Genomic DNA, 131,054 nt, shown 5'->3' with positions numbered 1-131,054 from the left:
ACGGTAGTTAGAGTTGCACCTCTCAAAAATTTTACTTGGTCTCTAGAGTCGGCCGTAAATACTTCCATCTTCATATTTGCGGCGTGATTTGTCGAGCTTCTCATAGTTAAGTCTTACCTAAAATTGTGGTGATGGGACAAAGTCTACTCTATTATTGACAAGACGAGTAGAATTGGTTGTGAAGCCCTAATACAAGTACTAATGAATGAAGTATGCAAACTCTAGACCTAATAACAAATACACATAAACAAACTTACTTCAGTGGAATCACTCTCAATAACTTAATAAGTAGAGATCAAGGAAAGAGATGAATAATGGCATTAAAAAAACTCGATAAGTTATAGTTGACCCAAATATTTAAGATGGAAGCCTAATTGCCTTTGAATTCTACTTTCTAATTAGTTTAACTTTAGAGAATTAATTGTAATTCAATTAGGAGTTAGGGACCCAGTTCTACAAAATGAAAAGAAGAAGCTAAAAAGACTCATACAAATGTCTTTTCCAACTTTTACAATGCCTTAGGACCTTTTTCATACTAACCTATTTCAATTAATTATAACTTAATTAGGAATTAGGTATTAGGAAAATATTAAATTGTAACCTAGCTCTACAAAATGAAAAGAAGATGCTAAAAAGACTCATACAAAAGTCTTTTATAGTTTTTGCAATGCCTTAGGGCCTTTTTCATGCTTACCTATTTCAATTTCTATTATGTTGTCCTTGCCTTTATTCCTTTGTCTCTTTTTCTGGCATGGCACTTGTTTCTTTATCTCTTACCAACATTTAAGCGTACAAAAGTAGTAAATGTCCCCCTTCCCCATGCGATTTCATGAGTGCACACTCTTGGGCATACCTAGCAATTGGCAACGGTTCAGTTTGAACCGAATTGATTTGCAAAAACTATGGTTTAACGGTTTAAACGGTTCAATTCAACTCAGGTTCAAGTTTTTTTTAATGGTTCGGTTTGGTTTAAACAATTTAAATGGTTTAGGGTTGCCACTTTATTGTTTTCTTAAGTATTTTTTTGGACAACCTTTTCATTTTAAGCCTAATTCTCACATTTTTAGAAAAATCTTTAATACTTTGAAATATTAAAGAATATAAAAATTTGAATTTAAACCTAACTTGAAAACCGAAACCGCGGTTTTAACAATCTAAAGGTTATGGATGTCATGATCAGAGACCTATTGGCCAACATTTGAGAAATCCCTTTGTTTGGTATTAGGCGAATATGGCTCTCATATTGCCCACACTTGAGGTGTGAAAGACATGGTGTCAAGTGTAGGGGACCCTAGATTTTTGATAGACCAAACGGATGGATGAAACATAGTCTTTGTTAGACCTTCATTGTGCCTTGATGTTAGAGCACATCAATGTTGATTTGAAAAGGTCTTTGCTAGAACATTTGCATGCTATGCTAGGTATCATTGTCGTCTTGTTTTTTTAGTGTAGAAGTTATATGGCATTTTAGTAATATATTTGTGCTACTTTGAATAATTATTATTTAGGTATTAAGCAGGTGAAATAATTTGGCTTTTTATGTATCTTATTGTTTGTGTTTCATACTATGATTTTTATTTATTTCATGGTTGTAATGTTAGCTTTTGAAGAATGTATTCATCCTCATGCAAAAAAACACAATTCGACTATCTCACCTTCATGTTATGTACATAAATGTGAAGGGGTTTTCAAGAACAAATATTTCAAGGGCATATATGTTGAGAAATCGTTTCGGAATTTAAATCACAATGAACAGACAATGCTGAAATACGAATCACAGAAAAAAAGATAGACAACTATGCACAGATATTTACGTGAAAACCCTAAAACGGGAGAAAACCACGGGAATAGATCTTCATTATGGATAGTGGATATACAACATTGAGAGGGTTACAACACTCTGTCGAGTGTATCAGCCATGCAGGGCTCTTCGCGTCTGCTGTAACTCACACAGCTATGGCGTGGTGCACACTTCTATCTCACACTCACAATTATGTTCTCTTTTATTCTACATCTTAAAGTTTGCCCTAGTTGCATATATACTTGCACAACTTTCTGGCTATTTACATACCTAGCCCTCATGGGGCGCACATCGAGACTATTTACAAGTATAGTCTCCCGAGTTGGCTATATACACGATTTTGGTTTCGGCCTTGGCTTAGTCCCTCATCAACTCGGTTCCTCTCTCTCCTCATCTGGAGTGACATGTTTCCTAACATCATCGTTATTATTACCATAATGTTAGGAATTGACGCTTTCAAAAACCTTCACCTCTCGGCCACAAACCGAGGAAACACGAATCAATGCAGCAGAAAATAAAAAAAACACAGAGAGAGACTCGAATGCACAGGGTTTAGCGTGGAAAACCCTAGACGGGAAAAACCACGGGAGTGCAAGACTCCAACTATCACTATACGCAGGGAATGTACAATGGCGAGCTGCAAGGCGACGACCTTGAGCTCGCTGTCCTCGCCACAGGCGGCGGTATTACACAGAGGCGTCGACCTCTTCCTTTCTCTCTCTCTCACTCTCTCTCTCGGCTGCTCTCACTTCGCTCCCTCTAAGTGGAAAACAGAAGAATGAGCAACAATAAAAAAAACCACAAAACTGTTTGCCCTAAGTCATATTTATACACATATGACTTTCGGGCTATTTACAAATATAGCCTCGAGGGCCCTTGGCAAACATATTCACAAACATGTCCCCGCATCCGGATCTCTCTCCGGGTACATTCGTCATCCGGCTCCGTAGCCGGGGTCTTCATCATCCGGATCCGAAACCGGGTCTTCATCATCCGGTTCCGATACCGGGTACTCCTCATTCGGGTCTTCATTCCCGATTCCCGGACATCTGACCATCCCATCCGGAGGGACCGTAATCCCAACAAACTCCCCCTTCACTTCGGCATGGGATGTCTTTCCAGTCCGACCCTCTTCCGGCACGCTTCGAGCTTGTCGGGTGTGAGCACTTTGGTCAGCATATCTGACCCGTTCTCGTCCGTGTGGATCTTCGTCAGCACGAACTCCTGGTCTTCTATCCTTTCCCGGATCCAGTGATATCTTCGATGGATGTGCTTCGTCCGGGAGTGATAGGCCGCGTTCTTCGCAAGGTGGATGGCACTCTGACTGTCGCAGTAGAGTCGGTACTCCTCCTGCCGGATACCGAGCTCTCTAATGAAGTCCTTCATCCATATTATTTCCTTGCCGGCTTCAACAGCCGCCATGTACTTCGCCTCCGTGGTTGACAACGCAACCGTCTTCTGCAGCCTCGACTGCCACGAAACAGCTCCCCCTGCATACGTCATCACATACCCTGATGTGGACCGGCTGGTATCTGCATCAGCCGACATATCCGAATCGGTAAAGCCGTCGAGTTCGGGCTTACCGGAACCGAATCGGAGGCACACGTTTGCCGTGCCCTTCAAGTATCGGAGTATCCACTTGGCCGCGTTCCAGTGCTCTTTGCCGGGATTGCTCATGTACCGGCTCACCACTCCGACTGCATATCCTATGTCCGGTCTTGTACACACCATTGCGTACATCAAGCTTCCGACGGCAGAGGCATATGGTACTTTCATCATGTCCTCCTTCTCAGCCTTTGTCTTGGGGCTTTGCTTGCTGGACAACTTGCAGTTTGCCGGGAGGGTTGACCCGACCGGTCTTGCTTCCGACATGTTGAACCGGTGAAGCACCTTTGTCACGTACTTCTCCTGTGACAGCCACAACTGCTTCTTCTTCCGGTCCCGGATGATGTGCATCCCTAGTATTTGCCTCGCCGGACCCAGGTCCTTCATTGAGAAGGTTCGGTGAAGCGCTTTCTTCAGCATCCGTATCTTGACCTGGTCCCGTCCGACGATCAACATGTCGTCCACGTACAGGAGGAGTATTAGAAAGTCTCCTCCTTCGAACTTCTTCACAAACACGCAGTGATCGGACTGCGTTTTGTGGTACCCTTCGTCGGTCATGAAAGAGTCGAACTTCCGGTACCATTGCCGGGGAGCCTGCTTCAGTCCGTAAAGGCTCTTCTTCAACCGGCATACCCGGTGCTCCTTCCCTTTCTTCTCGAATCCTTCCGGTTGCTGCATGTAGATCTCTTCTTCGAGGTCACCGTGAAGGAATGCCGTCTTCACGTCCATCTGTTCTACCTCGAGGTCCATGCTTGCCGCAATGCTCAGCACCGTCCGGATGGAGGTCATCTTCACTACCGGGGCAAATATCTCGTCGAAGTCGACGCCCTTCTTCTGCTGGAACCCCTTCACCACGATCCTGGCTTTGTATCTCGGGGGGTTTCCGGCATCTCCCGGTTTCAGCTTGAACACCCACTTGTTTCGAAGTGCCCGCTTTCCTTTCGGCAGCTCCACAAGTTCATATGTGTGGTTCTCATGCAGGGAATCCATCTCCTCCTGCATGGCACTTAACCACCTGCGGCTATGGGTGTCAAGCTTTGCTTTTTCAAAACTCTCCGGCTCCCCCTCGTCGGTTAGCAGCACGTGCTCTGGTTCCGGAAATCTCCGGGGGGCCCTTCTCTCTCTTAGAGGATATCTCCGTTCCGGAGCTTCGGTAACCGGCTCCTCCGTTTCCTCTTCATCCGAATCCATTTCGGGATCGGGGCCGGTTCCGGTATCAGTTTCATCTTCCTCGGCCGGTTCTGTTTCTTCACCGTCTTCGGCCGGATCCTCGAGTGCTAACCGGTCCTTTGCCGGTCGGGACTGCTCCTCGTAGAGTTGATCCTCACCGGTCGACTTGGAGCTCTTCATCTTCTTCTCCGACTCCCAGTCGGCGAGTGTCTTGTCCTCCATGAAGATGATATCACGACTCCAGAATATCTTTTTGTCGACCGGGTCCCATACTCGGTAGCCGAACTCGTCATCGCCGTAACCGAGGAATATGCATGGCCGGGTCTTTGGATCTAGCTTTCCTCTCCGGTCCTTTGCCACATGCACATATGCGAGACACCCGAACACCTTCAGATGCCGGTAGGATACTTCCTTACCGGTCCACACTTTCTGCGGCGTGTCTCCGTCCAAAGGTACTGAGGGTGATCTGTTTATCACGTATGTCGCCGTCGACATTGCCTCAGCCCAAAACCCCTTGGGTAATTTCGCATGCGCCAGCATACTCCGGACCCTCTCCATTATGGTCCGGTTCATCCTCTCGGCCAGCCCGTTCAGATTCGGCGTCTTCGGCACAGTAAACTCGAGCCGGATTCCCTTCGAGCGACAGTACTCCTCGAACTGCCCCCGGTATTCCCCTCCGTTATCCGCTCGTATCGCTTTCAGCTTCTTGCCGGATTCCCTTTCCACTCTCGCGTGGAGTTCTTTGAAGACGCACAACACTTGGTCCTTTGTCTTCAACGGTGCCGTCCACAGCTTCCGGCTGTGGTCATCAATGAATGTCACGAAGTACTGGGCTCCGCCATGTGACTTCGTTTCTACTTGACACACGTCAGTGTGCACCAACTCCAATGGTGCGCTACGTCTCGTCGGTGGCCTTGAGTGGAAGGAGGTTCGGTTCTGCTTACCGGCCAGGAAATCGGTGCACTTCTCCAGGTGCACATGCTTCACTGGAATAAGGTTGTCTTCTGCAAGCCTCTTCATCCCCTTCTCACTCATGTGGCACAGTCTCTTGTGCCACAGCTCACCGGCAGTGTCGGCTGCCACGTTCAACTCCTCCGGACACAACCAGGCATTCATAAGGTACAGTGTGTTGACTTTCCGGGCCCGAGCCACTATCAGGCTCCCCTTGCTGAACTTCATTACGCAGTTCCGGATGCTACCCGTGTAGCCTTCATCGTCTAGCCTCCCGGCAGAAATCAGGTTCAATCGAACCTCCGGAACGTGTCAGACATCCTTCAGCAACATTATGCATCCGGTCGAGGTTGTCAACCACACGTCTCCTATGCCGGCAATCCGGCACGTACCTTCATTTCCCATCCGAACACAGCCATGCTCACCGGCTGTGTAGGATGAGAAGTATCTTCTTTCCGGGGTCAGGTGGAACGACGCTCCGGAATCGACCACCCAGGTAGTCTCATCGCCGGCAATGTTTAGTTCACCTTCTTCGGTGATGAGCATGATCTCCTCTTCACTTGCCGCGAGTGCCGTCGTTCCTTTCCGGTCCTGCCCTCGCCGATCCGAACCATTCTGGTCTGTGGCTCCCCAGTAAGCACCGTTCCGTTCCGAAGACTTCTTCGAATCGGTGTCGTCGGCTCCGTTGTCTTTTCGGTAATGCCGACAATTCTTTCGTAAGTGCCCCGGCTTCCCACAGTGGAAGCATGTGGGCCTTCCTCTTGACTGCGACCGGGTCCCCGACTTCTCCCGTCTTTGCGGACTCCGGTTCCGTTGTCTTCCCCGATCCGATTCGGTAAGCAGCATCTTCGGATCGGAGGCCGGTTCTTTATCTCTCTGACGCGCTTCTTCGTTCAAAATGCTTGTCTTTACCGTTTGTAGGGACAAGTTATCTTCGGTGCAGGAGGTGCTGAGAGTCACCACCAAGTTCTCCCAGCTTTTCGGCAATGTACACATCAGCATGATGGCTTGCATTGCATCCTCCAACGGGAACTTGATCGCCGCAAGCTGGTTCACGAATCCCATGAACGTGCTTACGTGTTCCACCATACTCTCGCCGTCTCGGTACTTGAGGTTCACTATCTTCCTCATCAGGGAGGTCCGGTTCAACGCATTCTTCCTCTCGTAGAGGCCCGACAGCTTCTGCCACATCTCATATGCGTTGGTGTCGTTCGCCACATGTTGTAGAACGCTCACGTCGACGTATTGCCGAATGGTTGCAACGGCTTTCCGGTTCAGAAGCCTCCATTCCGTCTCAAGTACCCCCTTGGGTATTTCCTACCTGTCGATCGGTTCATACAGGTCCCGAACAATGAGCAGATCCTCCATCTTTATCTTCCAGTCGGCGTAATTCTGCGCATTCAGCACCATCATCCCCGGCTGCCCGCTGCTGCCGCCTTCCATTTTCTGCACTGCAGTCGCTCTGATACCAGATTGTTAGGAATTGACGCTTTCAAAAACCTTCACCTCTCGGCCACAAACTGAGGAAACACGAATCAATGCAGCAGAAAATCAAAAAAACACAGAGAGAGACTCGAATGCACAGGGTTTAGCGTGGAAAACCCTAGACGGGAAAAACCACGGGAGTGCAAGACTCCAACTATCACTATACGCAGCGAATGTACAATGGCGAGCTGCAAGGCGACGACCTTGAGCTCGTTGTCCTCGCCACAGGCGGCGGTATTACACAGAGGCGTCGACCTCTTCCTTTCTCTCTCTCTCTCTCACTCTCTCTCTCGGCTGCTCTCACTTCGCTCCCTCTAAGTGGAAAACAGAAGAATGAGCAACAATAAAAAAAACCACAAAACTGTTTGCCCTAAGTCATATTTATACACATATGACTTTCGGGCTATTTACAAATATAGCCTCGAGGGCCCTTGGCAAACATATTCACAAACATGTCCCCCCATCCGGATCTCTCTCCGGGTACATTCGTCATCCGGCTCCGTAGCCGGGGTCTTCATCATCCGGATCCGAAACCGGATCTTCATCATCCGGTTCCGATACCGGGTACTCCTCATTCGGGTCTTCATTCCCGATTCCCGGACATCTGACCATCCCATCCGGAGGGACCGTAATCCCAACACATAATAATAATAACAGTGTTTTCGACCCTTCGACAGTCGGCTCTTCCTCCCACTGGAGGGACATATTCCCAACAAACTCCCCCTTCACTCCTGTGGGAGGAAATCTATCAGTCCTATATTTTGTCGATAGACTCTGAGTCTGTCCATAGGTAGGTTCTTTGTCAGCATGTCAGATCCATTGTCGTCAGTATGGATCTTCACAAGAGCAAACTCTCCATCTTCAGTGATACCTTCTCTGTATGTGCTTGGTCTGGGAGTGGTATGTCGTGTTCTTGGCTAGGTGTATGGCGCTTTGGCTATCACAATGAAGCAAGAACTCTTTTTGTCTTAGACATATGCCACGAAAGAAGGTAGGGATTGAACCCAATACCTCATGGTCTCTATTGGGCAACCGTACCACTTGAGCTACATATGCATCCTTGTATCTAATTCAACTTCATATAGTTGATGTTTGAACATTGGAAGTTCCTAGCTTGCATGCATCCTCATGCATTCTCTATTGCATGCATCCTCATGCGTACTCTATTGCATGCATCCTCATGCATACTCTATTTCTAGCTGGCTTACATAGCCCTACCTTCTTGTATAAATACTCATGTGCACCTTGATTCTAATCAAGGTGAACAACACAAGTTACAGGTTCTATAAGTTGAGTTCTTGTTCTTTTACTCTCTCTTGTTCTCTAGTCTTATCTTTGTTCTACTCTATTATACTTGTTCGTGACAGTTTGTTCGCCTTCTTTTTCTTGCTACCATGTCCGACTCCATCGACAACCTAAACCAAATCATGGCAGCCTTGCAACAACTTCAGCTAGAGAATGAAATCCTTCGGGAATCATTACGAGAGTTGCAATCCGGCACTTCAAGAAATCCACTAGCCGTTGAGTCACAACCACCGTCGATACCTAGCCCGACCACGTCCTCTTCTCATCCATATGTCCTCGAACCAACCATCAGCCTACCCGACAAATTCAACGGCACGAGGACGTATCTTCGCAACTTCATCAACCAAATTTGGCTTATCATCCGATTACTGCCCCAACGGTATGCTAGCAACTTTTCTCGGGTTGGGCTTGTCGGCACGTTTCTCTCTGGGCCGGCGCAAGTGTGGTTTACACCCTTCATCGAGACCTCATCCCCTTTCTTGGAGGACTTCACCGATTTCATTGAGGAGCTCGAAGCGACATTTGGCGAGACAAATCGGCGACGAACGACACTCACAAAGCTTTATTCTATCCAACAAGGCTCATGTCCTGCCTCGGTCTACGCCTCAGAGTTACGCTAGATTGCCTGCGATGTTAGTTGGGATGACCAAGCCCTATGCGACCATTTCCGTCGCGGTCTCCGAAATGATGTCAAGACTCTTCTCTTAAACTTCTCGGAGCCCACATCATTGTCTCAAGTAATCTCCCAAGTTGTCTAGTGTGACAATTGTCTTTTTGAACTTTGTCAAGAAGAACAGGGGACTCGCGAATCTCAAGCTTCTTCTCGGAACACAACAATTGCCAGGCCCTACTTGTCGCCCACACCAACCTTACCATCAGTCAGTGAAACCCATACCACAATGGAGGTCGATTCCCATACCCCGATGGAGATCAACCATGCTCAGTTCCAACCACTAACTGAAGCCCAATGCCAACATCGTCGGGACAATGGACTTTGTCTCTATTGTGGCAACCCTGGCCATGTCATCCGCCACTGTCCTGTGTGAGGCCCTCGACACCAATTCCATCGTGGACGTCTTGCGGAGGTTCCTCAACAACAAGAAAACAACCAAGTCTGGCTGCAGTAGGAGCCATGCCGTTGGACGCTTCCCGTTACTCACCTTCTCCATGCTCCTACAAATCCATACCACCATTAGGAGGGTTTTCTTTGCAAGTAAGTCTTTGTTTTGGTTCGACTTCAATACATTCTCATGCCTTGCTCGACTTCGGAGCATCTACTTGCTTTATCGATAAATCGTTTGTATGCGCACATCATATCCCCACCGTCCGCACATCACAACCCATATCCGTTGAAGCGATCGACGTCCGGGTTCTCTCGTCGGGGGCGGTTACCGAAGCCACTATCCCGTTGGCACTTCAAATCGGGGCACACCAGGAGGAACTGACTTTCTACCTCATCGTGACTCCCCGACATGCGATTGTGTTGGGGCTATCTTGGTTGGAGACACACAATCCGATGGTGGATTGGTGTAGCACTCCATCACTTTTCCAAGAATGCCAATTCCTGCTTGGTCACGACACTCTCTTAATTCTGTTACGGTCGAGTCCGGTTTGGTCGCTACACTAGCCGTTGTGTCGGGAAACGTCACCGTTCCTGTCACCAATTTACCCATCCAATATAACGACTTTTCCGACATCATCGAAAAGCGAAATGCCAATCGGTTACCAGCTCATCGTCCCTACGATTGCCCAATCGATCTCCAACCTGGCGAGCATCCCCCATTCGGTCCTATCTCTGGGTTATCCGAACCCGAACTTGAGGCTCTCCGCACATTTTTGGCTGAGAATCTCACGAAGGGATTCATTCAACCCTCCAAATCACCAACTGGGGCACCAATCTTATTTGTCAAAAAAAGGACGGCTCCTTACGCTTATGTGTGGATTATCGAGGTCTCAACAAAGTTACAGTACGTAATCGTTACCCCCTGCCCTTAATTCTAGCGCTCCTTGATCGACTCCGAACGGGGCATATCTTCTCCAAAATCGACCTTCGGGGCGCCTACAATTTGGTGCACATTAAGCCTGGGGACGAGTGGAAAACGACTTTTCGGACGCGCTATGGACATTTCGAGTACAAAATGATGTCTTTCGGCCTTACCAATGCTCTAGCCGTTTTCCAGCACATGATGAATGATATTTTTCGAGAGTATCTCGATCATTTCGTGGTCATCTACCTTAACGACATCCTAGTTTTTTCTTCCAACTTGGAGGAGCACACACACCACGTCCGACTAGTTCTCACCAAACTCCGAGAATATGGGCTCTTTGCCAAAAGTGAGAAATGTGAATTTGATCGGACCTCTATCGAATTCCTGGGTTACATGATCTCACCTACCGGGATCACAATGGATGAACGCAAGGTCGCGACAATCACTGATTGGTCTCTTCCGACTCAGTTAAAAGAGGTACAATAGTTTCTTGGTTTTGCAAATTTTTATAGACGATTTATAGACGGGTTCTCTTCCCTAGTCCAACATGTCATCCAACTTACCCAGAAAGATACTCCATTTCTTTGGACCCCCGCAGCACACAATGCTTTTAATGCCCTCAAAGCAACATTTCTCTCCGCCCCCCTATTAGTCCACCCCAACACCACCTGCCCTTTCCAGGTTGAAACCGACGCCTCCGACTTTGCCATAGGTGTGGTCTTGTCCCAGCCCAATGATGACGGCACCCTACATCCGATCTCCTTCTACTCTCGAAAGTTTACAGCCCCGGAAATCAATTATCTGATCTACGACAAGGAGCTTGCGGCTATCATCTCGGCCTTCACTGAATGACGACCCTATCTGGCTGGGGCGCAACATTGTATTCAGGTGGTGACCGACCACAAGAATCTCATCTACTTCACCACCACTCGTATGTTGAATCGGAGGCAGGCTCGTTGGTCATCTTTTCTTGCCGACTACGACTTCGAAATCTTGTTTCGACCCGGCGTTCAACATGGGAAAGCAGATGCTCTCTCTCGTCGACCCGATTTCGTATTGCGCCCAAGTGACGACGCTTATTCTCAACAATCACATTGTTTATTGCGGCCCGATCAAATCCACATGTTCGCAACCTATATGTTGCACGATGATTCCTTGCTCAACGAGATTGCCCAAGCAACCACGTTGGACCCTTTCACTACTGACATGATGGCACGCCTCAACAACCCATCCCAGGAAAGGCAAAGCTTGGATCTCAGTCACTTTACAACTCAGGATGGGCTACTCTATCGTAATCACCTCCTTTACGTACTAGCTGGCCCATGTCGCCTCCGAGTTCTACAAACTTGCCATGATGATCCTCTTGTTGGACACTTTGGGGTCGCCAAAACACTGGCATTGCTTTTTCGGGGGTTTTGGTGGCCTCAACCTTGGAAATTGGTCAAAGAATTTATCAAAACTTGTGACATCTGTGCTCGCTCCAAAGCGACTCACCATCGTCCATACGGCCTTCTACACCCACTTACAATCCCCAGTCGACCTTGGGCTTCTCTCTCCATGGAATTTATCACATACCTTCCTCGAGTCGGTGACCATGACACGGTGCTAGTGGTCGTCGATTGGTTTTCGAAGATGGCTCACTTTGTCCCATGTTCGAAAACCATTTCGGGGGAGGAGACAACTACCCTTTTTCTGAAAAATGCCGTCCGCTTACACGGTTTGCCTGAGGATGTCACTTCTGATCGAGGTCCTCAATTTATCTCCCATTTTGGCGCTGACTTCTACAGACATTTGGGACTTCTGTGAACTTGTCAACCGCGCACCACCCTCAAACGGATGGCCAAATTGAAAGAGTCAACCAAAACCTCGAACAATACCTCTGGTGTACAGTTAGCTACCAACAAGACGATTGGGTGGACCTCCTTGCCATGGCGGATTTTGCCTACAATAACAGTATCCATGCCTCAACTAAGGTTTCTCCATTCTTTGCAAATTACGGTTTCCACCCTCGGTTCAACATTTCCATTCCGGAGATATCCATCAATCCGTCGGCTGAGAAGCATGCCCACACCTTACAAGATGTTCATCGTGACCTCGCCCTCGAGCTCCGTGCCGCTAGCAAACAGTATAAAGCTCACGCTAACGAACATCGCTTAGTCATGCCGACCTTTGTAGTCAGTGACATGGTTTGGTTGCTACGTCAGCACATCGCAACCACCGGTCCCTGCGTGAAGCTCGACTACAAAAAGCTAGGCCCCTTCCGTATCCTCGAGCGCATTAACCCAGTTGCCTTCCGGTTATCGCTTCCCCCCACGTTTCGGCTTCACAATGTTTTCCACGTCTCTCTCCTCAAACTCTATCATCCTTCTCGCATTCCGGGACAACAACCTCCTTCGCCGCCGCCCGTGGAATTATCGACAGGTGAGGAGTATGAGGTTGACCGGATCCTCAACTCTCGCTTGCGTCGAGGGAGACTTCAATACTTGGTCTTATGGAAAGGTTACCCTCTTTCGGACGCCACATGGGAACCAATTACACATTTACAAAATGCACCGGAGCAATTCACGCTTTTCATCAATGATACCCCCATAAACCGACCGTGGGTGTTAGGAGGCGGCCTTAGAGGGAGGATAATGTCATAGACATATGCCACGAAAGAAGGTAGGGATTGAACCCAATACCTCATGGTCTCTATTGGGCAACCCTACCACTTTTTAATTCAACTTCATATAGTTGAAGATTGAACATTGGAAGTTCCTAGCTTGCATATATTCTCATTTTCTAGCTTGCATGCATCCTCATGCATTCTCTATTGCATGCATCCTCATGCGTACTCTATTGCATGCATCCTCATGCATACTCTATTTCTAGATGGCTTACATAGCCCTACCTTCTTGTATAAATACTCATGTGCACCTTGATTCTAATCAAGGTGAACAACACAAGTTACGGGTTCTATAAGTTGAGTTCTTGTTCTTTTACTCTCTCTTGTTCTCTAGTCTTATCTTTGTTCTACTCTATTATACTTGTCCGTGACACCTTTTACTTCATGCCTAGTTTGGTGAGAAAATTTCTCATCCAGATAAGCTCTTTTACGGCTTCTACCGTTGCCATATACTTTGCCTCTGTAGTTGATAAAGCTACAGACTTCTGCAGTCGTGACTGCCACGACACTGCTCCTTCTGCATAGGTCATCACGTACCCTGACATGGATCAGTTCGAGTCAACATCTCCTGACATGCCCGAATTAGTAAAACCTTCCAGCACAGGTTTTTCGACACCATACCTTAGGCACACCTCCGAGGTGCCTTTCAGGTACCTGAGTATCCACTTCACTACTGCCTAGTGCTCTCTGCCTGGATTACTCAAATATCGGCTTACTGCTCATACAAAAAATGTTATGTCCGGTCTCGTACAGACCATAGCATACATTAGACTGCCGACGGCCGAGGCATATGATACCTTCCTCATCTCGGCCTTCTCCTTCTCCCCTCTCGGGCACTGCTTCGCATTTATCCTGCAGTTTGTCGGTAACATTGAGCCGACCGGCTTTGCGTATGACATGTTGAATCTCTCTAAGATCTTCGTCACATACTTCTGTTGTGATAACCACATCACCTTTTGAGTTCTATCTCGAACTATGTGCATTCCTAGGATTTGCTTTGCCGGTCCAAGTGCTTTCATGGCAAATGATTTGCTGAGAGCTTTCTTCAAGCTTCCAATCTTCCTTGAGTCTTGACCGACTATCAACATGTCATCAACATATAATAAGAGAATCAAGAAGTCTCCTTCTTCATACCTTTTTACAAACACACAATGATCAGCCTGTGTTTTCTGGAACCGGTGTTCCATCATGAAGGACTCGAACTTCTTGTACCATTGGTGTGGTGCTTGTTTTAGTCCGTACAAGCTTTTCCTCAATCGACACACCATATTCTCTTTCCCTTTCTCCTCAAAGCCTTCGGGTTGTTGCATGTAGATTTCTTCCTCTAGCTCCCCGTGCAGAAATGCGGTTTTTACATCCAACTGTTCGATCTCCAAGTCCATACTGGCCACTATGCTCAGAACAGTTCGTATGGATGTCATCTTCACGACTAGTGCAAATATTTTGTCAAAGTCGACACCCTTCCTCTGTTGGAAACCCTTTACCACTATGCGGGCTTTGTACATGAGCTCGTTGTCGACTTCTCCAGTCTTCACCTTGTAGATCCATTTATTCCTGAGTGCTCTCTTACCTTTCGGCAACTCTACTAGGTTGTAGGTGTAATTTGCGTGCAAGGATTCTATCTCCTCTTCCATTGTGTTCAGCCATTTTTCTCTGCTCTTGTCGGCAATGGCTTCTTTATAGCACTCTGGTTCACCGTCATCAGTCAAAGGATGTATTGACTGGCATATGTAGTCAGTGCTTTCCTTTCTCTGAGTGGGTATCTTCTTCCACTCATTGTTGGCTCTCTTTCGGATGTCTCTGCCAACTCTTCTCTCGGTTCGGGATTCTGCTCATCAATTGGCATTTGTAGGTTGGAAAATTCCAACTCATATTCCTCAATTGATTTCAGCAGATCTGCCGACTCTGACTCACAGTTTGTCGGTCTTTCCAAGTCGACCGACTCGGATTCGACTTTGTCGGCCAGCTGTCTCCTTACAGCTGCCGGTGATGACACTTTTGGCCTTAAGTCGATGGTTGTCGAGGTTGACTGGGGAGTCGGTTCCGACTTCTGTTGCTTCTAGTCTTCAATTGTCTTATCTTCAAGAAAGACGACGTCCCGACTTCTTACTACCTTCTTGTCGACTAAGTCCCACAACTTGTATCCAAATTCATCTTCTGAGTATCCCATGAATATGCATGCTTTCGACTTGTTGTCGAGCTTTGACCTCTGATCCTTTGGTACATGCATATATGCCAAACATCCAAACACCCTCAGGTGTTGGTAGGAGACATCCTTCCCTATCCACACCCTCTGTGGGACATCACCCTTTAATGGCACCGAGGGAGACATGTTGATAAGGTAAACAGCTGTGTACATCACCTTAGTCCAATAGGATTTCGACAGTTTCGCATGGGAGAGCATGCTCCTTACTCTCTCCATGATTGTTCGATTCATCCTCTCTGCAAGCCCGTTTAATTCTGGGGTCTTTGGCACTGTGTATTCGATTCGAATACCTTAGCACTTGCAACATTCCTCGAACTGCCCTCTGTACTCGCCACCGTTGTCGGTTCGAACAACCTTCAGTTTCCGACCCAACTCTCTTTCAGCTCTTGCCTGGAACTCCTTGAAAAATGACAGTACTTGATCCTTCGTCTTCAGTACAAAGGCCCATGTCTTCCGACTATTGTCGTCAATGAATGTCACGAAGTACTGTCCACCTCGATGCGATGGAGCATCCACATAGCACACATCCGTGTGTACTAGTTCTAATGCAATTTCTCTTCTTCTCGGTGGTCTTGAGTGGAATGTCACCCTGTTCTGGTTTCCGGCTAAGCAGTCGACACACTTCTCCAGGTGCACTCCCTTGACTTTTGGTAGAAGTTTCTAGTCAGCTAACAAGTGCATTCCCTTCTCACTCATGTGGCCTAGCCTCTTATGCCATATCTCACCTGCCGAGTTTACTGCCACATTTACTTCCGATTTGCACACTCGGGCATGCATCATGTACAATGTGCCTTCTTTTTGTGCTCGGGCCACTATAAGATTTCCTCGGCAGAACTTCCACTTGCCATTCCAAAAGCTACCACTGTAGCCTTCGTCGTCAAGTCTTCCAGTCGATATCAGATTCAATCTGATATCGGGGACGTGTCGAACATCCTTCAACGTTAGTCGACACCCTGTCGACATCATCAAGCTGACACTTCCAAATCCAGTTATCTTGCACTCTCCACTATCACCCATCTTTACATAACCATGATCCCCGGCTATGTAAGTGTTACCCCGTACGAGATGTACGGAGAGTCAAGTGTGATGATCGAGGGTCGAATGTTATCATGATGTTGTTGTGTATGTGTAGGGAACATAAATGTAATTGTGAGTCGATATGTATGTGAACACATGCACACGTGTGTGCATGTGGAGGGATACGATGAGGTGTGAGTGAGTGTCCAATATGAATGCTCTAGGGGGCTTACACCCCTATGTATCTACCCCCTCTTGTACTATTTAACCCCCTTATGGGGAATGAATGAATAAATGAATAATCATTTTCTCTCTCTCTCTCTCTCTCTCTCTCTTTCTCTCTCTCTCCCCCTCAACTTTGAATCCCCTTGGGAGGGGGGTGGAGCCATTCTAGGCACCACCCCCCACCCCGTAATGCTTCTCAATCACTTGTCAACATCTTCATCTCAATCTCTCTCACCATCATACTCTCCACCATCTTCACTATTCTACCATTTCTATCTTCGTCATCGATAATCATCATTACCATTAACCCTAACCCCAAAACCTACAACACCTTTTGGCGACCACTAAGGTGACCCCCCTTTGGAGACGAAGTCGAAGAATAATACGCAGTGAACAATGATGCAATCCTCATCAAAGCGAGAAGTCGAATCGACGATGTGCGAGAACTGGTGGAAATATTAGAAAGAACAATGGCGTGATGACTATTCGCTGCAGAAGTATGCAAAAAAAAGCGACAAATGATGGCAATGATGTGCAGAAGAAGTCGGAAATGGAAGATTGACTGATGCACAATTCTACAACGAATTAATCTCTATATGTGTATGTTTTGTTTGGTCTGTTTTTGTCCTAAATGTTCGAGACATGTTGCCAAAGATGTACAAAAACGATGACAATGCATGAGAGGAAGTCGCGAAATGATGGCGTTACGTGAGTGTGCGAGAATAGAAATGACAATGTGCAAATGTGCGGTTAGCAATGACGTGTGTGTGCAAGAAAGCGTGCTGCAAGAGACAACCATGATGGCCAAAACAACCGACAACAGGATAGAGATGCCGGAAAGATGCTGCCGGACAGGCAATCAGAATAACCAGAATGGACGGACATGCCGGACAAGGCGATGGATGAAGGCCAGAATAGCAACGGTGTTCGGAAGGTTGCAAAGGCAAACAAAAAGACACAGCAGAACTGACTGCTGGAAAACAGACCGAAGATGAGCGGGACGACAACAACCGGAGAGCCAGAAAGACATGGTCGTTCGTGTCGAACAACAACGGAAATGACCAGGGACGACAGTCGGGATGAACGAAGACAGGCGAACAAGATCGATAGCGATAGATATGCGAGGAGACAAAGACCGCTGAAGAACGACTTGATGGTCGGAAAAGGCCGAACGGATGGACGAAAGAATGAACGAAGGACCGGAAAGATATGGTTAGAGACGGATAGTCGGACTGAGCCACAGACAGCAGCCAAGAACAGCCTACGGCCGGAGACCAGCCAAAAAGCAGACAGACGGCTGGAAAAACACGACAGACCGAAAAGACACGGCCAGACGGGCCAAACGGTCGGAACAGTGACGGAGGTGGGACGACGATCGGACAACGGTGGCCACATACCAATGGCCAAGAAGTGGTCGGAGTGGTCGGACAACATCCAGAACGGCCAGATGGGGGATGGAGCGACGACGGCACTTCGAGCGGTCAGATTGGCCGGAGAGTGACCGAATAGGAGCAATCGGAGCGGCCGAAGTGGCCGGAGAGCGGTCAGAATGGCTAGCTAACGGCTGAAGAGAGGCCGAAATGACCGAACAATTGCTGAAGTACAGCCGGACAAACAGTCGGAGCAGCCCGAGAAGCGGCTGGACAACAACCGGAATGCGACACCACACCGAAAAGCGACAAGAATGGCCGGACAGCTGATGGCCGAAACGACGATGACGTTGAAACGACGGTCGGAAAGCCGAATAGTGGATGGAGGGCCGGACAAACAATAACAGCCAAATCTGACTGACTGACTGGACGGAGGCGGAGACACAGATAGACAGCCAGGAACAACGGACGGGCCGAACATCATTGATCGGAGCGGCCGGATGATGCGGTAGCAAGTAGAAGGATAGGAAGCAACAACAATGACGGTGGTAGAAGAAGAAGAAGACAGAAAGGAACGGAACAGAAAGATGAATTAGAAACAAGAAGAAATCGCAAAGAAAAGAAAGAAGAGAAATGATGAAACAAAGAGGAAAGAGAAGCAGTGGTACCATAACAGAGAAGAAAAAGAAGAAGTGGCAGAAGGAAGAAGAAAGCATGCGAGAAGAAGAAGAAGAAACAGAAAACGGAGATGAAGGAAAGAAAGAGAGAAGGGAAGAAGAAATAGAAAACACAGAGAAAGAGACGTTGAAGAAGAAGAAGAAGGAAGGAATTGGAGGAGACAGACAGATAGAAAGGAGGGAAACGACAGAAGCAAGAGAAAAAGAAGGAAACAAGAAAAGAAAAAAGAGGGAAAAAGAGAATGATAAGGGGCATTGGAGGAGTTTTGAAAACCTAAGGGCATCCGAAGAATTTCGAAAAACATGATGGCATTGTCAAAATTTAAAAAAATCAAAGGGCACCTACGAAATGTCGAAAACTCATGAACCTAAAAGAAATGGACGCGATTGACACACAACTCACAAAATCAACAAAAGGAACACACATACATACAACGTTTTTTTGACGACCCGAATGATTTTACGAAGTTCGTAAGTCGACCGAAGATGTTCGTGTCGCGGAAGATTTGCTAACCGACAAAGATGTTCGAGTCAAGCACTCCAATCGAGGGAGTCGATCAATGGACCGATGGAGTTTCGGTCGAAGATATATCATCATCAAGGCATGTGGGATCGACGTGCAAGGCACTTTCCCACGGGCGTGTCATATTGTGTTACCCCGTACGAGATGTACGGAGAGTCAAGTGTGATGATCGAGGGTCGAATGTTATCATGATGTTGTTGTGTATGTGTAGGGAACATAAATGTAATTGTGAGTCGATATGTATGTGAACACATGCACACGTGTGTGCATGTGGAGGGATACGATGAGGTGTGAGTGAGTGTCCAATATGAATGCTCTAGGGGGCTTACACCCCTATGTATCTACCCCCTCTTGTACTATTTAACCCCCTTATGGGGAATGAATGAAACATGAATGAACATTTCTCTCTATCTCTCTTTTCATCTCTCTCTCTCTCTCTCTCTCTCAACGTTGAACCCCTTGGGAGGGGGGTGGAGCCATTCTAGGCACCACCCCCCACCCCGCAATGCTCATCAATGTCATCCTTACCCCACAATGCTTCTCAATAATTCTCAACATCTTCATGTCAATCTCTCTCACCATCATACTCTTCATCATCTTTGCTATTTCACCATGTCTATCTTCGTCATCGTTAACCATCATCATCCTTAACCCTAACCCTAACTCTAAAACCTACAACAGTAAGTCAAGAAATACTCTCTCGACGGAGTAATATGGAAGGATGTGCCGGAGTCGATCACCCAAGTGCATTCTTCACTCGCAAGATTTGCACTTGTCTGCTCACAAATGAACAGGAGTACTTCATTGCTCGTAGCAATGACCGAAGTGTTCTTCTCATCAGGAATCTTCCTGGGTTCGACATTGTTTTCGACACTCTTGTCTCTTCTCATGTGTCAGCAGTGCTTGTGGAAGTGTCCAGGTTTTCCATAATAAAAGCACACTAGCTTACCTTTGGACTTCGATCTGGCGTGGGATTTGTCCGTTCATTGCGGACTTCTTCTTCGCCGGTCCCTGCCTTTGTCCATATGTTGAGTCAAATTCGACTCTGTTTGGGACATGACTCCTTTGTCTTTCCTCCTTGCCTCCTCATTTAGGATGCTTGTCTTCACCGTCTGTAAAGACAAGTTCTCTTCTTGATAGGAGGTGCTAAGAGTAACCACCAAGTTCTCCCAGTTGTCCGACAATGTACACATCAGCAGGATGGCCTGCATTGCGTCATCAAGGGGAAACTTGGTCGCAACAAGTTGATTTACATACCCCATGAATGTGCTGATGTGTTCGACGATGCTCTCACCGTCTCTGTATTTCAGCCGCATGAATTTTCTCATTAGCGAGGTTCTGTTTAGTGCATTCTTCCTCTCATAAAGACCTGATAGCTTTTGCCACATCTCGTGGGCATTTGTGTCGTTCGCTACATGCTGAAGGACACTTACATCTACGCATTGTCGGATAATGGCTACCGCCTTTCTATTCAAAAGCTTCCAGTCCAACTCTTGTCGACTAGCTCGTACAGGTCTTTTACTATGAGAAGGTCTTCCATCTTGATCTTCTAGTCTGCATAGTTCTTTGAGTTGAGAACTATCATTCCTGGGAAGCCGCTCACACCTCCTTCGATGCATGCACCTCAAGCTCTGATACCAGTTTGTTGAGAAATTGTTTCAGAATTTAAATCACAATGAACAGACAATGCTGAAATACGAATCACAAAAAAAAAAGATAGACAACTATGCACAAATATTTACGTGGAAACCCTAAAACAGGAGAAAACCACAAGAATAGAACTTCACTATGGATAGTGGATATACAACACTGAGAGGGTTACAACACTCTGTCGAGTGTATCAGCCACGTAGGGCTCTTCGCGTCTGCTGTTACTCAAACAGCTATGGCATGACGCACACTTCTATCTCACACTCACAGTTATGTTCTCTTCTATTCTACATCTTAAAGTTTGCCCTAGTTGCATATATACTTACACAACTTTCTGGCTATTTACATACCTAGCCCTCATGGGATGCACATTGAGACTATTTACAAGTATAGTCTCCCGAGTTGGCTATATACACGATTTTGGTTTTGGCCTCGGCTGAGTCCCTCATCAACTCGGCTCCTCTCTCTCCTCATCCAGAGTGACATGTTTCCTAACATCATCATTATTATTACCATAATAATAATAACAGTCGAATCATTGTTTTCGACCCTTCGAGTTGGCTTTCCGAACAATCGGCTCTTCCTCCCACTGGAGGGACATATTCCCAACAAACTCCCCCTTCACTCGTGTGGGAGGAAATCTGTCAGTCTTGTATTCTGTCGATAGACTCTGAGTCTCCAGTGTTTCATACTATGATTTTTGTTTATTTCGTGGTTGTAATGTTAGCTTTTGAAGAATGTATTCATTCTCATGCAAAAAAACACAATCTGACTATCTCAACTTCATGTTATGTACATAAATGTGAAGGGGTTTTCAAGAACAAATCTTTCAAGGGCGTATAAAGAAGCCTGTGTCGCGAGTATCCATAAGATATTTGTTATGCTTTTGTGTTTGCGTTTTGCAAATTGGTGCTACACTTTAGTTAGGACTAGTTGCAAATGCTTTTTAATAAAGTTTATGGAACATAATTTCATTGGTTAATTTCTTCCTATCACCTTTGTTATACATATTATGAGGATTTTTGTATTTTTTTTTCCAAAATGAAGCTACTTTCCCATTAGTTAGGAAGGATTATTACAAGGAGACTACCTAAAGTAAGTAGATACCCATGACTAAAAGCAGTGGCCTTTAGTGTCAGTCAGTATGAGCCGACTCCTGGGGCCTACAACAAAGGGAGGGTGGCATGTGAGAAGGAAACAACCAGCGTGGGGGCTGGTAGTTCCACCTCGGGCCACTTCCTCCTAGCGTCACCATAGGCGTGTTCTGCCATTTCTGCCAAAAGCACAAACGGGCAGTGGCCACATCATTGGAGTGATTGCAAACCTCGTCCAATTGCCCTCGTAGGCAGCTGATAAGCGTGAACCATATATGCATGATAACTTCCTCAGGGAGTTGTACCATATCAGGATTTTTGTATTATTTTCTTATCATTGTAAGTGCAATTGTTTTTCAGCCTTTATCATATTTAAAGTATTAATAAGATTAAATCACGTTAGGATTAAAAACAAGTGTCTCTTTTCAACATAGGTAGGATTAAAAACAAGCGTCTCTTTTCAACATGGGATATTGGTCTCTCATCCTTATTTTCTACAATTTTCCAACACCCATATAGGGGCCTTTAATATCGAGAGATGTAGATCGAATATTGTGGAACCCCCTTGGTAGTTATTTAGTGCACATAATGTGCAAATGAGACTTGGGACTTGTGATATGATTTGCCCAATATTGGCTCTTGAAATCGTTTATATTTAGAGCTTGACATATGATCTGTCCAAGGTAGGCTCTTGAAATTCTTTGCACTTAAAGCTTGAAATGTGGTCTATCAAAGCTTGGTAGCGTGCATTGTTAAGAGTTCTCCGTGATGTAAATTTGCATTTCTCAAATCAATGCTTCACTTAGAACTAAATTTACATTTCTCAAATCAATGCTTCACTTAGAACTCAAGACTTATATTGTTTGATAAGTGATTGACTTTATTATTGCACTAATGATATCCGATTTTATTTGACCATTTGCCTTAAGAGTTTTACTTATATTGTTAACTTTTATGATTGAAAAGTATTGTGCCCCATTACATAAAGATGTTCTCGACTGCTAAAAATGCATTTCACCATTACATAAAGATATTCTCGATTACTAAAAATGTATTCAAAAATTACTATTGAAACTTTCAACAAAGTAAAATTGGTACAATGATGTTGCACTCACAACCTTTTACAAAAAACAAATCTTAATTCTGAACTTTAGATTTACATAAGATCTCATTTACAACGAAGACCAAAGACAAGGTTCATATACATATATAGAACATATTGGGGTCTCACAAATTCACCTCCTTTGCAAAGTTTCCTACTACCCACCAATTATTATTGCATATAATTTGCCTCCTTTTGTAGTAGTGTATCATTGTGGATGATATCATGAAATCCAAACTAAAACGTGTTCATATATAAGAATGATTGCATCCCAATGCTCGATGTTGAATGTCAAAAACATTTGTTTACAATTATTGTGGTTTTTGGCTGAATTGCAGCAAAAGAATGATCAGTAGGTCCCCAAAACTTCAACTTCGAAGGGACATCGCTCAAACATCTTAACTTCTTTTTGAAAGTATAGAAAATAAGAGAAAGCTCTCAAGGGGGGATCTGAATAGTACCAAGTAATGGTGCCAATTCTCATTTGGGTTGACAATTCATCTTGCTTCATTGATTTGGTGGTGCAAGCAAACTTTCTTGAAACTCCATTAACGATCTTACGATCTCCGAGAATTCGGGCCGAGTTTCAGGATCTAATGACCAACACCGACTCATAAGGTTGGCCAATACATTGGGACAATCGCTTGGAATAGGTGGCCGACTCTACACAAACATAAAGTGAGTCACATTATTTAGTATCATACCAACACCAAAGTTGGCATTAGAACATCAAGACCATAAAGTGGGGATGTGATTTTCCATGGGCATCCAAGAGTTCTGAATTTTCTAACCTCAAGGTCAAACCAATAAATCAATTAGCAATATAGGCAATTAAAGGTTTTTTATTATGGTTTGGATTAGGGTTAAAGCCTAGATGGAAAGGATCATGGGTACTAAGGTGGAAGCTTGATATTAGGGAGTAGGTAGGGGTATTGAGTAGCAATCGACAAAATTTTGGTTTGAGGCTACAAAACTCAAACCGTTTAAATTTTTTTGAAACTTTAACGGAACCAAACCACAAAACTATTTAAACCAAAACCGTTCAAACCCAATTGTTAAAGAAAATCCAAACTCAAACCAAACGGTTCTAGAGATTTTCAAGCCATTAAACTATTAAAATCGTGATTTCACGACTCTGTTTCGGTTTTCAAGTTAGGTCAAGTTTCAAATTTCTTAAACCGTTTGAACCACTTAAACGGCGATTTCAAACTATTTGAACCAAACCAAACCGAAATGTTGACCCCCAAACCATTATAAACAAACTTGAACTTGAACCGAACTGTTTAAACTGTTTAACATTGGTTTCACGGTTTGGTTTGGTTTGGTTCAAACCGAACAATTGCCAATTCCTAGTATTGAGGTCGACACCACCGGCTTACATCAAAGGTTAAAGGTTCATTGACTTAAGAATTAGGGTGGATGGTAATCACAAACCATTATAGATCTCAAGTAGCAATGCTATCTTATATACTATGTCATGTAAGTTCACATGGCATATGAGAGTGCACATAAGATTTTACCTGGTTCACCACACAAAACGCTGCTTGAACCGGATTCACGTCTTCGTAAGGCAAGCGAGTGGTGAGGAGCTCCCATAGGACAATACCAAAGCTATACACATCCACCTTGCGAGAGTGTGGGAGGTGGTGTAACATTTCGGGAGCCATCCATCGGTAGGTGCCACCATCATGATAAGAGTTGCTGCCACATTCCCTCTCGAAGCACGAGATCCCGAAGTCAACTATCTTCACCGTGCCATGCTCATCCATCACGAGATTCTCCGACTTTAGGTCACGGTGCGCGATCCCCTCCTTGTGGAGGTACTCCATCCCATGTGCCACATTTAGTGCCATTTCTAGAACTCGCTCGATTGGCACCGAGTTTCCTTGTCTCTTGCTCAAGAATGCCCGCACCGAACCCCCCGACAAATACTCAGTGATCACACACAGCACGGGTGGCTTCTTGGATGCCGCAAGGAGCTGAAATCATTTTTCCAAAATCCGGAACTAGTTAGGCTAAAACATGAAGTTCTTTGATCAAGATTCAATCGAAACCATTTTCAATTTCTTTGATCAAGATTCAATCGAAACCATTTTCAATGCTTTGATCAAGATTCAATCGAAACCATTTTCAATGCTTTGATAAAGATTCAATTGAAACCTTAATGAGTTTCTTAATTCTTAAAAAGAGTTTCTCCGTGATCCCACCTTAATGACATTAGGATGCTCCAGACGCGAGAGCATCGAGACCTCTTGCGTGAAGAGATGGTCTAAGCGATGGGCAATGATCACGTCGGCTTTGTCCTCCCCACCACGGTGATCCGGATGTTCCGTCATTTGGATGATCTTCACAGCCACAGGGACACCCTTGTAAATTCCATGATAAATCTTGCTATATGTGCCAGAAGCGAATCTTTCCCCGACGAGCAACTGTCGAAGATCTACCATCCATTTCTCTGATGTGAGCACGGCCCGGATCGTCTTGTGCTCGGGATGGTGATGGTGATGGCGATGATCTGTGTATTGGTGGTGGTTATAATCTGAGAGATTATTGTGAGAGCGTACAGCACGCAAGGTAGGGATGGCCACCACATGCGCATCCTCCTCCCGTAATGTTATGGTTTCTCCGAGTATGGAAAGCCTGTATTGCCTAGGGTTTGAGCCCGGACTCGTGAGAGAATTGAAGGAGTGCCTCACCGTATGCATGAAATGGAAGTGCGAGCCCCCCGGTGTCATCAGGGGTGGAACATGATGATCATCCAATGACATGCCCCGTCGTGGCTTGAGAATCGGATCCTTGGAATATCCCAACAGAGATTCCGCTTCAAGAGCATGATTCCTTCGCCGCCGAGAATCACCATGGTGAATATGATCCTCTCTCCCCCTCGGATTCGACCGCGTAGAAGAACCTAATTCGGGAACGCTTACTACCACCTTCAAATTAGTATGATCTCTGAGAAGATCGCCCCTCGTCTCAGAAGCCGCCTTTGCGTGATTATTCGAATTAGAAGAAGAATCTTGGTGAATGGGAATTATAGATTCTCCCTCCTCCACCTCCAGATTCATTGATGGAGAATTTTCGTTTATAGATTCCGATGTCTTACCGTGGTCTGTTGAATATTTGTGGTCGATACCATCCATTGCCCCCTTCGGATTTGCTGGAGAATATTCACGGAGATTCGCCTGACAAGCTTCATGAAGATCCATCGATGCATCGAGGGTAGAATCTTCGAGAATATCCATCGATCCAGCCGGATTTACCTCCTTACTCATAGGAGAATCTTCAAGAACATCTGTGGATGCAGCCATATTTGTATCCATGGAGGAACAATATCCCCGGCGAGCTTTCGAATTCGGATTCACCCAAGAATCTTCAAGGATTATAATTACATCCCTCTCCGCCAGAACCTTCCGAGCTATAATAGTAGAAGATGGATCATTAGCTGAATCACCGAGAAGTTTTCGATCGCCCTGGGGTCGAGCCGGAGATGAAGGACTTAATCGATGATCCTTATGAGGATTAATAATCGGAGCACTAGTGGTACTTATTGGATCGATCGAGGGCAGTGACGGAATCGAGAATTGATCACGATCATGATAGAGCTTCTTATAGGTGAAAGAATTTGTGGCATCATGATCATGATGGTGGATATGCCAATCGATGATATAGTATTTGGGATCGAGAAAGATGTCGGGGTTGGGATTAAGAAGGAGATTAGGGGTAGATAGGCATGCGGAGCCGTAGTAGACCGATCTCGAGAAGTGGGACCGAAGCAACCAAGAGGAAGAAGAAGAAAATGAAGAAGAAACAGAAGAAGAAGAAGAGGAGGAGGAGGAGGAGGAGGACCTCTCCTCCTCATGAGGCTCCATCATTTGTGTTCCACTAATCCAAGGTGATTAGTGATAAACAACCACAAATTAGTACTAATTAGCTTGGATTAAGGACTGGCTGGGGTTTTTTTTTTTGTTGTTGGGGAGGGGGTTAAGATTATTTTTATTTTTTTCTGCTTTTATTCTCTAGGAAGGAATAAAAACATAAATAGAAGCAAATTATAACACAAGGGCCAAAAATGGAAAGAGGAGAAAAGAGAGAGAAGGGGGGGGGAGAGGGAGGAGAAATAAAGAAATATTCTAAGGCATTTAAGTTGCTTATGTTGAAAAAATAAGAGGCAAGCGAGTGACGTGGCGCGTGCTCATAGGCCTAGCGAGGGCTGATTGGCCTGAGCCAAGTTTCACGGTTGTCACACAAGGAAGGCTAGGTCGAGGCCCATTTTAATGACCGGCCTCCACCTACTGGCCGTGATCAATACGTATGTTGTTATTATTGTGAGCCTCGCCCATTCGCTCAACAAACAACGAGTGACCACACCTCGTAAACCCATGAGCCTCAACATTGCTAGAATTAACTGATATTTGATATAGTATAAAGAGGACTCTCATACAATATTACTCCCTGTCTTGCATTATGCTCTATAATCCATTCCAAACCTTGCCTATAATCACTTATGGTTATCGTAGCTTTCTGCTCAACCAATCGAATGCATGCTTGCTTTCGTAAACAGTCTAATCTTCTCTTTTGTCGACTTTGTGCCCATCTTATTTATACCTTTGGTGCAAATCATTTCAACCTATAGCTTGATATGAACAATGTTTCAATTCTTTCTTTGGGATCTTTGTTGGGAACCAATCATGGATTCATTTGCTTCTTGTTCACATTCGATTTGTTCATTCTTCAATCTAATCATATTAAGATTCAAAACCCCCAGTATACCCCTCTGTGAACCATGAGAAAGAGTGTGAAATTGATATCCACGTGACACATTCATTGCCATAATTTATGTTTCATATGTAACCTCACGAGCGACTTTGTGGATGTTTGTTTTTAAGATTGTGGTGAATGTTGTTTCCATATAGCATGAATATTGTATTAAGTCATAGGTGTAGATGAAGCATTATTGTGCATGACATGTGCTATATAAAATGGTGTTTTATGGAGCCATGCTTTTGTATTAAAATAGTTCTACACTTAGCATTAGATTTTACAAAGTGTTTGACTTTGAGTGTGTGCAGTGCCCAAATTATTGTAGGTGTGGGTTGAAAGGCACCAGAAGAATATTATTCAAGGATCAAGTCAATGATGGAAATAAATCTGGTAAAGCAAGTTTAAATATAAAAAAAATTGAAAATTGGTCGCACATTCAAAGAAGACAAAAAACATCTACAAAATTAAAACCACAGATGGCTTCTCAATACTTGAGAATTCGAAACTTGAGAACAATGAAAATGTAAAGATCTTCTATGTAATGATGGTCGTTCTATTATAGAAACCAAGGTTTCAACTCATTTCGTGGAGCTTTCCATTGCGCTTATAGGAATCGATTTCGCATTCATTTTACTATATCATTATTGATGCGTGAGACAAAGGTGTACGAAATCAAACTTTTATATCATTGCATTAAAAAAGTCATCCACACATTACATATTCAAATATGTTTTGACTTTGAATGCAATGCAATACAATTTCTATCATGATTCATGACCAATTTTTTTAGGGTCCGAGTGAATATTCTCAAAATAACAAAAAGTGAGGCATTAACGTGCCAAGCACGATGTGATGCATCACCTGTTCTTTCACGAAGGTAATAATGAATTAACGTGTAAGATATAAGGAGGATTTAGTAGCATGTACAACTAAGATATGCCACGTGTAAACGTGACAAATCAGCACTTTAGATTATCATTATTGCAACAATCGAAGCAAAAACAACTAGTTGAGTTTAGTTTCTTATGTGATCCCTAGATTCCCTCTGTGGTTAATGCCCAAATGACTTACTTGTGCACCCACATCATTAATGATTTAGGTGCAAATTGCAATCATATGTATATCAATGAAGACAATCTCGCATGATGTAAGGACAAGTATATTCTAGGGAATCTCATGCATGTGTGCGATTTCCTTAGAAGTTAGCAACACGCATCATCATTAAAAACATATTAATGATGCAACGTGCACGAGTAACAATCGGCAACGGTTCGGTTTGAACCGAACCGAACCGTGAAACCCTAACTTAACGGTTTAAATAGTTCGGTTCAGGTTTGGGTTTTTTTAACAGTTTCGTGGTTTGGTTCAGTTTGGTTCATGTTTCAAAAAAAATTAACGGTTCGGTTTGGACCCTCTCGAACCGAACCGAACCATTGCCGATTGTTATGCACGAGGAAGACAATAACACTATAACCAAAGAGATGAGAGGGAAGATGATTGCTTTAATTATAGATAAATTCAATTCTATAACCAAATAGATAAGAGGGAAGACGATTGCTTGAATGATTATGACACCTCATCCTCCCCTTTTAAACATGATTTGCTTAGAGACCCATTGTATTACAAAAGACTCCCTCATATGCAAATTGGAAGTTAAAGATAGGTATCACTGTAGTAGAAGGAATTGCTAAGGACAATTATTTCAACAAGTTTTGTATAAGGTTTGAAACTAGTTTTAGGGAATTCCAAAAGTGTTGGAGCCAATTTCTATAGGGATTTTCAAATTACTCGAGAGTGTAAGAGTTTATGGCACTATTGAAGTCTATAATTAGTGTTTGAAGGTTTGCACTTTTTAGGGGTTTTTAAAAAAGGCAACACTTTTGGATATACAAGTAGTGTTGGAAGTTCCAACATTTGTGACATTTCGTTATTTGTAAAGTTGCCAATAGTGCAAAACGTTTTGGAACCCTTGACCAAAATACCATTAGTAATTACTAGACGATTTGGCACTCCTAACTAGAGAAAAGGTAATAGATGGTCTAACACCAAAAATATTCTTATGCTATTTATTTACGATTAAATGACATGTTAAAATGAATATTGAACAATCTTAAATAAAAGGAAATAACTACTCATAAAATTGTTTTACATGAACTCAAATGTAATAACAAAGGCTAATTACACGATGTCATGTTACCAATCACTTTCATTCTCAAAGATCAAAGATATTGTGTCCATCGCTTTATCAGAGTTGTCAACAATATAATCATTGTTTTCTGCAACTTCGATGCCCTCATAATTTGCTGAAATTTTGGTTTGGGACATGTTTGATGACTTGACCCTATAAAAGCCGTTACAATATTTTTATAGGTTTGGCTCTTCATGTAGTACAATCAGGGTTCCTTCAAGCAACAACACTATTTGTGTGTGGCCACGCTACTCAACATGATGCTTTCATTCAAAGAACGTGTTTGAGTTCTCTTGTCTTGACCTTTGTACATGAAAACAACTTCTCGCATGTGCTATTGAGATCTCATGTCCTTGCAAGAAAAGCAACATACATGAAAAGAGGGAGCGTCCCTTCCTTCCCATTTTAGGTTTGCCTCACTTGAGTTGCTCGACAAACCAAACTCAATGCATAGTCCAAAATCTATCCAATAAAATAAGTTAACTTTAAAGTGGGATATGGGCAATAACAAAAAATCCAACTAAATAGCCCAACATGAGGTATAACTTTGAATGGGTTGTTATAAAAGCTTCAATGTGGCCGACTTACAAGGCCAACTCCATGATAGCCAACAATGTCAAGCCCAACTAATGACAACTCTAGAAGAGGAAGGACCTAGGTGGCAACCAAAACAAAGGCATGAAACTTCAAATTGCAACACCAATGGGAAGCACATGTCACCATAATAAAATGCAACTTCTCAAAATCAATGTGTAATGGTTTAGGGTTTCCTCCCAACTACATTTCAAGGATGGAGACTTCCCCCTACAAAGGTATAGTTGCATATGTCCATCTCGATTTCTATCCTGGTATGAGTCTCAAGCCATTCATAAGCTTGTTGGCACTTGTGTTGACAACTTAAGTGAACTTCACTTCATAGTACTTCAACTCAATATTAATCGAAATTAATTTAAAGAAAATCAATGACTAGTCAAAATGTTCAAGACAAACCATGTAACTTAACTTCAATATACAACTAAGTCCAAGTTCTTAACATGACATACTTAAGATGTAAACACTTGTTAAACAAAGGTGAATTTTGGGGGAATGGAGGAGAGAATGGCGTAGCCCTTAAGACGAGGGGATTGAAAAGAAGTTTCCAAAAGGTAAAAAATGAGTTTTTGTATTCTTTGTATTATTGGTTGCGCACCAAATGTAAGAATCTTAATTAACATTAAGCAAATAAAAATGAGGAAATAAGGAAGAAAGGGTGCTAGAACACCCAACCACACCCTAGTGAAGGTGAGACAAATCAAAGTCCCTTGTTGGCATCCCATATCACCAAGTTTAGATATGGATCATACTTGGGTTTGAAGAAGGAAGAAAACGTGTATGAAGTTAGAGCTTTGCCACACTATCAAAGTCTGTACTTAATAACTCTCTCCCCTGCATGATGGTAGCTAGCCTTCTCGTTAGGCTTAAACCCTAAGCTTGTTGTCTTTTTCACACTTAACTACTTCACTACAAGTAAATTGATGAAACACCCAAAATCTATCTTCCATCTCCGGATTGAGAATATCTCAATTCTTACCCTTTATTCCTTATGAAGTAGCCCACACATACTAACCATAAGGTTATACAACTATGGTTCATTATACCATGTGGTTACGCTTGTAACATTGTCTTTGGGCCTTCTCACGCCTACGCATTTTCTCCCTTTGGTTTTCTTACTTATTGGACTTTTCCTTGCCTCTTTTTCTCTTAACGTTTGGGTGCCAATGACTTCCCTCGTGCCATCGATATGTTTGGATCTGAAGTGTATGACAAGGGGGTTAACAACCTTTGTCCATACTAAGTTGGCAACATTGACCCCTTTAAAAAACAATGTCCAAATCCATTGTACACTTGCACATTGTTGAGAATCAAGCTCAACCTAGTCTAGTGTGTGAACACACCTTTTGAGAATGTATGAACATTCAAAGGTCAAATGTCACCACTACTATTTGTTGAGCGAGCAAGCTCAACATGGGTTGGATTGGCTGAAAAACCCGAGAGCCGGATCGGATCGGAGAGCTGGATCGGATTGGTGAGCCAGATTGGAGAACCAGATCCACACGTGAGCCAGTAGGTCGTTAGAGGCCTACGATCCTAGACTACTAAGTAGTTATATTCCTAGGAGTTAGTGTCAGTAGCTCAATTATGAGCATTGAAGTACTTATCAGTACTTCTGACAGTCCTTTAAGGACTTGTATAAAAGTGCTCAATAAGCACATTGTATGAACAAACAAAGTATTATTTTTGAATTTGAGTTTCTATGTTTTGCTCTCTTTGTCTCTCCCAAGCTCTTTGTGTGTTATCCGATTTTCCATTAAACCTTTGTTTACTTTCTATTGCTATCCGGCTGTAAACGGTTGTGTCTTTTAGCTTCCACACGCTATTCTTTTCATGGTATCAGAGCGCGAGGGTTGAGAATCCTCTGTTGTCGACAAGTGCTCAGACAACCAAAACCTAACACCCGATAAAGAACAGAAAAAGAAGAAGAATGGACAGAAGCATGGCAAGCTCACTTCCAATGGAAAAACTTGACAGGGGCAACTATGCATCTTGGTCTTACAAGATGCACCAATATCTTCTCAGACACGCATACTAGAGTTATGTGGAAGGAGTGAACGAATAAGCACCCGAACTCGCACACAAGGACTTCTCGGTGTGGGAGCCATGATCCCGAAGATGCGTCGGATCGCCGATGGACATCAGGTTTCATGTTCTCTCTTAGGAGCGTGACTATCTCCTAGAGTGGCAAGAAGCAACCGACAATGGCCTTGTTAAGCATCGAAGTTGAGTATCGAGGCACCACCATCGCAACTTGTGAGGCTATATGGCTCCGATGATTGTTGCAAGACTTACAGGTTGACGTTCCTACTCTGATTTCGATCTACTGCGACAACATTAGTAGCATGCAGTTGGCAAAGAACCTTGTTTTCCATGCTCACACGAAGCACATAGAAGTGCATTATCACTTTGTGCATGAGGGGGTTCTGAGCGGTGAAGTTGAACTTCGGTATGTTCGAATTGATCAACAGGTGGTTGACATATTCACCAAGGTGCTTGGGACGGACAAGTTGCAAAACTTTTCAAAGATGCTTGGGTTACAATATCTCGATGTGTCGTACTTGAGGGGGAGAACACGTCATGGAACAGGAGGAGTGCAACAGGAGAAAGCCGAAACCGAACAAAATGCCAAATCGACTAAAGAAGTCGATACATCCGATAGAGTCGGAATAGGCGGCAAAGGCAGCAAAGGCAACAAAGTCAAGAAGGACAGAGCATACCGAAGGAAAAAGGCCTGAACCAAGACATGGTCGAACGTGGTTAAGAGCGACAAGAAGGTAGCCGATTCGGTCGAACAGTTTGATTTGGATGAGCCGAATCACATGAAGGCCAAGCGGATGAGAAGGTAGTTGAAGTCGGCACTGACACGGAGTAATCGACGGGTTGAAAAGCTCCAATGTCACAACAACAAGGGAGATGAGATGGGCCTGATGAGTAGACAAGCCAATCGAGAAGGTTGATGTCAAGATTCGAACTCTTGACACGACCATGTTATAATCTACTATTATGAGTTAACCAAGATATCTAGTACTAGTTATGTATGTAATTGTTCCTTATTATTTTACTAGCATCATGTGCATAGTTGCTCCCTTGTAGTATTTACACTTGGCACATGCATGCATACCTACATGCTCTATTGTAGATTCACATGCGTGCAACAAGTATGCATGCCATGTAGTATAAATAGAGGAGTTCACCTTGAAGGAATTCAAGGTGAACAACACCAGTTATGGAGTCTTTCCTTTAGTACTATCTTCTTTCTTGTCCATTTGGTTATCTTCTTCGTTGTCTCTTGAGTTTATGATCCGTGACAGTTTGTTCACCTTCCCATCCTCATAGCTCTCCCTCTCATAAGCCATAGCTATGTCCGACTCAACTAGTGAGTTAGGCCAAATAATGGTAGCCTTACGACAACTACAGCTTGAAAATGAAGCTCTTCGAAATTCTTTACAAGAACTTCAAGTCGGTACCTCCCTATCCTCACAACCCCCGAACCCTAGTCTCCCACAACAACCTAGCCTAGAGCCCGATCTTCTACCAACATCTAGCCTAGCTTCGTCACAGTTTCTTGAGCCTAAGGTTAGCCTCCCAGAAAAATTTGATGGAACGAGGTCGCGTTTCCGAGGGTTCATCAACCAAGTTCGACTTATCATTCGGCTACAACCTCAACGTTATGGAGATGGTCTTCGACAAGTCGGCCTTGTGGGCACCCTTCTCTCCGGTCCGGCCCAAGCTTGGTTTGCACCATTGGTAGAAACCTCATCACCTTTATTGGAGGACTTTCCCGCCTTCCTCGCCGAGTTAGAGGCCACATTTGGAGAGACGGACCGACGACGTACAGCTCTTAACAAGATTTATGCACTCGAACAAGGTTCACGTGCAGCTTCGGTCTATGCTTCCGAATTTCGACAACTAGCATGCGACATCAATTGGGATGATCAAGCTTTAGCTGATCACTTTCGGCGCGGTCTTCGAAGCAATGTCAAGAATCTTCTCTTAAACTTTCCGGAGCCCACCTCGTTATCCCAAGCGATTTCACAAGCAGTCCATTGTGACAATCGTCTTTTCGAATTTCGCCAAGAAGAGCGCCGGACTTGGTTCCCACCTCATTCACTTCCACGCCACGCCCCGGTCATACAAACCCAAGCATCCTCACACTCGCCTACTTCGGCAGATGCTCCTGTCCCCATGGAAATTGATCAAGCCCGATTTCGACCATTGACTGATGCTGAACGACAATTTCGACGGGCTAATGGCTTGTGCATGTATTGTGGCGCCTCCGGTCATGTCGTTCGCCATTGTCCTAGGAGTACTCGCCCACAATTCCATAGAGCTAACGGACCCCAACATCCGGAAAACGACATCGTTCGGTTGCAGTAGGAGCCATGCAACTGGACATCTCCCGTCGCCCACATTCTCTTGGTTCCATTGCCGGACCATCAGGCAATTTCACATTGGAGGTATGGCTTTCGTTTAACTCTAGTTCCATTCAGTCTGTTGCTTTACTTGATTCTGGGGCATCTTCTTGCTTCATCGACGTCGCGTTTGCCCAAGCACATGGCGTACCTGTCGTTGGCCTCTCAAAACCCATTCCAGTTGAAGCCATCGACGGGTGCGTCCTCTCGTCAGGTGCAATTACTCAAGCTACAATCCCATTAGGGCTTCGGGTGGGCTCACACCAAGAGGAGCTCACTTTTTACCTCATCGCATCTCCTCGACATCCGATCGTCTTAGGACTAACGTGGTTGGAGGCGCACAATCCAATAGTGGATTGGTGCAACCGCTCGATCACATTTAGCAAGCCAAGATGCTCGTGCAAAAGTATGAAGGTAAATTCAGTTTCCTATCCTTCGGAGACGGTCGACTCCGAATTGACTACCCCATCATCCGTCCAGGATGGGTTTGTTTGTGGCACCATTTCTAACACACTCCATGTTATTCTCGAAAAATACCAACACTTCTCCGACGTATTTGAAAAATGTAATGCTGATCGGTTGCCTGAACACCGGCTCTACGACTGTCCGATTGATCTTCAAGAAGGTGCGTGCCCACCCTTTGGTCCTCTATATGCGTTGTCTGCACCAGAGTTGAAGGCCCTTCGTGTGTATCTTGATGAGAACCTCGAGAAAGGCTTTATTCAACCTTCTAAGTCACCAGCCGGGGCCCCCATTTTATTTGTGAAGAAGAAGGACGGCTCTCTACGCTTATGCGTCGACTACCGAGGTCTCAACAAACTCACTGTGCGCAACCGCTATCCGCTACCTCTGATCCCCGAACTCCTTGATCGGCTCCGAGTTGCGCGTGTCTTCTCCAAAGTTGATCTGCGTGGCGCGTACAATCTAGTACGCATCAAGCCGGCTGATGAATGGAAAACCGCATTTCGAACACGGTATGGGCATTTCGAATAAAGGTAATGCCTTTTGGTCTTACTAACGCTCCCGCAGTTTTTCAACATATGATGAACGATATTTTCTGAGAATATCTTGATCTTTTTGTTGTCATTTACCTCGATGATATTCTCATTTTCTCGCCAAACATGGAGGAGCACACTCGCCAAGTCCGATTAGTTCTGGCCAAACTTCGCGAGCATGGCCTTTATGCCAAAAGCGAGAAATGCGAGTTCGACCGTACCTCGATCGAATTTCTGGGCTACATCATCTCGCCCACTGGCATCACCATGGATATGAAGAAGGTCTCTGTCATTCAGGCGTGGGCGACTCCAAGGCGACTTAAAGATGTGCAATCCTTCCTCGGCTTCGCGAATTTTTACCGTCGCTTCATCAAGGGGTTTTCCACCCTAGCACAACCTCTTATCGCTCTCACCCATAAAGGCACTCCATTTTTATGGACCTCGGAGGCACAAAATGCGTTCGACTCACTCAAACACGCATTCATCACTGCCCCGGTGCTGCTACATGCCGACCCCACAAAACCCTTCCAAGTCGAAACCGATGCCTCTGACTTTGCCATTGGCGCCATCTTATCCCAAGCAGACGACAACAACCTAATGCACCCAGTGGCTTACTATTCCCGAAAATTTACGGCATCTGAAATCAATTATCCCATTTACGACAAGGAGCTTGCTGCTATCATTGCTGCCTTTGAAGAATGGCGACCCTACTTGGCCGGTGCACAACATCGTGTCCAGGTAGTAACTGATCATAAAAATTTAGTTTATTTTTCCACCACTCGTACTTTGAATCGAAGGCAGGCCCGTTGGTCTACATTTCTCGCTGACTACGATTTTGAGATCGTATTTCGACCTGGTGGCCAACATGGGAAGGCTGATGCCCTTTCTCGCCGAGCTGACCTTGCACTCCGCCCTAGGGATGCTGCTTATGCTCAACAATCTAGACGTTTGTTGAAACCCGACCAATTGCATCTGTTTGCCACTTGTATGTTGCAGGATGATTCTTTACTCCAACAAATCACTGATGCATCCAAGACCGATGCGTTCGCCAACGAGATTCGAGATAGTTTGCAAAACCCCTCCAAGGCGACCAAAAGGAAGGATCTTGACACCTTCACCATACAAGAGGGTTTGTTGTTCCGAGATCATCTCTTATACGTCCCAGAGGGCCCATGTCGCACCCGGGTGTTGCAGGAATGCCACGATGACCCACTTGCAGGTCATTTCGGGGTTGCGAAAACCCTCGAGCTAATCTCTCGGGGGTATTGGTGGCCACAACCATGGAAGCTGGTCAAAGAATACATAAAGAGTTGTGAGGTTTGTGCTCGCTCCAAAGCCATTCATCATCGGCCATACGGCTTACTACAACCGCTTCCATGTCCTCGTCGTCCTTGGGCCTCTATCTCTATGGACCTGATAACTGATCTACCCTTGGTCAATAGCTATGACTCGGTGTTGGTCGTTGTCGATCGGTTTACGAAGATGGCTCACTTCACTCCATGCTCCAAAACCATTTCCGGAGAAGGAATGGTGCATCTCCTACTCAACAATGTAGTACGCTTGCATGGACTCCCCGATGATGTCATCTCGGATCGCGGACCCCAGTTTGTCTCTCACTTCTGGCAGCGCCTGCTACAAACTTTAGGCATCTCTGTCAAGTTGTCCTCCGCTTATCACCCCCAAACTGACGGGCAAACGGAGCGTGTCAACCAAATCCTTGAGCAGTATCTTCGGTGCTCGGTTAGTTACCAACAAGATGATTGGGTCAACTTACTTTCGCTCGCGGAATTCGCCTACAATAATTCACTCCATGCATCGACTGGTGTCACTCCCTTCTTTGCCAACTACGGTTTACATCCTCGCTTCAACATTTCCCTTCCTACCACTTCCGTGAACCCTTCGGCGGAGGATCGTGCCCGCATTTTGGAAGAAGTACATCATGATTTATCCTTGGAGCTTAGTCTTGCTAATGAACGATACAAGAAGCAGGCTGATCGCCATCGATCTTCCACTCCACACTTTGTCGTTGGAGACATGGTCTGGTTGTTACGTCGACACATCTCTACTACTCGTCCATGTGCGAAACTTGACTACAAGAAGTTGGGACCATTCCGTATCATCGAGTGCATCAATCCCGTCGCCTTCCGGCTCGCCCTTCCATCCCACTTCCGGATTCACGATGTTTTTCATGTCTCCCTCCTCGAACCCCATTATGCTTCACAACTCCCAGGACGTCAAGCCCCACCACCACCACCTGTGCAATTGACGACAGGGGAGGAATACGAGGTCGACCAAATCCTTGACTCGCGTTGGCACCGTCGACACTTGCAATACCTCGTCCTATGGAGGGGTTACCCCATGTCTGAGGCCACATGGGAACCATCGGAAAATTTACAAAATGCCCCAGAGGTCGTCCAAGATTTTCATCACCGATATCCCCACAAACCAGCGGCCGATTTGGGAAGGCGGCGGCGTAAGAGGGGGGATAATGTCAAGATTCGAACTCTTGACACGACCATGTTATAATCTACTATTATGAGTTAACCAAGATATCTAGTACTAGTTATGTATGTAATTGTTCCTTATTATTTTGCTAGCATCATGTGCATAGTTGCTCCCTTGTAGTATTTACACTTGGCACATGCATGCATACCTACATGCTCTATTGTAGATTCACATGCGTGCAACAAGTATGCATGCCATGTAGTATAAATAGAGGAGTTCACCTTGAAGGAATTCAAGGTGAACAACACCAGTTATGGAGTCTTTCCTTTAGTACTATCTTCTTTCTTGTCCATTTGGTTATCTTCTTCGTTGTCTCTTGAGTTTATGATCCGTGACAGTTGAGATGCACGGGACGGGACGGGTTGAGGAGCGTGAGCAAGGGCTGAAGATGCCAGGAGGAGCCGGAGACAAGGACCGGCGGATGTTGACACTAAAGACCGACCTCAAGTTGAGCTTGAGGGGGAGTGTTGAGTGAGCAAGCTCAATGTGGGCCGGATCGGCTCAACAAGCTGAGAGCCAGATCCACGTGTGAGCCGGTAGGCCGTTAGAGGCCTACAATCCTAGACTACTAGGTAGTTATATTCCTAGTAGTTAGTGTTAGTAGCTCAGTTATGAGCATTGAAGTACTTGTCAGTACTTCTGACTGTCCTTTAAGGACTTGTATAAAAGTGCTCACTAAGCACATTATATGAACAGACAATATTATTTTTGAAATTGAGTTTCTATGTTTTGCTCCCTTTGTCTCTCCCGAGCTTTTTACGTGTTATTTGAGTTTCCATTAAACCTTCGTTTACTTTTTGTTGCTATCCAGATGTAACTGGTAATGTCTTTTAACTTCCGCACGCTATTCTTTTCACTTTCTACACGTTTAAAACTATGTGTCATAGAATCATATTTTATGGCACATAAATAATGAGTTTCCACATTCCCCATGACCCATGAGTTTCTATAACTCTAGAGAGAGAGTGGGTGTTTTAGTAAGTTAATGAAGAGAGACGGTGACCTTATATAAAGCACCCTCCTCCTACTTCATAGAGGTCGGTTATCCTCCCTTGTAATGTTACATTTTTGTACTTGATATTCTCCTTGTTAATATACATCTTCTTCTTGAGTACTTCATTTCTTTTATCTATCTTGTGTTTCTCTCCTCTCCTCTCCTCCTCCCACACACACACATAACACACATCTCTTCTGTTGCACATAATCATATCCAATTCTTTACATGGTATCATAGCGATTTGGTAGCTCAATCTATCCCATCCGCATGTGTTGTGTCCTACACCAACTTTGAAGAAGAATCGGCTCATCGATATCGTAGTGCCACTACATAGCTCGTGATTGAGAAAGAAGAAAAAGAAGAAAGAAATATACATCGACATAATGAATACTCAAATGGGGAGCGCTCTCCCTAGCGACAAGTTGGACAGAAACAACTTTGCATCTTGTACTCACAAGATGCACTAATACCTTGTCAGCCAAGGCTATTGGGGTTACAATCAAGGAGCATAAGAAAACAAACCCAACCCAAAGGATGCCGACTACTCAATATGGGAGCAAACGGAAAGCTGAGTGATGTATTGCTTGACAACATGTGTCCATGACCACATGCTTGGCTACATTCGAGAAGCCAAGACGCCAAAGGTGTTGGCCGGTCAGAGAAGGCGAATGGGAAAGCAAGGTCGGATCGGATAAATATAGAAATAGGAATAGAATTATTAGGAGGGACGGATCCGGTAGTTGTAACCGATCCGGATCCGAACCGATTCGGTTTCGGTTAACGGTTGCTTACCGAGCACCGATTGTAATCTGGCCGGATGCCTATAAAAGGATCCGATGTTTTGTAATGAAAGCGCGAAGAATTAATATAGTTTTGCTTATGCTGATTAATCTTGTCTTCGTCTGTGCTTAAGTGTAATTATCATACGCGTGTATTAACATCCTATCCCTACCACCCCTTTGGAGAAGTGTCGGATAGACACCTGTGTTGCGGCTAGTCCAGCCATACATACAACACTATTTTGGCGACCACGATTCCTGCAGAGTGCAGAGGACAACCGGGGGATGGATGTCTAGACAAAATAACGACCACATCACCGAAAGAGGGAGACGCCACGCCGAACGGCAGCGACGACGGGAAGCCCTGCAGCAAGCCGTCGACGAGATCCGGCGCGATCGGTCATTCTCAAAAACGCTTCGGCAAATCGCAGAAGGCGCACTGCAGTTCCAGGTTCTACAAGCTTCCGACGAAGGCAGTAGCATAACCAGCCTCCAAGAAGCGGAGACACTACTACAGACTCTCGCTGGCGGCAACGAGGACGCAACGGCATTTGCAACATTGGAGGCGGATTCGGATAGCGGGGAAAGCGTGGGATCCCGCTACAAAAGCAGCCACGAGAACAATCCCTTTGAGTCGGATCGCTCAGCAACATCGGAGCCAGAGGAGGAAATAACTCTGGAGTTCGGTGATCGGCAATCGCCGAGGAGGGAGGAGCGGATACAGACACCACCCGCGGAGGAACCGCAGGAGCGGTTATCAACACCACCCGCGGAGGAACCGCAGGAGCGGATACCAACACCACCCGCGGAGGAACCGCAGGAGCGGAGACCGACATCGGAGGAACCAGCGCAGGAGAATCAGTGGGACGACACGATGCCGTATCCGTACCCAAAGTATCGGGATGAGCCCGACGGAGAGGCACATGTGTATGCATTCCTGCGAACATGGGAAGCCAACCACGTGTCCCAGAGACTGACGGAGCCCGAGGCCGACCGATCCAAAATCGCCGAATTCGGCATGACATTAGAAGGATCGGCGGCCCGGTGGCACGACAAGCACTTACCAGGCAGCTTCGCCACGTTCGAGGCATTGAAAACCCAGTTTTTACGCTTGTTCCATAGACGAGTGGAACAAAGGGAATTGGTCGGACAATTCTACACCACTCGGCAGGGAGAAAACGAGACGGTCCCACAATTTATCATTCGTTTCCAGACCTTGCACAGTCAATTGGCAAGAGCACCACCCGAAGAGGAGGCCAAGGCAGTCTTTTTGGCTGCGTTAAAAGACCCACTTCGAGCGATGTGTGGAATCCTCGATTTCAGCACCAGCACAATGGACCAAGTCATTGATCGGGTCCTGGAAATGGACAACACGAGCCCCTTCTTGCCGATGGGGGCGTTACACCAGGCGCTTCCGAAGGAGGAGGACCTCCGGTTCCGACAAGCCCTACAATGCACAACATGCCTAAATTCGGGGCACTCGACCGTCGACTGCACCCTGCGTACACAGTGCATGATATGCAATTCTCGCGCCCACACAACGAACCGATGCGAGTATAACCTGTTAACTCGACAAGCGGCACCGGTCCGACACATAGAACCGCGCAATCGGGACCCGGAGGACGATCGATTCCGGAGGGACGACCGCTACCGACGAGAACGCGGCGACAGATACCCCGATAGAAGACGCGACAGCTATGACCGAGAAGAGAACCGAAGGGATAGCTACCCCCGGGACCGGTACGACCGAGAGGAGAACCGAAGGGATAGCTACCCCCGGGACCGGTACGACCGAGACGAATCCCCGGAAAACGAGCGACGCAGAGAAGACAGGCGGCCAGGGAACCGGAATTTCCGACGGAACCAAAGGCGTGGATTCTTCCGTAGAGAGGAGCGTCGGGAGGCAACGAGGAATGACAAACCAGTAGCGGCACCGGAGAACCGAAAAACCGAGGACAACAGCCGGGGAATGCCCCTGCCCCAAACATGGGAAAAAGGAGAATCCAGCAACACGCACAGGGTGTACTGTTATTACTGCCGAAAAGAAGGGCATTACAGTAATCAATGCCCAAGCAAAACAGCCGACAAGCAGCCAGCAGTCAACATGGTGACAGCCGAAGTACAGCAGGTTACCACGCGGTCGAAGGGGAAGGCCGCCGAATGGGAAGCCCAGGAAGCAATCAGAAAACAAGCGGCACAATGGATCAAAGAAGCCAACGAACAAGGTGCGGCGGAAGTAAGAAACCAAAATATGCCAAGGGAGGAAGAAATCGTACAGCCAGGAGAAAACCCGACATGGCAAGCACTACAAGATTGTCAGATCATGCTGCCGTTGGCACGGTTACTGCAGTTGGTGCCGCGGTTTACAGCGGACTTACAAGCCGCCGTGAGCAAACCGACGCCGACGCCAGCACCGGCATTTTTCTCCAACCCGGAGGAAGGCCCAGCGGTGGTTGATACCAGTAGCCCAGCAATAACGACAATCGTCAAAGGAAAGGAGATCCCAGGAACAATTATTGACGGAGGCTCCGGGGTGAACGTCATTAGTCTATAGACATGCGACGACCTAGGCATCCAGGAGTGGGAACCATGCCCCTTCTGGTTACGCATGGCGGATACAAGCTCAGTCCGACCAACTGGTCTTATCCGGGACTTGGAAGTAACAATAGGAGGCCACGTATTCCGAATATCGGCCGTGGTACTAGAGCTGAATGTACAAGGCGCATATCCCTTACTGTTAGGACGACCATGGCTGCGAACGGCGCATATCAAGCAAAACTGGCAAAAGAATATGATCACGTTCCGACGAGGGAAAACAAAGATACGGGTAGCCACGCAACCACGGGTGCTCACTAGCAAGGAGGCAACCCCTTTATATGCCGAAAGTATCAACATGTTGGAGGGCTTACCGGATGAGGAAGTTGATCGGTACCTCGAGGAACACCCACAGATCGTCCCACTTTTTGAGGTGGATATCACTGCAGCAGTAGAGCCCTACATCACAATGCCGGACGAGCCGGACAAAGTGGCGATCCGGGAACTACGCCAAGCACAGGAAGCCCTAGAAAGAGAAATGACGATATCTCAAAGGGTGAAAGCATCCCAGCTGGAAGAGGTGGACCTCGGCACAACAGAACAACCCCGACCGGTAAAAGTCGCGAAGGAATTGCCGAAGGAGGAAAAACAGGCCATGGTAGCACTGTTAACGGACTTCAAGGACGTCTTCGCATGGTCATACGAAGACATGCGAGGGTTGGACCCCCAGCTCTACCAGCACCAAATTCATCTAAGTACTGACGCGAAACCCATCGCTCAACGTCGGTACCGGATGAATCCAAACTATGCGGCAAAGGTGAAGGAGGAAATTGACAAGCTTCTCCGGGTCGGATTTATCCGACCAGTCAAGCAGGCAACCTGGCTAAGCCCGATAGTGGTGGTCCCGAAAAAGAACGGCAAAATCCGGGTATGTGTGGACTACAGGAAACTAAATGCCGCGACAGTAACCGACGCTTTTCCACTACCATTCACGGACGGAGTGCTAGATGCGGTGGCCGGCCACGAAGTTTACAGCTTCCTGGACGGATTCAGCGGCTACAACCAAATCCGAATGAACCCGGCCGACCAAGAGAAAACAGCGTTCGTGACGGAATGGGGAGTGTTCGTCGCGGTCGTGATGATGTTCGGATTAAAGACAGCCCCGGCAACATTTCAAAGGATAATTATGGAAATCTTCGGTGATTTTATTCCCGGTTTTATGCAGGTCTTCCTAGACGATTTCGCCGTCTACAGCCGACACGGAGAACATCGCGATCACCTACGACTATGCTTAGAAAAGTGCCGCGAGTACCGATTAAGTCTGAACCCGGCTAAGTGCGTCTTTGGAGTCGCAAGCGGCAACTTGTTAGGCCACGTGGTGAGTCGGGAAGGGATCGCGGTAGATCCGGATAAGGTAAAAGCAATTCTCGACGCACCGGCACCGAATAACGCAAAGGCTTTAAGCCGATTCCTTGGTCAAATAAGGTGGCATAGTCGGATGATACGGCACCTTGCCGACTTTGCGACACCATTGCACGCTGCTGTACATAGAGTACCTTTCCAATGGACAGAAACGGAGGAGAAAGCCTACCAAGCGTTGAAGGTAATGCTGTCACAAGCTCCGGTGGTGCAGCCACCGGACTGGAGTAAAAGCTTTCACGTCTTCGTCGACGCGTCGGACGTAGCAATCGGCAGTGTTTTGATGCAACTCACGGAACCGAAATGGTATCGGCCGGTGTACTACGCAAGCAGGAAACTCTCGAAAGACGAACGGAACTACTCTACAACGGAACGAGAGGCATTAGGAATGGTGTACAGCGTCACAAAGTACAGGCACTATCTGCTCGGACGGAAGTTCTCCTTCCACGTTGACCACTCGGCACTACTCTACCTGGTCTCAAAGGCAGCCCTGACAGGAAAACTCGCACGGTGGACGCTGCTATTACAGGAATTCGAATTCGACATTTTCCACCGACCCGGGGTGCAGCATGCGGTAGCAGACTACCTGAGCAGACTAGAATCCGGAGAATCAGGGGACGGCGTACAGGACGAATTTCCCGACGCCGAGCTGTTTAAGGTCACGACGGCACCTGCAACGGAGACCACAGTAGCGGACGAAGACAAATGGTTAACCGAAATGCATCAGTTCCTGAGCACCGGAGTTCCCCCGGAAAACCTGGACCGAGACGAACGGAAAAGGATGGCAGTACGGAGCAGACATTTCTGCTTGGTAGGAGACACCCTCTATCACAAGGGGGCAGATGGCGTATGGAGGCGAGCAGTGCGGAGCGATGAAAAGGATCTGATCCTGAGGGAAGCCCACTGTGGAATTGCAGGCGGGCATTATGCCGGCGAAACAACAGCCCGGAAGATATGGCAGAGCGGACTATGGTGGCCGACTACCATGAGAGATGCCGTTAAGTATAGCAGGGAATGCGACCTGTGTCAACGACTGGGCCAACCCACGGAGCAGGCCCGGATGCCACATCACCCGGTCTTGCCATTAGAACCATTCCAAAAGTGGGGCTTGGACTTTGTCGGCCCCTTTAAGCCACCGGCAATGCGGACCGGAAATCGGTATATAATAGTGGCTACCGACTACTGCACCAAATGGGTAGAAGCAAAGGCACTACGGGACAACACGGCGGCATCCACGGCCAAATTTTTATATGAATGCATATGGTGTCGGTACGGATGCCCGATTGAGCTGATCAGTGACCAGGGAGGACATTTTCTCGGGCAGGTGGTGGAAAGTTTGACCTCATTCTATGCGGTAGTACACAAACGAAGCACTCCCTACTACCCTCAAGCCAACGGATTAGCGGAATCAACGAATAAAACGCTACAGAACATCCTTAGAAAAATCATCAATGAGAACCGGACCGACTGGGACACGAAGTTGCAGAGCGTGCTGTGGGCGTACCGAACGGCGTACAAGACTAGCATCCGGACGACCCCGTTCCGACTGGCATTCGGCTTGGAAGCAGTCATGCCAGTAGAATTCCAAATTCCTAGCTTAAGAATACAGGTTAAGGAGCGGTTAAGCGAGAAGGAATCGGAACGAATCCAGCTGAAGATGCTGTTAGAACTGGAAGAAAATCGAATAGCCAGCCTGCTACAGCTAGAACTAGAGCAAAGGAGGAGGAAAGCCTTTGTAGACCGACATCGGCGCGGTAACGAAAAGGAATTCGAGGTCGGGAAACCCGTATTACTGTTCCAGACAAGGATGGGGAGCATGCCAGGGAAATTGCGATTTCGGTGGACCGGACCATTCTGGATCACAAAGGAGTACAATGGGTCTTACCAGCTCGGGACGTTGTCAGGAGAAGTTGTGGGCAAATGGGCAAATGGGTTTCGCCTAAAACCGTATAAGGGGCACATGCCAGCTAACCCCTTCAAGCAAGACCCGGAAAACCCGAATGGCGAGAAACCGACAGCGACGCGTAACAACGACGAGGAACCGACAACAGTACGCACCGACCCGAACACATCGGGGGGAACCGAACAATGATGCGGCATATGATCATAAATTAAAAAAAATAAAAAAAAATAAAAATAAAAAAAAAAAAAAAAATTAAAAAAAAAAAAATTAAAAAATTAAAAAAAAAAAAAAAAAAAAAAAAATGACGTGGAGCTACGGGTAGAAAAGTCAAGACAAGAAGATCAAGAAAATCATGGTTATGATGAAGGAGGTAGTTACAACCGTCACACGGGTGCACGAGCTATTTAAAGCACAGAACGTGGGTGGCCGATGTACAAGATTTAACACGCGCGGCAATCAAGGAGTCATAATGACAGACACGTAGGAGATTCGACACACGCGGCAAAAAAGCGCAGGCATGACACGCGGCAGCAAAGGACAGACATGCTATTTATGACAGAGCATGCGCAGGCGCCAAAAATAGGACATGCTATTCGAGGCAGAGGACGTGCAGACGCCAAAAATTAAAGAGTGACATGCTAATTATGGCAGAAGATACGCACGCGCGAAAAAGAGGAAAAAGCGGGTCAAGGGAAACGCCACTATATAAAGGAAGAACCGGAGAAGGGTTCACTTTTTACGAATTTTCCCACAAGCAAACGCAGGCTCAAGATAGCGAGATCCGACGCGCAGAACACTCAAACCCCGAGCTCAGACCACAGGCAGCAGCAGAGGAAGAAGAAGCGATGGCACTGTCGGAAGAAGCGCGCCAATGGCTGACAGAGAACGGATTAGGAGGGCTGCTGCGGGTCGCTGACGCTCCACCACACAAGGAACCAGAGCAGGCGGCAACAGCGGTGGACTTAGCAGAGGTCACTGAAGGAGCGGTACAAGCACTCACAGGGATTTCGGAGGGAGGACTTCAAACAATAGAGCTACCCTCGAGCCAAATATTCTTCGAGTATTTCGGCGAATATTCCCTCAGCAGCAAGGCGTATCGCACACAGGGCGGAGAGAACCGGCTGTTCGGAGAGGTGGCCCGCGCCCTGATGGAGTATGGGTTCGTGAACCCTCGTCCGGCAGCCATAGCCAAATACCGAGCAGCGATCGTCGCCGCGACATTCGAAGGCCTGCAGGTGAACTGGCTCCACTTCATCACCGAAGGACTGCAAGAGGCGATCAAGCACTTGGTGGAAGGGAAGAAGCCATGGTCCGGAATATCCCAATGGTTAACCGTGTTGGTCCCACCGGTGTCCCCCATCAAGCACAAGCAAAGAAGTCGGCAGGAGACTACCCCGAAGCAAACCATGAAACGCCGACGAATACTAGAGAAACACACCCCAGGATGGACACAGGAAGAAGAAGCGCCGCGGGAAGAAGGATCGTCCCGACAGCCGCGGAAAGAAGGCTCATCTCGACAACCGCGGGAAGAAGACTCCTCCCGACAGCAACGGGAGGAAGGCCCATCACGACAGCCACAGAAACAGCAACAGCAACCGACCACGAAGAAGAAAAAGGCGGAGAAAGGCAAGGAGAAGCTGGCGAAGAAAACCAGCAAGAGGCAAACCGATACCGAACCAGTAACGCTCGAATCGGAACCGGTACCAGTAAAGGAACCGATAGTCGCAGCGACGGAGGACGCCGAAACAGAGGAAGAGTCATCTGAACCGATGTTAATACTACCACCCAGGCAAGGAAAGGAGAAACGGGCGACAAGACCGACCCCAACAGCGGTCGGAACTCAACAACGGGCGGAAGAACCAGTAACCGGAACAGAAGCGACACAGGATGAAGGTTCGTCTGCACCAAAGACGGCAGTACCGGAACCGACGGCGGCGGAGTTCGAAGAACCAAGGAAGGAACAAGCGCCGGAGCAAGAGAAGAGGCCGGAAAAACAGTCGGAGCTAGGTACGCCTGCTCACACCAACGAAGGCAGAACAAAGGCACAGTGGCTAAGGTGGGTGTCAGGGCAGTTGTCGGGAGTAGCAGACCAGATGGAGAAAGAGGAGGAGCAAAGAGAAGAAGTGACTAGGACGACGACTAAGGATATGGTCATGCTCCGGGCACAATTACATGAGCTGCAAGAAGAGCTAGCACAGGCAAAAGAAGGCAGCCGACAAGCACAAGATGGCACCGAGCCGGTCGGGACATCAGAAAAGCAAGCCGAACCAGAATCGGAGAAGGCCTTGCAAACCGGCCCTGAGACCGAGAAGTTAATAGCAACTTTGAAAGAAGAATTACAGGCTCAGGAGGCATTGAGAGATAACGAAAGAGAGCAGCGGAAGTTGGTAGAAGACGACAGACGGCGAATGGAGGAAGGCCTTCGCCGAAGCAAAGCCACCAATGACCGACTACAAGAAGAATACGGGACACTGCAAAAGGAAAAAGATAGGCTGCGCCGACGAATGGAGCAGGAAATTGAGCGGTTGCGAGAGGAACTCCGACAACAAAAGGACCGGGATGATCGGTTGCGAGATCAGGCGAACCGACGCCTAAAACAGAAGACGGAGGAATTCGACCGACTGTGTAAGGATTATAAACAGGCCACGTCGGACATCAAGAATCAGGCAGCATCGTACGACCGACAGTTAGAGAAGCTGAAAGAGCAGCTCAAGGAAAACCGCTTGGAATTGTCCAAAGCAAGGGAGGAAGTGTCGGAGGAGAAGACCTTGACGTCGGAACAAAGAAAAGAGATGGAAGTACTTCGGCAGAAAGTAGGGGAGCTGACGAAGAGCAGGAATGAGGAGAAAGTGAAGTTGACTTTCGAAATCAACAAATGGCGGAGTACCTGTGACAAGCAAAAAGTCGACTCTGAAGCTCAAACTCAGTTAATGGCAGACATCATCAAACGGATAAGGAGGGAAAAACAAGCAGCTGCGGAACAGGCTAAAGCAGGGGTTGACCGAATTAAGTTCATCATGTCAAGCTGGAGTACCCGAGCTCAGGCCAGCATAAATGAAAGCACGGAGAAACTCTGGAAGGAATGGGCACAACAGGCAGCTGAACTGCAGACACTCCGAGCTGATGCAGAGAATCGGAAGAAAACCGGAGATGGGTTCTATAAAATGGACGAAGAAAGTATCGTCAACATCCGGGAAGAATTGTCGGAGGATTTCTATGCTCTAGCAGAAGAGCATCTCAAGGAAATCCGAGGGTTAGTAGAGAGGTTGGATGACGGGCAGCTCGAAACCCAACTAGAATTGGAAGGGTACGAGAAGGAGCGACTGCGACAGGAAGCCGAGGGACACACAACGCCGATCTCCATTAGTGAGGGCGAGCGACCGGCTGAAGAGGACCCAACCAACAATGCACCCCGACAAGAATTACCCGAGGAAGAACTTCCGGAGCAAGAGCAGGTTGATGCCGGGGATGATGCAGAGTGGAGACAGAGAAGTACCGAATCCGGGGAGGAAAGGACACAACCAGTGGAAACCGGAGAAAGCGATACCGGGAACGGAACGGAGGTAGAGCAGGACAGACCCGGACAGGATACAGAAGAAACACCGGTACTACCGGTACAAGCAGAGTCGGAGCAGCAAGATGCGGAAAGGCAGCCAATCCAATCGGAAGTCGGAGACGGTACAGGCAAAACAACACTTGAAACCTCTGAGCGGAGTTTGCTGGATAATTTGGAGGAAGACTGAAGCCGGCTGTGGGTTCGAAGTGCAATGCACTTTCCCACGGGCGTGCCATGTGTTGGCCGGTCAGAGAAGGCGAATGGGAAAGCAAGGTCGGATCGGATAAATATAGAAATAGGAATAGAATTATTAGGAGGGACGGATCCGGTAGTTGTAACCGATCCGGATCCGAACCGATTCGGTTTCGGTTAACGGTTGCTTACCGAGCACCGATTGTAATCTGGCCGGATGCCTATAAAAGGATCCGATGTTTTGTAATGAAAGCGCGAAGAATTAATATAGTTTTGCTTATGCTGATTAATCTTGTCTTCGTCTGTGCTTAAGTGTAATTATCATACGCGTGTATTAACATCCTATCCCTACCACCCCTTTGGAGAAGTGTCGGATAGACACCTGTGTTGCGGCTAGTCCAGCCATACATACAACAAAAGGAAGTGTGGGAGAATTTAAGAAAGATTTTCGTGGCCAACACAACCGCAAGAAAGCTTCAACTCCGCCAAGAGTTGAACAACATCCAACAAAGGAATGTTTCCATCATAAGCTACACCTTGGAGATCATGGAGTTTTGTGACTCGCTCAACTCAATAAGCGTCAATGTGGAAGATGATGAGATGGTGCAAATATGCCTAGGCGGCCTCGCACCACGGTTCGACGCGATGTGAATCGTCGTCCTAGCAAGGGAGAATCCTCCCTCTTTCTTCAATCTTCAATCAATGTTGTTGGTTGAAGAAAACCATGTTCGAACAAGGAGCAATGCCTCAGAAGGCCACATGCTCTATACACACTCAGACGGAGGAAGAGGACACGGTCGAGCAAGAAGAGGCCGATTCGGCCAAGGATGAAGTGGACGAGGTTCGACCTATGAAAACAACTCCCAATTTTAGCAAGAAAACGGGAACACTTGAGGAATGTTCGGAAAAAGGGGGAGCTTCCATGCCGGTTCAAGCTGACAAAATTCAATCGAATGCGGCCACCACAAAGAAGAGTGTCGAAAAATGAAGCATGAGTCGGCTTCCACAAGCCGACAACTAACCAATTACGCCACCAACTCCGACTATGACGACCATGGCGGAATGTTCATAATGAGACATAGAGCAAATTCTATGTTGGCTTCTACTTCGAGTAGTGCCTTCGATCTGGAAGATGTATGGTTCGTCGACTCCAGTGCTTCAAACCATATGACATCTCATCAAGAATGGTTCTGAGAACTTTGAGAGCCAGATTGACCTGGCTATGTCGAAACAGGAGACGACACTACTCATATGATTTGACATATCATCAATGTCCCATTTGGGAAAGAGAGCAACCTAAACATACATTAAAAATGTCTTGCATGTACCTATCATCACGAAAAATGTGTTCTAAGTTGACCAAATTGTGGAGCAAGGCATGCAAGTCTGTTTCAACCAAGGTGGTTGCTTCATAGAGAAGGAAGGCCGACTCATCGCTCGTGGACAAAGAGAAGGCCGAATTGTTCATTCTCGATTCGCACGAGATGAAATCGACCATGTTTGCAAAGGGTCTCAAAGCCGACATAGACATAGAGTTGTGGCACAAGAGAATTGGCCACATCAATCTCAATAAACTCAAGGCAATGCAATCGAAAGGAGTGGTCATCGGGCTCCCGATCTTCAAGGAGAAAGAGATGGAAGGTGTATGTGCAGCCTGCCAATTCGGCAAACAACATCGGAAACTGTTTCCAAAAGAGCGAAACGTGAGCAAAGGCCTCCTAGATGTGATCCACTTACAAGTGTGGGGACTGGCTCAAATGGCTACATTCGGCAGATGCCTATATTACGTGACCTTTATCGACGACTTCTCCAAGCACACCTGGATCTTTCCCATGAGGCAGAAGAGTGAAGTGTTTGCACACTTCCAAAAATTCGAAAATGGAGTAAAAAAGGAAATAGGTCGGCAAGTACGATGTCTTCGGTCAGATGGAGGCAAGGAATACTTCTCCGATGCATTCATGACATACCTTCAACAAGAAGGAATCAAGCGATAATTTTCGTTTCAAAACACACCACAATAGAATGGAGTATCTGAACGGAAGAATCGACACATCCTCGAAGTAGCAAGGGTCATGCTAAACGAGAAACACATGCGGAAGTCATATTGGGCCGAAGCAGCAAATATTGATGTCTACATCATGAACTGGTGCACAACATCTGGAGTGCATGATGTAACACCTCATGAGAAATATTATGGAAGAAAGTCGAACCTATCCCACGTTAGGATATTCGGCTCACTTGCATACGTGCACATCCTCAACGAGAAGCGGCAAAATATAGATCCTAAGTCGGAGAAATGTCTCCTCATAGGATACTCACTAGAGCAAAAGGGGTACAAATGCTTCAACCCCTCTACTCGGAAGGTTCGTGTGAGTCAATATGTAGTCTTTGATGAACGTGGCTCGAACCAGAGATGACTCTGATTCCAACCCCAATCGACCCGAACTTGGCCAACCAAGAGATAGAAGACGAAGATTGATTGAGGCATATGTTCAAAGAAAGTCCGATCACGACCTGGCTTAGTGAGCCACAAGAGCCCCTGAGCGACCGGAGCACATCTCGGTCAAGTCCGAAGATGGACAAAGTCAAGGCCAAAATACCGGAATACGAAGACGATCAATTCGACGACAACGAATTGATTCACTCACTCGACAATGAGCTCGGTGGCTTCGATGTACCTATTATGAGGACACCTGGATTGAAGAAAGCTATTGTTGTGGCAAACGAAAAACTCCATTGCTCCACCCGAGAGAAGAATCCGATTAGTCAATTCAGCTACAACGACTATATGGCATATCATTATGCCTTTATGATGAAGGTGGCGACAGTTCGAGAACTGGAAAATTTTTCTGACGTAGCCAAGGGGGAGCCAAGGATTCACAATGGGTCGAAGCAATGAACAAGGAGATGCAAGCACTATGCAAGAATGAGACATGGGATCTCGTTCCCCATTCACCACACAAAAAGGTGATTGGTTGCAGATGGATTTACAAGGTGAAGTATAATGTCGACGGCTCTGTCAATCACTACAAAGCTCGACTCGTAGTGAAAGGATACACACAAACACATGGAGTTGACTATGAAGAAACCTTTGCCCCGGTGGCAAAGATGACGATAGTGCAGACCATGATAACACTTGCAGTGGCGAAAGGGGTGACCTCTACCATATGGACATAAAGAATGCCTTCCTCCAAGGCAAATTAGAAGAGGTGTACATGGTCCAACCACTCTCAGCTTCGAATCCAACAACCATCCGAAAGCAGTTTGTCGTCTCAAGAAGCCACTGTACGAACTCAAGCAAGCACCTTGTGCTTGGCATTCAAATATCACTCAGTATCTTCATCAAATCGGCTTCAAAATGTCAAAATCTGACTACTCCCTCTATGTAAGAAGCGATTCCGAAAGTCCAATTGTCATCATCCTGGATGTGGATGATCTGGTCTTTAGAGTTTAAAATCTAGTTGACATCAACAAGGTCAAGTCCCTCCTCTCTGGCAAATTCGAGATGACATACATGAAAGAGCTCCATTACTTCCTTGGCATCGAGGTAATTCAGACTCTACCCGACATTATGATCTCCCAATGACACTACATCCTCAACTTGTTATACAAGTTCGGGATGACTGAGTGCAAATATGTGGCAACCCCTCTCGATTGGAACTTAAAGCTAGTTGGCGACTCCGGCATGGAAGAATGCAAGCCGACTCAATATCAACAATTGATCGGGAGCCTCATCTATCTCACAATCACTCGACTTGACCTCAGCTACCTGGTTGGTCTCCTTAGCCAATTCATGCAAAAACCACGTGACATTCACTTGGATTGCACTAAGCAAGTATTACGATACGTGAGCGGCACAATGGATTGTGACATTCTCTACAAGACGACAATGCCAATTTGACTTGAAGGGTACATAGATGCCGATTGGACTGGCTATCGACCTCCAGATTTGTTTTCTCTCTCGGAGTAGCAATATGTTAATAATTAGGCAATTAACTAGGGTTAACTCGTGACTAATTATGTGAGTAGTTAAGCAGCGAAAGGTTATGTGATATGTGTGTGTATGTGTGTGAGAGGAAGAGAGAGGAAGTTACACTTATGAACAATAATATAAATGGGGGATGACTAAGGAGAGTGTATATCAAAAAGCATCATCAAATGCAAAAATACCCACAATGAGGTATATATATATAACTCATGTGCAAAGGTGCACATGTGTGAGTAGAATATAGGTACAAGGATGTAAGTCCTATATTAAATATACTTGGTAGGAGAGGATCTAGAATGTATCCCCACTTATGTACAAGTACAAAATCCTATTTAAGGGTTTCATGTCAACACTTCTAACTAGATTCTAGTTATATAACTACTAAGTTACATGGTTGACTAAATAGCTAAACTAAGTTGAGATTGATATCTCATCACAAGAAGCAACCAACTATCGTACTTTCGAGCACATAGGCTGAATACAGGGGCGCAACGGTGGCTGCATGTGAAGCCGTCTGGCTAAAGCGAATTTTGAAGGATTTGGGCGTTCCCATCAAGGATTCGACTCCCCTTTACTACGACAACATGAGCAATATTTATCTACCTCGAAACCTAGTGTTCCATGCACGCACGAAGCATATCGAAGTGCATTATCACTTCATCTGAGAGTGCGTTCAAGTTGGAGATCTCGATCTTCAACACATCAACACGAACATTCAAACAATCGACATCTTCACCAAAGCCCTAAGAGCCGACAAGCTTCGGCAATTCATGTCAGACCTTGGATTGACAATCACTAACTTGCCAAGCCCGAGGGGGAGTACAAGAGAGAACCGAATACCATCATAATCGGATACCAACCTGTTGAGAATCAAGCTCAACTTGGTCTAGTGTGTGAACTCACCTTGAGAGTGAATAGAGACTCCAACGGTCAAGAGTCACCATTATGTCACCACTTTGTATTCTAGCATTTAGTATGAGTCATAGAATCATATTCTATGACACATAACTTATGAGCTTTCACATTCCCCATGCTCCATGAGTCTTGTAGTTAATGAAGAGAGAGGGTGACTATATAAAGCACCCTCCTCCCACCTTGTATAATGTTGAGTCTTTCTCCTTTGTTAATATACTTTACCTTGCGTATTCTCTGTGTCTTACTCATTGTCTCTCTCACTTTCTCTCTCGCTCTCTCATATACACACATAGTTCACATCTCTTCCGCTACACAAGAATCCATCTCTTGATTCTTTACATGGTATCAAAGCGATTTGGTAGCTCGATATAGCCCATACGCGTGCGTTGTGTCCTACTCCGACAACCAAGAATCGGCTCATCGCTATCGTAGCTTCGCTACATAGCTCGCATTCGAAAAGAGAAGAAGAAGAAGAAGAATCGACATAATGAATACTCAAATGGGGAGCGCTCTCCCTACTGAGAAGTTGGATCGAAACAACTTTGCATCTTGGGAGTACAAGATGCACCAATACCTTGTCGGACAAGGCTATTGGAGCTACATCAAAGGAGCGCACGAAGACCGACCCGTCGAAACGACTCCCGGATATGCGACATGGGAGCAAGCCGCAAGCCGCAAGCCACATGATGTATTGCTTGGCGACATGTGTTCACAATCACATGCTCAGCTACATTCGCGAAGCCAAGACGCCGAAGGAGGCATGGGAAAATCTACGAAAGATTTTTGCGTCGAACACAACCGCAAGAAGGCTTCAACTCTGCCAAGAGTTGAACAACATTCAACAAAGGGACATGTCCATCACGACATACACCTTGAAGATCAAGGAGCTTTGCGACTCACTTGGCTCGATAAGCGTAAATATCGATGACGATGAGATGGTGCAAATATGCCTTGGCGGCCTCGCACCACGGTTCGGCGCGATGCGAACCATCGTTCTAGCAAGGGAGAAACCTCCCTCCTTCTTCGAGCTCCAATCAATGCTATTGGTTGAAGAAAACCACGTGCGTACAAGGAGCAATGAGTCGGAAGGCCACATGATCTACACGCACTCGAACGGAGGAAGAGGACGCGGACGAGCGAGAGGCCGATTCGGCCAAGGACAAGGCGGACAAGGTCCGACCTACGACAACAACTCCCTATTTCGGCCGCAAAACGGAAGCTAACGAGGAACCTTCACAAGAAGGGGGAGCTTCCACTCCGGCCCGAGCCGTCAAAACGCAACCGAATGCGGATATTACGGAAAGCTCGGCCACCACGAAGAAGAGTGCCGAAAGAAGATGCACGAATCGGCTTCCACAAGCCGACAACTCACGAATTACGCGCACAATTCCGACTACGAAGAGTATAGCTAAATGTACGAGCACAACTCCGACTCCGAAGATCGTGGCGGAATGTATGTACACAACTCCGACCGTGGCAGAATGTTCATGATGAAACATAGAGCAAACTCTATGTCGGCCTCTACCTCAACTAGTGCCCTCAATCCGGAGGATGTGTGGTTTGTTGACTCTGGAGCCTCAAACCATATGACATCTCATAAAGAATGGTTTCTCGAACTTCGAGAGCCGGAGCGACCTAGTTATGTCGAAACTGGAGATGACACTACGCACCCGATTCGGCACATCGGCAATGTTCCGTTCGTCGAAAGAGGTAAGCAAACATACATTAAAAATGTCTTCCATGTTCCCACCATCACGAAGAACTTGGTCTTGGTCGGCCAAATGGTTGAGCAAGGGATGCAAATACGATTCGACCAAGAAGGGTGCCTCATTGAAAAAGAGGGCCGAATCATCGTGCTCGGAAGAAGAGAGGGTCGGATGTTCATTCTCGATTGACACGAGATGAAATCCGCCATGTTCGCAAAAGGCACGAAAGCCGACTCCGACATAGAGCTATGGCACAAGCGAATCAGCCATATCAATCTCAACAAACTCAAAGCAATGAAATCGAAAGGAGTCGTCATCGGACTCCCGACATTCAAAGAGAAGGAGATTGAAGGTGTATGCGAAGCGTGCCAATTCGGCAAGCAACACCGACACCCATTCCCGAAAGCGCGGAATGTGAGCAAAGGTCTACTCGACGTAGTCCATTCTGACGTATTGGGATCGGCGCAAACGGCTACATTCGGCGGATGCCGATATTACGTGCTTTTCATCGACGACTTCTCTAGGCACACGTGGCTCTATCCGATGCAACAAAAGAGCGAAGTGTTCAGAAACTTCCAAAGGTTTAAAAACGAAGTCAAAAAAGCCACTGGTCATCATGTACGATGCCTTCGATCGGATGGCGGCAAGGAGTACTTCTCGGACGATTTCACGGCGTATCTCCGAAAGAAAGGAATTCGGCGAGAATTCACTTTCCGACACACTCCGCAACAAAACGGAGTTGCCCAACGCAAAAATCGGCACATCCTCGAAGTAGTGCGGACCATGATGAACGAGTAGCATATGGTCAAGTCATATTGGGCCGAAGCTACAAATACGGCCGTCTACCTAATGAACCAGTGCACAACATCCGGAGTGCACGAGGTCACTCCGCACGAAAAATACTTCGGAAAGAAGCTGGATTTATCGCACACCTGGATATTCGGCGTGATAGCGTATGTGCACATCCCCGACGAGAAGCGTCAAAAGCTTGACTCGAAGTCGGAGAAATGTATCCTCGTAGGATACTCACTGGAGCAAAAGGGATACAAGTGCTACAACCCCTCAACTCGAAAATCTCGAGTAAGTCGAGACGTCGTTTTTGACGAGTCCGCATCCTGGTACGCACCAGAGACAACTTCGACTCCGACTCCGCTCGACCCGGAATCTGCCGAACAAGAGATAGAGGATGAAGATCGCCTTACGCGCATGTTCGAAGAAAGTCCGATCACGACCCGATTGAGCGGACCACAAGAGCCTTTGAGCGATCAAAGCACATCACGGCCTAGCCCGAAGATAGACAAAGGAAAGGCGAAAATGACGGAATACGAAGACGATTGCTTCAACGACGATGAGTAGACTCACTCACTCGACAGTGAGTTCGGCGGCTTTGATGTACCAATCGGAGCTAAGAAAGCCCTCATCTCTGCAAATGAAAAGCTTCATCGCTCCACCCGTGAAAAGAATCCGGTCAGCAGATTCGGCTACAACGACTACATGGCATATCACTATGCCTTTATGATGAAGGTGGCAAGATGAAGGTGGCAATAGTACGCGAGCCGGAAACATTTTCCGAAGTAGCCAAGGATCTACGGTGGATCGAAGCAATGAACGAGGAGATGCAGGCACTATGCAAGAACGAGACATGGGATCTTGTTCCCACCTCACCACACAAAAAGGCGATTGGATGTAGATGGATTTACAAAGTGAAGTACAACGCCGACGGTTCCGTCAACTCGTAGCGAAAGGCTACGCCCAAACGCACGGAGTTGACTACGAGGAGACCTTTTCCCCAGTGGCAAAGATGACGACAGTACAGACCGTAATTGCACTTGCCGCCACGAAAGGGTGGCACCTCCATCAAATGGACATCAAGAACGCCTTTCTACAAGGCGAATTAGAAGAGGAGGTGTACATGATACAACCACCCGGCTTCAACTCGAGCACCACCCATCCGAAAGTTGTATGCCGACTCAAGAAGCCACTCTACGGCCTCAAGCAAGCACCGCGTGCTTGGCATTCAAAGATAACACAATACCTTCATCAAATCAACTTCCTTATGTCATAGTTACTGGAGCAAATGACACAACACCCGATTCGACACACAAAGACTTCTCGACATGGGAACAATCGGCGAGCAGAGTGTTGTACTATTTCGCGTCTTGTGTGGGCGAACAGCTGTTAAGCTACGTTCGAGATGCAAAAACGCCGAAAGGTGCGTGGGAAAATTTGAAGAAGATCTTTGCCGCGAGCACCACAGCCAGGAAGCTTCAGCTTCAACAGGAGTTGAGCAACCTACGACAACGCGATTTGTCAGTGGCTGACTATACCTCGAAGATCAAGGACATATGCGACTCCTTAGCTTCCATCGATGTGAACATCAAGGAAAGCGAGATGGTTCAGGTCTGTCTCGGGGGTTTGGCGTCAAAGTTCGATGCGTTCCGAACTTATGTGTGTACCCGGGAGAATACGCCGTCGTTTTTCGACTTACAGTCGATGCTCCTTATAGAGGAGAACCACGTGGGTGCGTCGACAAGCACGCATGCCGACAACAAGATGTTGTACACAGAGGGAGAGAGGCCCTGTGGTCGTGGCAGACGAGGTGAGTCGGTACGCAATGGAGGCGGTCGACGGGATCAAGGAAGAAGGCACCGAAGTGATGCCGACAGCAATTCCGGACCCTCCGAAAACAGGGGGAGTCGAGGCGACGAGAACCGGCAAGGAAAATCCGTCGCGGAATGCTAGTACCGTGGAAAGAAAGGCCACAGGGAGAGCGAGTGCTAGAAAAAATGCGCCGATTCCAAGAGAACCAGGTCCGGAAGAGGTTCCAGACAGACCGTTGTCGTGAAGAAAACCGTCCACGGCACGAGAGTGGCGATACCGGTAGCTGGGAAGCGGGTCAAAGCGTTCAAGAAGCGTCACGACGACGAGCCGGATCCGGATAACCTGGACCGGGATGACGAACGATCCGAAACCGAAGAAGAACCGACGGGCGGGGAATAAAGGCTGGACCGGTTTTCTCCGTCTCAACTCAATTTGGCGCATGCCGGTGGATGCGCGGTTAGGTGGGGGCAGATGTTGTGAAGAAAACCGTCCACAAGCGGAATCGGTGCACCGGAGCGTAGGAACCGGCTCTTCATGCACGTGCGCTTTACGTTGTACATAGGAGATCCTAGGTAGGTAGATTCGGTAGGTAAGAAGTAAAGGGGAAACGGCTCCTTCCTGGCCTATAAAAGGAGGGAGACGAGGAGGAGGAAGGGATCGCGGAGAGTCGAGGACGAAGTGCTGTCGGTTTGTGGGCGAAGGCTTCTCTCTCTCTCTCTCTCTGGCTCGCAAACTCCGTGGTTGCTTTCTGTGCAGGTTTCGGGAGGCTCGCGTTGCTCTGAGGAATGCCCGAGTGCTTCCGGCAGCATCTCCAACCTACTCTTCTCCTTCTGTGCGTTTACGAACAGGCATCGGCATCTGTTCGCCGGCCTGTTCGGTTGTAACCGACTTCGTGTTTTTGTTGTTTGTCTTTGTTAATACATACATACATTCGTGTCTTTCTGTGTCGCTGTCCCACTTGCGTCTTTGCGTCGAAGGGCCATGTCCCTGTGGATCTACGCTCGCACGTAGAGGGTCTCTTCTCCTTCCTCTCTTGCTCTTCGGTACAGGACCCCCGAGGTCCCGCCTCATTCCACGCATCCGCGAGGAATACCTCGACACCGTCAAAGGAAATCGGCAACGATCGCACTACGCCGAACGATCCGGAGAAGCCAGAAAAGGGCCAGTCTTCGTGACGAGACACGAAGCAAACTCAATGAAGAAGATCACCCCGAAGTCGGAGAAGATGTGGTACGTCAACTCCGGCGCGTCAAACCACATGACGTTGTCGTGAAGAAAACCGTCCCTAGGCGGAAACCGAGTTTAGTGTGTGTAAACCGGCCCTTACACGCGAGCACACTTTTCGTTGTATGGTAAGTAGGTAGGTACAAGTCGGCTGACATGAAATCCTAGGTAGCACGCATTCAATAGGGAGAGAATCGAGGTGTATCTCTGTCTGAAAGGACAGAGAATTAGTGTGATGTAACGGATGATAACAACCTCCCTCCTTGGGCTATAAAAGAGAGGGAGAGGAATGAAAAAAGTATCGCGCGTTAGAGAGGACGAAGTGTTGCCGAACTGGGACCGAGCCCTTCTCCTCTGCCACTCTCCATAGCCATTTTGTGCAGGTTTTAGGGAGGCTGACTCTGCTTTGTGGAATGCCCGTGTGCTTCCGGCAAAGTCTCCATCTCGCTCTTCTGTGTGTGGGTGAACAGGCGGCGGTGTTCGCCTTGCCGGCCTATTAGTTGTAACCATCTTGATATATACATATATTTATATACATACGTGTTCATATACTCGGACTTCTAGTCGTCCCGTTTTGTTGTGTTGTTGGACTGCGATTCCTGTGTGCTCCTGTGTATGTGCGTGTGCAAGTGTGTCCGTTGCCTTTCCGTTCTCCTCCTTCTCAGCTATTTCTCGGTCCAAGACCCCGGTGGTCCTGCCTCGTTCTCCACGCACGCGCGTAACAATGCGACAACGTGCCACGAGGAGTGGTTCTCATACCTTGAGAAACCGACGCAACCAGGAGTAGTCGCAACCGGAGACGACACTTCGCATCCGATCGCGAATGTCGGTGAAGTTCCCTTGAGCCATGTCGGGCAGAAAGGGAAACTTATGAACGTGTTACACGTCTCGACCATCACGAAGAATCTGGTGTTGGTCGGGCAGATCGTCGACCAGGGGATGCAGGTTTGGTTTACACACCTCAGGTGCTTCATTGAGGAAGAAGGCCGTATTATTGCGTAAGGGCGAAGGGATGGGAGGATGTTCATCCTCGACTCTACTGATGGTGGCACCGCAATGTTCGCGAAGGGACAAAAAGTCGAGTCGGACATCGACTTATGGCACAAACGGATAGGCCACGTCAACTACCAGCGGCTTCAAGACCTGCAATCGAAACAAGTGGTGATCGGATTGCCCAAATTTAGTGGCCAGAAGGCACAAATTTGTGAAGCCTGCCAGCTTGGGAAGCAACACCAACTTCCATTCCCCAACGAGCATAACCGGAGCCGGAACAAGCTCGACTTGATACACTCTGATGTGTGGGGGCCGGCACAAAACGTTAGTCTTGGTTGGAGCCGATACTTCGTCTCCTTCATCAACGAATACCCGCGGCACGCGTGGATCTACCTCATTGAGAGGAAAAGCGAAGTCTTCAACTGTTTCTGGGACCTCAAAGGGTTCGTGGAAACGGAAACAGGAAGAAAGATCAAGTGCCTGCGGTTGGATGGCGGAAAAGAATACTTTTTTGGTCAATTCAACGGTTATCTACAACAGATGGAAATTTAGCGTGAATTCAGTTGTAGATACACGCCGGAGCAAAACGGCGTGGCCGAGAGGAAAAATCGATCGGTTGTGGAAGTGGCACGGGCAATGCTGGAAGAGAAGAGCTTGCCCAAGTTCTACTGGGCTGAGGCGGTAAGGACCGTGGTATACATCCAAAACCAGATCGGAGACAAAGTGTCGGCGCACGAGCAATATTTCGAAACAAAGCCGAACTTGCGACACTTACGAGTTTTCGGTAGCATTGCGTATGTGCATGTGCCGAATGAGAAAAGGAGGAAGTTGGACGCGAAAGTCGAGAAGTGTATCTTGGTCGGCTATTCGGACGAGCAGAAGGGCTATAAGTGCTATAACCCACGCACCAAACAAGCGCGCGTGAGCCGCAACGTTGTGTTTGACGAGTCCGCGTCCTGGTACTTGCCCCCGACTCCGAACCTCACCTCCAATCTGAGTTCTGACGATGAGGTCAGCGAGGCCGAGATGTCTCTGGATGAGCTGGAAATTGGGACCGCGAAGAGAGTCCGATTTCGTTTCGGTTAAGTGGATCGAATGAACGATTGAGTCGGTACGACCAGTCTGATGAAGAGTCGGCAAGTAGTGGAGACTCGGTCGTGCATTCCCCGCGCAGGAAGCCGAGGAGACGGCTTACGCGCAAAGAGAAAGGGAAGAAGGTGTCGGATCCCGGCACGGATAGGAACGAGTCAGACCGACACGAGTCCGACTCCGAGGGAGGCGGTGATGGGTCTTCAAGAGCGAAGTCTGTGTCGGCCGGGAAGACCTCGACATCGGCTAATGACCGATTACGCCGATCTACCCGCTAGAAGAACCCAGTTGTGCGGTTCGGATACAACGAGTACATGGCACATCATTATGTGTACATAACCCATGTAGCGGAAGTGCGTGAGGCGGAGAGCTACGCAGAAGCGGCTAAGGACGCGAATTGGCGTGCCGCGATGGAGGAAGAGATGCACGCATTGGCGGAAAACGAGACCTGGGACTTGGTTGACACACTGAAGGGTGTGAAGTCGATCGGATGTAGGTGGGTTTACAAAGTCAAGTACAACACCGACGGCTCGGTCAACCGATACAAGGCTCGGTTAGTAGCGAAAGGCTACGCGCAGAAACACGGCATCAACTACGATGAGATGTTTGTGCTGGTCGCGAAGATGATGACCGTCCGTGTTTTGCTCGTGGTAGCTACGGCAAAGGGGTGGTACTTACATCAGATGGATGTAAAGAATGCGTTCCTGCAAAGGTGAGCTTGAGGAACATGTGTACATGGTACAACGCCCCAGATTTCACTCCGGAACGAACACTTCGGCGGTGTGTCGATTGAAGAAGTCCCTTTACGGACTGAAGCAAGCCCCGCGTGCCTGGAATGCGAAGATCACGCAACAACTGTGTCGGATGGGCTTTGCAATGTTCAAATCAGACTCTTCCCTGTTCATCCGGAAAGGTCGACTCGGTCCGGTCAGTATTTTACTCTATGTTGATGACTCGGTCATCACCAACGCCGACCTAGGTGAAATCAACCACGTGAAGCTCCAGCTTGCGGCATCATTCGACATGAAGGATTTGGGGGACCTTCATTACTTCCTCAGGATCGAAGTGCTCCGCACCCCCGAAGGCATACTGATCAGCCAACGTCATTACGTGTTGAATATGCTCTTCAAATTCGGGATGGCAGACTGTAAGTCTGTCTCAACTCCTCTGGATAGAACCGTCAAGCTTCGCCCCGAGTCCGGAGAGGTATGCGACCCGACGAGGTTCTGACAAAATGTGCAGAAGCCTTATCTACTTGACAATCACCCGACCCGATCTCAATTATTCGGTCGGGGTGATCAGTCAGTTTATGGCGCGACCTACCAAGGAGCATCTTCAGTGTGCGTAAACGACACTAAGGACCGGGGACAGCTATATCAGACTGTTACAGCCTCGCAGTTGATCGGTTACATTGATGCTGATTGGGCTGGCAACGTTGCCGATCGCCGATCCACGTCCAGAGACGCGTTCTCTCTTGGGAGTGCCGCGATAGCGTGGAGTAGCAAGAAGTAGCTGACAATTGCGTTGTCGAGCACTAAAGCCGAGTATAGAGGAGCGGCTGTCGCGACATGCGAAGCCATATGGTTGACGCGACTACTTAAGGATCTGCAGGTGGAGGTGTCCAATCCAACAACTATCTACTACGACAACCTCAACAACATCCAACTCTCGAAGAACCCCGTTTTCCACGCCTGGACTAAGCACATTGAGGTGCACTACCATTTCGTCCATGAGCGTGTTCTCTCCGGTGACGTCGAACTTCAGTATGTTCCGATGGATCGGCAAACCGCTGACATCTTTACCAAGCCTCTTGGACTGGTCAAGTTGTGGCAATTCTCAGGTGCGCTTGGGTTGCGTCACCTCGACGTGCCGAACTTGAGGGGGAGAGATGTCCCGAATGACCACGGAAGGGGGAGAGAAGACCGCGACGCCGAGTCGGATGACGAATTCGACTTCGGATCGGTTGAAGAAGCCAAGGGCGGATCCGTGGAAGAGTCTGAAAGCGGACATAAGGGGAGCAGCCGGAAGAAAGAGCCAAAGCCAACCAAGCATAGGGGAGAAGACGTCGTCAAGGGCGAGAAGACCGAAGACGAGTTGGAGACAACCAACTCGGACGAGAGCGAAAACCGATCGGAGGTAGCCGAGTCGGTTCAGATGTTTGATTCGGATACATTGAATCAACCGAGGGCCAAGCGGAAAAGAAGGCAGCAGGAGAAGCGCCAACACCGCGATAGCAAAGGAGCTGTGAAGGGTCGTGCCGACCGGAAGGGTCGAAGCGCGCGGAGTCGAACAGGCCGAGGAGCGCAAGCGAGGCGTGGAGCTAGGGGGAACCGGAGCGGTGATTCGAAAGATCCCGAAGAGCCTCAAGTTGAGCTTGAGGGGGAGTGTTGAGAGACAAGCTCAACATTGGCCGAATCGGTTGAGCAAGCCGAGGACCGGATCGGTTGGGATCGATCGATTAGGCCGGAACAATACGCAAACCGGTGCGTAACGAGAGGCCGTATCGGTGCGTAAACCGAAAGGCCGTTAGAGAGATATTCCTCGTAAAGGAATAATTTTGGGAGTGAGTGTCGATGCTCACTTATGAGCAGTCAAGTACTGTCAGTACTTGTGTCAGCCCGATTGTCAAGGCTTGTATAAAAGTGCTCACTGAGCACATCCTATGTACAGATTGAGTATTATTTTTGAATTAAGTTCTTGTGTTTACTCTCTCTCTGTCTCTCCCGTGCGTACTGTGCAAACCTAAGCTTTCCATTAAACCTGCGTTTTCTGTTGTTCGGTTTTCCTATATTGCTTTCGCACGCCATTCTTTTCAATTGCGCTAAGCGAGTTCTAAGATACATGAGCGGCACAATGGATTGTTGCATCCTCTACAAGACCGTGATGCCAATACGACTCGAGGGGTACACAGACGTCAATTGGGCCAGCTACAAAGCTGATAGAAGATCAACCTCCAGATTTGTTTTTTCCCTTGGCAGCGGAGCAATATCCTGGAGCAGCAAAAAGCAACCAATTGTCGCTCTTTCGAGCATAGAGGCGGAATATAGGGGCGCGATAGTGGTCGCATGTGAAGCCGTATGGCTCAAAAGGATACTCAAGGATTTGGGCGTACCCATCAAGGATTCAACTTCCCTTTACTGCGACAACATGAGCAGTATCTATCTGGCTCGGAACCCGGTGTTCCACGCGTAGACAAAGCACATCGAAGTGCACTATCACTTCATCCGAGAGCGTGTTCTAACTGGTGATGTCGACTTACAACACATTAGTACCAATCTCCAAACGGCCGACATCTTCACTAAAGCCTTAGGAGTTGACAAACTATGGCAATTCATGACCGATCTCGGATTGACGATCCCTGACCTGCCAAGCTTGAGGGGGAGTACTGAAGACACTATGCAATAACGCGTGGATTCCGCAACCACGCAACGAAGCCGCAAAGAGCTGATCTACCGCGCAAAGCCGCGAAGAAAGACGCAAGTCGAAGCACAGACTTCGCAACTATGCACAACGCAAGCTGGAGCACAGATTCCGCAACTCCGCATAAATGCAAGCCGACGCGGACTTCGGAACGCGAGTCGAAGCGGATTTCGGATACCATCTGAAACCGACCCGACTTGAGCTTGAGGGGGCGTGTTGAGATCAAGCTCAATTTGTTCTAGTGTGTGAACTCACCTTGAGAGTGAATAAACACTCCAATGGTCAAGAGTCACCATTATGCCACCACTTTGTATTCTAGCATTTAGTATGAGTCATAGAATCATATTCTATGACACATAACTTATGAGCTTTCACATTCCCCATGCTCCATGAGTCTTGTAGTTAATGAAGAGAGAGGGTGACTATATAAAGCACCCTCCTCCCACCTTGTATAATGTTGAGTCTTTCTCCTTTGTTAATATACTTTACCTTGCGTATTCTCTGTGTCTTACTCATTGTCTCTCTCACTTCTCTCTCTCTCTCTCTCTCTCTCTCTCTCTCTCTCTCTCATAACACACACAATTCACATCTCTTCCGCTACACAAGAATCCATCTCTTGTATTATAGATCTTAGTACTAACGTAAGCTTAAGATAAGGATAATGAAAAGATAGATAGAAAGGAGAAAGAGAAAGAAGGGTGCCGATCCACCCGACCACCCCCGAGCGAAGGGATCGAGACGGACTCGAGCCTCGATCGGCGTCCCATACCACCGTCGTGGCGTCGAGTCGTACCTGGTGCTGGCGCACTCGCTACAAGAGTTGACCCACCACACAAGCAGAGTCTCGATGTAGTCAAAAGATGATCAAATGAGGGTAGCTAGGCCTCTTATTTATAGCGAAACCCAAGGCCCCCAAGCAAGTTCACACTTGACCTAATGGGTTGTCTCAATCCCGAGGATTAAAAGTAATCCTCCCCTTCTTTACACTCTCATTTAACCCTCACACTTATCCACGTGTATAGAATACTACGGTAAATTCTTACCACGGGATATTATATGGTCATGCCCGTAACATACTCCCCCTCTTTAAAACATTGCACTCTTGCAATGGAAAGTTAGGGAAGTTAGTTCTAAGAGTATTTTCGCGTTCCCATGTGGCATCTTTTATTGATTTATCCATCCATTTTATTTTGAATTCTCGGATTTCTTTAGTACGTAATTTTTTTGTTTTAACATCAAGAATTCTTTCTGGTACATGTGGTTTAGAAGATAATTCTTCAGAAGTAACCAGAGTTTCAGTCATAATTGTATTGTCGCCAGAACCTAGAAGTTCTTTTAGACGACTCACATGAAAGACTGGATGAATTCCGACACCATCGGGAAGAGCAAGACGATAGGCTGATGACCCAATGCGTTTGAGGACTGTAAAAGGTCCACAAAACCGTGGGGCTAACTTAGCGCACTTACCCGTAGACAATGTCTTAGAATTGTGAGGTACACGTAAAAATACCTTCTGTCCAGGGTTGAATACACGAGGTTGCCTATGATGATCGACATAAAAACGCGCTCTATCTTGAGCTGTTTTTATATTATCTCGTGCAATATGCAACATATCTTGCATATCCCGAAGAAAGTTTTGCGTACTTCGCAACTCATCATGATGTATAGTAACATCAATCGGGGCTCGTGGCTGAAAACCATACATCAACATAAAAGGACTATATCCCGTCGACGTATGCTTGGAGCTGTTATAAGCAAACTCCAAAATTGGGAGATAACGTTCCCATTTTGTTGGTTTTGCACCAACGTATGCTCGAAGCATGTCCTCAATAATTTGATTTACTCGTTCTGTCTGTCCATCGGATTGAGGATGATCCGTGGAGCTCATGCTCAACGTAGTTTCTAACTTCTTAAAGACTTGTGTCCAGAAGTCACTAGTAAACTTTGGATCTCGATCACTCACGATATCCATCGGTAACCCATAAAAACGAAATAATTCGTCAACGAATTGGTAAGCCAATTCAGGAGCTGTTACCGTGGTTTTAGTAGCAATAAATCTGGCCATTTTAGTTAGTCGATCAACGACAACCCAGATGGCATCATGACCTTTTTGGGTGCGAGGAAGGCTAACAATAAAATCCATGGATATACTTTCCCACTTATTATTGGGAATGTCCAGGGGATGTAAAAGTCCTGCGGCTTTAAGTCGCTCGGCTTTGTTAACCTGACACTGGTGACATTTAGTCACATAGCTATGTATGTCAGGACGCATCTTAGGCCAATAAAATTGAGTGGAGATGAGAACGAGTGTACGATGTATTCCAGGGTGCCCTGCTGAGGGTGCATCATGGCATTCAAAAAGAATCCTCTTTTTGACCTCGGGTAAATCTGGAACACAAACCTTCCCATTACGGTAGAGCAAACCGTTAGCAATGTGGAAGTATTCCTTCGAGGATGTGGTGGTGTCTGTTCCAGACTCAACTCTTGCCCAGTATTTTGCGAAATAACTGTCATCAGGATACTTTCCTCGAAGGTGATCATAAAGATCTGATGATATTGCAGTGAAGCTAAGCATGTTAACTTCACGGATGCGACTTAGTGCATCAGCGACAATATTCATGGAACCTTTACGATATCGTATGGAAAAATCAAAGTCCTGGATGAGATCAGCCCATCGTGCCTTACGACCTTTCAAGTCTTGTTGGTCACAAAAATATTTCAAGGACTCGTGGTCCGTAGTTACCACAAAGTGATTTCCATAAAGATAATGGCGCCATGTTTTGAGCGCATGTATAACTGCAAATAATTCCTTTTCTTGAACGGTATACCGACATTGAGCAGAATCAAGTTTCTTACTCTCGAATGCTATTGGTTTACCATCTTGATACAAGACAGCACCTATTGCATAATCGCTTGCATCGGTTTCAACCTCAAAAGGTTTTGAAGGATCGGGTAAAAGAAGTGAAGGAGCCTTGCAAACCAGATCCTTGAGTTCCTTAAAGGCAAGGTCTAGTGTAGCATTCCACACAATAGGTTTTGTAGACTTACGCGTTTGACCTTTTAAAAGATCAGTAAACGGCATCGTCAATTGGGAGTAATTACGAAGAGACTTTCGCAAAAACCCCACAAAACCAAGGAATGATCGAACTTCTCGAATATTCCGAAGAGTGGGCCAAAGCATGATTTTCTCAATGCGAGAAGGATCAATTTCAACTCCTCGTTCGGTTATGAGATGTCCTAGATAAGTAATTGATTTCTTGAAGAACTCACATTTTGAGATCTTCGCATAAAACTATTTGTCACGCAATGTTTGTAAAACAAAGCGGACATGTCTAGCATGTTCTTGTAATGTACGGCTATAAACTAAAATATCATCCAAGAAAATAACGACAAATTTTCCAAGTTGTTCTCGGAAAATGTCATTCATTTTTTGTTGAAAAGTAGCCGGAGCATTGGTCAAACCAAAAGGCATAACCAAAAACTCGTAATGGCCATAGCGCGTACGAAATGCCGTTTTAGGAACATCGTCCTCACTTATTCGTATTTGATGGTAGCCAGTACGGAGATCAAGTTTCGTAAAATACCGAGCTCCCTGGAGACGGTCAATTAGATCGTCAGCCCGGGGCAATGGATACGAATTCTTGATCGTCACTTTATTCAAGCGTCGGTAATTAATACACATACGCCATGTGCCCTCTTTCTTTTTAACCAAGAGAACTGGTGCACCCCATGGAGATTTACTATAACGTATATAACCCATTCGTAAATAGTCCTTGAGTTGCTTAGATACCTCATCTTCTTCGGATCGACTTAAGCGATACGGAGGTATACTTATTGGTGCAACACCAGGTACAATATCTATACGATGGTCTATATTACGTTTAGGAGGTAACCCATCAGGTAGTTCACTTGGAAAAACATCATGAAAATCATTCAAGATTTCATCAAGTTGTTGTTGTTCAAAATATGTTAATTGAATCGGGACATTATTGATATTGTAAACGTGAATGTCCGGATCAAGTACACAATAAAATAACGTAGAACAAGACAACTCGGATATTGATGGACACGAGGAAACAATCGAGAGGGATTGTTTTTTTACACATTGAATAAAATGCGTACAATCGTTCAGTACAAAAGAAATGGAATGACGAACCCAATCAATAAATAAAGAAGAGTTTTTATTATAAAACCAGGGATAACCCAGTATTACATCGGTGGTACAAAGATTCATTACATGGAAGTCTACTTCCTCTATATAAGTATCAATAGAAATTCCTAATGAATGAATCGCCCCGTTGATGTATTGTACTCTTCCATCAGCCAAGTGCACTGTGTAGGTGTGATCACTTACGGTGGGTTGGATGCCCCATATCTGAACCAAACGATCATTCACAAAATTGTGTGAGCTTCCCGAATCAAATAAAAATTGTACGGGAGATCCATTGATATACCCGTTTGCACGTAGTAAATCATTGGGACCCAATACATAGTGAGGGAAAGAACATTGACAATTACTTAAATGATGTGTATAGACCTGAAGGACATTAGGAATCTGACCTTTATGGTCTGCAGCTTTAGCTTTGTTGTCGTGCTCTTTCCGTTGGAGCTTTCGACATTGATCTTTTGTATGACCCTTCTTTTTGCAGAATACACAAAAAGGATGTTGTCGCTTACAATCGCGATCCAGGAATTCGTTGGGTGTCTTGCGTTTCCCAACAAATTGCGACTGCTTAGTCCCAGGCGCTTCGTTGGGTTTGTTATGGTCCTTCTTCGAAGTGCGTTGATAGCGAAGAACTATTTCAACGGCCTCTTCGAAGGATTTTGGATCCTTATCGTGCACTATCCAGTGATAGTCCGAATTGGGGATGCCATTGACAAAACAAGCTATCAACCAATTGTCCCCTTCTAGACCCGATTTTTGGATTTGGGTTCTAGCATGGTGAACATAGTCTTCTAGCGAGGAAAATTTCCTGCTAGAGAGGTTCATTAAAGCTTGTGCTGCCTCGGTTCGAGAGGGAGGTTGCAGAAATTGGCCCTTAAAAACCGTGACAAAATCTGTCCAGGTATCGGGCAATTTCCCCATAGTACGGAGGCCACGCCACCAGGCGGCGGCCTTACCCCCGAGTTCTCGGCCGACATATGCAATCTTCGTACTATCTAGCGTGGGATAGAGCTCAAAATGAGACTCCCATCGTCCCAGCCATGTGCAGATTGCTTCTTCGGTTCTTTCCTTTTTGTCTCCAGTAAATGGCTTAACGACAAATGATGGTTCACCTTGTCGCTCATCAGGTCTATTAGTCTCACGTTGTAGACTAATGACACGTGCCTCAAGAGCACTCTGAGATTGCCGAAGTTCGGTCATCTGTTGAGCGGTGAAACTAAGGTATTGGGTTATTTGTGCCAAATACATCTCAGTGGACATTTGTCCAGGAGGATTCCCTTGAGTTCCTTCCGCTTGAGCGGATGACATCGGGTCGTTAATTTGAGCCATTAAAGATTATTTCTGGAAAAGAAATAGGATAAGGTCAGAGATATAGTCATAACATCATGTCGTGATGTAAACATATCATGGGCGAGCATTAATTGATATCATTATCTCACATCAATACCCCTCTAGACGTATGAGATGAGGTTCAAGATCAGGTTACTATGGTAACACAAAGGTGTTTTAAAAACCATGGGGGTGACAAATAAATGTCTTTCCCTGATCTCTATATCGATTTTTTCATGGTGGCTCCCCGAGGCTCAACCATGTATGTTCGCGTCATGAATAGTTTATACACGAAAAAAATGTTAACAATAAACTATGTTTCGGTGCCCACATAAGTGGTTTCGGCTCTTTAAGTCCTATTACGAGGACCCCGAGGTGCACTTAGACCTTAAGTCTAAACATGTGTTATAGTCATATGTATCAAGGATGTTGTATGGTCTTTGTCATATTTGAACTCGAGATCTCGAGAACAAATACATTAAACACTTGAGCCAACCAAGTAAGTTGCTCTTCTCGAATGCTTAATGTTTGATGCGTATAAGAGATATGCGAGGCAATTGATCATATATGTTTTTTTAAAAGAACATATATGTCAAGGTCCTTATTTCGCCCTCATTTACCAAAACTATGTTGGTACGTTACCTAACCTCAAGTCTCGTAATTACGATGGCATATGCCAAAGGGCAACCTAATGGTCAAACCAAATGAGCCCTCGTTTCGTAGTAGGCTCACGTGGGCCATCACATGGTCACGTCATTACGAATGCCTCTCATAAGAACGAGCTCATGGTGGCATCGTATCCATGTAACGAGGGAGGGATGTTGGATATGTGCGTCATTGGAGCGACCTCACTTGAAGTGGGTCAAGCCCTACGTACTCAACATCATTTTGGCTATTGGCGTTTCTTTACGTAACAAAATCGAGGTCGTCAACGGGGTTATCAACAATAAAAAAATGTTGAAAAAGGGATGGTGACAACGCCATTCTCACAAAAATGTGAGGACGGCCACCAACATCCTTTTCCCGACCATGACAACTTTCGATATAATCACGAAATAACGAATATACACATATGTTTACTTATCACATATATACGATCAAATACGTATATATGTGACCACATATGCCTATATTAAACATATCGTTATAGTAAATAGCCACAAATGATGTGATCGAGATACGTAATTGAGGTATATACCTCTACGCACACGAAACATCCACAAATAAGAGATCATCGTAATACGCGATGGAGGTATTGACCTCTTACGCATACGAGACCAAACGCATATCGTTTACAACAAATCAAGGTATTAAACTCATACGCAAACGTAACATATGTTCGTGAACGTAATACGTAATTGAGGTATTAACCTCGTACGCATACGACACTCATCACATATTATTAATATGTCAAACGAGGTATTGACCTCGTGCACATATGTAAACGTTTTAGATAATCAATTAAAGACCACTACAACATCATTGATTTAATGAAAAAAATTACATATAAACGAAACACATGATTAGATGGGAGAAGAGAGAATAGAAAGAAAAATTATGGAAAGAGTTACGGAAGTTCTTTGTTGATCGTTGTCTGGATCAAGGCCAACCGCACAACGATCGATCAGCATCAATCAAAAGACAAATGAAAAACAAAGAAACATTAGTACAAAAATCTGATACCAAATATTATAGATCTTAGTACTAACGTAAGCTTAAGATAAGGATAATGAAAAGATAGATAGAAAGGAGAAAGAGAAAGAAGGGTGCCGATCCACCCGACCACCCCCGAGCGAAGGGATCGAGACGGACTCGAGCCTCGATCGGCGTCCCATACCACCGCCGTGGCGTCGAGTCGTACCTGGTGCTGGCGCGCTCGCTACAAGAGTTGACCCACCACACGAGCAGAGTCTCGATGTAGTCAAAAGATGATCAAATGAGGGTAGCTAGGCCTCTTATTTATAGCGAAACCCAAGGCCCCCAGGCAAGTTCACACTTGACCTAATGGGTTGTCTCAATCCCGAGGATTAAAAGTAATCCTCCCCTTCTTTACACTCTCATTTAACCCTCACACTTATCCACGTGTATAGAATACTACGGTAAATTCTTACCACGGGATATTATATGGTCATGCCCGTAACATCTTGATTCTTTACACAACCGAAGCAGACATCAGTTGAGACGGACACCATAGGAAGGCCGAAAGCCAAAAGCCTTACCAAGTTGAGCTTGAGGGGGTGTGTTGAGAATCAAGCTCAACCTAGTCTAGTGTGTGAACACACCTTTTGAGAATGTATGAATATTCAAAGGTCAAAAGTCACCACTACTTTCTACACATTAACTATGTGTCATAGAATCATATTCTATGCCACATAACTAATGAGTTTCCACATTCCCCATGACTCATGAGCTTCTATAACTCTAGAGAGAGAGTGGGTGTTTTAGTAAGTTAATAAAGAATGATGGCAACCTTATATAAAGCACTCTCCTCCTACTTCATAAAGAGTTGGTTATCCTCCATTGTAATGCTACATTTTTGTATTGGATATTCTCCTTGTTAATATACATCTTCTTCTTGAGTACTTCATTTCTTTTATCTATCTTGTGTTTCTCTCCTCTCCTCTCCTCCTTCCACACACACACACACACACACACACACACACACACACACACACAAAACACATCTCTTCCGCTACATGAATGCGTACATTAAGCTATTTCAAATTCGTAGTCGCAAATCTTGTCCACATTGTGCTTTTATGTGGTGATTTTATGCTTCCTAAAGCAGAAATCCTATAGTAGTTTTGTCTTGTTGGAGGTTGGGAAGGTCAAAATTCAATGTGAAATGGATGGCCTTTGGCATGAATTCGAGGCCTCGACCATGAAGAGAAGGGCTTAATCACACCCACAAATCCTAGGAGCAATGTTGGGGTACTATATGTCCATATATTTAATGTTTTTTGCACAAAAGTTTCAAGAACTCAACATGTGCAAGTTGTCCATACAAAATGAACTCCTGAGTCCTCACATAAAATTATAAATAACAACAATTATTATACTTTAACAAGTTATATTTGTATATTAAGCAAAATGAACTCCTTACATCAATTATAAATTCACAATTATTATATACTATAAGAAGTTATATTTTTGTATATATGATATAGTGTTGATACATATAATTCCAAAACAAACATACATATACATAGTATTTGTATATATATATATATGCATATAACTTAACTGAACTTATTGTATTTTAGACAGATTACACTGTTTTACATATATATATTCATATTACACACATATATATATTCATATATATATATATATATGTGTGTGTGTGTGTATATATGTATGTATATAGTTGACAGATTACAGTGTTTCACATGTATGGCATAATAGCCTCAAATTGCTGAAAAAGAGTCAAATTGGTGGTGGGGTTGGAATGAATGAATGAATGAGGAGGAGAAGGATATTTCATTGATTGATTCATACATCAGAGAATTATACTTGAAATTTGAGGATCACAAAAAAAAATTCCAGGGGTTTTGGTGTTGATCTCCATTGATGGAAGAGAGAAAGCCATAGCCATAGCCAGAGCCAGAGCCAGAGCCAAGAGCAAAGAGCCATGGCAAGAGAGAGGTATATTCAGTTATAGATAGAGAAAATGATAGCGGTACGATAGAGAAAGTGAGCGAGAGACACACACACACACACACAGAGTTTTAAGCAGAGAAAGAGAGACAACCATAGCTAGAGAGAGAAGCCTCAATCTTATTCCCCCCCTGTTGCAGGGGGGGTTTGATGGTACCTTCTTTGTTCAATGATGGCTTTATTCTGGACTGCCGCTGCTGTAGCTCCCCCCATGCAGAACTCCTCATCCATTGGAGAATCTGGCCTCCGTGGTCGAAGATCCTTCCTTAGTAGGAAGAATCTCCACCCGAGACGCAGGTTCCATCCTATCGCAAGATTCCAGTTTGAAACTGAAGCCCAGCGCCTGACTGAATGTGGTCATTATTTGGTCGAGTTTCTTCGTAGAGAAGCAGCTATGGTTTCTAAGTCCATTTCAGGTGAGCCTTCCAATAAGGCTTCATTTTTCCCCATTGATATTGTGGTATCAGCATTTCTGGGTGGCGTTGCAAGCTACCTTTTGACATCAAATTCAACAATTGAGAAGGACGAGAGGATGGAAAGCCCTAATTCTGTAGGAAAAAACCTCAATGTTTTAGAAGAAGAAGAAGAAAATTGGCTGTTAGTCATGAATCCTACACCATTCAATCGGTTTGTGTTGATGAGATGCCAATCTATAGAGTTCGAAGAGGAAGGAGATGATGCGTATGAAGAGGGGATCACTAAGAAGCTTCTTGTAGAAAGCCGCCACTTTGTGAAGTTGAGGACTACTGATGGTGTGTCAGATCGTAGCCAAAATGATGACGATGATGAAGACTGGGGTGGATTCATCCCAAGGTTAGCTTCCACATTTATCACCAATTTCCAACAAAATCCCAGCTCTGACTTGAATTTCAGGCAAGTTCCAAGATCAAGCAAAGGTTTTACAAGATTTCCAATCCCAAGTTCTAATAGGAGTTTTAAACAAATTCCGGTTTTGATTGATGGTATGTTAAGTGGGTATCAGAGAAGCTATATCCATGTTGGAGATGGAGGTGTTTTGGCTATTGATTGGCCTTCTCACTTAGATTTATCAGGAGAGAATGGATTGGACACAACATTTCTCCTCATTGCTGGTACATCAGAAGGTAGTGGGAACCAAAATATTCAGTCTTTTGTACAAAGATCTGTTAGGTGTGGATACTTCCCGATTGTCATGAACCCGAGGGGATGTGGAGGTTCTCCATTGATTACACCAAGGTATGGTGCTGAAGCCTTCTATTTTTCTTGATTTGACACTGTGAGGCTTATATGTTTTATAATCAATATATTAACCTGACTCTAATACTAAAAAAAAAACTAATGACTCATTGATACATGAAATCAAAGCTTTGAGCATTTATTACGTTTTTTTAAAAATCAAAATGTTGAAGAGAGAATCGAAAGCTTGGTAATGGCAACACATGAAACTCCAGGGGCTGTGCTCAAAACCCTACAACCAAAGAATGATTGTGGCATGAGGCAAGAGTGAGTGATCATGCAGAGGTGGACAGCTTTTGGAAGTGTGCTGACGGGGAACAAACTCTGGAAGTGAATTGAAGAAGGAGATTGTAAATTTTCCAAGGGCATCTAGCCAAAGTAGGTCAAGGGGAACAAACTTATGCAAAGGAAAATCATCAGCACATGATTGTCAGAGGTTGATCTTTCGTCATGCCAAAATGACCCTCATACAGGGCATTATAGGCAAAATGAGGCATGGAGGAAGATTGAAAAGGTGATATATAACCGTCTTTAGGAAACCTCATGGAAAAAAGGATGCAACTGCAAATTTTGTCCTATCAACGAGAAATGAAAAATAAAGGAGCTTATTTGATGTGATTGAGCTACAATCATATGGACTGTAAATATTGTCTCATAGATCCAATTATGGAGAACATGAAGATATGAACAAACCTAATAAAGAATGCTCAGTATAGTGGTTGGAATTATTGTCCTTTCAAGATAACCATCATGGCTAGGTGCAAAATAGATCTCTAATGGCAGGGTATGATACTTTACACTTACTGATGATGAGTTGCCGCAGACATGTCACATACAGTATTTATGACAATGATCATTTCTAGTGTATTTAACAAAGAGGAACAATGGGGTGATCTAAATATTTCCTTTCATACTTATTCCATGTAGGATATCCTTTCTGAAGGAAGAATATGTCTCGTAATTTAGAGTAATGAAGTACATTGTACCTGCACCATTAATATATGAGTGCTCAATGCTGGTGTGAGGTTGACAATGTTGTGTCAATCGAAAGAGAAATACATCAGAATAATGATTTTGGCTACTGTATTTGCTCTCATACAAACATTAGATACCTGTAGAGCTTAGTGCTCTGGTTTCTGAAGGTTGAGAAGCCTCCAAGATGGGACTGTAGGTGGACGCCTCATGTGATAGTAGTAGTGTATTTGATTACGGAAAGAAAAGATGAATTTATCTAATCTGTGCAGTAGTATAACACTCCTTTCTTTGATTTATTGGAATTAGATATATTTTCTTTTAGTATATTGTACCATTCTTTGATTCATGATGAGTTATTCCTAATGTTCCAACATATTAGGATGTTTACAGCAGGAGACAGCCGCGATGTACATGAAGTTGTTGATTTTGTCTCTAGATCAAGACCTTGGACAACGATCATGGCAATTGGATGGGGGTATGGTGCGAATATGCTGGCCAAATATCTTGGTGAGGAAGCATCAGCTACACCGGTGACGGCAGCTGTCTGCATCAATAATCCATTTGATTTAGAAGAATCAACAAAAGCCTCTTCAGACACCAGAGCTACTGATTTTGATCAATGTATGACAAATGGATTTGTACAAATTTTGAAGGAAAATCAGGTTCGCTATACCAACTTGGCTTGTTTTTTCTCATTACCAAGTGTTATGCCTTTTCGCCTTAAAATACTACGAACATAAATAGCTGCAACCACAAACATCAGGCCTAAGGATGTGCGGATATGGGGATTAGAAGATGAGAGTGGCTTAAAGAATGAGGATGAGTGGAGTGGATCGGAAATGAGGATGAGGATAAGTGGATCAGGTGAATGGATTGGGTAATTGGATGAGAATGAGGGTGAGTGAATTGGATAGAATGAGAATGAAGAGGCGAGGGGCCTAGGTGCAACCCAAGAGTTGGTTGGTGTGGACACAAGAAATGAGTGAGGGTTCATATAGTGGACCAAAGGAAATAGCAACAATGGGTTAAATTATGTAGTAATGGTCTATTTGAGATCAACTAGGGACATCACTTGTTACAATGCACGATCCATGCAAGGAACCTAATAAGGCTTCACAACTGTACTACTGTCAACAGTCTACAAACTCACAACCGACTTTACAATACAATACAATCTCTCAACATCACACCCACACAATCTTACAATCCACCCCTTGGTGTGTGTGACAACACCATCCCATCAACTTATTGTCTTCAACACAACATTTCTTTATCTCATCTGCATTCAAAACATTCTTAATATTTATTCATGCAGATGATGTTTGAAGGAAGAAAAAACAAGTTTGATGTTAGAAAAGGTCTATCATCAAAATCAGTGCGGGAATTTGACAAAGTAATCTCTATGGTTTCCAATGGTTTTGATGATGTACATGCCTTTTATGAGGATTCAAGCAGCCGATCGTGGATCGATAATGTTAGAGTACCTATATTATGTATTCAGGCAAGTTAACATTTCACTTAATATCTGGATATATTTATCTGTGAAACATATCCAGTTAGATAATGGTCAATCTTTTTTTCAGGATGACGATGCTATTGGAAAATCATTTTCGGTTCCAGGCCATGTTTTTGAGAAGAATGCTTATGCAACTTTAATTTTATCCCTTAGAAAAACATGGAAACTGAAGTGGTACACAAACCAGCAAGAGCTTTCTAGAATGCAGCATGATTCTCTTATCATCGAGGTAGTGTAATGGTAGGGATGCAATTTTTCAGGGAGTTTGTTTTGAACATATACAATTTAAAACTTAACATCTCAACTGCAGTGGCTTGCAGCTGTTGAGTTAGCATTCTTAAAAGGACGCCATCCATTGTTAGAAGGGATTGACGTAACATATAAACCACCAAAGGAGTGGGGTTTATTCAGTGAACAGTTATTTAGTTCTAAGAATCAAGGATCACTAACAAGTGGTAGGAGAACACATATTACTGAAGAGAACAGTCATGATGGTATGGACGAGAAAGTTTCAGATTGGGATCTCAGCCTTAATGAACAGAATAAACTGCAAGAATTAGATCAGAAGGATGTATTCAGTCTTTCAAAGGATAATCATCATGCTGAGAATGATGTTGAAAGTGCAGAAGATGATCCTGATGTAGAGAGAGGACAACTGGAGCGGGCAGCTGAAAGTGTGATGAATGCTCTAGACATCACCATGCCAGGATCATTGTCAGAAAAGAAAAAAGAAGAGGTAAAATTTAAGTTACTAGGATTAGTTATAGTATATTAGACTTTTAGTGCATGTTTATGACGCGTGAAAATTGTTTGCGGATGTATTTTAGAACGTCAAGTTTGATATATCAAAATAGATATTCTCCGATAGCTGAAAAACTATTAAAACTGAATTGATGTGAATCGCAAACATAAAAGAGGAACTTATACATTTCTAATTGAACAACTTGGAAGATGCAAATATTGGAATCTATTCTGAATTTGCTCAGCTTATAAGCAATCTATAGAATTAGTGAAGAAGATAACATTAGAGGCCAATCTGCTAGATCTTGAGAGAGTCAATGCACCTTTTTTTTATGCCTGTGCTGATTTACTGCTCGAGTCCAGATGGATTATAGAGACATATGGATGCTGTCAATGTGCTAGTAAGATATAAGGATTTTTCTTATTGAGAGGACATCTGTATAGTTTGCACATGTTCTCCTTTGGCAATCTAGCAATCACATTCACAAGCTCATGATTCTCTGAGTAGCAGCTCCATGAGGGTATGCAACCATTGGTATCCTCGATAGACTACATGCATACTGTGAAGAATCTAACTCTAGTAGAGTTTAGTATTCAGAAGCGTAGTGTGTGTGTGAGAGAGAGAGAGTGAATGTATAAGCAAGAGAAGGAATTACAGAGAATAACCAGAAAAATAAGAAAACACACAATAGGGGGATGACAGCTTATGCACTTACGAGAGCTATATAAATTATCTAAAGATCATCAACTAAACTGAATGGCCAAAGGGGGTTTTATATACAAGTCCTCAAGGGACTGCCCTATTAAATGTGTTGGTGGAATCTAACCAAGATATCCACTTGAGGACAATTTTGTCATAAGAATATCTAATATTCTTTGACCACAGTAACACTTGACAACTACACGGATTACAATAAAGTGTGCTCACACACTTCTTCATACATCGTCCTTTTTTTCACAAGCACATGCTCACACAAGTTGAGCTTGATTCTCAACACGCCCCCTCAAGGTCAATTGTGTGTCCTCTTAAGCTTGGTTGTCTTGGTGTAGTTGAAGACCCAACTGTAGTTGGTCGGACTACTAGACCGTGGTTTTCACATTGTTCCTATGTACTCGATCTTGATCTACCAATGTCGATCTTGCCAATCCAAAATTTCAAGCTTCAAAAATTCCGGGCTTTGGAAAGTCTTCCTCTAACTTGCCGAGTCAAGTCGGATTAGATGTGCTGGCCTTATTTTGCCAATGCCGGTCTCACTCTTCCTCTTGTATGGTGCTGATTCTCCATGTTTTCTTTCGTCTTTGTACTTTTACTCTCCCCCAAGCTCAGCATATCGAGTGGTCTAAGGCCTAGATCCACTGAGAATTGTCGTAGCTTGTCGAGACCTAGCGCCTTAGTGAAAATATCAGCCACTTGCATGTTGGTGCCAACGTATTGGAGGTCAATGTCACCGGCCAATATGCGCTCATGGATGTAATGATAGTGCACCTCGATGTGCTTAGTCCGGGCGTGAAACACTGGATTCTTTGCAAGCTGGATGCTGCTGAGATTATCGTAGTGGATTAGTATTGGTTTGTTCACCAATTCGTTGAAGTCTTTCAGCAGTCTTTTAAGCCATACAGCTTCGCAAGCAGCTACAGCTGCAGCCCTATACTCTGCCTCAGTGCTCGATAGAGCGACTGTTGGTTGTTTCTTGCTGCTCCAAGAGATTGCTCCACTATTGAGTGAAAACATAAATCCCGAAGTGGATCGCCTATCAGATGCATTGCCGGCCCAATCAGCATTTGTGAAGCCTTCGAGTTGAAGTGGTGCTCCACGTTTATAGAAGATACCATAATCAAGTGTTCCACTAATATAACGTAACACTCGCTTAGCATAATCCATGTGAGTGTCACGGGGGGTTTCCATGAACTGGCGAAGAACCCCGACCGGATAGCTGAGGTCTGGTCGGGTGATAGTTAAGTAGATAAGACTCCCAATTATTTGGCGATACTGTGTTGGCTCACAGAATTTTCCAGAATCTGCTGTTAGCTTCATATTTCGATCAAGGGGTGTTGAGATGGACTTACACTCGGTCATTCCGAACTTGTAGAGCAAGTTCAACACATAATGTCTTTGTGAGAGTAGGAACCCTTCTGGAGTTTGAATGACCTCGATGTCGAGAAAATAATGTAAGTCATTCAGATCCTTCATCTCGAACTTCTGCAAAAGCAGCCTTTTAATCTTTTGTGTCTTGGTGAGGCTTTCTCCACCGATGACAAGGTCATTGACATACAAGATTAAGAAGATGGGGCTTTTGGGATTGTTCTGAACATACAACGAGTTATCAGATTTTGACATCCGGAAGCCAATGTCGTGAAGATATGATGTGATCTTTGAATGCCATGCTCTTGGGGCTTGCTTCAGTCCATAGAGCAGCTTCTTCAATCAGCAAACTGCATGTGGATGTTTGTTTGATTCAAAGCCAAGTGGTTGCATCATGTAAACTTCCTCCTCGAGCTCACCTTGGAGGAATGCGTTCTTCACATCCATTTGATGCAAGTGCCATCCTTTCGCTGCTGCGAGAGCAATTACTGTCCTCACAGTGGTCATTTTTGCCACCGGGGCAAATGTCTCCTCATAGTCTATGCCATGGGTTTGAGCATACCCTTTGGCGACTAACCGAGCCTTGAACCGATTGACCGTGCCATCCGTATTATGCTTTATCTTGAACACCCAGCGGCAACCAATTGGCTTTTTCTTGATTTCAGAGGATGGGATTAAATCCCAAGTATCACTGTCAAACAACGCGTGCATCTCTTCCCTCATTGCCTCGATCCACCGGGGATCTTGGGCAGCTTCTTTGTAAGTCTCGGGTTCTTGGTCTGCTGCGACCTTCATCATGAATGCATAGTGGTGGGCCATGTACTCATTGTACCTGAACCTAACTATCAGGCTCTTTTGTCGGTTCGATTGACGGAGTTTTCCTTTGTCATTTCCGGGGCCTTCTTCATTTCATACTTGCTGTGGACTGATCGGGGTGAATGATCTGAGTCTTCACTGGATGTCATTTCCTTGGCCTCTTGCTCAGGCATCTTGCCCTTTTCTTTCTTTCTACGGGTGTAGCACAAAGGTGACAGCACATCAGAGGTTTCTTCATGCTGTGCAAGACTCTGATTGCTGGATGACACCTCAGGTTCAGTCAGCTGGAGTGTGGGTAGACTCTCTACTGGTTCTCCACCCATAATGGTCATTAGCATCTCTTCTTCTTCACTCTCAGAATCTGCTCCAGATCTGCTTGTTTCGAGCACGGTGGGGGTCACTGATGTTGGGCCATACCATGATGTCACCTCATCAAATACCACATCTCGGCTTACTCGTGACTGTCGAGTGATGGGGTTAAAACACTTGTAGCCCTTTTGCTCAAGTGAGTACCCAACGAGGATCATCTTCTCTGATTTTGGGTCAAGCTTTCTCCGCTTCTCATTGGGGACATGCACGAATGCAATGTTGCCAAAAACCTTCAAGTGTGAAAGGTCTGGCTTTGTCCCAAAATACTTCTCGTGAGGGTTGATGTCATGGACGCCCTCGGTTGTGCACCTATTGATGAGATACACAGCCATTACTGCTGCCTCTGCCCAATAGATCTTGGGCATGTTCTTCTCATGCAGCATGGCGTGGGCCATCTCAAGAATTGTACGATTCTTCCGATCAGCAACACCGTTTTGCTGTGGTGTGTATGGGCAAGAGAATTCCCGGCGAATCCCCTTCTCTTCTAGAAAGGCCTTGAACTCGGTTGAGAAGTATTCTTGGCTACCATCAGAGCGTAAGCATCGAATCTTGCGATTCGTCTCATTTTCCATGCAATTCTTTAACTTGAGAAAGTGGGAGAAGACCTCACTTTTCAACTTCATTGGGCATATCCAGGTATGCCGCGAATAGTCGTCAATGAAGGTAACGAAGTACCTACACCCACCGATTGTCGTTGTTTGAGCTGGGCCCCATACATCTGAGTGGATGACGTCCAGTAAGCCTTTACTCACATTTCTTTCACTTAGGAATGGATGCCTATGTTGCTTGCCTAGTTGGCACGTCTCACATACATTATCAGGATGTTTCAAAGTAAATCGTGGCAATCCGTGCACAGCCCCTTTTGTTTGCATTGATCGGAGTTTACCGAGGTTTACATGGCCAACCCTTTTGTGCCACAACTCAATATCAGACTCCGCCTTGAGTCCCTTTGCATACGTTGTTGTGTTCACCTCAGTCACATCAAGAATAAACATGCGACCTTCTCTTCTTGCATGAGCGATAAGTTGGCTTTTATCCTCGATGAAGCAACCTTCCTGGTTGAATCGTACTTGCATTCCTTGTTCGACAATTTGGCCAACCGAGACCAAATTCTTTGTGATTCTCGGGACATGCAATACATCCTTCATGTAGCCCTTGTTCTCATGATTGTTAAGGGCCACATCTCCAATGTGCTCAATCATGTGTGTGGAGTCATCACCGGTCTCCACCACGCCGGGTCTCTCGGGTTCCCTCAAATTCATGAACCATTCTTGATGACTTGTCATGTGATTTGAGGCACCTGAGTCCACGAACCATACATCATCAGGTTGGGAAACACTTGTTATCATGCTATTCGCCCGGTGTCGCATAACAAACATCGGTGCTTTGTTTTCTAGGTCAGCCATCACAGCATAGTTTGTTTGCTGCCGGGGTGAGGCAGCTGAGTCATTCTTCTTCTTCCGACACTCGGCTTCAAAGTGGCCAGGCTTTCCACAATACCAGCACTCGGTTTGCTGGTTATGCCTGGTTGATGCAGGCTGGTGGAAGCCTCCCCTTTCTACCGGAATTCCCTCGGCTGTTTCGACCTTCTTGCTGCCTGGAATTAAACTGTTGTGGACGTTGTACACCTCTTACTCGGTCATTCCTCCCCCGATTTCCATGACCACGACCGTGACCTCGACTGAGATCATCATGTGTATATAGCATCTGCCCATCAGATGCCGTGCTTTTCGACCGTTTATGGTTCTCCTCAACCATTAGCATGGATTGCAAGTCAAAAAAGCTTGGGGGGTTCTCCCTTGTTGTTATGGCAGTTCGAAATGAGCCATATTTTTGTGCGAGGCCGCCAAGGCAGATATGCACCATCTCGTCATCATCAACTGCGACATTGATGGAGCCAAGTGAATCGCATAAGTCTTTGATCCGGAGGGTGTAGTCCTTCACGGACATATCCCCTTGTCCAATATTGTTCAACTCTTGCCGGAGTTGAAGTTTTCTCGCTGTGGTTGAAGCTGCGAAAATCTTCTTCAAGTTTTTCCACGCTTCTGTTGGGGATTTCGCATCACGAATATAGCTTAGCATGTGATCTTGCACACATGTTGCCAAACAATACATCACCCTACTGGTGCCTTGTTGCCATGTAGGGTAGTTGGGATTTGTACTATCGGGGGCTGTTTCTTGAGCTCCCTCGATATAACTCCAATACCCTTGCCCAACTAGGTATTGATGCATCTTATATTCCCAAGATGCATAGTTGTGCCTGTCCAACTTCTCTGTTGGAAGTGCGCTACCCATCTGTGCATTCATTTTTCTGATTTAGCTTGATTCGTATGATCCTGTTAACGTGAGCCTCTTGCTGTGCAAAACTGCAGCGGCATTAGCAGGTTTTAATAACAGCATCTCTAGCTGCTCACACAGTTTCAATGGTAGAGCTCAGTGAAGGATCTCTAACCCTCATGCTCTGATACCATGTAAAGAATCTAACTCTAGTAGAGTTTAGTGTTCAGAAGCGTAGTGTGTGTGTGTGTGTGTGAGAGAGAGAGAGAGAGAGAGAGTGAATGTATAAGCAAGAGAAGGAATTACAGAGAATAACCAGAAAAATAAGAAAACACACAGTAGGGGGATGACAGCTTATGCACTTACGAGAGCTATATAAATTATCTAAAGATCATCAACTAAACTGAATGGCCAAAGGGGGTTTTATATACAAGTCCTCAAGGGACTGCCCTATTAAATGTGTTGGTGGAATCTAACCAAGATATCCACTTGAGGACGATTTTGTCATAAGAATATCTAATATTCTTTTACCACAGTAACACTTGACAACTACACAGATTACAATAAAGTGTGCTCTCACACACTCGACAACTACACGGATTACAATAAAGTGTCCTCACACACTTTTTCATACATCGTCCTTTTCTTCACAAGCACATGCTCACACAAGTTGAGCTTGATTTTCAACACATACATATAGTATATGCTAATAATTGCAAGAACCACTGACTGAGATTTGGCTGTGTGCAGAGGCCATTGGTTCTAATGATTACCTACATCATATGGAGCCGTATGAGATAATTTCTGCTAAGATAGAAATAGTTTCTCTACCCACCGAGCTTTTATTTCAATATATGAATCGTAACCAGAATCTTAGCGACCAGTAAAGCATTTTCAATTCTTCTGGTTCCTAGAAAGACCCAATGGATGAATCATTTTGATAGAATCGATTCTGGGTTAAAAAATTCCCTGAGTCTGATCCATCTTCGATGGGCTTTTCTAAATCGACTTGATCCAATCCCAGACTCTTAGGGCGAGGTCAGGGTCGCCGGATTGGCCGATGGATTATAGTTTCTCAACGTTTTTCCCAAACGAATTCCATGGCTACTGCATGAAGATAGAAACGAATCTCTTGTTTCATGACGGGACGAACTCAACCTTGACAGTAATCTCTTCAGATCCAAAAAAGGAAAAATTCTATCTGAACGAGTTGATGATGGTTAATATGCAAAGAATGACTTTGGCCACACAACATGAGCATATATGCTGTTCCTCAGTCGAATGTAGCGCTGATTGCCAACATCTAGATGTGACCTGATGATAGAAGAATAGAGTGATAAAACAAAAACGCATAGTGTCACTTGGTAGAAAGATGGAAAAAGTACCTTGTCTCTGAATATTTTTTCAATTTTAATATGCTACCTGATGGGTTTATCATCTATCCCTCTCAGTTGGATATTCAGTCACCTCTCCCATCCCTCTCAATTCAGTATAGAAAGAAAGAAAGAAGAAAGATATATATGTCTTTGAAGAGGCCAAAATGGCCCATAATGTTGGAGGGTGGCAGCTCCAGACCTGCGCTCTTGTTCATCTTTATTATCTCTGTTCTACATTCTCTCTCTTCCTAGATTCTTCTCTCTCTAGAATCTGCAACTCTTTAAATGCCTTCTCTCTCTAGAATCGGCAACGCTTTAAATGTCTTTTCTCTCTTCTACTTTTTCCAAGATATTCCCTCTTATTCCTAGTTTATTGTACTTGTTTAGTAGTACAAAAGTCACTTAACTACCAAACAACCATCTCACCCACTTTCCCCAAATTTGTATAAATAGGCTATACCAGCCTCTTTTGCAAAGACTTTTACTTTTGTTGCTACTTAAAAACAAGCACTTCTCTTTGCAACCATTTTTTCTATTGCTGTCTAACAGCCTTCTCACAGCTTGGCTGTGTCTATTTTGTTCTAACAACTGTTCCGCTGCTGCTATTAACAGCTTTTCTCACACATAAGACCAAACAAGAGATTACATCATAATGTTGTCTCATCGTTGAGAACAGAAAACCAAAATAAACTATGTAAAAAAGTAAATAGAAATAGGATTAATATGAGTAATAAATCATATTACTCGTATTACTAATAAATCTTGTCATCTATATGAGTAAGGTTCTCAAGTCAGATATATTGTACATTTTGCCTTCGAAATATCTCTAGCATAGGTTGATCCAGAATGGAGAGGTATCAGAAGCGAGGGAAGCACCTGCGATGACAGGAGATAATGGTCTTTATTTGTCAATGATAAGGGTGGCGAGATCATGGGCCATGGGACAGGGGCCTACGTGCACACCAAATTGCTATTGCCTAATTGATTATAACCCCTTTGCAATATCCTAGTTGGGAGCCCATTTGTGTAGCCCTTGATTAACTTGTAGCATGAGTAGTCCTAATGGGGCTAAAGAAAGCTGTGCTTGTTCTTTGTTCATGAGCTTTTGTAGCCATGTTGTCCTTATCCATGTGTCTCTTTGGTTCTAGCAAGAAAAACCCCAAGTACCGCTTGTTTCTTCTACGTGTATTCCTGCATATTTGGCTACCTCAATCTCTAACTGATGGGAAGAAGTCAACAGCTGCTCTATAACATTGCACAGTGCATATGATAGATTTATGTCCATATAAGGGAAAGGATGATATCTGCAAATTTGGAGGACCACATTGGTCGTTTGTTCCATTATGAATGGTATTTTGAGGAGCCTTAATCTTGCCATTATATGGTACACTATGTTTGAGAGAGAGATAAAGCCTCACATGGAATATAACGATCAGTTGGCATATAAGGAAAGAAAGAAATATTAATGTCTTTTAAGAGGCCAAAATGGCCAATAAGACCAAACAAGAAATTACATCTCAAGTGTTGTCTCATCTTTGAGAACATCTAACCAAAATAAATGTGACTAAGTAAAAAAGTAAATATGCTAATAAGTGACTAAAGAATCTTGTTACTGGTGCTTGTAAGATTCTCAAGTCAGATATATTGTACTTTCTGTCTTCAAAAGATCTCTCGAATAGGTCGATCAAGAATGGAGAGGTACAGCAACAATAAATCCTCTTATTATGGGCTCATCCTCCTCGATAAGGGCTCGGAGAGTCAATATGTGATCCAAAGTTGTGAACCCTTTCCGAAAGTCTGCTTCTCCAGCTGAACGGCAGCCATTTCGCTCTGCCCATATAGTCAATTCTGACTCTAGGATGGAGCCAATAGTTTAGCCAAGTAATGGCGAATCATGATTGTCCTATAAATGCTAGGCATAATAGGGTCTCCACTCTTGAGGATTGGCACAATGGTATGTTCTGTCCATCTAGTCGGGAGACCTTTGCTCATAGCTCTGTTAAAGATGTGTGCTAGCAATGGGAGCAAGATGTCGCAGGCATAGATAAAGTGCGCATGATCCTGGGCCTTCCCAAATTGTAACCAATCAATAGCATTTCCTACATTTTGTGGAGTAAAAAAGGCGGATTCATGTGGGCGTGAGCCATGTGGGTGGGGCTTCCAGGGGATACCATATAGTACCTTTTCATATTCATGTTGCATCTGAGATGAGGTCAGTTGTGGTGTAGGTTGCCTGTCATTAAAACATTTTCCATGCTCTTTTTTACTTTCCTTTCCTAGGAACAAGCTATAAACATGCTCTTCAAATTTAGCTAAGTAAAAATCCCTTCTTCCTCACAAGGTGTTGGAAGGTTGCTCTTGCTTGTTTATGTGTATAAATACCCTAAGTTACTTTGTACTGCCAGCATCTCCTTGTATTACGAAATTCCTCATCATACCAACTATTTTGTATGAATCTACCAAGTCTGGGTGCATTACCTGTTGTGTAGAGAAAGGCATTTGTGGCTGCTTAATGCAATGTGAAGAAAGAAAAATGTATTGACATATTTTCAGAGGCCAAAATGGCCTAAGATCGAACAAGAAATTACATCTTAAAAGGTTTCTCATCTTTCAGAGCAACAAACCAAAATAAGGACAATACAGTGCCAATTCCATAAAGGAATCTAACAGCATAATCATCCCTCAAGGGTCAACACCCATCCACTACTATTAAGCATGCAAAGTTAACTTTGTCACTTGCTCATTGGATATCTTTAGAGTTATATTACGAGCCATATGGTTGCACGGATAACTATCATACCCATACACCTGTATGGCCTCTTATAGACATTACCTCATCTTTGTTTTTCCATTTGGGAAGTCCATGTGCATTAAGTGCCACATGTTCCTCTTCCTTGACAAACATTTTTTAGTAAAAAACCTTAGTCTTAAGGAAACAAAAATGCACTTTCATGTTTATAATTCCATTTAACTAAAATCCTTTGCACTATGGCAGGTTTTGGAAGCAGTTGGAAGGGGAGAAACAATAGTGACAGCACTACAAGCAGCCTGTCCAGAAGATGTGAGAGAGAAGATGACAACAGCTATAGCTGCAGCTGTTCAGGCCAGGGGTATCAATTTGGCGCGTGCAGGGTTTGGAAAGAGTATTCCTGCACCAAATATCTCAGAAAGTACAGTAAAGGAAATCAAACAGAAGCTTAGTTCTGTGCATGATAGCCTAACTGCTCCTCTAACTAATCGAGTGGCAGAACAATCACAGCCTGACGCGTTAAGAGAGAATGGTAATGTGGTTAACAGGGATGGAAATGATTCCAATGATAATTCAGAAGTCGCTATTAAGAGGTCAGAGTTGACAGGCTCTTCAGAAGATGTCCACGATGTCAATAATTTGGAACATACCACAGTCACAAAGTCTACTTTCCAAAAAGAGACAGACTCTAATTGTCAAGAAGATATTCCACAGACCTCCACTAATGTACAAGAAGATCTATCTGAGAATTCTTCAGATGCTCAGATAAATAAGCAAAAAACTGGTGATAGAGCTTCCAGTTTCCGAAGTAGCATTCCCTCCAATCATCAAGAAGATATACCACAATCCTCTTCTAATGTACAAGAAGTTCAATCTGGGATTCCTCAAAGTATTTCTTCAGATGTTCAGGTAAATGGGCAGGAAACTGGTAATGGGGCTGCCTATAATGTAGGTGAAACAAAGCAAACGGAACCTATTCAAATGGAGAAGATGCCAGATGGAGAATCTCAAGAAGCTAGAAATATTGAGGAAAAGAAAGAAACTGAAAATCATCAAGAGGGAAAGGATCAGTCATCATCTACATTTAAGCCTGATTCAGAAGATATTAATAGCAAACCTCCTGAACAAAGCTCAGAAGAAAATTCCCAGCAAATCCCAATACAGAATTCCAATTCAACATCTATAGATGTAAGACAGGCTTTGCTGGCGTTCACAGAGGTTGATGATTCAACCCAGATGGCTGTAGCGAATGTTTTTGAAGTCATTGAGAATGTCATAGATAAACTGGAGAAGGAGCAAGAGAAAGAGGAGGAGCAGGACAAACAGAATCAGGATGAGAGTCAGGAATCAAAGAGTTTGTCTCAAGTATCTAGAGGAGGCGTTAAAGAACAAAATACAGAAAATGAATGTCAGAAGCAAAGCCACATTGAAGTTACAACTTCTTGTAACTCACAAAATCAAGTGCATGCTACTCATAGCATTACTTGGGATGCGCATCCTAATAACGAAAGGCTTGAAGATTCACAAAATTTTGTAAACAGAAGAATGGTTCCAGGGACTTGTAATAGCTCTTCAAACAAAGGGACTGGTGCTATGTTTGCAGAAAGGAACATAATGACAGGAAACAGTGATAGGTATACAGATTCTTTCAGGATTTCAAATAATTACCATGGTATTCTATTGAACAGAAAAATGCCCCAAAGAGAACTTTTTATATCCAGTAAACCAATCGGGATGGTTCCTGATGATGTTGCACTGGAATATTTTGAAGATGAAAAAATATGGAAATTTATAGGCAGTACTTTCGATTTGAGTCTTGATGAAATTCAAGATAAAAGAAGTGGGAATAAAAGAGTGGAGGGAGAACATGAAACTGAACAATTTGGAAAAATAAAGCCTGATGATACAGATAGGACAACCAACAGTATATCAGCTGAAGTGATTGAACCAACATATATAATAATGGATGATGAAAAACATGTTCCTGGAAACAGAAGCTGCATCCATGACCCTGGATATGATGGTGATGATGAACATGCAAATCTAGTTTCTGAGGAATTTATTGAAGAACAGAGAGATGAAGAGTACAGCATGAGAGGAAGTTCACGTTTAAAAGAGAAAATTAAAGATGCTATTGTAGACACTGTACAACTCGATTTGGTAAGACGGTTTGGAGACTCAGAGATTAAGATGTTAGGAGATGGATTGAGTGAAGATATAACAATGATTGGCTTGGCTGTGGCTGGAGTAACAAATCCTGATGTTCATTCCTGTCAGAGAGAGAATAGTTTACAAAACAGGGTCTCTCAATTGCAGGGTACTGAAAAGGCACCAAAGCTGCATGTAAAGAGAATTATGAATGCAATAAATAATGTGTACAGTGGTTGTATCGTCTTACCAAGACTCATGCCAGTTGGTGTGCTGTTTGGTCTTGTTTTAGCAGCATTGAGCCCCCTGGACATATTAAGCACTAATGATGTCAAAGAAGATAAGCAAACAGACAACGAACAATCCAGCTTTGAGGGAGATTTTCTTCAAAAGAATAATTGTGAAGGGAAACTTGTTCGTGCTAGCATAAATAATAATGACCCTGTTAAGCCAATCAAACATTCTCAGAAGCAGCATGATGGCGTTATAAACTCCAATTCAAGTAACGAAATGGCCAGTCAGGATGTACAAGAAAAACAATCTTTTGTTCAGGATGGACATAAAGCCAATGGCCAAAGCTTGGATACTACTAGCTATCAAATGATGAATTTGACTGCAGCAGCAATGGGTGCTACAACTGCTTCTGCAACTGAAAAGGGAAGCAATGAAGAATCCATAAGTACTTCTAACGCAAATGCTTCACATACAACAGAAATTCTGAGTGAGATTGATGATCCAAAAGCTGAATCCAACGAAAATAAAACAAGCATCGTTAGTGCTTTTGCAGAAAAGGCGATGTTTGTGGCTTCTCCAGTTGTCCCTGTAAAGGAGGATGGTGAAGTGGATCATGACAGGTATTGAATAGTAAACATAGTCTTTTCCTTCATAATGATTGTCCAAATGGTTTACAGTCTTCCTTCTACAGATTGGTTGAAATCCTCGCAGGGTTAGTTCAGAAAGGTGGAATGTGGCGTTATATTGGAAAGATGGCACTTCTCTGGAGTGGTCTGAAGGGAGCAATAAGTTTGACTGACAAACTTCTGGGTTTCCTTCACATTTCAGATAGACCTCTCCATCAGAGGTAGCAAAGTGTCTCCTGTGGAAATAGTTTTATCTTTCTTAAGTTCATTCAGTAATATTATCGTTCCTGCTAATGCATAGTTTATTTATATTTTACTCTTGAGTTCTTTATAGGGATATTAGGAGAATACCTGAAATACCATGGAATACAGGCTTGATATGCCAGAAAATTAAAGTGCTTCAGTGTGACAGGTTGGCCATGTATATTAGATCCATCGAAAGCTTATTACTAGATGATGATGCTATCCTTGAAATTTCAATGGAAGATGACATCCTTGGAATAATGAGATTTTCTAAAGATGAGTGTGTAGTCTACTATATCGTAACAGATTTCTAAGAATATTTGGAGACTACGTAAGCTAGGATCTCCTGGGAGCATTGAGCACACAATACAATGATATTATTTGCCTGAATCACTAGTGGGCCCTGGGATAGTGTAGTTTATGCCTGCGTTTGATTTCATGTGGGTGTTGAATATTTATTCCGGGAAAAGTTTTGGCTGTTGACATAATGGACACAGTTAGAGACAATAACTATGGGATGTTTTTTAGAATTTAGATTTTTTTTTATTATCGTCCATAAAGAGGTCAGTTTTGACCTATGGGACCAGAGTATACATGTGTTCTTGATATGTGTCTCCTTCCTAAAAAGGGGTATTCATACATTGAAGCACACAGTCTCTATGTGTGAATAAGGCATACACATATGAACTCAACCTTCTAGGTGGTGTCTCAAGTATGGCACTTAATTTATCACTCCCTCTTAATATGTCATCATATCTTGCACGAATTGCACTGTATGCCGAGCATGGGAAGAGCAAGTGACATTCATCCTCTACCATACCTTCATTACATACTTTACATGCCTTCAAATTAGTTACATTTTGTCACCATGATGCAACTTCGATACCTAACATGTGAGATCGAGTGCAAAGTAGTGTGAGGGTTCTGTGAGAATTCTAAACAGATAGAGGGCTCTTAGAGATGCCTGTAATGACATGTTTCTGACATATATTTAGAACACAGACCAACCTTGTTCAATATGTTTTGGGCATATTTATGAGGTCCTTGTAAGAGGCACTGAGCCATTTTGATGCTGAATTCCTGGGTTGCATTCTCTTTGTTCAATTTGTTTTTTTTAACATTTCTTGTTTATTTGATTGTATACCATTGGTGAAGTTTCTTATAGTAAAGTGTAAAGTATCATAAAATCTACGATTCCAGGCTTTCCGGTTTTGTGATTATGGCATTACTTCTATGGTCACCCGTTCTTGTGCCCTTATTACCAACACTTCTGCAACAATGGGCAATACAATCCTATAATGGTATTGCTAGTATGGCTGCTCTGGTGGGCTTGTATGGTGCTGTTATAATTCTTGTGGGTATATGGGGACGGAAAATCCGAGGTTACACCAATCCTCTCAGTCAATATGGCATCAAACTCCAGCCAATGCTTGAACAAGTTTGTTTCCATATCGAACTTTGATCATTTCTGTATTGATTTTATAATAGAGATGACATTATAATGTTACCTACTTCACTAATATTTCTTTCTTACAAGCTTTCCTCTTTTCTTGTGCAGCTGCAGACTCTGGCTAGTGGATTTGTCTTAGGATTACTCCCAATTGTTTCTGTACACATGCTCAGCATATTTTGTGGATTTACACTTTTCAGCTGGGACTCTACCATATGTATAAATGGTTCTAAATCATTGTTACTGAACGTAGTTTCAAGCTTGAGGATGTTGAAGTTGGTTTTGAAATGTCTTGGGACAAGTTTGGCAGTTTCTTTTTTGAAGGAGCTAATTTTCAGATCCTGGCTTCAAGATGAGATTTCTGTAGACCTCGGATTCCATAAAGCCACCATCTTGTCAGGACTTGCATTTGCAGTTTGTCACTGGTATATACATTGCCTACACTCAATACCAATTTTAGACCATGCTCCACTATATTCTAATAGCACTATTAGGAGAAATTATTGGATCCCACCAAATTAGAAACGAAATATAGCATGAAATTCTCATATAACAAAAGGTTCAAAATATGAAGGTTCATATTTCATGGAATACAAGAAACTCTTCATTGGTTAATTTAATCTTGAGATCCATGAAGTCCACAGGAATCATGCTAAAAGGTAGAAAATATGAAGGGTCATATTTCAAAGGAAGACATGAATATTTTATTGGTTAATTTAACCTTGAAACCCATATAGTCCATGGGATTAATCAAGAGCAGTTTGTGGTTGGTTTAGTTTACCATATTGTGATATGCACAAGCAGGAAGGGGAACCTCTTCCGCCCTTTTGGTGGGCAAACGCTCCACTTAAAAAGTGGCCCAAATGGGCTGTTACACATGCTATTTGGGCTACACGCATGGCACCTCACATTGGACTGAGCTGGGACTGAACCAGACTTGGCCGGCCCCACCCCACAATTATAATATTTCTTTTAAAGATTTGTCAGAAATATTTTAAAAAGAACATACTCTTCTCTCATATAAAGATATGGTAGGCCAAAATGATGAAAGCTCTTCAAACTGATGAAGTTAATTGTGATTTATTTATTTATATTACCAGGTTTATTCCAGCTATACCAGGTCTATGGTTGCTGTCAGTAGTTCTTAGTGGGGTGAAGGTGAAATGCAATGGAAGTTTGGTCTCTGCAATTGGTATACATGCAGGGTTGATAGCAGGAAATCAGTTTATGAACCAAGCTGGGAAGTTGGCATATGCCATTGATGTTCCGACGTGGATTTTTGGAACTCGTGTGGGGGACCCACTGACTGGTTTGATCGGTGTCTCTGTATTATGTGTATTCGTATTGTCTTTGTATCCTTGGGAATACAAATTACAATCACAATCTCTGAAGAAAACGAATGAGCCCATGAGTACATAAACGCTGAAATGCTATGAGAGTTCATGGGAATCATTGCCAAATTTTAGTTCATGGGCCCAGTGCCAAAATAGTAGAGTTGAAGGGATTAATGCCAAGTTTGAGAGTTCATGGACACATGTCAAAAATCAGAGTTGATGGGATCAAATACCAGAATAAATTTCCAACCAAACCAAATTCTTTGTGCTCCTATATTCACATGCATTGGGGAAGCGAAGAAAGGTAATGTAAAAGAACAGCATTTTTTGATATGCCATTGAAGTAAGAACCTAAGCTTGGTTGATGGAGTTGTTGAGACATTTATAGTAAAGAATCGCTTGATCATCACATTCAAGGTTGTTCTGAGGGAAAAATCACCTTAGATGTATGTGTACATATGATGTGTGTAATACATAATATCATTCGTACATATATTCGTACATAATCCATATATACTTTGGCCTAGTAATATCAGCCGAGGATGTTGTAATAATTGATGTCTTGGACATAATTAATTTATAGTCTTGTACAGAGTTTAAGTCAAAACTCTTCTCGTACCAATTTTTGTCCATCTCAAGAGAGGCAAGACCAGCTGCTTTGGCACATAGAAGAGAAAGAACTCTACACTTAAATCTACTTCTTATACTGTTGAATTAGTGCTTTCTAATGAGTTAGTCAACATGGGAAGTTGTGAAAGCTTCTCTCCGTTTATTGCAATTGAGAGCCCTAGCTAGCAAGCTTGAATACCTTCATACCCAATCACCACAACTGACATTAATGTTTCAATAGCTCTATGTGCATGATGTAAAATTAACAAAAGAGAATTGTCGAACACGTAAATGTGATGAACCAAATAAGCAATACCACTTTGACCTTAAATTTATTTTTGTTTGCCAATTGTGCCATAAACTAACAAATGATAATTGTGGTTGAGAACTAGTGCACTAAGCTTGTGCAAGCACATATGTCCAATTTGGCAAAAGATAAGATCACATGTTGGGCAATTTATAATACGGAAACTTGTGACAACTACATTTTGGAAAGGAGGAAATCCATGTACCCTTTAACCATGTTCCTCATATAAACACCCCCTTTATAAGCATCCTTTAGATGCTCAACCTTGAAGAAAATCTCAATTCTATAAAGAGAATGTGATATAAGAGAATATGGCTAACCCTCCATGATAGCCTTTCTATCATTTGTGATGCCACATGTATGGCGTGACATGTCCATTACTAGTTGGGTAATGAAGTTTTCTCCTTGACAAGATATGTCGTGAAGTAGAGGCCATGTAGAAGCCTTTTGATTAGAATATCCAAAGGCTTGACTTTTTGAGTAATGTGGTAAATAATAATATAATAGTCGCTATTAGATATGATAAACATTACTAATATATTCAATTCGACTTGAATCACAATCTAATTTTTCGGGATTCTCAATATTATGAAGATTATCATAAAGCAGTAGAGATCTTGGGATATTGAACCTATAGAGCTTGCTATCAACATTACTAATCAATTCAATTCGACTTGAATCACAATATAAAATTTGGGAGATTTTCAGTATATATTATGAAGAATATCATAAAGCAATAAAGATATTGGGATATTGAGCCTAGGGAGTTTGTTATCCCTCAGGCAATCTTTGTTTGATTGTCTGCAACTTAGAGACATCACACCGCAAATTTACTCTTTACGTTGAGTGCTTCTAAGCTCTTTAGTGTCTAATTGACACTTGTATACTTCTCTTTATTATTTGTGGGTTTTCACCTTACTTTGACGTTTCCCACTAGTAATAAAAGTGTTACTAAAAAAATCATCATTATTGATTTAAAATGATTGAAATGAAAAAAGAAAGGCTTAGGCCCATTGTCCATCGACATTGGTCCAATTATTTACTTGTAGAAAAATGCATGATGCATGATGCATGTTGCTAAATGCTCATGTATTATTTGTTGGAAAAAGTACTTAGTTTGGCTAAGGATCGTGTTATAAAGGAGAAAAGTCTAAAGCATGTTTACATGTATAAGAATCTCAAAAGGCATGCATGCTTATTTTCAACTTCAATAGTGTAAATGTTTGATAAAAGTATGGGCTTATTAACCCCCTAAAAAGTGAGCATTTAGGTATATAATTAACAAAAGCCATATGCAACATTGGGCACGTGACCAAAATCAACTTCATTTGTGTAAATGCTTGATAAAAGCATGGGCTTATTAACCCCCTGAAAAGTGAGCATTTAGGTATATAATTAAGAAAAGTCATATGCACATTGGGCACGTGACCAAATTCCGTAACAACCAATTAAAAAGTTAAGCTTCGAACTAAGAACACAAGTAACGGATTAGAATCAAAATCAAGCTTGCACTTAATTGTCTCCAATTAGGACATGCTTACATGTGGATGAGATAGATATTAGATTGATAGATTCTATCATTGTCTTTGGAGGTCAAATATGACCTATGAGATACATAGATAGATTCTATTATTGCCTTTGGAGGTTAAATATGACCTATGAGATACATAGATAGATTCTATTATTGCCTTTGGAGGTTAAATATGACCTATGAGATACATAGATAGATTCTATTATTGCCTTTGGAGGTTAAATATGACCTATGAGATAGATAGAGACAATAGTGTTTTTCACACACATTTATTAATATAGTTATGTGTTTTCACCAAGAGAAAGAGAGAATAAAACTCACTTATGGCTCTTCAAGCAACTTCGATCTCATAGCCTCACAAACATATAGTAAGTTTGTATTAAGGAACAAAAGTGATAACACTCACGAGCTGCATCCTGTGGACACGTGGACAAAAGTATTGGGTGTGGATCGCAAAGATGGATGCAAGCTAGAAAAAGAAAAAGAAATCTGTGCATGGTTACCGAAAGCACATGTATGTGAGGCAAGATCTTATTATGAATGATCTAAACTAATTGGTGTATGCGTGTATCATACATACATACATACATAGATACATACACATACACACATACATAGATACACACATAAATACATAGATACATATGTGGGTATACATACATAGACACATAGACACGTAATACATACATACATACATACATACATACATACATACATACATACATACATACATACATACATACATACATACATACATACATACATACATACATACATACATACATACATACACACACACACACACATACAATACATACACACACACACACACACACACACATACATACATACATACATACGATACATACATACATACATACAATACATACATACATCCATGCATCCATACATCCATACATACATACATACAATACATACAATACATACATATATCAAAATTTCATGGCAGTCCCTTACTCTGTTTTTGCTCTTACTCTGTTTTTAATATGTGATGATGAGTTATTGTTTGAAGTACATAGAGGTTTGTTTCTCTTTGTAGATATGTTGCATATACATATGTGTGTGTGTGTGGATTTAGGACAATCGGACGTGGGTGGCTCGGAGGAATCCACGGAGATTCCTTCCAGCAATCTTTCCCATTTCAAAAGATTCCCTCCCTTCCCCTCTTAATATTCCTCTCTGTCTGTCTCCCACTGCCTTTTGTTGTATGTACTTGTAAGCTTCAACCCCTGCCTGAATCGGGAGACCTTCAGCTCCTCGAGGTAAGACTTCCCATTTCTGTCTGATTCGCTGTTTTAATCCTGGTTTCTGTCTTGCTTTCGAGATTCCGAGCCATGGAAATAAGGCAAATGAAAAGGTTCATTGTGTAAGAAATCCACTGCCTTTTTCAGGTGCCTTTCTTTCTACATCCCTTTCTGATAAGTAAAAGATAAAAATAACCAGAAAATGATTGCATAGTCGGAGAGATGTTCAAGACCCAATTGGGTTCAAGACCCAATTGGATCAACAGAAAGAAAAGATCCAGTGAGTAATTTTTTTTGTCTTTTTTTACCCCACATCACATCCTTCTCTCGCATATAGTTTCCCTCTGATTAAAGATGGAGGAAGTGTCTTCCCAAATATATGAGAAAGAGATGTTCTCTTCACCTTCAGCTAATAAAAACACAGACGAGCTGAATGTTACTCATGATGATGATAAACACATCCTTGATGATCTAATGGACCTTGAATCTCTTGAGAATGTGGCCATTCCAGGCGATTGGTCGATAGATCTCAGTATTTCTTGCTATAATATGAGCTTTTCTCCTGATCCTGTTTCTCCTTCAAGATCATCGAAATTATGCTCTTCGAACACATCATTACCATGCTTCTTGGGGGATCTAAGAAATGATACCATGCCTTTAATGGGAGGTGATTCTTTAAATCCGGCCGTGGTCAACGCTGTTTCTTTGGCAAGCTCGTGTGCAGGTTCTTCAAGTGTGTGCTCTTCCAAAGGCTCAAAACCTGTAGCTAATTGTTTGAATCCAACTTGGAAGCAGAAAGTTACCGATATAGACTTTGCGTTAAAAATGCAAGAGAGCGAGGAATCCTCCAAATCCTTGAAATTTGGAGACAATAGTTTGAATCTGACACATGAAGAAGAGAAAATTACAGAAATGGACTTTCTATTAAAGATGCATGAGAGCAAGGAAGAATGTCTTGGAAGCACGAAATTTGGTGGTAAATGTTCAAGTCTGGAGACACAGCCGAATATTCATGGTGAGAAAGTTATGGACAAGAGAGAGGAATTGAAAGCTTTTGCAAATACATCTGCAATCGAAGATGCATGTGAATTAACCATACCAATTCCATATGTTAAAGCGGATGGTCAAAATGATGCTGACGGTGACCATGATGATCAGCACACTCCTTTGAGCACTTTATCCTGCTCTCCATTTAAGCTCACTTTCATTGATCGAATCAATGCTGCACTTACCAAATTTCTGGGTTTTTTGTCCACAAGTGACGTGCTGGCTCAAGTGTGGTCACCTCAAAAAAGTTCAAGCAAGAATGCATTTCTTACAACTGATGGCCAGCCATATATTCTTTGTAGTCCAATCAATTGTTTATCATCATACAGGGAGATTTCCTCCAAGTATACTTTCTTGGGTGAAGGGGAGGAAGGGTTTCATGGGTTGCCAGGGCGGGTTTTTCAGAAGAAGTCACCAGAATGGACGCCTAATGTGCAATTTTATACAAAGGATGAGTATTTGCGTGTTTATGATGCGGCACGATGTAATGTGCGAGGATCGCTTGCTGTACCTGTCATGGAGAAGGGCAAAGGAAAGTGTTTAGCTGTTATTGAGCTCGTTATGCTCTTTGAGAAAATAGAGTACAAGACAGAACTTGAGGGCATAGCTGAAGCACTCGAGGTATCTTTTTACTTTGTTTAGTGTATCGTAAATGTATGATGAGTTGTTGCTAATGAGCTCATTTTCCAGATATTCTGTATTTTATTCCTGTTTATTGTGTACTATAATATCATGAGTGTATCATGGGTTGTTTCTACTCAGCCTACTATGAAAATGCTATGCATTAAATTGTTGCTTATTGTTATATCATGATTATATGATTGCTGGTTGTTAATCAGCATAATTTTCAGATGTTATGCATTTTATTTTTGCCCATTTCGGAATATATCATAATTGTAGGATGGGCATGCATATTCTTCAGATATTGCACAGCTTGTGTAGTATATCATGATTATATGATTGCTGGTTGTCAATCGGCATAATTTTTAGATGTTATGCATTTTATTTTTGCCCATTTCGGAATATATCATAATTGTAGGACGGGCATGCATATTCTTCAGATACTGCACAGCTTGTGCTTGCTCTAGTATATCATGATTGTATGATATAGATTTGTGCCAGTTTATCAGCATACACTTTAGATATTAACAAAGCTATACAACATGGTTGCAGGAAGTAAACTTGTGCAGTGTCGAAAGACAACATTATTTCCCATTACAGGTAATTCAGTGTGCTGAATTTAAATTATTTGTTTGTCTATTAGATAGCGTGAATGTCTACACTCACAGTTTCTAAGAAAATAAACACTTATCACATTCTGGCTGGGTATTCTGGGTGCCACAAAGGCAATTCATCCTCCATTTAGAAACAAATATAAAAGATCTATCACATGCATATGCACATCAGGTAATTTCATATTACATGGTACTTAATTATTAGGAGTTGACTGGCCATCAAGAATTATAAAAAGATATTATCATATGTAATGCAAAGTCGCGTGCATAAACTGAGTACATATTCCATAATAACATACTTCATCTTTGCCCTTTTCATCAGATGCCATCAGAGTCAGTGCAGATAGTGTATGCGGAAATTTTAGAAGTTTTGACGGCAACATGTCAAACTCACAAGCTTCCATTGGCTCAGGCTTGGTTTCCTTGTCATCGGAATACATTTGCCAACACAAAAATGAATGACAACTATGGCAATCCGTCAAACCTCAGTGAAAGTGACATTGGTTTATGTACCAGAGAAGGACAGTATTTTCTTAGCAATCCAGGAATAAGTGGATTTAGGAAGGCATGCAATGAGCACTGTCTTGAGAAGGAGCAGGGTGTTCCGGGTAAAGCATTTGTATCAAATCATCCTTTCTTCTCGTGTGATATCAAGGTCTATAGCAAATCTGAATACCCATTAGTTCATTATGCACGAGTTTTTAGACTTGGGGCAGCCGTTGCCATACGTCTACGCAGTGTTCATACGGGTCATGATGACTATGTATTGGAATTCTTCTTGCCACAAGGATGCTCAGATTTTTCAGAGCAACAATTGTTACTGAACACGCTCTCTATAACAATGCAACGTGTGTGTAGGAGCTTGAGGACAGTCACAGAAGAAGAAATAGAAATAGAAAGAGGGGTTTCTAGACCGCAAAGTGTCTCAGATTCTTTAGAGGCTGTAAATACGCAAGATAAAGTAGCAACAGAGACTTTGGAAAACCTTGCGCTTATTCAAGGTGAAGGAAATCAAGAATCATTAGCTAACACTAGAATGGATGTGTCAGACGTGCAAGCTAAGAAAGATCAAATAAATGGGAGAAACCAAGAACAAGACTTGGACTTATTGAGATCGCAGGGGAGTGGGCATAGGATGAAGCGTCGAGGCACGGAGAAAATTATTAGTTTGGATGCTCTTCAACCGTATTTTAGTGGCAGTTTGAAGGAAGCAGCTAAAAGCATTGGAGGTAAACTAACCTTATTTTCAAACCCAATTCCTTAACTTGGGTTTTGACCATTTGAAGACAACAGTTTCCTTTCCTTTTTGTTTTTCTCTCTTATCAGTGGCTTGATTGCCATTCATGACAAGTGAGGGGTAGGGGCAGCAATTAAACTCCGAGTTATGTCTTTGTAGGGCAAGATCCTTAACACATTAGTTGAAGGCTGCATTTTTTTCATTTCCTATTTTAATGAACTACTACGTTTTTGGGCATTCTTGCAGTATGTCCGACCACATTGAAGAGGATATGTCGGCAACATGGCATCTCGAGGTGGCCATCACGCAAGATAAGTAAAGTGAATCGCTCTTTTGAGAAGCTGAAAGGAGCCATCAATTCAGTGAAAGGGGTTAATATCGGCTCACTTGCAAGTGACCTTGCATTAGCTGGTACACAAATTCAATTAGGTGATGATTCACACGCACATGCATGTGCATCATCAACTATGGCAAAAAAGAAGAATGTAAATTCCAGCTATCACGATAGTCCTCAGCCCTCGCCTCAAGTCATGACCAATGAGATGACACTAAATGAGACAGTCGGCAGCATCATGCACAATCAGGATAGCGATAAATTACAAGATAGATTTGATCCACCCAGCAATGAGAACTTAGTGGTGAACACATCTTTCCAACTGACTAGGTTTGATCTATGCCGAGATGAGGACTTCCTGGAAAACATTTTATTTCAATCACCAAATGAGACTCTGGAAAAAAACGGTAGTCCATCTAATGCTTCGGTACCTGCACCAATTGTACCAGGGTATGCCATGTTTAGCCAAAACCCTGGAAAATTGCAACATCATGATTGTGTCCAAGGAGCAGCAGTACCTGGCACTATTGTTAATCAAATTACTAAGAGAACGGATTATAACTTAGACAAGAGAGTGCATGGGGGAATCCATGCATTAATGGCATTACAAAGCTTGCAAGTCGACAACATACTTCCATATGAAAGGACGGATGAAGTGTCATTTGATGGAATTGAGGCGATGATTGAGGCTGACATACATGAAGGGGAAGGATCACATTGCTCATATTTGCAAGGTAGTAATTCAGGGTCACCATCATCCCTCAATGTCATTGGTAAGTCGAAGCAGCCTTTGGAGGAACTGCCCCTGATAACAATCAAAGCGAAATATCAGGGTGATATGGTGCGGTTCAAGTTGGGAGAAGGCGCTACCTATCAAGAAATGATGGATGAAGTCCGGAAACGGTTCAAGTTGAAGGTCAATGGCTTCGATTTGAAGTACTTGGATGATGATGAGGAGTGGGTGATGCTCACTTGTGATGCGGATGTGTCGGAGTGCTTCAATACTGTTCGAAGTTCAGGTGCTAATCACGTGAAACTGACAGTCCGCGATGCGGTTGGTCGTGGTGCAAGAAGTTCAGGGGAGAGCACAAGTGATTTGTAAAAGAAAAAAACTTATCATTAAAAAAAAAAGAGCTTCTCCTTCCTCAATTCTAAGCCATGCAGAGTTGTATCATGCATATGTTTGGGGTATAAAAACCACAACCAAAAAACCCCTAGTCTACCTCTTCCTTGAAGGAAAACACATTTTTTATTCATTCTTGTACACACACACACACCCCATTATGTATATATGATGTCTACCTGTGCACTTGGCATATCCTATGATATTACGTACACAAAGGCTGACAATTATATTAGGCCTCTGTATCGCCTTAAAAACTTGGTATATTCCTTCCAACAAGACGATATTGATAACTTCCCTTTGATTTCCTGAAAACAGATGGTACAAATCTTTTTTGGTTTGAACACATCAGAATGCAATATCTTTCCTTGGTAGGTAGACCCACTCTACTTGTTAATGAATCGAGGTCAAAAACTTCATCATAAAAGGGTGCATCTAAACCTTTATCATGAAAGATTTTGAAAACTAGGAATTATTAAATCATATTTTGGTAATTGTATTTGAAACCACAAATATGACATGGAAATTGGCATAGTATCCACAGTTGTAGACAAAACAATAAATTAATCAAAGTAATTATGATCAATGGTGCAAGAAAATATTTGCTAGCCACTTGATTATGCACCCACTATTGTTGTTCAAGTTCATAAACACTTTAATGAAGAAACTATATATTGTTATTTTATAGCACGGTTTCAAGCATGTACAATTGCAGACAAAACAATAAATTAATCAAAGTAATTATGATCAATGGTGCATGAAAATGTTTGCCAACCACTTGATTATGCACCCACTATTGTTGCTCAAGTTCATAAACACTTTAATGAAGAAACTATATCTCGTTATTTTATAACACGGTTTCAAGCATGTTTAATCCGTTTGGCTTAAGCATCTACACTCGCATATGTGCTTTCTCTACATGTTGTAATGTCCCTTTGGTGCAAATGCATGCCTTTATGTTGTGGTGTGCATGTGTTCCTTTGTGCCCCTTTTTAGCACAGCTTTGCCCATTTTTTAGTTAGGAGGGTGTACCACTTAGATATAGGGTTTCTTTAGCACACCATGTTTAGGATGCATGTAGCTAAACTAAGCCAACCCAAATGGGTACCTTTGTATCAACTATAAATTGATGCAAGAAGTAAGAAGCTAAGCAAGCTGGCTTGGAGTCTTTTTATGTGCATTTCACAATATTTAGACATCTAGTTTGATTTATGTACGTGTATTACGAGAATGTATTCTACACATGGAATTGCTCATTCTCACATGGACTCTCATTCAAGTTTATGAATGTATTCTAGTTTAGTTGCCCACGCATGTTGGGCATACAGAGGGTGGAAATATTTTATGATAGAAAGAAAAGTGTACAAATGATGTTTCCATATCCAAACCTTCTTTTGGAAATTAAAAATCATCCCAACTTAATCCAATATCCAATAATATGTTGTCTAATTGAATAACCTTAAACAAGCACCTTGCTCTTTAAGTTTCTTTCCTCAACATTTGCCTTTTTAGTATGCCATGACAAAAAACTAGTGCAATATGCACTTGTAGCATGGAAACCACATCATACTTTGATGCCAAGTGGTAAGCCATGATATATGCGCTTATAGCATGGAAACCACATCATAGTTTGAAGCCAAGTGGGACAACACACGTCACGAAAAACCATTATTCCAACCAAAAAAACTTCCAGTTTTGCATACCTTTTTCATTAATTTTTAGTGTGGCTCATGCTATAAATCTTGATAAAATCTAAGCTTATACAAAGAAATATGCATATGCTTGCATAATATGATCATGACAATGATATTTTGGAGCATTTGTTGTTCATATTACTTGCATGTAAAATACACAATATTACTTCCATAAGCCGTAATATATCATGGTGCCTTATTAAGCATATCTCCTTATCATCTCTTGGTTCAATAAATGCAAACTTGGTCTAAATAGATGTTTACTACTATACTTGATTATGTATGTGCCTCAGCTAATATTGTTCGACAAAGTTTTCTCCCTTGCTCAACTCAGCTTCCTTTTTTTGCATGAAATAATATGTCAAATATCTAGAAGTTTAGCTAGAATTTTACATTATTTATGTTTAGATTTACGCAAATTAAAATAAATTATCGATGTTTTAGTAATCAATGCATAGGGCACCTTTGATAGTGAAAAATGGTTTCGTGTGTACGTAGTGATGGGATAAAAATGTTCAACCGGAATGAGAGGGGTTCCTTTATCTCAAACTTTGGCTTTGGCTTTGTCCATCGCTCGAGGTTTCTTACCCAACCACCAAACAACAGAATGTGGGCTCGGGATATGTATTGTGGTTCATGGTGGGCTAGCGACAAATTTCCAAGGAGTTTGATTGATCCTTAGATTGTGTTTGTTGTTTATACACTCAACCACCAAGGTTCTCCGAATTGCTCTAGCCATGCTGCAAACCCCAAATCCTTAAAAAGGTAATAGGGACTACGGATCTAGTGAAGATGAAACACGTTACAATATCCCGAATCCTCTCTTATTAGATTTCGGGTTTTGGATGAGTACATTGAGCAGGGTAAATTAGGGAACCTTATCGCGAAGCCACACAGCGCACGCGAACAACAGTGATCTCCGAGGATAAGTTTTACCCCGTCCGGCCTAGCCCCTGACACAATCGGACAAAGACCACGAAATCGATTGGTCATGAAAAGGGAAGACAAATTTGAGCTGGCTCAATTCGCACTTCACACTCCGAATCTTCAGGCCTTTTTCTTTCGAGATGCTCTCGAGGGGGTCTTCGAATCTTCTGGCTCCAGAAGGCAGGCAGATGGGCGGACAATCCGGGACCCGGGAATGAAGCTTCTTCTTCTTCTTCTTCTTCTTCTTCTTCTTCTTTTGTCAGGTTTAACACGTGGTGATTTTAAGGTGAATTGGGCTATGGAAGCTTGAGAGACTTTCATATGTGAAGCGCCCACAAAGATCCAGAGTATACAAAAAGGAAACTGAGACAGATGTAGAGAGATGATGGCCATGGGGCTCTGCATGGAAGACAATTCATTCGTTGTTATCCTGTCTAACCCCATCACCATAGCTGAGCTTCCATATATAACACACACACCCCTTGGAGGTCCATCCAAAATCAGGAAACAGAAAGAGAGAGACAGAGAGAGATCAGAGAAGAAGAACAGGATAGCCCCAAATAAGTATGAGCCAGGAACAGCCGCAGAGACCCATCACTTATGGTGATGTCTTCCCAACTGTTCAAGGTGAGCTTGCATCACAAGCTGTAGCACCCAAAGATGCATCTCTTATGCAGAGTGTGGAGTCGGTGGGTCTCGGACAAGTGCCGAAAGGAGGGCCTGCCGCCACGATGCAATCGGCATGTGCCCGCAATGTCAAGGAGGGCCTAATAGACAGAGACTCCATGACACCAAGGCTTGCCGAAGCAGGAGTTGCTGTGGTTGAGACAGTTCATATGGGCGGTGATGTCGTGCATTCTGAGTATGTAGGTGGGCAATCTGTTGCCGTGTCGGTTGAGAAGACTCCTGTCGCGGCATCACTCGCATTGGCACAAGAGGCTGTAACCATTGGAGAGGTTAGTTTTTTTTTTGAGTTTGTAAACAATTTTGTTTCATGTGTTTTTTCCTTTTTATTTTTGGTTTGACGAATCGCATTGCATTTTAATTGTTGGTTTCAAGATTGCCGATGATGATTCTGGTTTGGGGTGCATTTTTCTCTCCACAAGGAAATTATTGATATTGATTCTTGGAAGGCACAATACATTTGATTGTTTGGGATCCATTTTCTTTCCACTTGGACATTGATAATTAATCTTGGACGGTACATTAGGTTCATTACTTTCCATTTGGAAATTGATATTGATTCTTGGAAGGTACAATACATTTTATTGTTTGGGGATAATTTTTTACATTTGATTGTTTGGGCTCATTCGTTTTTCTTTCCACTTGGAAATTGATATTGATTCTTGGGAAGGTACAGTACATTTGATAATGATATTGCATCGGGTGTTCATTTTATTTTGAAGATATATACTGGGGATGTTTTTCTTTCTCTTTGTTGTGCATTTTGGACTGATTCTTGGGGATATAACTGTAAAGATGATATATTGGCATTTGGGTTCTAAATAGGCATTAGAAACAGCTGCAATCGGTGCAGGGGATGTGCCCATCGAGCCGAGTGATGCAAGAGCCATCCAGAGTGCCGAGATGCGAGCCACGGGTGTCCCAATATCAGGAGGTGGAGGTTTGGCTTCAGCCGCTCAATCGGCAGCTGATGTGAATGCTCGGGTCGAGAATCAAGCCAAGACTACCTTAGGGGATGTTCTCACGGTGGGTTACCTTAATAATAAATCGGAAAATTTTATTTCAAACCTGAGCTGTAAGTAGTAGCTTCTTAGCTTCTCATGGCAGAAGCTTCTTAAAGCATACACACATTTCCCACCCAAAGTGTTTCTTTTCCAGGATGCCAGCATGAAGTTGCCAATGGATAAAGTGGTGACTAAGGAAGATGCAGAGAGGATAGAGGCTGTGGAGATGAGGAACCGTCCGTCCGGGGACGTAAGATCAGGAGGGGTTGCAGCGGCCGTTCGAGCTGCAGCCGATTTCAACGAGGACATTGGTGTCACGGGAACAGCCGCGGGAATCCAACAACTTAATGTGAAAAATCCGGGTCCAACTTTGTAGATCGTTTGGGCAAGCTTGTCAAATGTTTTTTGACCTATGTACATAGCTGAGGATTTCTTTGCTCTCTTCGCATCGGAGATTTTTATACAATGTGTGTAGGAGGATGTCACATATCTTCATCAAACAATAGACAGGTATATATATATATATATATGAGGGATGGTCTTTTCAATTGAAGATTTGGCAAAGAGAAAACAGGTATATATGAAGATCCTTTATATTTCTTGGAGCATATATATAGAGGAAGATTTTGCCTCCTAGGGATCCTTTTAGGTGGAAACATATATACATAAAAGGAAGGTTTGGGCTTGATTCATCACATATCAAGAAGCATGTAACCTTTTTGTCTTGTTTTCACGCTTTTTATAGCAAGTATTATTTTGTATATAGTGTTGTTTAAGAAAGTATATAAAAGGAAGATTTGGGCTTGATTCATCATATCAAGAAGTATGTAACCTTTTTGTATTGTTTGTCATATGCTGGAAGATAAGATTTGGGCTTGATTCATCATATCAAGAAGCATGTAATCTTTTTGTATTGTTTTCATGGTTTTTTATCTTTATCTCGATCTAGTCTTTCTCAATTTGATGTCCTAGAGTTTTGATTGGTGTTTTTTTCATGGTTTTTGTCATGGTATGAGTCAATGGTATGGGATAATCTCAAGTGAGTTTGTTTGTTTCTTGAGATTGTTCTCATCAACGCTGCTTATGGCGAAATTGGTGCTCTTATGGTGCCGGGAAATATAAATGAAAATACATCGTCCTAACAGCTAATTTGAAGAGGAAAATTGGTGTTTTATGTTAGACTGGAAGTATAAATGAAACAATACGTCATCCAACAGCTAATTTAAAGAAGGCTTATGTGCATGAGTACCTGTGTGTGCTATCTCTTTAGGAAATTTTAATTTGTGAGGGCAAATATGACATGATCGAAGACAAATATTACATGATCGAAGACCCATTGCTTGGGAGACGTAAGTGTGGTATAGCCATACGATTCGTTTTCTTGAAAGAATTTGAGATCGTAACTCCATTGTGTGAAGACGTTGAAATTTAGGTTTGTTTTTTATGGCAAGAATGAATCATTTCCTTTGAAAGATTGAGATCAAAATCTGTTGTGAAAGACTTGAAACTAAGGTTGTTTGAATGTGTTAAGATGTATTCAATTAATCATTTCATACGTTACTTTCCCCAGCAGTTCTTATCTCATCATGTTGATGATGGTGAATGAGTCCATTGTACGAAAACTTGATTTCCAAAGACACCTTAAAAAGAATTCGTGGGCAAAGTTTGGGTGGGATGGTGAGAGCTAATCCCCAAAAACCTTTTTAATTCTTTACGCTCATTACAGGAAAACTTAGGTTGCTTGAATGGTATGGAATTGTATTTGGATAAATATATTACTTTTCCTTTTTATTAGTTCTTGATTTGAACATTGCCATACAGTCCTATATTTGCCAGTGATCTTTCTTTTTCTGAATTGTATTCAATAATATAAGTCCATAATGTTGACTGCATTTCTCTCCTTGCCCATCCAAATGATCTTTGCGCTGCGAACTCTGCCATCGAGTGCAAAATGAGTGTGTAGAAGTGCCAATGAATCTAAGCAAGTACAGCCACTTTTCTGAAATTTAAAATCTTATAAAATAATGAGACTTGTTTGAGATGTAGACCGAAGCCGTATATATCAGACTGATGAAGCAAAATCTTTACATGGAATTCTAATATTATATAAAGAAAAAGTCCACTATAGAGCATCCAAAATCAAATCAGCAAGAGGAAGATCCATCTCCTCTTTATTTCATTTTTTCCATTGAACTTTGTTCATTGTTCATTCTGGAGTGAATTGTGGCAAGCAACCCAAATAATCTGAAGAGTAGAGTATTTGTTAAAGACCTGATAAAACCCCAAGTCCTTGCTTTATTTCAGCACAATAGTGTACTTGCAACAGCCTCCTGTCTTTATGTACATCAATTTATTCATAGAGCATAGAAGCTATTGTGTGATTTCATTGTTTACATTCAGCATATCATTATGTATATGGAAAAAAGAAGAAGACCATAAGAGCTCAAAATAGCTCAAAAAATTTACTAAGGTAAATACACTGCATAGAATGGGGAAAATGTTATGATGAGATAGTGATTGGCATGCACCTAAAAAGCAGAATCTACCATCTCAAGATGGCAAGCATGCCTTTATAATATATGGTAGTAAAAATCTGTTAAAACTGGTGTAAGAAGCCTTTGTAAGAGTTTTTATGGTGCTGAAGTCTCTTTGGGTGAATTTGTGTGGGTGTTTTCAGTGAAGAGTTGCTTCAAAGGTATTTTACTTTTTGGTCATATCTAGATCATTTTTCCTTGAGAGATTATCCTTTGAACCATTTAAACCAGAAACCGTTAAGCCGATAAAGGCTCAAGCATAACTAAACAGATGCCGATTTTTTCTACTTTAGTACTCCACCATGCATATCATCAGTACTTTCATTTTTATGAAATTCAAACCAGAGACAAGAAGTATATATGCTTCTACTTTAGTACCCCACACCATGCATGTCATCAACACTTCCATTTTTATGAAATTCAAACCAGAGACAAGAAGTATATATGCTTCTACTTTAGTACCCTACACCATGCATGTCATCAACACTTCCATTTTTTTGAAATTTAAGCATTGGTCTTACCATAGATTCAAAGTCAAAGTATGAGAATTGTGTTGAAATCTCGACTTTTTCTAAAACATTCAAAGGATCCATATAATCATTGTCATTAATAGGTTATTTATTAGAATCTCACACCAAAGTTGTGAACTAGATAGATGCCTACTAGGGGCCAAGCATCTAAGAAGAAACGATGAGAAAGAGAGAGGTTGAATCTTGTGTACTGGAAGATCAAACAACCAAAAATAATCGTGAACCTTTGGCGTAATAATCGTAGAATCGTCCTTTTTATTATGTCTTGCATTTTTATTTAATTGCTAACACAAAAGACACTTTTGTTTGAGCTCTGAGGCAATTTTGCTTTTTCGATGCTTAACATGTCAAAGTGACACTTAGATATCTGAAACCCTTTTCTCTTCACAATTGATGGGCCATGTCCCTTTCAAGTGCACATTTATGCATGATGTTTGAATTAGACACATGAATGCCATAAAATCCAATGAATTGCTCGTTGTGTGGGGAGAGCATCTTGTCTTTAACTTGCCAATGCTATGCACAATTTGATTAGCATTTTTTCATTGTTTCCATTTGCCAAGACAAGAAATCTACATTTTATGTTGTCCCAAATCTCAATTACCAATCTTGCACCTTTAATCATTAATGGCTCTTCTTTCTATTAGAGTATTCATTTACTTTACCTAATCTACCTAGAAACAATAGGTATGATGTGACTATTCAATATCATGTTTATAAGCAGACTTTGCTTGGGAGTTGTGGAACAATTCATTTCTTAGAGATATTGATGCCTTTAAAAATGAGGAAACTTTTTCTATCCATAATTATGTGTCGAAAAAGATGCATTTAGTCTATGCACATGCTTGTGTTATAATTTTATCTGTTGCAATGCGACTACAAACCGATATTGGAGACTTTAACTCCATGGGAAGAAATACACGTAGATAGTGGTCAACAATGAAATTTGTAAAATACAATAACCAATGAAGTAATCGTGAAAGATTGTGAACCCATGAAAGTGGTTAGTAACTCAGTCATCTCGAAGAAGGAAAAAGGCAACACCCCATGATCCACGCTACCACGTTGCATTATAATAAATACACCTCCACATTAACACAACTGCTACTTGGGCATCAGTTCAGATAGAACCGTTTACTTTGTTAAAACTATTTTTTGGGGGTTTTCCCTAAAGTTACATCAAAATCATAACATGCATGAAATAATGTTGTGAATGAGATCCAATTAATTGTACGTATTGAAGGTTCCCAATGATTGTAATCCCAACCATGAGAGTTAGTCGAAAAGATAGTAATGCAAAAAGTTTGTCGTTTGTTTGCAATTTTCTTCAATGGAGCATTTACCAACAAAGTGTTGTTTTTCATCATTGCTTCTACAAATATGCTCGAGGCACATAAAAAACCCAAAAGTAAAATTTTCAGAGATTATTTATTATGTGGGATGCATATGGACAAAGAACAATTTGTGTATCCACACAACCACATAATGAACACACCCTATTAATGTATAGGAATTCTAAATTAATTATGACACACATTATTCTTTAGTTTTGTGATGAAACATGAGATGATACCAATGCTTGAAAATCGCAACAAATTTTTTGGATACCTAAACTACTAATAAATTGACACTGAAATATTTATGGAAATTTATTGTTGATGCGCAGTTTGGTATGATTGTTTGTAGCCATTAGGCATTAACGCATGATTTTAGAGTGTCAAATGTGATGTAAAAACAACATGGTCTAGGAGATATGTTCGTTGAGAGTGACCAGCTATGCAACAATTTAAAAATATACTTGTTTTTTGCTTTTTTTTAACAAGGGAGTTGTCTAAGAAGCTTTGTTCTTTCATAAACGATTGGAAGGATGCATGAGTAGAGGCATGCATGGCATGTTTCCTAAGGTGTTTATACTTATGATGTCACCTATATCTGGAGGAGACATATTGACATCCCAAAGTGAAACATCCATTATTGGGAAAGATATCAAGATAGCAAAACATGTGTACACAAGTGTATAAACAAGAAGGTAGAATGATGATTATTTATGTTCTTGTGTTCACCTTATTGTTTCACTTGAAGTTCTTGAAACATACGGATCTAGTAGAGACTACTAAGAATTGTTTGCGAAGTTGTAGTTTTGCGATGGAAATATGGAAACGAATCATAACACTGATAATACCAGTATATCCTTGAACAATGTATACATGGGGAGCGGTGATATGGGCGGTGTGGTACAAGATAAACCAATGGTATATTAACAAGAGGAGGTTGTAGGTGATATTGCTATGAAACATGGTTTGATGTAAAAACCATTGGTACCTTCGAATCCACAAATAGAGATTAATAATCCTCAAATATGGCGATTGGTAAGAAGTATTACAAATTGGTATATTTGGAAGGCTCAAGTTTGAAGGTATTTCAAAATGTCACCGAACGACCTGCCCAAATAATTTCTGGGATATGGATGGAGATTGTGCATAATCTCAAAGGTTCTTTGGATAGTATACAAGATAATACGCAACAAGCGGAGCTCAAGTGATGGAGTTTCATGGGATATAGGCATATTTTATAGAAGAATTTCTGATAAGGTGGAGTAGTTCTACTCTACATCGAAGTATTTATTTAAGCCAACGGTTAGAATTTAGGGAAAAAAGAGACTCTTTGGTACATATTGTATGTATAACCTTAGGGCAGTTTCTTAATACTGATGTAGTATCTTTTTTTGGAAAAAAAATATTCCAAACACATGCACATATTTGTTGTGTGAAGTATAAGCACAATTCAGATATTTATCTATCTTCATTTCCATTTGTGAGTCATAACATGTGTACAAACCACATCATGATCGATAGGATGATTTTGTGCAACTCTTATGTCAATTGGAAATTTGCATTGATTCTACATTTTGGAAGGGCTTGTACTTGCTAACCATGAAAGAAACAGACAATGTATCTTCATGTTTATCTAAACTAGTGACACATTGTGTAAAGAATGTTGACTTTAATCAAAATGACTTCTTCGAGGAAAAGACAAAAATCATTATAGGTTAATAGAATAATGCATGATTTGATGGCCCACATATCGGAGATACCAAAAAATATCATACTTGACTAAGAACAAATGCGCTAGAATATAATGTTCAACAATGAATGTGTATACGCAAATCCTCTTGAGATTTTCATTTTGATTAGGATTTCTAAACGTACAAAAAGATAAATGAGACATGAATTAAAACACCAACATGCTATCTCAAGTAAAACAAGAAGTGGTTCCCTCTTCCACAATGAGGTCAACAACTAACAATCATCAAAATAAATGGTTAGGCTTATGGACGAGTTCAGAAGCAAGAAATGATTGTGAATCTCCACGCAAACAAACTACACTAATTACCAATCCATATAATAAACTTCCATGAGCAGTAGACCACCTATACAAGTCAAACCCTTAGGAGAATGCGACCAACCCATTGAAGGACATAACCCATTTTAGAAAGTTTATTATCATTGACCATCATACAATTTCACATCCATGTTTTGATTCAAGGATCACAACAAACCTCAATTATATTCAACTAGTCAATTATCTCTAACTCTAGTATTTAAGAATTAGTAGTATACAAGGGCAATGGGTAACATAAATGGCATTATGAAGTTGCAAATACACCACCAAAATTCAAATCGAGATTTTGTAACTTCCTTTCGAATTGCAGTTTGTGACAGATCACACAACTATCCAACAAAAAGATTGATGAACACTCACTTCAAGATGTCTTTACAGCTATATATCCAATTTCCTATGCTATGTTCACAATTTCTCTTATCCCTTCTCATTTCTAAACTCCCTTCAAAAAATTTATGTTGCCTGACATGCTTAATTAAGACATAATTCGAGGATGCTACAACCATCTCACTACATAGACATGCCCACAATCAAAATAAGAACATGGTAAAGGTATGAATCTCAGCTCACATAATGGTATTCTCAATCAATTGGGCATTCTTCATGTTTTGGGTCGCCTATTTGATTTATCTCACATCATTGAAGAGGCATGTGGCTTAGGACATGATGGCATTAGTACAAATTGGACTCTTTGAATAGAGCCCCTTCATGTGCAGCCCTTCATTATTACATCTATGAATGAACTATTTGATGTTTGAGACATGTCTTGGTTGATTTTATGTACATATGAATCATCCATTTCCAGTAAATGCTGCATTTATAACATAAACAGGTGAAGCAAACACCAAAGTTATTGAAACAAAATTCTCAAATGCAACCATCAAAGCTGATCACATCTTATATATCATATATACCAAAATGAACAAAATGAACCTCCTAGTACAAATAATGTGATATTTCACTTACAGTCAAACAAAAGTTCCACTAAAGCAATATGAAGATACTCGCAACTTTCACACATGATAGCATGTTCTCAACTTTACTATCAAATATCTAACCACTACACAAGCTGTAGTTATTTCTCGGTATGAAAACATTTTGCTATAATAATATGAATGTAACATATCTAGCTTATTATAACAGGCTCATACCCACAACTACATGAGTTGGCAGTAACTCAGCATAAACAGTTCGAGCATCTCATGAGTGGCTCCTTAGCTTGTATGCCAAATGTGCTCAAGAATAATATTTTAAGCAGGGACAGTCAGGACAATATTTATATACATATATAGTATGATCAACAATAAATAACTCAACCAAGATGATTGATAACAACTTATGTGGATCATTAGAAAATGATCCACCATCTCAACCATTCAGAACTTTGTAAGGATCTAGTTGCCCACTGCAATAACTTGATGAAACAGCTGTAATTTCTTGCCTACCCTTCCATTCTTCTCCGGGCTTTAAACATATCGATTTTTCTATAACTGCTGCCTCGACACACACCATTCTTTTGTAATCCTCATCACCAAGGTCAGGTATGGTTTTAGACTTTCTATCCCAGGGATTCCAAACAACTGCAAGAGTACTTAGTTTAGTGGGTTCAGTTTTTCATGTAAGCCATTTTTCGTCAATTTAATATTTGTTACCCAATTTTACTCGGTTTAATATGCTAAAGTATTATGATAAACTTTTCAACCCACTTTTTTCCCAGTTTAATTCCCTCATGACGTTTCACCCATTATACCTGCATCTGGGAAACCCTCTTTTCTCAGCACAAGTGTTCGCTTTTTCTCATGGTCGATGACAGCAATTTTTGTCGGTGTGCTCAGGTATGCTCTATCTATCTGAAAAAAGACAAGATATCAGAAGTAAATGGAAAGGAGGAACCTTTTAAATAGAAGCAGCACAAACCTCTCCATCAAAAGTTATTGCATCTCCTTGTTCTGTAAACCTCTCTCTACTGTGTAAATTGTCAAGATAATCAAGTGTTTCGAGTCCCTCAACTCGAACCTCACTGAAAAATTCAGGATATCATTAGAAAAAAGATAAAGAAAAGTATCTTACTAAAGACAAAATGCAAAGGAACATACAGTACTAATGAAAACAAGCTAGATGACATCAATGAACAGCCTGAAACTTGCCAGTACTAAAAGAAACCATCATTATTATTTCAAATTTCTGGTTATTATTTTTTTACAATCTCAAGTTTGCAACTTCATCATCTACAAGGCGTTGCAATGATTCTTTCACCCTCAAAATGCTCCAAGTGGACTAAATGCATGCTCTTCAACAAAATGAAGACTCAGAATACAAAACAAGTTGTGTAGAAACATCAAATATGAGAAAGTATAACTAAGAAATCAAACTGGGTATTTCTCAATGCAATGTCATGTTTGTAATTGAAAGTTGACCACCTCGTCTGTAGTACCCATTATCCTACCCATTTTACACTAATCTAGACTGAAAATAGCCATCCCCATCCTGTTTTCATAAAGTTCATGATTAGTCCATCAGAATCACTGGGGTTATGAACAAGGAGTGATGCAGAGGGTGAAAAAGAAAATGAAATAGATAGATTGAGAAGGAATTGGGAGTGAGAAAGAGAGATAGAGAGAAAATAGAATGCAAGAAATAGATAGATAGCTAGTGTTGAAAAACCAATGGTTTGTTTAGATTATTAATAGATATGTAAGTACAAGATAGGGTAGTGAAACCCTAATCCTAAATATTTCAAAACCTCAAATACAGCTTACAGTAGCAGAGTCTATAACTATTCTTGAATCAATTGATCCATTTCCCTGTTTCTTCCCCCCTTACAATTGGCTTAAGAGTCTATATATACCTCTCATTGCATGTAATTCACATATTGCCACGTACACTGCCACAGGAAATGCATGCAAATACCAATGTTAAACCATCCAATTTTGTGTCTATTGATATTTCAATAGACTTTACAAGGGTTCAACTTGGATGTACCATACACATTCACTGTCCAATGCTTGTACCACACATTGGAGATTCAAACCTTTTGCCCCTATAGAGCTAAATCATCTTCATGCCAAACACTAGTTCTTTTGATTAAAATTTCTGTTCCTGAAGTAAATACTTCATGACACCTTGTGACTATGGATGGAGTGTCTCCATTATTATCACCTTCGACAGTATTTTTCCTGGCTCTAATAATGGTAATGTTCCTTCACAAGAACAGTCGAGTAGGAGTGACTTTATCAATTCAGCGAAAACGGATATCATGCGCTATATAGACATAATTTCATCCCAAGTGCAAGGTTCAACCTGATATCTGAAACTGAGAAGTATGTGTGCAGTGCAAACATAAATGAGAATGGTTTGATATCAATATTCCGAACTCTTCCAGTTAGTGTGAGGGTTGCTGCTCCCAAAGCGATTCGAAGCCTCAACTCAAAGCTGGAAAAAAGTGCAAAAAAAAAAAACTCAATGGTAAGAATATTAGAAAGCAATTGACAATGTCAAAAACCTTTAAAAAAATTACCAATGAGGCCATGACTTAAGATCTTCCTCCGAGGGCTTCAATATAAGATCAGCAAATGTTTTGACTCCATTAATGGGTGGTGGAGGAGGATTGGGATCAGGACTCCAAAGACGACATCTTACTAAACCCTGTTGTTCTAATGCACCTAAACTGCTGACCTGTTCACAAGCATAAATCCTAAATTTGGCAAACGACAACAGACAGATAGACAACTATTTCAGGCCATTCATTAGCTTGAATATTTTCTGCCATCAAACAAACCTGGGGAAAGCATATTGATATTCCTCCTCTGACAGCTTTCGGGGGCTTTAAACTTGCCTGGCAATTCAGAAAGTATTATTCCCTATTCATACTACTACCTAATGGAATTATCTTGTATTGCTTTACAGAAGAATGACTACAAGCACTTACTTTACTGCTTAGAAAAAGAAGTTCTTCTCCATGGTTATTCTTCCAAGATGTTACCTGTCCACCATATAAAGATACCTGCACGCGTTTAAGCAGTTTGGTAAGAAGTTAGAACTTAAGGTTACCTCTTAAGTTAATTCAGCCAGAATCTGATCACTTAAACATTGTAAAGGAGATATGATGCAGTTTGAATCAAATGGTGATGTACAGGTATGTGCATTGTCCATATATGAAAATAATATATAAATATGGAGTTAACAAGTCAGGATTCAGGATTGATAAAGACATTGTAAGTGTACAAGCAAATAATAGTATGGTTGTTTCCAATTTAAGAAATGAAAAGATAAATTTCCTTCACATTAGTTTGGTTTCTTCTGATTCGACCATCGTCAACTCAACCTCTTACCTGACATTTTGACTCACATAGGCCCTTTACTGCATGCAACTTTTCTCAGGTTTTTCTAGATTTAGCTTAATTTAATCAACTCAACGTATACGATCTATCCCCACAATTTAGACGTTTGTTTTAACTCAGTCATAGCCGAAAGGAACAGACTTCTTCACGCTTTGTATCATGTTTCTTATTTCTTTGACAAAATACATACCTTGAGCCCTAGCTTGGTTCCTTGTCATCTTACCAGAGAATTACAACTTAGCCTTACAAGTTGTCACTATCCCTACTTCATAAGCCTTTGTTGTGGCCTATATATGCTCAGAAGTCTTGGTATTTTTCCAGCTTCAAGATATTGATCTATTTTGTGATTCAGCTTTTATTTTCTAGCAACATAATGTGATGGGAAGATTCTAAATCTTGAACAGTGATAAATGATCTGTTTCATGTGTACACTATATAAATGATGAATACATTTTTGTACATTAATACTTACTAATATAGAAAACCGTGTTTCATGTCATTTTCTGATTCAGTGAAAACTCAAAATTCATTACCCTGGTAGGTGTGAATAGGGGCAAGAAAATTGGATGTGTGAGTAAATTAATCCCTTGTATCAATTTAAAAACAAAGGTCATGCATGTTGTGTGGCTAGCAGCTAATTGTGGACAGTTTCTCTAATGAATAGACCTGCTTCATTTTCTCCACTCCTTGGAACTCCAGATAGTAGCATCAAAGCGAGTCCAGGGAAAATGGTAGTTTGGGTCCCGACTCGCACATGATCACAAAGGAAGAGAGAATATATACCTTGCCCAAATTGTACACAGCAACAAAAAATGAAACCAAGTTTCGGTAGCACTCACAATGAGTGAAGAAGAAAACATTGCCAGGATGAATATGGTTTAGGGATGTTGATTAAATGAGTTCTAGTTAATGAACCTTGGTTTCTGGCTTAAGAGTATGATTCCTCAGTTTATGAAAAACAGCAATGGGTTGATGAGACTCTTCCACTGGTTTCAATGATGACTGCCATTCAATGCATTCTCTACAGAAATTCATATTATAAATTTCCAGAAAATTTAGAATTTAGAATTTTTAATTTTATTGTCCATAAAGAGGCCATTTTTGACCTATGGGACCAGAGTATATATGCATTCTTGATATGTGTCTCCTTCCTAAGAAGGGGTATTCATACATTGAAGCACAAATTCTCTATGTGTGAATAAAGCATACACATATGAGCTCAACCTTCTTGGTGGTGTCTTAAGTATGGCACTTAAGTTATCACTCCCTCTTAGTATGTCAGCATATCTCAAATGAATTGCACTATATGTTGAGCATGTGAAGAGCAAGTGACATTCATCCTCTACCATGCCTTCATTGCATACTTTGCATGTCTTCAAGTTCATTACATTTTGATACCATGATGCAACTTCAATACCTAACTTGTGAGATCGAGTGCGAAGTAGTGTAAGGGCTCTACGAGCATTACTACTCATATTGGTAATGAAATAAGGTTGGATACAATCAATAGGCATTCTTGCTTTATATTGACACCAACATTCAGGGTTGACATTAGCAATGTAGTATTCTAGCTTTTTCCTCTTAGCATCTTCCCACAAGCTTGACTAGCAGTAATTTGACTGGTTGAACAAAACTGTTTTACATGAGCCTATGTGGACAAGCTTCTCTTCGAATAAAAAAGGTACATTTGTGAAAAACTTTACTTTTCCCTGATCCAGTAGCAATTTATATGTCCCTTTACAAAATAACAAATTTCTGTGAGTTTTTATTTGAATAAAGACAGGTTCACCTTCAAGAATATCTCAGTTTCATGAGCCTGAAGCATACAAGCTTCTTTTACTAGAGGGATGGAAAACTTTCAAAAGCCTTTCCCTTCTTTACTTCAGTGGAGAAAAATCTATATGTTTCTCTACATAAAACTAGATTTTTGTGAAACATAAAACCATTTCATTTTCAAAATTCTGAATTCTACGTCCAAACTATGTGTCATCTTCTTTCTACCGGAACATAGAGTCTGTAAATGTTATTAGCCTCCATGTAGGCGCATTCCTACTTATGGCATCTATCCTTATCCTACACTTGTCAGGCACATGGGCGTAACATATGTAGGTGAATGGCTACAGCTTCTTGGCAAAAGGTTTCTTACTTGAGTAGGTTTCTGTCTGAAAAGAAACTGTTTTTTTTTGTCTGAAAAGACACAATGAACAAGTTCCTGGCGTCTGCCAGTACGAAGGAAACACTTTTGCACTAATCATTTCCTAGTTTACTCCAGATAAATGTAAACTAATCTTTTATACTCTTTCTTCAACGATAAGAGAACAAATATGAAGAGAAAGCAAAAAAGAGAATCAAGAAAAAGCAAAAGCGCTTACCACTGCAGAAGATCCATGAGGTTCTCTCAAAATCAGAGTTTCCAATCCAGAAGCGTCTTTCACGCGATCAATAGGCATTCTGCTAAACCTATGATATCAAGAAAACGAGAGAATATAAAAGGAAGCGAAGGAAATCCAAAAAATAGAAACAAGAAAGCACAGAGAGAATGAAAGATGAGAGCAGATGAAAGAAGAAGAAGGGATACGAATGTATTGGAACTTTGTTTCTAGAGTGAAAGATAATCTGCAAAAGCAGAGAACCAAGAACCAAGCAAACAAGAAGAAAAAGGAGACTTACCGATTTGCTGTGAACGAAGATGCAGAAGAAGGACAAGTCCATCAAACCTGCGGAGATAACAGGAGAGAACTGCGAAACCCTAATTCCGGAGCTTCCACCAAGCTCACCATCGCCAACAACAACAGTATATACAGAAAACAAGCTAATCAATTTTTTTATTTTTTTTTATTTTTTTTTAATAATAATATTATTATAACTATTAACAATAATATAAAATGGAATAAATCAAACAATTAATAAATAAAGGAATCCATTCCTCTATATAACCTTTGAAGAAATTCTTGAAATACCCTTCTCATAATTTCCACTGCCTACCCTTCTCTAGGCAAGTCCATTTATTTCCAGGCGTATGTATGCATACATGCATGTATTCGTACCTTACAAATACGCACACATGCATGGATTGAATACAAAACAAAAACCCCGACAAATACATGTACATGTATGTGAGTATGCATGCATGCCCACGAGTATTCAGTGTCACGAACACCTAGTCTACGATTGATGAGAACAACATGTGTATGGGTATGGGTATGTGTATGTGTATGCGTATGCATATGTGTATGTGTGTATGTGTATGTGTATGTGTATGTGTATGTGTATGTGAATTCGTGACCCATTGGTCATCATCTCTCTCCACCCTTTCTAATTGGACAACAAAGCATGTCGAGAAACATTTGTGCACATTTCTATTTAAAGACCACGGATTGTCATGTTGGGGATCGTTCGAAGTTGATCTCTTCGTAGTTTCCCTTTCTAACTCAATAATATCATGATTAGGAGCCCCGACTTCGAGCAAGCGAATAGAGGCCAACTCGTGAATTTTATCATACATATGTACCACATGTTTTACATCATTTTCCTAATTATAATCATTCTTGTGATTGAACCACGAGCAAACAGTGGATATTTATCGATATGTCCTTAACGAATAAGAGCAAGTAGTATCAATTAGAATGCCCATGCACATTTTTTTATATTTGTAAGGATTGTCAGTGATTTGCCTAAGCAAAGATTGATGTATGCTAATTTTTCCTAACTAAATCAACCACTTGATCCACACATACTTAATCTTAATGGTTGTGCTTGTGTTAATCCCATCGTTAATGATCAACAATAGGGATATTTGGATAGTAATTAAAGCACAATGAGGGTAGGAGGGGAATTTTTGAAAAGATAAGGGTGATTTGATATATAGTTAGAAAGACAACTGTATTTCAATACACACACACACACACACACATACATATAGCTCAACACTTTATGCAATAGTAATTCTGTTTCAGTAACAATAATGAGAAAAACAATGGTGGTTAAGCAGTACATTCGTATATTTGTAGAAGTAACTTTACTTGGAATTGAGTCTCTCCGGAGAATAATACGCGTAGAAATCGAATTATTCGAGGGCGCACCTTTTTGTGTTGGATATAGATGACATTTTGTTTTTGTTGCAAGGACCACACTATTCACAAAATAGTCAAGAAAAAAGTAAATACCAAAATGTCTACTGTACTATGCCAGTTGGTCAATTGTATCACATATCAGGGACACGGGGATGTACCATGATTAGGTTTACACGATTTTCTCGCATGCGCAACCACAAATTTAATCTGATGAAACTATCTATTGCAGATGCACGATGTGGCTTTTCTTTGTATTTGTGTGTGTGTGTGTGTGTGGGAGGTTATGTGTTCATGTCATTGAGGGGTGGATCAAATGTCTCATTCATTATATTCGTTAGTTTGAAAAACACATCCACAACTACAACATCACTTTCTCCTAAGAATTATCCCTTTACGACTTCACTTTCTGTTTCCAGAAATTTATTTGCAATAAACACTGGTTAATATACAAAATCTCCATAGAAGATATCGTGACAACCAAGTAATCTAGTCGGTTAAGAAAACATTTTTTTTAGTCCATGTCTTACAAGTGGACAGCGGACAAGTTTCTATTCTCTAAATATTTGGATTTAATGGTAGCGACACATTTATTAAGGATGCTAAATAATCTAGTGTGGAGAAAATTATATTATATCAAAAACTTAAAATTATTGTGCATGTTTAAACTTCTGGGTTTCAGAAAATATGATTGGAGATTTGCAAATGTTTGAAGCTTGCACAATTGGAAGAACCTTATGGCCATTTAGAGTAAATTGAGAAAATGCCATCGCAATTCACAGACCAATGCCCAATTGAAAAATAATGCACGAGCATTCGAAGAAGTTAAACTCATATACCAAATCCTTAAGAAGTTTTTGGTTTATCCTCATACCACAATATTAATTAATATATGTGCATTGAAAAGAAACTAGGCCAATCAATCACTAAAGATAATGTTCTTGAAAACTAGGTGGAGAGGTGTGTTAGCATTGCAAAGGGTGCATATTTAGCATGTTCTATACAACCACGAACTTTAGCAAATAAATCATTCCCTAATAATTAGAATCTCCTATAGTGTGGTAGCAAATGGAGAGGCCCACATTTAACCTACAATACGGAGTCTTGACTGAAATTTATGCTAAGTTCTCCATTGTATCTCTACCATGCCTACTAGAAGCAATGGAAGATCATACTATGGACACATATATATTAGTATCCCGTATCATCATTGTTCAATAATAATGTACAGAGGTTTTCATGCTTTCAAAAGCCTCGAGCTTTATCAAAATATCATACATTGCCGAAGAAGACCCCCTCCACATCATCCAAGGTCCTATGACTTTTCACTATGATATTACTGTTCTTCAACAATCAGTGCATGAAAAACATTGATGATAGCTAAAATACTCTCCATCAACTTGCCATTGTTGATGAAAAATATCCACAAGACTTTCACTCTATCCCATTAAAGGTATATTTATTTATATACATGTTAATATGCAAACGGAAAACATTACCTTTCAATATGTTATCTTCTACCATATTTCAGATTACATTTTGAATCTGTCTTTATTGATAAGCATAAACTCAAAGGTGATGTTCAGAAATCCTGTAGTTCAAACACATAATTTGGATGCCTAGGTTGTTGCTGTTTTGAATCTGCTTACCCTCATCAATTATGTCATCTCCAGCCAATGGTATAAATATTGAAGCCAAACAAAAGACACATAATGACCAGGATATTACTGCACTTCACCCTGCAAAGACCCAACACCTTCCATATCTGACTCAAATGAGCCCATATACAATCAACTATATTACAAACATATGGTTATGAGATGCTCATTACCCAAGTCCACAGACCCTTCAATACACATGCATTTGATGAGAAAGCTAATTTTACACTTTGTTCCCTCTTATTCTTTTCTGATCTAACCTCAGCTTAGGTGTTAAATCAAACAAACTTTTGAAGCAGGACAGAATAAATTTACAAACATCATACAAATGCTTCTTGGATTCCGAATTAAATAAAGTATCACTGCGATCTCTTCCAATCCAAACCGATATGATCACCATATATGTGGGAAATGTTAAAATTCTAAACCATAGATAAGAGAAAGAGTTAATAATGTGTCCACGAATTAGACTCATGGCATCCATGGCCTCAATTACCATGACATGCATTGTTCATGAGACCTAAAAACTTGATTAAGTTTTGCATACATAGTGATCGGTGAGCTAGCCCAAAATGCTACCTCAAAAGCCAAAACCCATTGCAAAGCCACATGCTTGAGAGCTCTCATCTTATTCTCTCAATTCACACATGACTATGACCAAAACAACGTTGGCATTGGAAAACATCATCCATGTGCCATTCATTCATTATCACAATCTAAATTCAATCTCCAACTTGTAACTGTCATATTCATTTCTCTCTTGAAGCTTTCAAGTGTGTTTTTGTTTTCACCCATGGTTACCACATCCACTAAATGTTTCGTCTCAAACAAGGCTTCACCATGTGGAACTTATATATAGGCAAAACATGATAAGGTTGATGGTTTCTTCAGAGATGTGAAGACTAAGTTGCATAAACTTTTGTACCCATACCAAAATGGTCGATCTTCTTTCGTTTCAGTGGTGGTGGGGAAGAAACTTGACTGCTAGGATCTGATGCGATCGACTTGAAGGCACTTTCACTATCACTGCTAAAAGATGCATCAAGAACTGCGATGGGGCTTCGCGGAATTGAGTTTCCACATGTTTCACCCTTGGATGATGTAGTGATTGGTCCAAGAAATAGGTCCACCATGAGCGCAAAGCACTGTTCCGACAAATCCTGTGTGCCAGGAGAGAATTCCAGAAATAAATATGCATGAAAATGGGTGAACAATATGTCATGACTTACAAGCATAGACATAACTATGAATTAATCACGAGTTAGGGAGGTCAAACTAGAGATGTTTAGAATTCATGCACAGGCATCCCTAGGTTATTGCTTACTATAAAATACAATACTAAGGTTGGGTGCTTAAACCCACATCGATAAGGTTAAAAACATATGCTTTAAACTTCAGTGCCATGTTTTGGCACAATTATGATTTTAATAAATGATAAGTACTTTCATATTGTCACATATGTGATGTTTTTGTTTTGTGTTTTAGCACATAATGTCTTGTTACTTACCTGATGTGAACAGGCCTATGTCCTAACATACGTAAGAAAGATGAGGATTAAAAAGATGCATACATGTAGGCACCGGGGGTATATCGAAAACAACATCTTCTTAAATTCGGCAAACTGTGTAGAGCACGTCTCCTGAGCAGCACACAAGACAGCTGCAACAGCTATAGAAGACGGGCGATAGATGAGAAATCTGATCTCTGCAAAACATGATGAGGAATAAAAATAGTTAATATGGTTCAAATTTAGCACATGTCATATAAATATGGTCCTACGCTATTGAGATATGTAGTATTGTTATAGACCACATACTGTATGTATGTGTCGCACAACGTTAAGATATGTCTGTGTTGGTTGATATTATAATGAGCACATATTGAATTTGAATATATACAAGCATATAAGGATTACCTTGCACTGCACAAAGGATAAGTTCATTGATTCGGCCACATAAAATGCATCGAGTACCACTTGCTAAATCTAGCTTGCGAACGAGATAATCAATGTAAGAGAAAGGCGTGATTGAGCCCAAACGCCATCCAAGAGTGCTAAGTACAAGCAACTCCATTCTTTGAATCGTCTTAGGCTCAAAGATGCAAAGGGGTCCGACCACCTATATGATGCAACATAAAGAGGATGATTTTTAAGATCCACTGGGTATGTATATATTTAACTCCAATACTGAGAGAAAAAAATAACCAACAACCTAGTATATACACCAATGCCTAAAGGAAATTTTGAACGATCTCAGGTTTTCAGAAAGTCATTTATTTTCCGATTGATTACCTGAAGATCGAGCAGCAGAGGGACCTCAGTTTCCTCCATCTTGGCAGCAAGGGAAAGGCACGCCACTGATAGAAGTTGCATCATCCAAGCTTTACCATTCTACACATACATTTGGTTGTATAAAGATGTATGGTTATGTTAACGGGTCAGGACAAAAAATGGTAATTGAAAACTGAAAGCGGAATCAGGAACCTTACCGGAAGTTGATGGAGAGAAAGGAATCGATCAAGATAGTTGACAGATAAGGCAGCTGTAAGAGGCCCGAAGTTGTAGAAAGCTCGAACCTTCGAAGTGATGTTAAAAAAAAATCCCATAAATTCACATCTACATCTCACACCCTCTCTATCGAAAGCCATATGAACCAACAAATATTTGTCATTCATTATTGCATGATCAAGAAACAGTAATAAATCAATAGTAGTAGCTCCCACAAATTTCATATGCTCTCTCTAGATTTTACATCCTCTTTCTAGATCTAGCATCCCCGAGAGGAAGTGTTGACCTTCATATAAGTGAAAACATGCTGTTATTGGGCAAATCCACATACAATAATAATAAAAAGGTTCCACAAATTTCACATCCTCTCTCTAGGAGGCCTACCCAAAACCTCTTGCTCCATCTCCTCTACGAGCTTGACTCCATTACTTGATGGCTATGTCGGTGTGAAGACTGTGAGAACACAAAGCATGAGCTACTAAATGGACGACAAACTACAGCACTTTGCCCGTAAGAAGGTTATGTTGATTCGGATCAACTACAAAGGCTACATGGCACACGCTATATGCTTTCATGAACCAATTGCCTCAGCAATTCACATCCTCTCCAGAAACCCTAACCCTAATCTGAACAAAATGTCCCACCAATTCCCGTTCCCTAACTAGAAATCACTTGATGTAGAAAATGCCACATTCGAGCAGAATCCAACCAATCTAGAAAGGTCACATCCATGCTCTAGATCTCACATCGTCCCTGTGAACACCTCAAAACCCTTGTATGAACCAAATGCTTAAGATAAGTTCGCATCCTCTCTCTAGAAATCCTTAGAATTTCCAATGAGCAGTAATAATGGCAGCTATTTACCAAAGTAGAAGAAATGGAGAAAAAACTGGCAATGCATATTAAACCCTAGCAAATCTGTCAACACGGAATTAATGGACAACATCATCAGAAATAAAAACCCAGAAATCTATGATCAGAGATGCATATAAACGTTAGAAACCTATAAACAGCGAGGGGAAAACTCAAAAATGGACAATACAGCAAAACCCAGAAATGTATAATCTGCAGACAAACAAATAGAAAGAGAATTTTTAATGCATAGAATGTTGGGAGATCTATGCGATCATTAGAACATAGATTATCTCCAAAATAGAAACAGAGAAGAATATATTAATCCAATTAATCTATAAACTCAGCAGAAGCAGAGGAGGAACCAAATCCGAAGAAACAAACAAGAAAAGAAAAAACCATGTCTCCTCCAGCGAAATGAACAAAGGAAACGGGAAAGGATTTAAAGTAAAATTGAGATTTTGATGAGGTATGGAAACAAACAGAAGAAAAAGACAGAGCTTTTGCTGAGCTATGAAGACGGTGATGATACCTTGAAAAGCCAATCTACAGCTTCTTGACGAGAGCACGGATCAAGAATCTTCTTCTCGTATCTCTGAGAGTAATCAGAGCTCGGCATATGAAAGATCTCTCGCTCCCCGAGCTCTGATAGAGTAGTTTCGACATCACAAGATTCTTCCATCGCCATAGCTGCAGAAACTCGCCAAGAAGCAGAACTCTCCCACAGGTTAAGCAGAAGAAGAGAAGAAGAAGAAGGCGAAGGCGAATGACAAGAATCGTGGTTACCCTCTTCCTCTTCCTCTTCTTCTTCTTCTTCTTCTTCAGACATGTTCTCGCAGCAGAGAAGGAGATTTGCTGCCGAGCAATCTGGCATTATATTACAGAAGAAGAAGAAGAGGAAGGAGATGAAACGCAGAGGTTAGTAGCATGAAGGGGGGGGGGGGGGAAGACAGACGATGATGAAGACAGAGCTGAGAGAGCACTCACACAGCCACACCTCTCTCTCTCTCTCTCTCTCTCTCTCTCTCTCTCTACATTCTCTCTCTAAACCCTCTCCTTGTCTACAGACTATATGTAATGTATATGTATCTCTGATGGTTTTTGTATGACTGCTTCTTCCTATTGGTTTCTCTCTCTCTCTCTCTCTCTGTTCCTCTGTTCCTCTGTGTTTTCTCTCTCTCTATCTCTCTCTGTGTTCTTCTGTTCCTCTGTGTTTCTGTCTCCTGTGTTTTCTCTCTCTCTGTTCTTCTGTGTTTGCTCTCTCTCCTTGGAGAGACAGTGATGGGTGTGTGTGTGTGACAGAGACACAGAGAGAATGTGTTGTTAGGGTTTTTGGGAAGCTCAGAGATTATGAGAGAGAGAGAGAGAGAGAGAGTATATGTATGTATAGGGAAGAGGGGAGTTGATGTGGGTAAATGCGAGGTGCAGAGAGAGCCAGAGAGAGCACAGAATAAGAGAGAGAGAGAGAGAGAGAGACAGAGACAGGCAGAGTGTATGTGTGTGTGTGTGTGAGGGAGCAGCAGGGGATAGAAAGAGAAAGTAGAGAGAGAGAGAGAGAGAGAGAGCACTGAATGAGAGAGAGAGGTTTTTTAGCAGGTAGAGAGAGAGGGAGTGTGTGTGTGTGAGAGACATGGGAACAGAGTCGGAGTATGAACCATACGTACCATACTTTCATTCGCATTCTCGTAAGAAAAAACACCCTCAACGAATGATAATACCATACTTTTGGATTAACTATTTATCATGAGGTAAATAAGCCTAAAAACTAAATAAATAACAAAAAATGATCATTAAAAAATGGGAAAAAAACAAAACACACACACACACACACAAGAATGTTTGAATAACATTCGCATTCGTTTTCCTACGTAGGAAAACGAATGCTATGCTAGACGAACACGAATTTTACGTACTAAAGAGAGTATGTGGTAAATCATAGAAGTGTGAGAAAGAGAGAGAGAGAGAGAGGGAGTGTGTGTGTGTGTGTGTGTGACATAGGAACAGAGTATGTGGATAGATCATAGAAGTGTGAGAAAGAGAGCAGGGCAGGAAGAGAGAGAATTTTGAGAGAGAGAGTGTGTGTGTGTGTGTGGAGAGAGAGAAGGGTAGAGGAGAGGGTCGTGATAGGGCAGGGTAGAGAGAGAATGTAGAGAGAGTGTGTGTGTGTGGAGAGAGAGAAGGGTAGAACAGAGGGTTGTGAGAGAGCCGGGTAGAGAGAGAGTGTGTGTGTGGAGAGAGAAGGGTAGAACAGAGGGTTGTGAGAGGGCCGGGTAGAGAGAGAATGTAGAGAGAGTTGTGTGTGTGTGTGTGTGCGGAGAGAAGGGTAGAACAGAGGGTTGTGAGAGGGCAGGGTAGAGAGAGAGTGTGTGTGTGGGCATGTATGTATGTATGCATGTTTATGTATGAATGTATGTAGCCACATCATGCGGTCATACATCCTCTCTCTATCTATCTCTATGTGTAAGTAAGTCAGTCTCTATGCATGTTTTTGAGCTCTTGTTTGGATCATTTCAAATCTCCCTCCCTTCCTGAATAAAGCCGAGCCGATCACATGGGATCGGATGAGATCTGATCCAATACAATCGGACATGTCTCTATCTGAAATCTCCTTGCCTCTCCCCTTAAATGAAAGCCTTACATATCGCATTGGACTTGACACAGATCAAACGTCAATGGGCGTGAAGAATGTTCATCATCGAGAGACCATATAGTACATAAGAAGACCTAGGAAGGAAAGCCCCCCCCCCTCGGGTTTGAGTTCCCTTTTTGTGGTCACGATTAGGAATTGGCAACAGAGCCGGTTTGGCCTTGTCCAAACCAAACCGATTAAGACTTACCCGATTTGGAGGTTTCCAAACTTGAACCAAACAAGTTCCTAAACCAGTTAAGGCATAATTGGTTTAGCAAAACTGGTTTAGAAACTTGTTTGGCTAAACCAATTAAATATGGACCGGTTAGTCCCAAAATGGCTTGATTCGGCTGGAGCCTTGCCAAACCAACCTCAAACCAATTTGAGAAGCTCAAGCATGAACCCAGCCAACCCAAACCAACAAACTGGCAAATTGTCTAAAAACGGTTTCAACGGCTCAGTTTAGGCTTGAGTTGAGATGTTGCCAACTCCTAGTCATGATCTGATGATGTATAACAATGTATTTGAATTCTTCTTCTTTTTTAAACACTCTTAAATGCAAGGGGAATCATCAATGGCACTCTCACACACTCTCTCGATCCGTTTCTCCTTGGAGATTGAGATACAT

General features: G+C 42.8%; 6 protein-coding genes across 8 annotated transcripts; 3 read left to right on the top strand and 3 right to left on the bottom strand.

The window, feature by feature from the left end:
* Nucleotides 1–22,941: 22,941 nt before the first annotated feature.
* Nucleotides 22,942–26,926, bottom strand: LOC147856753 (uncharacterized). Its single transcript, XM_087328897.1, has 3 exons — nucleotides 25,041–26,926; nucleotides 24,354–24,812; nucleotides 22,942–23,496 (listed from the first exon to the last, which is right to left on the bottom strand). The coding sequence occupies exons 1-3, from the start codon at nucleotides 26,703–26,705 to the stop codon at nucleotides 23,341–23,343; spliced, it is 2,280 nt and encodes a 759-aa protein (XP_087185023.1). The 5' UTR covers nucleotides 26,706–26,926; the 3' UTR covers nucleotides 22,942–23,340.
* A 47,645-nt stretch (nucleotides 26,927–74,571) lies between these two features.
* Nucleotides 74,572–95,622, top strand: LOC147856752 (alpha/beta-Hydrolases superfamily protein). Of its 3 annotated transcripts, none has more exons than XM_087328117.1 (10): nucleotides 74,572–75,971; nucleotides 77,326–77,608; nucleotides 78,262–78,447; nucleotides 78,530–78,691; nucleotides 78,773–79,198; nucleotides 89,120–91,875; nucleotides 91,947–92,102; nucleotides 93,325–93,562; nucleotides 93,683–93,999; nucleotides 94,675–95,622. In XM_087328117.1, the coding sequence occupies exons 1-10, from the start codon at nucleotides 74,926–74,928 to the stop codon at nucleotides 94,991–94,993; spliced, it is 5,889 nt and encodes a 1,962-aa protein (XP_087184243.1). In that variant the 5' UTR covers nucleotides 74,572–74,925; the 3' UTR covers nucleotides 94,994–95,622. The 3 variants fall into 3 exon arrangements, with proteins under 3 accessions (XP_087184243.1, XP_087184244.1, XP_087184245.1); XM_087328118.1 differs by having other exon boundaries at nucleotides 75,832–75,971; nucleotides 77,337–77,608; XM_087328119.1 differs by having other exon boundaries at nucleotides 75,865–75,971; nucleotides 77,340–77,608.
* A 2,994-nt stretch (nucleotides 95,623–98,616) lies between these two features.
* On the top strand, nucleotides 98,617–104,133 carry LOC147856751 (protein NLP6-like). Its single transcript, XM_087328352.1, has 5 exons — nucleotides 98,617–98,638; nucleotides 98,975–100,288; nucleotides 100,841–100,888; nucleotides 101,225–102,131; nucleotides 102,386–104,133. Exons 2-5 carry the CDS (start codon nucleotides 98,975–98,977, stop codon nucleotides 103,573–103,575), a joined length of 3,459 nt encoding a protein of 1,152 aa, XP_087184478.1. The 5' UTR covers nucleotides 98,617–98,638; the 3' UTR covers nucleotides 103,576–104,133.
* Nucleotides 104,134–106,750: 2,617 nt separating this feature from the next.
* Nucleotides 106,751–108,719, top strand: LOC147856750 (late embryogenesis abundant protein 32-like). The gene is made up of 3 exons (XM_087328069.1): nucleotides 106,751–107,173; nucleotides 107,727–107,927; nucleotides 108,060–108,719. The coding sequence occupies exons 1-3, from the start codon at nucleotides 106,784–106,786 to the stop codon at nucleotides 108,279–108,281; spliced, it is 813 nt and encodes a 270-aa protein (XP_087184195.1). The 5' UTR covers nucleotides 106,751–106,783; the 3' UTR covers nucleotides 108,282–108,719.
* Nucleotides 108,720–115,485: 6,766 nt separating this feature from the next.
* On the bottom strand, nucleotides 115,486–121,519 carry LOC147856749 (putative glucose-6-phosphate 1-epimerase). Its single transcript, XM_087328120.1, has 9 exons — nucleotides 121,382–121,519; nucleotides 121,084–121,171; nucleotides 118,300–118,374; nucleotides 118,150–118,206; nucleotides 117,889–118,046; nucleotides 117,672–117,803; nucleotides 116,289–116,391; nucleotides 116,122–116,221; nucleotides 115,486–115,951 (listed from the first exon to the last, which is right to left on the bottom strand). The coding sequence occupies exons 2-9, from the start codon at nucleotides 121,159–121,161 to the stop codon at nucleotides 115,740–115,742; spliced, it is 915 nt and encodes a 304-aa protein (XP_087184246.1). The 5' UTR covers nucleotides 121,162–121,171; nucleotides 121,382–121,519; the 3' UTR covers nucleotides 115,486–115,739.
* Nucleotides 121,520–124,842: 3,323 nt separating this feature from the next.
* LOC147856748 (cyclin-D2-1-like) lies at nucleotides 124,843–128,750 on the bottom strand. Its single transcript, XM_087328488.1, has 6 exons — nucleotides 128,330–128,750; nucleotides 126,927–127,013; nucleotides 126,730–126,828; nucleotides 126,355–126,556; nucleotides 126,010–126,143; nucleotides 124,843–125,599 (listed from the first exon to the last, which is right to left on the bottom strand). Exons 1-6 carry the CDS (start codon nucleotides 128,669–128,671, stop codon nucleotides 125,342–125,344), a joined length of 1,122 nt encoding a protein of 373 aa, XP_087184614.1. The 5' UTR covers nucleotides 128,672–128,750; the 3' UTR covers nucleotides 124,843–125,341.
* Between the last annotated feature and the right edge of the window lie 2,304 nt (nucleotides 128,751–131,054).

This window comes from Azolla caroliniana, unplaced genomic scaffold (genome assembly GCF_043228905.1).
Source record: "Azolla caroliniana isolate FFs.n. ecotype wild unplaced genomic scaffold, voAzoCaro1.0.p SCAF_12, whole genome shotgun sequence".
NCBI lineage: Eukaryota > Viridiplantae > Streptophyta > Polypodiopsida > Salviniales > Salviniaceae > Azolla > Azolla caroliniana.
The sequence above is the reverse complement of the archived record's forward strand: the minus strand, read 5'-3'. Positions and strand labels throughout refer to the sequence as shown.

Coding starts and splice junctions, on each gene's coding strand:
- LOC147856753 (XM_087328897.1), bottom strand. CDS start 26,705: ATGATGGAGCCTCATGAGGAGGAGAGGTCCTCCTCCTCCTCCTCCTCC. Junction 24,813..25,040: donor AGCATCCTAATGTCATTAAG/GTGGGATCACGG, acceptor AAATGATTTCAG/CTCCTTGCGGCATCCAAGAA. Junction 23,497..24,353: donor CGTTTTGTGTGGTGAACCAG/GTAAAATCTTAT, acceptor ATGTTTGTGTAG/AGTCGGCCACCTATTCCAAG.
- LOC147856752 (XM_087328117.1), top strand. CDS start 74,926: ATGATGGCTTTATTCTGGACTGCCGCTGCTGTAGCTCCCCCCATGCAG. Junction 75,972..77,325: donor TCTCCATTGATTACACCAAG/GTATGGTGCTGA, acceptor CCAACATATTAG/GATGTTTACAGCAGGAGACA. Junction 78,448..78,529: donor TACCTATATTATGTATTCAG/GCAAGTTAACAT, acceptor TCTTTTTTTCAG/GATGACGATGCTATTGGAAA.
- LOC147856751 (XM_087328352.1), top strand. CDS start 98,975: ATGGAGGAAGTGTCTTCCCAAATATATGAGAAAGAGATGTTCTCTTCA. Junction 100,289..100,840: donor GCATAGCTGAAGCACTCGAG/GTATCTTTTTAC, acceptor ACATGGTTGCAG/GAAGTAAACTTGTGCAGTGT. Junction 102,132..102,385: donor AGCAGCTAAAAGCATTGGAG/GTAAACTAACCT, acceptor GCATTCTTGCAG/TATGTCCGACCACATTGAAG.
- LOC147856750 (XM_087328069.1), top strand. CDS start 106,784: ATGAGCCAGGAACAGCCGCAGAGACCCATCACTTATGGTGATGTCTTC. Junction 107,174..107,726: donor AGGCTGTAACCATTGGAGAG/GTTAGTTTTTTT, acceptor GGTTCTAAATAG/GCATTAGAAACAGCTGCAAT. Junction 107,928..108,059: donor CCTTAGGGGATGTTCTCACG/GTGGGTTACCTT, acceptor TTTCTTTTCCAG/GATGCCAGCATGAAGTTGCC.
- LOC147856749 (XM_087328120.1), bottom strand. CDS start 121,161: ATGCCTATTGATCGCGTGAAAGACGCTTCTGGATTGGAAACTCTGATT. Junction 118,207..118,299: donor TTCTTTTTCTAAGCAGTAAA/GTAAGTGCTTGT, acceptor CTGAATTGCCAG/GCAAGTTTAAAGCCCCCGAA. Junction 116,222..116,288: donor CAATAACTTTTGATGGAGAG/GTTTGTGCTGCT, acceptor GTCTTTTTTCAG/ATAGATAGAGCATACCTGAG.
- LOC147856748 (XM_087328488.1), bottom strand. CDS start 128,671: ATGCCAGATTGCTCGGCAGCAAATCTCCTTCTCTGCTGCGAGAACATG. Junction 127,014..128,329: donor CTGTAGATTGGCTTTTCAAG/GTATCATCACCG, acceptor ATCACTTCGAAG/GTTCGAGCTTTCTACAACTT. Junction 126,557..126,729: donor CTCTGCTGCTCGATCTTCAG/GTAATCAATCGG, acceptor TGCATCATATAG/GTGGTCGGACCCCTTTGCAT.